This window comes from Salmo trutta, chromosome 4, assembly GCF_901001165.1.
Source record: "Salmo trutta chromosome 4, fSalTru1.1, whole genome shotgun sequence".
Taxonomy (NCBI): Eukaryota; Metazoa; Chordata; class Actinopteri; order Salmoniformes; family Salmonidae; genus Salmo; species Salmo trutta.
The window spans coordinates 33,801,733-33,916,759 of record NC_042960.1 but is presented as its reverse complement, the minus strand read 5'-3'; the positions used below and the strand labels follow the sequence as shown (position 1 = coordinate 33,916,759).

At 41.5% G+C, this 115,027-nt stretch overlaps 2 protein-coding genes and 1 long non-coding RNA gene across 5 annotated transcripts; 1 reads left to right on the top strand and 2 right to left on the bottom strand.

Annotated features, from left to right (window-relative positions):
• The first annotated feature begins 21,820 nt into the window (after positions 1-21,820).
• Positions 21,821-47,777, top strand: LOC115192271 (cytochrome P450 2J2). Its single transcript, XM_029750582.1, has 9 exons — positions 21,821-22,149; positions 22,325-22,517; positions 23,276-23,425; positions 39,124-39,284; positions 42,171-42,347; positions 42,800-42,941; positions 43,127-43,314; positions 43,640-43,781; positions 47,063-47,777. The coding sequence occupies exons 1-9, from the start codon at positions 21,949-21,951 to the stop codon at positions 47,236-47,238; spliced, it is 1,530 nt and encodes a 509-aa protein (XP_029606442.1). The 5' UTR covers positions 21,821-21,948; the 3' UTR covers positions 47,239-47,777.
• A 2,947-nt stretch (positions 47,778-50,724) lies between these two features.
• On the bottom strand, positions 50,725-52,145 carry LOC115192270 (uncharacterized). Its single transcript, XR_003877908.1, has 2 exons — positions 51,773-52,145; positions 50,725-51,706 (listed from the first exon to the last, which is right to left on the bottom strand). It is a non-coding gene; the product is annotated as an uncharacterized LOC115192270 (long non-coding RNA).
• Positions 52,146-60,404: 8,259 nt separating this feature from the next.
• Positions 60,405-82,887, bottom strand: LOC115192269 (terminal uridylyltransferase 4). Of its 3 annotated transcripts, none has more exons than XM_029750579.1 (29): positions 82,676-82,887; positions 80,959-81,533; positions 80,618-80,790; positions 79,595-79,711; positions 79,082-79,259; positions 76,727-76,815; positions 72,781-72,832; positions 72,350-72,419; positions 71,953-72,079; positions 71,529-71,648; positions 71,147-71,332; positions 70,616-70,790; positions 69,682-70,250; positions 69,245-69,395; positions 68,908-68,994; positions 66,907-67,010; positions 66,729-66,786; positions 66,488-66,591; positions 66,132-66,335; positions 64,503-64,580; positions 64,147-64,324; positions 64,012-64,059; positions 63,826-63,908; positions 63,433-63,569; positions 63,008-63,168; positions 62,593-62,690; positions 61,750-62,347; positions 61,244-61,420; positions 60,405-61,043 (listed from the first exon to the last, which is right to left on the bottom strand). In XM_029750579.1, exons 2-29 carry the CDS (start codon positions 81,443-81,445, stop codon positions 60,955-60,957), a joined length of 4,698 nt encoding a protein of 1,565 aa, XP_029606439.1. In that variant the 5' UTR covers positions 81,446-81,533; positions 82,676-82,887; the 3' UTR covers positions 60,405-60,954. The 3 variants fall into 3 exon arrangements, with proteins under 3 accessions (XP_029606439.1, XP_029606441.1, XP_029606440.1); XM_029750581.1 differs by having other exon boundaries at positions 63,454-63,569; XM_029750580.1 differs by having other exon boundaries at positions 82,681-82,887.
• Positions 82,888-115,027: the final 32,140 nt, after the last annotated feature.

Below are 115,027 nucleotides of genomic sequence, written 5' to 3'. Positions count from 1 at the left end.
GGATTGTATTGCAACATGTTGCACAGTGCACTAGCACATCTGGAGCACTACACTGTAAAATGATTTATTTAGACCCTCTTGTTTTTTGTGATTAATAATAGATGTGTAAATTGACATGAATGAATGAATTATATAGTCTAGAATGGTTGTGTTTTTGAAACTGTGCACTCCTGTTTTCTTCAATCTGTTTTCCAGATTTTATAAATACCAATTTCAACGTATTTATATAAAGTATAATATTTGAGCAATCTATTCAATACAGTGCCATGAAAAAGTATTTGCCCCCTTTCTAAATTTTTGCATATCTTTTACACTGAATATTATCAGATCTTCACCCAAAACCAAATATTAAATAAAGGGAACCTGAGTTTAAAAAATGGTATACTTATTATTATAATTTGTTTTACTTTTACCCCTTTTTCATTGTATTCAATTGGTAGTTACAGTCTTGTCTCATGGCTGCAACTCCTGTACGGAGTCGACATGAAAAAAAAAAAAAGCAACAGATTTGAAGTTTTGGAATGGCCTAGCCAAAATCCAGATCTAATCCCAATTGATGTTGTGGCAGGACTTGAAACGAGCAGTTCATGCTTGAAAACTCACAAATGTCGCTGAGTTACAGCAGTTCTGCATGGAACAGTGGGCCAAAATTCTTGTGTGCTCACGTCAACTTGAGAGACTGATCAACAACTACAGGAAGTGCAGCTAAAGGTGGCGCAAACAGCTATTGAATGTAAGGGGGCAATTACTTTTTGAGTGTTGTATAACTTTGTTTATGAAATAAATATGGAATTGTTGTGTTATCGTTCACTCAGGTTCCCTTTATCTAATATTAGGTTTGGTTGAAGTTCTGATAACATTCCGTATCAAAAATATGTAAAAGTAGAGAAAATTAGAAAGGGGCAAATACTTTTTTCATGGCACTGTATATACCTAGACAACACATCTTAATGATTTCATTATGATCAATCAAATATTTTTGCATCACATATGTAACTGTACTGTAGGTAATAGGTTTATATAATAAAATGAGTAGATTAATCAAATAAAATATTACATACTTGAAAAAGAAATATATACATTTTATATTTAAACAATTGCAAAGAAGATGTGTTGTTACATACTTTGTGTGCTATCATTACATTTTAGAGAATGGTTATTGTATTAAAACTGTACAGTATGCGTATGTTTTCAGATTGTGTAGTTGGGAAAAGATTGTATTGTGTAGTTGGGAAAATGTACAGTTCTTTGAATTAATGTGTCTGTTTATTTCTTGCTGTCAATAATTGCATTTCTCCACAAGGGAGCACTGTAGAGTCATATTTTAACCTCACGAATGCTCTTGTGGCTGAATGTCCCTGCAGCAATGTTCCAACATCTAGTGGAAAACCTTCCCAGAAGAGTGGAGGCTGTTATAGCAGCAAAGGGGGGACCAACTCCATATTAATGGCCATGATTTTGGAATGAGATGTTCGACGAACAGGTTTCCGCATACTTTTGGTAATGTAGTGTACATTTTCTGAACAGGAACAACGTCAGAAGTATTGGTACTGTAAAATGTGACAAGACAATAGAACTGATCTGATTGACTGAGAAATTGTTACCTCTTGAAAGGATCAATGGATATATCACTTGAACTTGAGCTCCTGTGTAAACAGCTTTTTTGTTATTTAGGAGTTTAAATCGTATAATATTTCTGAACCTTTCTGGTGAGATGCTGTTTCTTTGGGATGAGTAATAGAGGGCTAGCCTTGTGCCAGATCTGTTTGTGCTGTCTTACCAACTTCTATTGGCATGTTCATGTTAGGCGAGAGAGTGGCCATAAATTGGCAAGAAAGCACAAACATTTATGTCCAAAACATTTAACGCGACTTAAAGTCAATAATGCAATAATATTATACAACACCTCTTTAATATGTACATCAAAACAAGAAGACACGTAAACACTGCAGCAGTGAAAGCAGTGGCATGTATTTATGGATGTCAAGGGAAGCCAGGCTTCCCTTAAAAATGTGTTTCAGAATTTTCCTTCAATTCGCAATAGGCTGAATGTATCTCCAGAAGGAGAAAGCATCCGAGCGAGCAAAACAGCACCCCTCTATCTCTCTACGTGTTGGCCATCTATCTGATGCTGTCTGGTTCAAACGAGTATGCCATTTACAAGATATTGCAAAAGTAGCTTCATTCTGTGTCTTACACTGTTCACATCTCATGTATTGCCTGACTACAGTATTGTATCTTGATATGTTAATAAATGCATGCTGTGTTCATTTTGGCATGGTTACCTGCCTACAATACCCACTGTAGTGTGCGTAGGTCTCAATCCCATAGTAAGTCAATAGAGCTAACTGGCTAGCTACTACTGTTAGCTAGCCAGATAGCCACAAAGAATTGTTAGCATTTTTGCCTGTTATACTATCTGGTTAGCTACATTATTACGATCAGTGGCGACCCGTCATTCAGGGCAGAGCCCCACCTGTATTGAGCCCCACATTTTTAGCAAACATTTTTTAATAAAAATAAAACAGTTTTGCATGTTATTTTGGAATTAATACATGTCACATGAGTTTGCAAACAATGTAATTTAAAAAAAAAGAATAATCGTTGAGTTAATAAAGCCGCAGTTGCGCCATGATTAGCTCAGTGTTCTGTTACTCGTGGGAAGAGTACGTCACTGTCAAGTCTAACGGTAGACTTTGAAAATTCAAGCCCCTTGGGTGCTGCCATAGAGTTACATTAGAAGTGCCCATCCAAGAAGGCTCAAGGTCATTGGCCACAGATAAAATGATGTCAAATCACGTTATATCTATAGCTGTGATTGGACTGATCATGTCAACATCATACTTTCAAAATCTTAGCTAGCAGTCATCATCATGAATCAAGTCGACAATCTACTTTTTGGCAAATCCTTTTTAATCCTTGTCATATGAAGAGAAATTATAGATCAAATGTATCGGTGCTCATCTGCCATTGGACATAAACCTTACACAAGTTGTAAATCGCAAATTCAACAATGAGTGGTTTGGAAACAATCAGTGACAGTAGCTAACTGCAAGCATTGCAAAGCAATCACTAGCCTGCTATTCAGTGGAGTGGCTGTGTGGTCCCAAATCTGGGATTAAGAGTCTCTTTTCCAAGTTTAAAATGATAAACATTCAACGTTGGCCATGATGTCAATGAAGCATGATTTGTGCCATGCTCAAAACAACTGTTAACTCAGAACTGCGAAAACTTGACTTTAGTGAATTCTGGAAAAAAATAGCTTCAACTGGAAATACGTTTTGAACGGTCATCCAACTCTGAATTCTAAATCAGGAACTCAGGCCTCATCCTAGAGCTACAGTATGACCTGAAGATTAATGACGTCATCATGATTCGGCCTCATTTTTTTACGAGTTCCCAGTTGTCTTGAATGCACAGAGAATGCCAGACTTTGATGACAAAATTGGCCCACGAAGTTCCGCCGTGGCACCTTCCTGTTCAAGTGAGCACAGCAAGGTCAGTCCAAAAATGTCTTGTAGGCTGCTGCATAAGTTAACTGTAGAAAATATAACTTAAATACTGGTTTTACTCCTGTCACCGGTCTTCCTCAAAATAATGCTGCGTTCAAATCAACTGGGATCTCGGAACTTCTGACTTCAGTACGTTCAAGACAACTGGGAATTGAGGGAAAAAACGAGCTCCGACTGGGAAAAATCAATTTTAACGGTCATCCAATTCAGAATTCCATGTCGGGCATCTTTCTAGAGCTTCGACTTTCCGACCTGAAGTTCACTAACGTCATGATTCCATTTTTTTTTTTTAAATCCTTGCTTTCTTGAAACACCATGAAGTTTTCCTTCATCTTTAATAAGAGTGCTACACATAGCAAGGACGACGTGACATCATCCTCTTCCTGTCACTCCACCAATCACAGCTTACACAGGTAAAGATGGCCTGTGCCATCGGCTGACAATAAGCTGTTGACGTCATAGTACACTGATACAAAATACTGTGATCCTCTACTAATGGTCATGGTTGACTATTATTTTCATATTCCAAGAGTCATTGTTTCAACTATTGGTCTAGTAATTATTTATTTTGCATTGTTCTTGGCTTGAGTCTCCAGGCCTGAGTAGTGTCCCATGATGCAGTGCTTTAGCCTCCATTTTGTGTCCTTTCACTGTTCATTCTGTTATAGTGACCTCACATGATCATTCTCCCTGTACACACTGGCCAAACTAGGAAGTTACTAAGGCAGATGCTCACACCTGCAACCTGATTGGTCAGTTGATAAATATTTACATTAGGTCAGTCCGTCTTGATTGGCCGGTTGGTTGCTTCTACTGAACAGGACGTGTTACGACCCATGTTCCCCTGCTCAGACATTGCATGCATCAACCAATGGTTGAGTGACACATCATCGACTGTACCATATGGCACCAGATTGCTATAACATAATGATGTGGTTAACTGATATGTAAAATACCTATCCAGGCATTGTACAATCTGGCATGTGTCAGCAACGTCTGAGCAGAGGAACACAACCATGGTTTTGTTACTGCTCCATAAGTGAGTTGCCAAAACAACAACAGTACCTAGAACAACAATACAGTCTCAACTTGAGTATGCAACAAGCTGAAGGAAAAAGTTATTGTCCTTTCTTTGGACATGATGATTTGATTTCAATGACTGGTCGTATTAGATTGATGCTCCAGGAGCACTGAAGTGGTCCATCTCTTCTGCATGATGAACATGATGAACCTAGCGAGGGAGAAGGTTTTTGACGTAACACTACGATGATGTACAAAACATAAACCATGCTTTTCCTCAACATAGCCTTCTACCTTCCCTATAAATATCCTTGTCTGTTGGTTTCTGAATGGTGATTGACATTCACTGCTAGGCCACAGCCCTGCCGGTGGGTTGCTCCATCACGGAGACACTGTCATTTTAATAGTTTAAAGGTGGATTTACCTTCAACCGCAACGCAACCATGTTGAACAGATGCTGCTGGTGAGGTGTTGGGTTTTGTAGTTGTATGTCTGGTAGAGTTGGGTTTTAAGTTTGGGGTTCAGTCAGGGTGGGCTGGGTTAGTTTATATAGTTATTGGTTGGTTTGGAATGGAATATGATTCAGGTTAGTTTGGGTAAGGGAGATACTTCACAGGGTCATTATTAATGTACCTCGCTGGAGATACTCAGCATGAAACACTCTGCCTGCCTGTCTGTCTGCCTGGGTGCTTGCCTGCCTGTCTGTCTCTCACTCTTTTGCCATCTCTTGAATTTCTATACAAGCAAAAGAGGTTGGTTTAAAAGGGGGCGTATCTCTCCATTCAGAAAGCAGTAGAGAACAGCCACGACAAATCCTTACAAGGACACAAAGAGCATGAGCATAAGGAACTATACTCAGGTACAGAATGTATTAGGAATATTATATTGTCACATTAACAACGTTACACACCTGGAAGGAGCTGAGGCACTGCTCGAACACCAGTCTCTTCCTCTTGCTGACGTCCTCGGGTGAGAAGGAGAAAACAGTGTAGTGGATCCCAAACAGAGGGATCAGGAGCAGGATGGAGCGAGCCAGGTGTCTGTCAATCACACAACATAACACACATTACATTATACAAAATGGACCTATATACTCATGACATCATCAGCAGTGGACCAACATCATAGAATTAGAATACCAATCTCTATGATCAAAATACTCATGACACCATCAACAGTGGGTCAATAGATTCAGACATCCTCAAAAATGTACCAATATACTCACGGCATCATCAACAGAGGAACAAACATACAGAACCACCTGGCATACCATCATGTATAGAACAGCCCAAAACATATGACATGATGAACAATAGACAGACTCTACTGTAGTAGATACCATTTCACACACAAAAACACTTATTGTGACTTATAGGTAAATACTGGATTCGTTCTCACAGTTTAAACTGAGTGATTTGTATGCTAATTAGATTTCCACGGGGGCACAGAAATCGACACTAGTTTTCATTTTACATTTTAACTAGCAGTTCACTGAAATGATCTTTTCAAAGTGCAGTAATAATTGTACCTTATATTAAATATATTGTGTAGAAAAATGTACCATTATACTAGATTATTTGCACAACCAATACCATGTGAGTTTTTAAGTGTACATTTGACCTTTTCGTACCGCAGGGAACAACACTGTAGCCTAAACAGACCCTTTTTTTGAGAGCGATAAATGTTCTTGGTAGTAAGCATGTATCTGGTGGCACCGCAGATAGACAGATGCACTCCCCACCAAGAGGTTCCACGTTTAAATCCCCAGAGCGTTCATGCACACTTTACGTCAACTCCACGGTGTCCCCCTCCCAGAGTGCAAAGAACCTTAGACAACACCCTGTCGTTCCCTCCAAACATCGCTCCTGCAGGTTCATTTTCTACAACATCCGTAGAGTAAAACCCTACCTCACACAGGGAGCGGCGCAGGTCCTAATCCAGGCACTTGTTCTCTCCCGTCTGGACTACTGCAACTCTCTGTTGGCTGGGTTCCCCGATTGTGCCATAAAACCCCTGCAATTCATCCGGTATGCTGTAGTCCTCCTGGGGCTCAAACTTCCCAAGGTCTCTAATGTCATCTTGCTCCTCCACATAATCCACTGGCTTCCGGTCAAAGCTTGAATCCACAACAAGACCATGGTACATGCCTACCGAGCAGCAAGATTAACAGCTTCCTCCTGAAGCTAGGACAGCAGAGTTCCTTTCCATCTTTAGAAAACATCTGAAAACCAACCTCTTCAAAGAGTATTTGAATATTATTTTTATATTGGATTCTCACTGACCTGGTGACACAGCAGGAAATTCAAGTAGTTACTAACCAACAGGTTTTGTGTTCAAATCCCAATGAATTAGCATACAGCAAAAACACCTTAATTTAGCAGAAAAAACACAGTAACTTTTTGTATATTTACACTATTTTCACGGCAACCAGTAGCTGGTAGTGTACCATAAAATGATAGAACATTTTAACAGTGCAGTTACCCGAGGTTTGTGTCTCTTTGTTAACAACAACTGGTGCGCGATCTCTAATGTTAAGGATGTCTCGAGTTTTTGCTCACTTGAGTTAGAATACCTCATGATAAGCTGCAGACCATAATATACTGCTCAAAAAAATAAAGGGAACACTTAAACAACACAATGTAACTCCAAGTCAATCACACTTCTGTGAAATCAAGCTGTCCACTTAGGAAGCAACACTGATTGACAATAAATTTCACATGCTGTTGTGCAAATGGAATAGACAACAGGTGGAAATTATAGGCAACAAGCAAGACACCCCCAATAAAGGAGTGGTTCTGCAGGTAGTAACCACAGACCACTTCTCAGTTCCTATGCTTCCTGGCTGATGTTTTGGTCACTTTTGAATGCTGGCGGTGCTTTCACTCTAGTGGTAGCATGAGACGGAGTCTACAACCCACACAAGTGGCTCAGGTAGTGCAGCTCATCCAGGATGGCACATCAATGCGAGCTATGGCAAGAAGGTTTGCTGTGTCTGTCAGCGTAGTGTCCAGAGCATGGAGGCGCTACCAGGAGACTGGCCAGGACATCAGGAGACGTGGAGGAGGCCGTAGGAGGGCAACAACCCAGTAGCAGGACCGCTACCTCCGCCTTTGTGCAAGGAGGAGCAGGAGGAGCACTACCAGAGCCCTGCAAAATGACCTCCAGCAGGCCACAAATGTGCATGTGTCTGCTCAAACGGTCAGAAACAGACTCCAGGAGGGTGGTATGAGGGCCCAACGTCCACAGGTGGGGGTTGTGCTTACAGCCCAACACCGTGCAGGACGTTTGGCATTTGCCAGAGAACACCAAAATTGGCAAATTCGCCACTGGCGCCCTGTGCTCTTCACAGATGAAAGCAGGTTCACACTGAGCACATGTGACAGACGTGACAATCTGGAGACGCCGTGGAGAACGTTCTGCTGCCTGCAACATCCTCCAGCATGACCGGTTTGGCGGTCGGTCAGTCATGGTGTAGGGTGGCATTTCTTTGGGGGGCTGCACAGCCCTCCATGTGCTCGCCAGAGGTAGCCTGACTGCCATTAGGTACCGAGATGAGATCCTCAGACCCCTTGTGAGACCATATGCTGGTGCGGTTGGCCCTGGGTTCCTCCTAATGCAAGACAATGCTAGACCTCATGTGGCTGGAGTGTGTCAGCAGTTCCTGCAAGAGGAAGGCATTGATGCTATGGACTGGCCCGCCCGTTCCCCAGACCTGAATCCAATTGAGCACATCTGGGTCATCATGTCTCGCTCCATCCACCAACGCCACGTTGCACCACAGACTGTCCAGGAGTTGGTGGATGCTTTAGTCCAGGTCTGGGAGGAGATCCCTCAGGAGACCATTCGCCACCTCATCAGGAGCATGCCCAGGCGTTGTAGGGAGGTCATACAGGCACGTGGAGGCCACACACACTACTGAGCCTCATTTTAACTTATTTTAAGGACATTACATCAAAGTTGGATCAGCCTGTAGTGTGGTTTTCCACTTTAATTTTGAGTGTGACTCCAAATCCAGACCTCCATGGGTTGATAAATTGGATTTCCATTGATTATTTTTGTGTGATTTTGTTGTCAGCACATTCAACTATGTAAAGAAAAAAGTATTTAATAAGATTATTTCTTTCATTCAGATCTAGGATGTGTTGTTTAAGTGTTCCCTTTATTTTTTTGAGCAGTGTATTTACCAAGAGAGTTTTTATCTATGTTATTCGTAGCTGTCTATTTACCACAACAAACCAAAGCTGGCACTAAGACCACACTCAACGAGCTGTATACGGCCATAAGCAAACAATAACATTTTAATGCAGCATTACTGAAATCTGTTTTACCTCATTTTTACCAGCATGTCACCTTTGCAACTAGAGGTGAAAAAACTCATAGATCACCTTTACACCACACACAAAAATACATACGGTACAAGGCCCTACCTCGCCCTATCTTTGGAAAAACACACCATAACTCTATTCTCCTGCTTCCTGCTTACAAGCAAAAACTCAAACAGGAAGTACTTGTGACATGCTCATTATGGAAGTGGTCCGATGAAGCAGATGCTAAGCTACATGACTGTTTCGCTAGCACAGACTGGATTATATTCTCAGATTCATCCGATAATTAAAGCTAGGGGTCCTGCTAGCAGGACACCTGTCAACAACATCCGGTGAAACTGGAGGGCGCGCAATTCAAATAAATAATCGTAATATTAAACATTTATGAACATACAAGTATCTTATATCGTTTAAAAGCTTAAATTCATGTTAATCTAACTGCATTGTCCGATTTACAATAGGCTTTACAGCGAAAGCATACCATGCGATTGTTTGAGGACGGCACCCCACATCAACATATTTTTCAACCAGCACATGCTTCATAAAATCACAAATAGCTATTAAATAAATCACTTACTTTTGAAAATCTTCCTCTGTTTGCAATCCCAGGGGTCCCAGCTACAACATGAATGGTCGTTTTGTTAGATAAAATCCTTCTTTATATCCCAAAAAGTCAGTTTAGTTGGCGCCATCGATTTCAGTAATCCACTCATTCAACATGCAGACAAAGGAGTCCAAAAAGCTACCACTAATCTTATTTCAAACAAGTCAAACTACATTTCTATTTAATCCTCAGATATTATAAAAGGAAAATAAACTATAATATTTCATACGGAAAGAAGTATGTTCAATGGAAATGTAAAATTAGTAGGCACGCGTCCTCTTCGTCGCGCACCGACGGACTGATTTTCAACTGGGACTCTGTACAAAAACTCAAAATTCTTGCTAGTTTTTGAAGGAACAAGCCTGAAACAATGAACAAGACTGTTGACATCTAGTGGAAGCCATAGGAATTGCAATCTGGGAGCTGGAATTACATAGGACCCATAGCTTTCCATTATAAGAGCCTGGGACCTCAAAAACAAAAATCTGGTTGGTTTGTCTTTGTATTTTTGCCTGCCATATCAATTGTGTTATAGTCTCATACATTATTATTATTTCTACAAACTGTAAAGTGTTTTCTATCCAATGCTACCAATTATATGCATATCCTGGCTTCTGGGCCTGAGTAACAGGCAGTTTACTTTGGGCATGTCAGTCAGGCAGAAATTGAGAAAAATAGACCCTATCATAATATTTATTAAACATTGAGGAGTTTACCACATCAGTCAATGTTTTCATTAATAAGTGCATCGACGACATCGTCCCCCACAGTGACCGTAAATACATACCCCAACCAGAAGCCATGGATTACAGGCAACAGCCACACTGAGGTAAAGGCTGCTGCTTTCAAGGAGCGGATACACTAATCTGGATGCTTATAAAAAATCCCTCAAAGACCTCCGACAAGCCATCAAACAGGCAAAGTCTCAATACAGGACTAATATCGAATCTTACTACGCTGGCTCTGATGTTTGATGGATGTGGCAGGATTTGAAAACTATCACGGATTACAAAGGGAAACCCAGCCGTGAGCTGCCCAGTAATGCAAGCCTACCAGAGGAGCTAAATGCCATCAATGCAAGCAACACTGAATCATGCATGAGAGCACCAGCTGTTCCGGAATACTGTGTGATCTCGCTATCTGTAGCCGATGTGAGTAAGACCTTTAAACAGGTTAACATTCGCAAGGCCGCAGGGCCAGACGGAATGCCAGGACGCATACTCAGAGCAGCTGGCAAGTGTCTTCACTGACATTTTCAACCTACCCTGACCCGGTCTGTAGTACAAACTTGCTTCAAGCAGACCACCATAGTCCCCATGCCCAGGAACGCCAAGGGAACCTGCTTAAATGACTATCGCCCCATAGCACTCACATCTATAGCCATTAAATGCTTTGAAAGGCTGGTCAGGGCTCACATCAATGCCATCATTCCAGACACCCTGGACCCTGGACACCCTGGACCCACTGTTGGGGCATACCGCCCCAACAGATCCACAGATGATGCAATCTCTATTGCATTCCACACTGTCGTCACTCACATGAACAAAATAAATAACTATGTAAAGATACTGTTTATTGACTACAGCGTAGCATTCAACACCATAGTCCCCTCCAAGCTCATCACCAAGATCAGGACCCTTGCTAAAGTTGATCTCAACTGAACTTTAGCAAAACAAAGGACCTGATCATGGACTACAGGAAACGTAGGGGCAAGCACGCCCCTATCCACCTTGATGGTCCTGTAGAGGAGCAGGTCGAGAGCTTCAAGTTCCTTGGTGTCCACATCACTAAGGAGTAAACGTGGTCCACACACTCCCACTCAGTTGTGAGCTTACATGTCTTTTTGATGAGCACAGACCCCCTCACGCAATCAACTTCGTGGAGATACAGAGTTCCCCTGTAAGCCTATTTGACGGGAAACTGTGAAGACAGCTATATATCTTATGGCCTGTTTCTGTTAATGAGTCTTTTATTAAATAATGTGAAACAATGTTGTGTCTGTTTGCTGCTTTTCATTTAAATCATGCATAGTTGTTCGTTATATGGCCTAAAATGTATTTGTCCATATTGGCAGATAATTATATATAGCATACTGAATTTTGATCAGTTATGAAAATAAACATTTCATGTGGAAAATAAAATATCTTATAAAAGGCCGAAATTTGGACGTTTCAGTTAAAATAGACTATTTGTCACATGATTAAAGCAATGAAAACATTGTGATTTTAGAGACAAAAAGAAACAATAGCCTATCATTAAAGGTTTTAGGGCTCTCACCGTCATCATCATTATTATTATTATTCAAATAATTCAAATTCAATCAAAAGGAACACCTATGTGAGAAGGCTGTTCATTGACTACAGCTCAGCGTTCAACACCATAGTGCCCACGAAGCTCATCACTAAGCTAAGGACTCTGGGACTAAACACCTCCCTCTGCAACTGGATCCTGGACTTCCTGACGGGCCGCCCCCAGGTAGTAAGAGTAGGCAACAACACATCTGCCACGCTGATCCTTAACACTGGGGCCCCTCAAGGGTGTGTACTTAGTCCACTCCTGTATTCCCTGTTCACCCACAACTGTGTGGCCAAACACGACTCCAACACCATCATTAAGTTTGCTGACGACACAACAGTGGTAGGCCTGCTCACCAACAATGATGAGACGGCCTGTAGGGAGGAGATCAGAGAACTGGCAGGGTGGTGCCAGAACAACAACCTCTCCCTCAATGTGAGCAAGGCAAAAGAGCTGATCGTGGACTACAGGAAAAGGAGGGCCGAACAGGCCCCCATTAACATCAACAGGGCTGTAGTGGAGCAGGTCGAGAGTTTCAAGTTCCTTGGCGTCCACATCACCAACAAACTATCATGGTCCAAACATACCAAGACAGTTGTGAAGACGCCACGACAAAACCTTTTCCCCCTCAGGAGACTGAAAAGATTTGGCATGGGTCCCCAGATCATCAAAAGGTTCTACAGCTGCACCATCGAGAGCATCCTGACCGGTTGCATCACCGCCTGGTATGGCAACTGCTCAGCATCTGACCACAAGGCGCTACAGAGGGTAGTGTGAACGGCCCAGTACATCACATGGGTCCAAGTTTCCTGCCATCCAGGACCTATATAACAGGCAGTGTCAGAAAAAAGACCATACAATTGTCAGTGACTCCAGTCCCCCAAGTTATAGACTTGGGTCTATAACCGCCCTGTTAATCTTGCTGCTCCGTAGGTATGTACCATGGTCTTGTAGTGGATTCAAGCTTTGACTGGAAGCGTGGATTGTGCCCTTACCGCACGGCAAGCGGTACCGGAGCGTCAAGTCTAGGACCAAAAGTCTCCTCAACAGCTTTTACCCCCAAGCCATTAGACTGCTGAACAATTCATAAAAATTGCCACCGTACAATTTACATTGACCCACCCTCTTGTACACTGCTGCTACTCAATGTTTGTTTGTTATCTATGCATAGTCACGTTGCCCCCACCTACATGTACAGATGACCTCAACTAGCCTGTACCCCTGCACACTGACTCGGTACCGGTTCCCTCTGTATATAGCCTCGTTATTGTTATTCTTATTGTGTTACTTTTTATTTATTACTTTTTATTTTAGCCTACTTGATAAATATTTTCTTCTTCTTGAACTGCACTGTTGGTTAAGGGCTTGTAAGTAAGCATTTCACGGTAAAGTATACACTTTATATGCATATGGCAAATAAAGTTTGATTTGATTTGACATTGGTGAGCAGGATTTCAAAGTGAGGAGAGACACATGGGTAAGTCTACCAATGGAAAACATCTGAAAACAAAAATGATTATGAAATTTGGACCAAAGAAATCCAATGTTTACAGTTTATACAACGTCTGCCTTTTCCCTTACATTTTAACAGTCTAATAAGTAAATTTAATATAGGACAACATCACAAAATCCATTTGGCCTACGTCGTTTCATGTAGTCTCATCATGATATGGAAAATGCGGGCTATTTCAAAAGAACAGATTACCATATCTTGAGTTGACTGTATAGGCTATTATACAAAATATCTATGAGAGGTTCAACTTTAATGCAAGGACATCTTTTGAGTATGTTGTGCATTTTGTTTTGAAATCAGTATTTGTCCATCTCTCCCATTGTTCCCATTTTTAATAAAAAAATATGCATGAGAGATTCACAAGACTATAACATTGGAATGTTGTAAAGTGCTGCCCTACCTTGGCTGGCAAGGACACCGATGAAGCCATTGAATAAAATTAATTTCAAGAAAATAAAGCTTTTGAACCTGTTTGAAAAAAAATGATATAGGCCTTTTTCTGCCTGTATAGTTTGTGCTATCCTTTTCATAACATACGAGACATCAAAATATTATAGAAAAACCTTGCGTGCTATCACAACAGCTGTTCACTTTACTGTCATTCTGAAAATTATTTTCTGAATCAGCTGATGATTGTTGAAACAGGGTTCAAGTTCAATGTCTAATTTCCCAGATCAATTATTATTATTATATTGATAGGAAAACAACACTGCCATTAATACAATGAAAGAAAAGTGTTTTATGTCACCCGATTTTGCAGTCAAATTTTATTAGAATGTATTAAAATGTTACATTCCAATGACGCCCAAAATACTGTTCCAGTTTTAGGAGATCATACTTAAATGTAAAATACTAATAGGAACACAAACTAAAGTATGCTGCTAATGAACAAGAACTAGGCCCAATTGATTACCTTTGAAACTATCCTCTTTGAACTGTCGGATCTGAATAAATGGGTTGGATGGATGGCTTCGATAGTCCAGCAATCAAATTGCAAGTCGTTCATATGCTAATAATCCAAATATTCTGCTTAAAAAGATATTGCACTGCTACTCTCAGTATTCATTATTCTTAGGGGAGGTCAGAACAAGCAATGGAACCCGAATGTATCCTCTGTGCGTGGAAGAAACATCCTGGTTCATGAAGGCTACAACACCGAATACGATGCTTTCGAATGCCAAGGTCGCATAACCCTCACTGATGGGGTTATCTCCAATTTAAGTGGAGAACACAATCATATCCCAGACAATGCTCAGATATGGATCTGAAAGGTGATGAATGGCCTGAAGGAGAGAAGCCTGGAAACCCGGAAAGAAACTAAGCAAGTTGTGGACCGGGTACACATGACTTGCCTGCTCTGCACCAACAAAAGAACACCGCGGCACCCCCTCTTTGAACTCGTCATCCCTGACACCTACAAGGGCAACAACGGAGAGCTGTTCCTCCAGCATGACAGTGGATCCGGGCCAGACAGAATTGTGATCTTCACAACCACACGCAACTTGTAGTACCTGTGTGACTCAAAGGACTGGTTTGCAGATGGAACATTCATGACAACCCGTCCTTTGTACACCATACATGGGTTGCATGGTTCCAACGGTCTTCATGTTGCTGCAAAATAAGACTGAGGTATGTATCAACGGTTACTATTGACGTTGTTATACTGAAGTGTTCAAAATGTAGGCGTAAACATGCAGTCCAGCATGATATATTTTACATTTTTAGGGAACATAGGCTTGTGCGTAAATGCGACGCTGAAGAGCCTCAGGCCCAACCTGAAACCAGACTCAGTCATGACTGACTTCGAGCCGGCGGTTTTTAAAGTCTTCGCAAAGGTGTTTCCTGGGACCCACAATCGGGGTTGCTTCTTTCACATGAAACAGGCCATTTGGCAAAAAGTACAAATACTTCCCAATGTGAGACAAAAGTACCTCAACAACATTGACTACCCACAAAATATCAGGAAGCTCGGCACGCTCGCCATAATCCCACCGACTGACGCACCTCTTCCTCCCTCCACCCCCCTCTTCCCGCTTCCCTGCTTTCACTGACTTTGTCACACCAAGGTTCAGATGAGTGAGTTGGGTCTCCAGTACCTGGCGTGCTGTGGCTGCTCTGTGTCTGACTCTACATGTGGTGCAAAGGAAATCATCACTGAGAGGTAAGAGAGATCAGTACTGACTAGCTGCTAGAATAAACTGAGAATGGAGGGATGTGACATGTGCACTGTGTAGTACAGCACGATATTGTAGGCATAAGAAATGAAATGTTAACATCACTTCCTTGTATTGTGGTTGCAGCACACCGGCCCAACATCAACAAGACCCTTTATTTAACTAAGTAGGATGCTCTGTCCGTTTTTTTCTTTGTCTTAAGTGTAGTGCTGCTGAGCTGCTGAACTGTAACTGGGCTATGGGCCCATCCTCCTCATCTGGGCCATGGGCTCGGCTACACTGGCCTGGCTGGCCATGCACCACAGTGTTGTTAACCCTATCAGTCCCAAGACCCCAGAAAAAAATTGGCTTTTAATTTATCTGACATTCATTTATCTGCATGTTCAACCCTTATATTTAGCCTCACAATTGTTTTAACATTTATTTTCAGGACATCCAGGGCTACAAGTAGAACACAATTAATTTGACATAACAGTTGCATTCATGAGTTTTATTGACAAATGTCAATAAAATAAAAAGGTCTGCCAAAACAAAAACCTGATGAAATGAATTTATATGAACGCTGTTAAGTACAATAATGTTTGCTCAGTGGGAAATGAATAACCAGCTAGTCAGTGACAACTGTGTGGAGTTCATGACAGCAACAATGTGAACTTATTACAGTATTATAGACATTATGTCCTGGGATTTCCTATGATCTTCTAACGACTTCTGTGTAGCTTGTGAGCATCATAGAGCAAAACATGTTACACATGCGTGTTCGTGAGAGTCTCAGCTATTTTAAATAGTTTGTAGCTCAAACAATTCTGATGTTTTTGTAAAAAAGACTCTGCCAAAGGCCCCTTCGGGATCCGCCCTTGTCTCACAAACACTTCTCTAGCTCAGCCCCCGTCAATGACACAGACTATTTGTTGGTACAAAGAAATAAACAAATCCAATGATACAACCCATAATTCTGTAGCTCAAACATATAATGTTTAAAAGGGGTTAGAAGTCCTAAATCCCGCCACTCAATGGGTTAACTGCAATGACATACATACTCACGGGTGGCCAAAAATAACAAACTAAAAGTCAAGCCCTCAATAGGCCATGCCTCCAACTCTTCTGATAGGCTTCCGCAGCTATGTCACACCCACTGCTATGCAATGCAAATATGAATGAAGTGTTGAAAGCAATTTAGAAGCTTCATTCAATAAAATAAAAAAATCACATTGATCTGTCAAATTTGTTATTTGATTCCAGACAAATTTAACAGAATAGGTTGCACGAACCAAAGCATAATTTTTTATCATACCAATCAGAAAAAGCATTTCAGATGAACAACAGTGCCGTCCCACTTTTTATAGTGCTGTACTAACCGCAAAAGAGAAAAACATCAATTTGTAATAGACTATATGTAATATAACAATTTAGAGGAGAGTGAAAGCCAATTACATTTTTCATGCAGTATAGGCAGCCTAGTATTGTTTCAGAAGGAGTGGAAACTTGACAATAAATATTACCATCTCAGCGGTGATGTCCATAAAACAACAACACAATTTGAGCGATAACTCCTTCTTGGTTTTATGTGCTGGTGGCTTGGATAGGGACTGGAGGTCCACTCCGAAAGAGGAGGGGAGAGGAGGAGAACCGTACCACTGCACACACTTTCATGGTGCAAAGCAATTCCCTCAGGGCGCAGACAGACGGCCAGGGAACTTGTGAGTCTTAAACAGGTTCTCGTCACTCGACACCGTTCAAGAGGCTATTCACATTGCAAGAGAGATGGACAAAGTCAGAGAATTGAAGAGAAAGATAAATGAGTGTGTCTTAACACAGATCTGACTGGGTCCGTGATTCGAATCTCAGTTCCCAGGAATTATGACTGTTGATATTTCATCATTCCATTCCACTGCCCTGGGGTTAAATGTGTGTGGTCACTTCACTCGATTGTGAAGTGTGCGCTGCACATTTCAACAAGCCTGCCTCTTTCTCTCTATCGCTCTCTCTCTCTCACACACATACACATACACACACACAAACACTAAGACAATGTGCTGTGCATGCACTAACACACCCCCAGAACAGCTGTTTTGCGCTGTGATGGTAGTCAGTGAAACCTAACTAGCCACACACACACACAAGGGGTAACTATGATGTAGCTCTGTTATATGAGTGGTTCAACGTGTACTGTTTAAATCAGTCAAAAGACGGACAGCAGTCTAGACCCAGAACGTGGTCAATACCGCGAGTCAACAAAAGGTTTTAAGGAACAGTCAGGTGGCTGTTATGGGTGTAAGATGGCACAGTGATGCTATCTGTTGGTAAATGTTAATTACTGCAACTCCAGTGTTTTTACCGGTGTGCTTGAAATACCCGGATGTATTGCAATATACTGAAGAAGACTGGTTACTCGCATCAATGCCTCTGTCTCGTCATTTAACATTCAAACAGTGGCTAGGCAGAAAGTCGAGTCCTGGAGGTTTCGAATATGGAGGATGGGAGGTTGATAGGCGTCAAGTACAAACAGAAAGTTATCACTCCTTTCAAAGGAGCCCTGCTCCGGAGATGAAAGCAAGTCACAGTTTTTTCCCCAGTCGCGTGGTGTGGAGCGCACGCTCCCTCTGGATGGAAGAAATCTACACGATTCCACTTCCAGTCACTTTAACCGACCCAGCATTCCCAACCTCTTCTCCACTCAATCTGACAGTTCATATGGATCTGCCAGAAGGCAAGGATCCATTCTCTCCAAAAATCTCACTCCCACCGATCCAGAATCATCTTTGTCATCAACAGGACGAGGCTAAAACTCAGCAGTCTTCAACGCACCTGTCACTGCAGTTAATTCATCCTTACTCTCGTCACGTTCAATTTCCTTCTGTAGCTCTTCAAAAAATTCAGTGTGATCCACCACTCCATATTCACTCAAAACATGTTCCACTTTTCTCCTTTTTTCCTGTCGTCCATCTTCTTCATCAGATCTTCCAGAAGGCTTGTGCATTCCCCCATTCCATATTTACTTATAATATTGTAACGATCCTGCGGAAACAATATTATTCACAAACAAAGCATGCTCATGCGCGGAAATCGCTTGAGCATGCTTTTGCAGCACAGTCGATAGCGCGCCGGACTTCGGTCTTGAAGGTCGAGGGTTCGAAACCTGCTCCCTGCCGTTTCATTACAATATGTTCCACTTTTCTCATTTTTTTCCTATCCGCGTTTTAAATGTCAACATTAAATGGGGTGATGTCAGAGTTGGGACGTCCCAAGCATACTCATTCTCTGACACTAGCACCTCTATTTCAGTGTCTGAAAATATTTTTTTTCTTAGCCTTTTTTGGTTGTGACATTGTATTTCATGGTACTGTGTTGTATATTCCATATGAACTGCAAAGGGATTGTATTCATCAATGGTTAACTCCTACCGGTGTGCGAGAACCATTGTTATGGTTATGTTTGATAAATCACGCTTTTTCTGTGAGTACGAACATTGTAAATTCAGTTTGTAAGTAGTATTTTAAAATTGTATCCATGCAATATTGATAAATGAGGCCCCAGGTCAGGTGAACAGGAGCTCGCAATGTTTTCAACTTCGGTACCCCAGGAATTGTTTATTAGGAAACATACCCCACCACCCAGCTCTTACCAGAAGCCCCATTCGATTAATTCAGAATATGGAGAAGCTGTCTGGTTAAATAGCAGAAATGAGTGTATAGTCTGAAAGCCATGTCTCATTTGATAAAATCTGTTGTGTTATGTCATTACCTGTTAGAGTAAAGTATACAGTTGAAGTCAGAGTTTACATACACTTAGGTTGGAGTCATTAAAACTAGTTTTTCAACCACTCCACAAATTTCTTGTGAACAAATTATGGTTTTGGCAAGTCGGTTAGGACATCTACTTTGTGCATGACACAAGTAATCTTTCCAACAATTGTTTACAGACAGATTATTTCACTTATAATTCACTGTATCACAATTCCAGTGGGTCAGAAATTTACATACACTATGTTGACTATGCCTTTAAACAGCTTGGAAAATTCCAGAAAATTATGTAATGGCTTTAGAAGCTTCTGATAGGCTAATTGACACAATTTGAGTCAATTGGAGGTTTACCTGTGGATGTATTTCAAGGCCTACCTTCAAACTCAGTGCCTCTTTGCTTGACATCATGGGAAAATCAAACGAAATCATACCTCAGAAAAATATTGTAGACCTCAACAAGTCTGGTTCATCCTTGGGAGCAATTTCCAAACGCCTGAAGGTACCACGTTCATCTGTACAAACAATAGTACGCAAGTATAAACACCATGGGACCACGCAGCCGTCATACCGCTCAGGAAGGAGACACTTTCTGTCTCCTAGAGATGAATGTATTTTGGTGCGAAAAGTGCAAATCAATCCCAGACCAATAGCAAAGGACCTTGTGAAGATTCTGGAGAAAACAGGTACAAAAGTATCTATATTCACAGTAAAACGAGTCCTATATCGACATAACCTGAAAGTCCTCTCAGCAAGGAAGAAGCCACTGCTCCAAAACTGCCATAAAACCGCCAGACTACGGTTTGCAACTGCACATGGGGACAAAGATCATACTTTTTGGAGAAATGTCCTCTGGTCTGATGAAGCAAAAATAGAACTGTTTGACCATAATGACCATTGTTATGTTTGGAGGAAAAAGGGGGAGGCTTGCAAGCCGAAGAATACCATCCCAACCGAGAAGCACGGGGGTGGCAGCATCATGTTGTGGGGGTGCTTTGCTGCAGGAGGGACTGGTGCACTTCACAAAATAGATGGCATCATGAGATGGAAAATTATGTGGATATATTGAAGCAACATCTCAAGACATCAGTCAGGAAGTTAAAGCTTGGTCGCAAATGGGTCTGCCAAGCATACTTCCAAAGTTGTGGCAAAATGGCTTATGGACAACAAAGTCAAGGTATTGGAGTGGCCATCACAAAGCCCTAACCTCAATCCCATAGAAAATTTGTGGGCAGAACTGAAAAAGCAGTGGCAGGCCACGTGTAACACCTGCACAGGATCGGTACATCCGAACATCACATCTGCGGGACAGGTACAGGGTGGCAAGAACAACTGCCCGAGTTACCCCCGAATGCACAATCCCTCCATCAGTGCTCAGACTGTCCGCAATAGGCCGAGAGAGGCTGGACTGAGGGCTTTTAGGCATGTTGTAAGGCAGGTCCTCACCAGACATCACCGGCAACAACGTCGCCTATGGGCACAATCCCACCGCCGCTGGACCAGACAGGACTGGCAAAAAGTGCTCTTCACTGACGAGTCACCATGTGGTCTCACCAGGGGTGATGGTCGGATTCGCGTTAATCGTGAAAGGAATGAGCGTTACACCGAGGCCTGTACTCTGGAGCGGGATCGATTTGGAGGTGGAGAGTCCGTCATGGTCTGGGGCGGTGTGTCACAGCATCATCGGACTGAGCTTGTTGTCATTGCAGGCAATCTCAACCCTGTGCGTTACAGGGAAGAAATCCTCCTCCCTCATGTGGTACCCTTCCTGCAGGCTCATCCTGACATGACCCTCCAGCATGACATTGCCACCAGCCATACTCCGCATTCTGTTTGTGATTTCCTGCAAAACAGGATTGTCAGTGTTCTGCCATGGCCAGCGAAGAGTCCGGATCTCAATCCCATTGAGCACGTCTGGGACCTGTTGAATCCGAGGGTGAGGGCTAGAGCCATTCCCCCCAGAAATGTCCGGGAACTTGCAGGTGCCTTGGTGGATGAGTGGGGTAACATCTCACAGCAAGAACTGGCAAATCTGGTGCAGTCCATGAGGTGGAGATGCACTGCAGGACTTAATGCAGCAGGTGGCCACACCAAGTACTGACTATTACTTTTGATTTTGACCCCCCCATTGTTCAGGGACACATTATTCCATTTCTGTTAGTCACATGTCTGTGGAACTTGTTCAGTTTATGTCTCAGTTGTTTAATCTTGTTATGTTCATACAAATATTTACACATGTTAAGTTTGCTGAAAATAAACGCAGTTGAAAGTGAGAGGATGTTTATTTTTTTGCTGAGTTTATAACAGGGTTGATACTTTACCACCACTAGAGAGCAGTATGTTACTACAGTAATATTCTCTGTTGGAATAAAACTGATCAGGCTAGATTTCACAAACACACGCGCAAGAAAAATAAGTAATATAAAGGAAAAGTAATAATAATCTTACTCAAATAAGTTAAAGTAAAGGTAAAGTAATATTGCTAAGGACTTAGCAATAAAGCTGAAATTTACATCTATAGGAGAAATTCTGTGTAGTCATCGTGAGGAGAGAAAAAAAAACTCTGTACAAAGGGGAAATGCATGAACTCTGAGTTATGTTAGTAGCACACACCCAGTCCCAAGTATGAACACGCACAACAGTGGTTATTATGACATTACTTTGGAAGCAGAGAGATAGGGAGCAGGTTCCTGAGAAATCCCTGGCACTTCATTCCTATGTTTAGTTTCTGTGTGCTTTTTTGAGTCAGTTGCACTTGTAGTGAGATGAGCAAATTACCTTATTCTTTTGTTTTGGAATGGTTAGACATAAAGACTTTTTTGATTTTCCTCTGTGTTTTCTTGGTACTTGCCGACCTCCTGAAAAACAAAACTCCAAAGAATTTTCCTCCTGGACCTTGGTCATGGCCTTTCATTGGCAACATTTTTCAATTTGATCCTGCTAAGATACATCTTCAGTTTGAAGAGGTGGGTTTACTAAACGTATCATTCTGTTTGTGTTATCATACCAACTCCTTGTCAATCATTGTCATGCCAGAGAAATGTTTGGCTTGGCAAGAGCACAGTCAGATATGGCACCAGGCTAACTTAATGCTGCTTAGCACTCTTTTGATGACAAACTTTGTTGTTGTTCTTCTTGTAGTGTGAAAAAAAATATGGAAAGATTTTCAGCCTTCGAATTCCTTCGGCAAACCAAGGGCCAAAGTGGGTTATTCTGAGTGGATACAAGATGGTGAAAGAGGCCTTGGTCCACAATGGTGACAGTTTTGTAGATCGTCCCTCCATTCCCTTATTTGAAGATATATATATTGGAAGTCAAGCAATGGGAAGTAAAGGTAACAGTCACATACTTAATACTTGTCACGCCCTGATCTGTATCACCTGTCCTTGTGCTTGTCTCCACCCCCCTCCAGGTGTTGCCCATCTTCCCCACTTATCCCCTGGGTATTTATACATGTGTTTTCTGTCTGTCTGTGCCAGTTTGTCTTGTTTGTTCAAGTCAACTAGTGTTTTGTCTCAGGGCCTGCCTTTTCCCCCCCAGTCGCGCTTTTTCTTGTCCTCCTGGTTTTGACCCTTGCCTGTCCTGACTCTGAGCCTGCCTGCCGTCCTGTATCTTTGCCACTACTCTGGATTACCGACCTCTGCCTGACCTGACCCTGTGCCTGCAGGACATTGTCATCATCTTACAGTTATTAACTGATAATTGATTATGGATCATAATGATAAATTAATATTGTAGAAATATTACATTTGTACACTTTGACTGTACTAGTGTCAATCCTTAAAAATGGAAAGGTTGGGGGTTTGATCCCCGTTCAAGTCCTACCAAAGAGTCCAAAAAATGGGACCTCATGCCTCTTTGCTTGGCCATCAGTATTAAGGAGATGGATGGGGGGTAAGGCCCTGACAGGCTAGAATCCTGTCTAGGGTGTGTACTTTTACATCAAGCTGCCCCACGCTTGAGAAACAGGAGATGCTCCTGCCCTTATTGGCTGTTCTGACTCTGAAAAGGCTACTTTTCAAGGCTTACTTACATCTTTAAGTGTATGGTACATGTTAAGGCTTCTTCACTGAAAACTGTTCTTACACTTAGGTGTGGTTATGTCGAATGGGTATCCATGGAAGCAACAGAGGAGGTTTGCTCTCTCTACGCTGAGGAACTTTGGACTGGGCAAGAAGAGTCTGGAGCCATCCATCCAGATTGAAGCGCAGTGTTTGAATGAAGCCATTCAGAGTGAACAAGGTACAGTGGAAACTTGATATGGTTACAGTTCAATTCAAACTATTGTCCCTGCAAGGAAATTCATATACTTGTCATAACAGACTTGGGTAGACACTGCACTGGCATTGTTGTTAAGTTTACACATGAGTTGCCTCTGTTTTGGATGCAACAGACATATAGTGATAACGGTTTCGATTTCTGAAAACAGATTCAGTTCAGATCAGGAGTCCAAGCACCAAGCAAAAAAATACAACAAAGCTGTATATGAGCTGCGGTGCTTAGAGAAGTTTTGTAGACTGAACTTCAATGTAGAGAAATAAAACATTTTTAGATGCTCCTACCTGAGGTATAACAAAACACTGTTTATTCATATCTTTAAGGTCTCCCATATATGAAATGGAGGGTTCTGTAAAAATATTTTCCTGAAAAAGTGGTTACATATATAGATGTTGTGACACACACACCCTTAACCCCCTAAGGTCGATGTCAGCGCCCCGACAGAAATGTAATTATCATAATAAAAGAATACCCAGAAAAATCCATCAGTTTAACCCTTGGCCTAAAATTTCCGCACACCTGTTGTCACGCCCTGACCTTAGAGCCTTTTTATTCTCTATTTTGGTTAGGTCAGGGTGTGACTAGGGTGGGTACTCTAGTTTTTGTATTTCTATGTTGGCCGGGTATGGTTCCCAATCAGAGGCAGCTGTCTATCGCTGTCTCTCATTGGGGATCATATTTAGGCAGACTTTTCCCACCTGTTTGTGAGATCTTGATTTTTGTATTGTTGCTTTTTAGCCCTACAAGGCTGTACGTTTCGTTGGTTTTCTGTTTTGTTGCTGGTTCACCTTAATAAAAGATGATGAACCCAAATCACGCTGCGCCTTGGTCCGACCATTCTTTCAACAAAGTTCGTTACACCTGTGGAAATCAAATGAACATAATACTAAAAAATCCCCATCAAAATCCATTTGTTTAAGCTAGTTTTTTGTATGGGCTGCTTCTCAAATGCAGCTTCCGCCGATATCTGCCTTCCGCATCTGCAGTGAAAGGTTGCAGAGCCAGAGTGGTGTTTGTCAGACCATGAGATGTCCCGAAAATCGGTCTTCTCACAAAAACATCTCTAAGGAAATGTGAGACACTCATGAACAAGATGGTCTTACCGCACAAGGGTCTTGGGACTCGTCTGAAGTCGGTACAGCCGATCTGCCAACTTCTGTCTGTAGTGTCCGAGTAGTTTGGGCTATACACTAATATTATCTATTTTTTAAACATATTTTACCCCCTTTTTCTCCCCAATTTTGTGATATCCAATTGGTAGTTATGATCTTGTCTCAACGCTGCAACTCCCCAATGGACTCGAGAGGCGACGGTTGAGAGCCGTGCGTCCTCTGAAACATTACCTGCCAAGCTGCACTGCTTCTTGACACACTGCTCGCTTAACCCAGAATCAAATCAATTTATATAGCCCTCCTTACATCAGCTGATATATCAAAGTGCTGTACAGAAACCCAGCCTAAAACCACATACAGAAAGCAAAGCAGGTGTAGAAGCACGGTGGCTAGGAAAAACTCCCTCGAAAGGCCAAAACCTAGAGGAACCAGGCTATGAGGGGTGGCCAGTCCTATTCTGGCTGTGCCGGGTGGAGATTATAACAGAAGATGGCCAAGATGTTCAAATGTTCATAAATGACCAGCATGGTCAAATAATAGTAATCACAGTGAACAGGTCAGGGTTCCATAGCCGCAGGCAGAACAGTTGAAACTGGAGCAGCAGCACGGCCAGGTGGACTGGGGACAACAAGGAGTCATTATACCAGGTAGTACTGAGGCATGGTCCTAGGGCTCAGGTCCTCCGAGAGAGAATTAGAGAGAGCATACTTAAATTCACACAGGATACCAGATAAGACAGGAGAAATACTCCAGATATAACAGACTGACCCTAGCCCCCCGACACAAACTACTGCAGCATAAATACTGGAGGCTGAGACAGGTGGGGTCAGGAGACACTGTGGCCCCATCCGATGATACCCCCGGACAGGGCCAAGCAGGCAGGATATAACCCCACCCACTTTCCCAAAGCACAGCTCCCACACCACTAGAGGGTTATCTTCAACCACCAACTTACCATCCTGAGACAAGGCCGAGTATAGCCCACAAAGATCTACGGCACAACCCAAGGGGGGGCGCCAACCCAGACAGGAAGACCACGTCAGTGACTCAACCCACTCAAGTGACGCACCCCTCCTAGGGATGGCATGGAAGAGCACCAGAAAGCCAGTGACTCAGTTCCTGTAATGGGGTTAGAGGCAGAGAATCCCAGTGGAGAGAGGGGAACCGGCAAGGTATAGACAGCAAGGGCGGTTCGTTGCTCCAGTGCCTTTCCATTCATCTTCACACTCCTGGGCCAGACTACACTCAATCATAGGACCTACTGAAGAGATGAGTCTTCAATAAAGACTTAAAACCTGTTAGGGATAGGGGGCAGTATTTCTACGGCCGGATAAAAAATGTACCCGATTTAATCTGGTTACTACTCCTGCCCAGAAAGTAGAATATGCATATAATTAGTAGATTTGGATAGAAAACACTCTAAAGTTTCTAAAACTGTTTGAATGGTGTCTGTGAGTATAACAGAACTCATATGGCAGGCCAAAACCCGAGAAGATTCTACACAGGAAGTGCCCTGTCTGACAATTTGTTCTCCTACTAGGGCATCTCTATCAACAATACAGCATCTCTGCTGTAACGTGAAATTTTCTAAGGCTTCCATTGGCTCTAGGAAGGCGGCAGAAAGTGGAATGAGAGCTCTCCAGTCTCTGGGCGAAAAACAGCAGGGGTTTTTGTGAGTGGTCCTTCTGAGAACAATGACACTGGAGCGCGCGTGCAGGAGACGACTCAATGTTTTACTTTCAGTGTTTGAACGAATACAACGTCGCCCGGTTGGAATATTATCGCTATTTTACGAGAAAAATCGCATGAAAATGTATTTTAAACAGCGTTTGACATGCTTCGAAGTATGGTAATGGAATATTTAGATTTTTTGTGTCACGAAACGCGCCGGCGCGTCACCATTTGGATAGGTACCTGAACGCATGAACAAAACGGAGCTATTTCAATATAACTATGGATTATTTCTAACCAAAACAACATTTGTTGTTGAAGTAGAAGTCCTGGGAGTGCATTCTGACGAAGAACAGCAAAGGTAATCCAATTTTTCTTATAGTAAATCTGAGTTTGGTGAGGGCCAAACTTGGTGGGTGTCAAAATAGCTAGCCGTACTCAGAATATTGCAAAATGTGCTTTCACCGAAAAGCTATTTTAAAATCGGACACCGCGATTGCATAAAGGAGTTCTGTATCTATAATTCTTAAAATAATTGTTATGTATTTTGTGAACATTAATCGTGAGTAATTTAGTAAATTCACCGGAGTTTGCGGTGGGTATGCTACTTCTGAGCATCACATGCTAATGTAAAAAGCTGTTTTTTGATATAAATATGAACTTCATTGAACAAAACATGCATGTATTGTATAACATAATGTCCTAGGAGTGTCATCTGATGAAGATCATCAAAGGTTAGTGCTGCATTTAGCTGTGGTTTTGGTTTTTGTGACATATATGCTTGCATTGAAAATGGCTGTGTGATTTATTTTTTGGGAGGGTACTCTTCTGACATAATGTAATGTTTTGCTTTCGCTGTAAAGCCTTTTTGAAATCGGACAGTGTGGTTAGATTAACGAGAGTCTTATCTTTAAAATGGTGTAAAATAGTCATATGTTTGAGAAATTGAAGTTATAGCATTTTTGAGGAACGTCTGTCCCTAACAGGTTTTAAAGGTTGAGACTGAGTCTGCGTCTCTCACATGGGTAGGCAGACCATTCCATAAAAATGGAGCTCTATAGGAGAAAGCCCTGCCTCCAGCTGTTTGCTTAGAAATTCTAGGGACAATTAGGAGGCCTGCGTCTTGTGAGCGTGCGTGTAGGTATGTATGGCAGGACCAAATTGCAAAGATAGTTAGGAGCAAGCCCATGTAATGCTTTGTAGGTTAGCAGTAAAACCTTGAAATCAGCCCTTGCCTTAACAGGAAGCCAGTGAAGGGAGGCTAGCACTGAAGTAATATGATCAAATCTTTTTGTTCTAGTCAGGATTCTAGCAGCCGTATTTAGCACTAACTGAAGTTTATTTAGTGCTTTATCCGGGTAGCCGGAAAGTAGAGCATTGCAGTAGTCTAACCTAGAAGTAACAAAAGCATGGATGAATTTTTCTGCATAATTTTTGGATAGACAATTTCTGACTTTTGCAATGTTACGTAAATGGAAAAAAGCTGTCCTTGAAACAGTCTTGATGTGTTCATCAAAAGAGAGATCAGGGTCCAGAGTAACGCCGAGGTTCTTCACAGTTTTATTTGAGACAACTGTACAACCATCAAGATTAATTTTCAGATTCAACAGAAGATATCTTTGTTTCTTGGGACCTAGAACAAGCATCTCTGTTTTGTCCGAGATTAAAAGTAGAAAGTTTGCAGCCATCCACTTCCTTATGTCTGAAACACAGGCTTCCAGCGAGGGCAATGTTGGGGCTTCACCATGTTTCATTGAAATGTACAGCTGTGTGTCATTCGCATAGCAGTGAAATTTAACATTATGTTTTCGAATGACATCCCCAAGAGGTAAAAAATATAGAGTGAAAACAATAGTGGTCCTAAAACGGAACCTTGAGGAACACCGAAATTTACAGTTGATTTGTCAGAGGACAAACCATTCACAGAGACAAGCTGATATCTTTCTGGCAGATAAGATCTAAACAAGGCCAGAACTTGTCTGTGTAGACCAATTTGGGTTTCCAATCTCTCCAAAAGAATGTGGTGATTGATGGTATCAAAAACAGCACTAAGGTCTAGGGGCACGAGGATAGATGCAGAGCCTCGGTCTGATGCCATTAAAAGGTAATTTACCACCTTCACAAGTGCAGTCTCAGTGCTATGATGGGGTCTACAACCACACTGAAGCGTTTCGTATACATTGTTTGTCTTCAGGAAGGCAGTGAGCTTTTTCCAAATTTTTGGAGAAGAATGGGAGATTCGATATAGGCTGATAGTTTTTTATATTTTCTGGATGAAGGTTTAGCTTTTTCAAGAGAGGCTTTATTTCTGCCACTTTTAGTGAGTTTGGTACATATCCGGTGGATAGAGAGCTGTTTATTATGTTCAACATAGGAGGGCCAAGCACAGGAAGCAGCTCTTTCAGTAGTTTACTTGAAATAGGGTTAAGTATACAGCTTTAAGGTTTAGAGGCCATGATTATTTTCATCATTGTGTCAAGAGATATAGTACTAAAACACTTGAGTGTCTCCCTTGATCCTAGGTCCTGGCAGAGTTGTGCAAACTCAGGACAACTGAGCTTTGGAGGAATACGCAGATTTAAAGAGGAGTCCGTAATTAGCTTTCTAATGATCATGATCTTTTCCTCAAAGAAGTGAAAGCCGTCCTCTCTTAGGGAATGCTGCTTTTTAGTTAGCTTTGCGACAGTATCAAAAATCAATTTCGGATTGTTCTTATTTTCCTCAATTAAGTTGGAAAAATAGGATGATCGAGCAGCAGTGAGGGCTCTTCGATACTACACGGTACTGTCTTTCCAAGCTAGTCGGAAGACTTCCAGTTTGGTGTGGCACCATTTCCGTTCCAATTTTCTGGAAGCTTGCTTCAGAGCTAGGGTATTTTCTGTATACCAGGGAGCTAGTTTCTTATGACAAATGTTTTTAGGGGTGCAACTGCATCTAGGGTATTGCGCAAGGTTAAATTGAGTTCCTCAGTTAGGTGGTTAACTGATCTTTGTCCTCTGACGTCCTTGGGTGGGCAGAGGGAGTCTGGAAGGGCATCAAGGAATCTTTGGGTTATATGAGAATTTATAGCACGACTTTTGATGCTCCTTGGTTGGGGTCTGAGCAGATTATTTGTTGCGATTGCAAACCTAATAAAATGGTGGTCCGATAGTCCAGGATTATGAGGAAAAACATTAAGATCCACAACATTTATTCCATGGGACAAAACTAGGTCCAGAGTATGACTATGGCAGTGAGTAGGTCCAGAGACATGTTGGACAAAACCCACTGAGTCGATGTTGGCTCCGAAAGCCTTTTGGAGTGGGTCTGTGGACTTTTCCATGTGAATATTAAAGTCACAAAAAATGTGAATATTATCTGCGATGACTACAAGGTCGATAGGAATTCAGGGAACTCAGTGAGGAACGCTGTATATGGTCCAGGAGGCCTGTAAACAGTAGCTATAAAAAAGAGATTGAATAGGCTGCATAGATTTCATGACTAGAAGCTCAAAAGACGAAAACGTCAGGGTTTTTTTTGTAAATTGAAATTTGCTATAGTAAATGTTAGCAACACCTCCGCCTTTGCGGGATGTGTGGGGGATATGGTCACTAGTGTAACCAGGAGGTGAGGCCTCATTTAACACAGTAAATTCATCAGGCTTAAGCCATGTTTCAGTCAGGCCAATCACATCAAGATTATGATCAGTGATTAGTTCATTGACTATAACTGCCTTGGAAGTGAGGGATCTAACATTAAGTAGCCCTATTTTGAGATGTGAGGTATCACGATCTCTTTCAATAATGGCAGGAATGGAGGAGGTCTTTATTCTAGTGAGATTGCTAAGGCGAACACCGCCATGTTTAGTTTTGCCCAACCTAGGTCGAGGCACAGACACGGTCTCAATGGGGATGGGGATAGCTGAGCTGACTACACTGACTGTGCTCGTGGCAGACTCCATTAAGCTGGCAGGCTGGCTAACAGCCTGCTGCCTGGCCTGCACCCTATTTCATTGTGGAGCTAGGGGAGTTAGAGCCCTGTCTATGTTCGTAGATAAGATGAGAGCACCCCTCCAGCTAGGATGGAGTCCGTCACTCCTCAACAGGCCAGGCTTGGTCCTGTTTGTGGGTGAGTCCCAGAAAGAGGGCCAATTATCTACAAATTCTATCTTTTGGGAGGGGCATAACACAGTTTTCAACCAGCGATTGAGTTGTGAGACTGCTGTAGAGCTCATCACTCCCCCTAACTGGGAGGGGGCCAGAGGCAATTACTCGATGCCGACACATCTTTCTAGCTGATTTACATGCTGAAGCTATGTTGCGCTTGGTGTCCTCTGACTGTTTCATCTAAACATTGTTGGTGCCGACGTGGATAACAATATCCCTATACTCTCTACACTCGCCTGTTTTAGCTTTAGCCAGCACCATCTTCAGATTAGCCTTAACATCGGTAGCCCTGCTCCCTGGTAAACAGTGTATGATCGCTGGATGATTCGTTTTAAGTCTAATACTGCGGGTAATGGAGTTGCCAATGACTAGGGTTTTCAATTTATCAGAACTAATGGTGGGAGGCTTCGGCGTCTCAGACCCCGTAACTGGAGGAGTAGAGACCAGAGAAGGCTCGGCCTCTGACTCCGACTCGCTGCTTAATGGGGAGAACCGGTTGAAAGTTTCTGTTGGCTGAATGAGCGACACCGGTTGAGCATTCCTACAGCATTACCCTCCAGAAGCCATGGGAAAGTTGTCTGGCTGCGGGGACCGTGTGAGGGGATTTATACTACTATCTGTACTTACTGGTGGCACAGACGCTGTTTCATCCTTTCCTACACTGAAATTACCCTTGCCTAACGATTGCGTCTGAAGCTGGGCTTACAGCACAGCTATCCTCGCCGTAAGGCGATCATTCTCCTGTATATTGAGTACAGCGACTGCAATTAGAACGCATCATGTTAATGTTACTACTTAGCTTCGGCTGTTGGTGGTCCTGACGAACCATGTCCAGATAAAGCGTCCGGAGTGAAAAAGTTGAATGAAAAAAAAGTCGAGTGAGGGAAAAACAAAAAATATAAACGGTAATTAAAAAGTAAAAACCGTAAAGTTGTCAGGTAGCAAAGTAAGGTTAGCAACAAAACGCACAGCAGCACGTAAACAAGTCTGCAAGTTGTGACCGGAAATTATATTCTGAAGCCAGCTGCACCAATGTGTCAGAGGAAACACCGTCCAACTGACGACAGGAGTCAGCTTGCAGGTGCTCGGGTCCGCCACAAGGAGTCACTAGAGCACAATGAGCCAAGGAAACCCCCCCGCCAAATCCTCCCCTAACCCGGACAACGCTGGGCCAATTGTGCGCCACACAATGGGACTCCTGGTCACGGCCGGCTGTGACACAGCCTGGGATTGAACCCGGGGCTGTAGTGGCGCCTCAGCACTTCGATGCTTTGTCTTAGACCGCTGCGTCACTTGGGAGGCCAGGCTAAATAATAATATGACCCCTATGCGGAAAGGTGATACTCCCTCGAACAAGTACGTCGGTTGTTTTTCTCTAGGATGCTCACAAGCCTCACAAGACTCGTCTGAAGGTTCCCAGTACCAGTTTTAAAACATTTATGGAATTATGTATGAAGATAGTTTAGTGCCTAAAATAAGGGGATAAATACATATTTATGGTGATCTTTCTTATATCTCTCAGATAGTATGAAAATAAATCAAAAGGAAGTTTGTTCTGATGTGTCTGTCCTATCTGTTGTTCCATGTAGGAACCCTGTATAGACCACGAAAGCACTGCCCCGCTTTCTTTATTGATTTATCTGAACTATTGTCCTTGAGAACTATGATAAAAATTGAATTTATTAATCTTTTGAGCTCTATGGACTTTATCCAACATGTTACTGGGCCCACCCATTACCGGGACCATCCTCTGGACCTGGTTATTACCAAGGGCCTTCCATATATCCTCTACTGTTGATGTTGCTTTATCTGATCACCACCTTGTATTTTTTACTACCTTTTGCCCATAGCAGAGGGTAATCTTGAAAGCATTATTAAGAAACGCTATCTTACCTCTGAAGTTGCTACAGATTTTATTGAGTGTATGAGCAATGCTCCGTCACCTATTCTTCCTTCCTCTTGTCATGATTTACTTAACTTTAATACCAAATGAATAGCTCCAGTAAAGTTGATAAAGGCCAGATCCAAATTTACATTTACGTCATTTAGCAGACGCTCTTATCCAGAGCGACTTACAAATGGAGAGCCCCTTGGACTAGTGAGGAAATGTATGAATTAAAGAGATATTGCAGAAAGGCAGAGCAGAAGTTGCAGGTCCATTATGATATTCTAAGAGAGCAACTTGGCATATATAACAAGGCAATTAGAAATGCCAGAAGGGCTCATTTTTCTAACTTGATCACTAATAATCAGAATAATTCGAGAGTGCTCTTTTCGACCATTGATGGCCTGATAAATTCTACCCCCGCAAATGTATGTGAACTTTCCTCCACATATAAATGTGATGAGTTTACGCCGTATTTCAGAGAGAAGATACCCAGCCTAATGTTTGTTATCAGTAAAGCAAGACCTGATAAGAAGTTTGATATGTGCCCTAGCCTACCACGCAAATGCACTATGGATTTATTTTCCCTGGTTGACACAGACATGCTCAGGAAAGTGATATCACAATTTAAGCCTTCCACCTGCCTTCTCGATCCTATACCAACCACCTTCTTCAAAACAGTTTTTAATTGCATATCTGAAGAAGTGCAAGCTATTGTTAATCACTCCCTGTTCACAGGCAATTTCCCCAACTGCAATGGTGAAACCCCTTCTGAAGAAAAGTAATCTGGATTCTTCAGCTCTTAGAAATTTTCGGCCAATCGCCAACCTTCCATTCTTAAGCAAAATTCTGGAAAATGGTTTTCAAACCGCTAAATACTTTAAGTACCAAATGTATTTTTGAAAAATTCCAATCTGGTTTTCGGGCCTACCACAGCACAGAGACAGCCTTAGTTAAAGTGATAAATGATCTTAGAGCCAACACAGATGCCAAACGGCTCTCTTGGATTTAAGTGCTGCATTCAACTCTGTTGACCATGATGTCATTCTGGACAGACTGGAGAGGTGGGTTGGCCTCTCCGGTTCAGTTCTACATTAGTTTAGGACCTATTTAACCGGTTGATAGTTTTGTCATCCTTGGTGAACATAACTTAGACTAAGTACATATCACATGTGGGGTTCCACAAGGTTAGATTTTGGGTCCGGTACTGTTCCGTTTATGTATGTTGGCAGCTTGATCAGAAAGCACGGCATTGATTTAAGGTAGTTATTATTTACCGAGGTACTTATTGTTGGAACGAAGCACAGAGAGAGAATTTACTGTAATTATCTCCGGCCATTGGTCAATTGCAAAACAAACAGAATGCTGCAGCATAGGTACTGACCAAGACCAAAAGGAGAGCACACATTACACCGGTTTTAAGGTCTCTGCACTGACTACCTGTGAGGTTTAGAATTCATTTTAAGATTATTTTATTGGTTTTTAAATCAATCCATGATTGTGCACCCCAATACATGTCAGACAAGCTTTTAAGTTATGTACCCAGCAGGTCCCTCAGGTTTTCTAGCACTGGCCTTTTAACTATCCCAAAGCGTAGGACCAAGAGGCATGGAGAGGCAGCTTTAGTTACTATGCCCCCTGCCTCTGGAATAGCCTGCCAGAGAACCTGAGGGGGGCCGAAACTGTGGGCATATTTAAAAGAGATCTTAAAACAAACCTTTTTAGCTTTGCTTTTCCTTAGGGTGCTGCTTAGTTCTGTTTTTATTGCTATTTTGTTTTGCCTCTTATGTTTGTGTAGTAAATATTTCAGATTGTTTTTCATGTTTTTTTTCCTGTGAAGCAAATTGTCTTGCGTTTCATGTTTGAAATGTCCTGAATAAATAAAGCTTAATTTGATTAGAGGGTTAAGTTAGAGATATCTGTTTTTTTTGCATTGGATCCATCTAAATCCACCGCATCTGCTTATGTCGCACTTCCGTATCTGCAGTGAAAGTTGACAGAGCAAACAAGAGAAACAAACAACATTCTAATTATGATATCTTAAGGCATTTTGGAAATATAGACCTGTAAACACACCAATACAGTAGGCGGAAATATCAAACTATGACTAAACTTCACTTTTTGGTAGCTGTTCAATAGACAACTTTTAGTTTGCTCTCTCAAGTTGCTCTCGTTCAGTGATGTATGGTCCTGCCTCACAAAAATGCATACAGTTACAGATGTGTTGATGTTGTGGCTATTGTAATTGGCTCTAAGGAAAACATTTAAATTGCATTCCTGAAAGGATTTTGTGTCTTTAGCCCCTAGTCTTGCAATAAAGTCAAAGGGGCAAAGACAAATTATTATTATACACTGCTCAAAAAAATAAAGGGAACACTTAAACAACACAATGTAACTCCAAGTCAATCACACTTCTGTGAAATCAAACTGTCCAGTTAGGAAGCAACACTGATTGACAATAAATTTCACATGCTGTTGTGCAAATGGAATAGACAACAGGTGGAAATTATAGGCAATTAGCAAGACACCCCCAATAAAGGAGTGGTTCTGCAGGTGGGGACCACAGACTACTTCTCAGTTCCTATGCTTCCTGGCGGATGTTTTGGTCACTTTTGAATGCTGGCGGTGCTTTCACTCTAGTGGTAGCATGAGACAGAGTCTACAACCCACACAAGTGGCTCAGGTAGTGCAGCTCATCCAGGATGGCACATCAATGCGAGCTGTGGCAAGAAGGTTTGCTGTGTCTGTCAGAGTAGTGTCCAGAGCATGGAGGCGCACCCAGGAGACAGGCCAGTACATCAGGAGACGTGGAGGAGGCCGTAGGAGGGCAACAACCCAGCAGCAGGACCGCTACCTCCGCCTTTGTGCAAGGAGGAGCAGGAGAAGCACTGCCAAAGCCCTGCAAAATGACCTCCAGCAGGCCACAAATGTGCATGTGTCTGCTCAAACGGTCAGAAACAGACTCCATGAGGGTGGTATGAGGGCCCGACATCCACAGGAGGGGGTTGTGCTTACAGCCCAACACCGTGCAGGACGTTTGGCATTTGCCATAGAACACCAAGATTGGAAAATTCGCCACTGGCGCCCCGTGCTCTTCACCGATTGAAAGCAGTTTCACACTGAGCACGTGACAGACGTGACAGAGTCTGGAGACGCCGTGGAGAATGTTCTGCTGCCTGCAACATCCTCCAGCATGACTGGTTTGGCGGTGGGTCAGTCATGGTGTGGGGTGGCAGTTCTTTGAGGGGCCGCACAGCCCTCCATGTGCTCGCCAGAGGTAGCCTGACTGCCATTAGGTACCGAGATGAGATCCTCAGACCCCTTGTGAGACCATATGCTGGTGCGGTTGGCCCTGGGTTCCTCCTAATGCAAGACAATGCTAGACCTCATGTTGCTGGAGTGTGTCAGCAGTTCCTGCAAGAGGAAGGCATTGATGCTATGGACTGGCCCGCCCGTTCCCCAGACCTGAATCCAATTGAACACATCTGGGACATCATGTCTCGCTCCATCCACCAACGCGACGTTGCACCACAGACTGTCCAGGAGTTGGCGGATGCTTTAGTCCAGGTCTGGGAGGAGATCCCTCAGGAGACCATCCGTCACCTCATCAGAAGCATGCCCAGGCGTTGTAGGGAGGTCATACAGGCACGTGGAGGCCACACACACTACTGAGCCTCATTTTGACTTGTTTTAAGGACATTACATTAAAGTTGGATCAGCCTGTAGTGTGGTTTTCCACTTTAATTGAGTGTGACTCCAAATCCAGACCTCCATGGGTTGATAAATTGGATTTCCATTGATTATTTTTGTGTGATTTTGTTGTCAGCACATTCAACTATGTAAAGAAAAAAGTATTTAATAAGATTATTTCTTTCATTCAGATTGTTGTTTAAGTGTTCCCTTTATTTTTTTGAGCAGTATATTTTCCCTTAAAACCTCTCTAGGCTAGGTGGGACAGTAGCATCCCACCTGACCAACATCCAGTGAAAATGCAGGGCGCCAAATACAAACTACAGAATTGTAAATATTTAACATTCTTGAAAATACACATGCAATATGTCAAAATAAAGCTTAACTTCTTGTTAATCCAGCCGCGGTGTCAGATTTCAAAAAGGCTTTACGGTGAAAGCAGACCATGCAACTATCTGAGGACAGCACCCCACCATATAAATGCATAACAATCATTTTCAACCAGGCAGGTGGCGACACAAAAGTCAGAAATAACGATATAATTCATGCCTTACTTTTGAAGATCTTCTTCTGTTGGCACGCCAATATGTTCCAGAAACATCACAAATGGTCCTTTTGTTCGATAAACTTATTTTTTATATCCCCAAAATGTCCATTTATTTGGCGCGTTTGATTCAGAAAAACACCGGTTCCAACTCACCCAACATGACTACAAATTATCTAATAAGTTACCTGTAAACTTTGTCCAAACATTTCAAACAACTTTCCTAATCCATCCTTAGGTATCCTAAAATGTAAATAATCAATCAAATTTAAGACGAAGTATACTGTGTTCAATAGCGGATAAAATCAAAGTGGAGCGAGCTACAGGTCGTGCGCCCCAAACAAAAGAGTCCACTTGGCTTGACTCTCATTCTGAATAGCCGTACTTCTTCATTTCTCAAAGGAAAAACATCAACCAATTTCTAAAGACTGTTGACATCTAGTGGAAGCCATAGGAACTGCAACCAGGTGCTTCATAAATCTAGTTTACCATAGAAGCCCAATTGAAAACACAGTGAACTCAACAACCAAAAAATCCTGGATGGTTTGTCCTCTGGGTTTCGCCTGCCAAATAAGTTCTGTTATACCCACAGACATAATTATAACAGTTTTAGAAACTTTAGAGTGTTTTCTATACAAATCTACCAAATCTATCCAAATGATATGCATATCCTAGCTTCTGGGCCTGAGAAGCAGGCAGTTTACTTTGGCCACTTTACTTTGGGCACTTTACTTTGGGCATCCCAAAGAAATTAAATCCAATATGGTGTCCAAAATCAAATATGGCTGCCATAATAATATTTGAGAGGTTAAAACACCTGCAAATATGAATTTTGTGAGAGGCATTTTTTCAAACCTATAAAGACTTTTAATATGAATTAATTTAATTCTTAATCCAATATGGCCAACATGATTACTTTCAAATACCTTAGCCTGCATTTATGTAGCCCTTGCACATTTTGATTGTGTTATTCTGTCTTTAAAATGGTTTCATAAGGCTCTTGGTGTATATATAGGACTATGAGTGGCACTGCCATGCCTCTGTTGGATTTGAATATGCGAAGCCAACTAGTTTTTCAATGTGTGTTCATGTTTTAATTTCATTCACACACTTACATCATATCAACAAGGACATGAGTGTGTCCTTAAATGGTGAGGAGACAAAGTAGCCAATCGTTGTTGTAGTTCTGTGTCCAATTTTCGACCCTGCTAGAGCTGCCCCGGTCAACTGTGAGTGCTGTTATTGTGAAGTCAAAATATCTAGGAGCAACAACGGCTCAGCTGCGAAGTGGTAGGCTACACAAGCTCACAGAATGGGACCTTCGAGTGTCTTGAAGCGTGTAGCACTATACAGTTTGGTTTGAGGAGCAATAATGGTCTGGGACTGTTTTTCATGGTTACACTGAAGGGAAATCTTAACGCTACAGCATACAATGACATTCTAGATGATTCTGTGCTCCCAACTTTGTGGCAACAGTTTGGGGAAGGCTCTTTCCTGTCAGCTTGACAATGCTCTGTGCACAAAGTGAGGTCCATACAGAAATGGTTTGTTGAGATCGATGTGGAAGAACTTGACTGGCCTGCACAGAGCCCTGACCACAACCCCATCGAACACCCTTGGGCTGAATTGAGATGCCGACTGCAGGCCAGGACTAATCGCCCAACATCAGTCAGTGCCTGACCTCATTAATGCTCTTGTGGCTGAATGGAAGCAAGTTCCTGCAGCAATGTTCCAACAGCTAGTGGAAAGCCTTCCCAGAAGAGTGAAGGCAGTTAGAGCAGCAAAGGGGGGACCAGCTCCATACTAATGCCCATTATTTTGGAAGGAGATGTTTGAGCACATACTTTTGGTCATGTAATGTAGTTGAAGTTCAAAAAAATTGTCTTGAGTACAGGTCATAAGTACGGTACACAAATCTGAAAAATATCTCTCATTTAAAACATGTACAGAGGTAATTGAACCACTAGTTAATGGTGCTGTCGCAGCCATATTGGACACCATATTGGATTTGGAGGGGGGGGGGCAAACATAATGTATAACGTCCACACAGGAACCTTTGATTGAAATAAATGAGTGTTCAGTGTCTGGGCCCACTTGCCTTAGAGCTGATTGCAATAGCCACAACATCAAAAAAACGTGTAACTGTATGCATTTTTGTTGGGCAGGACCATACAGCACTGAATGAGAGCAAATTTGACCTGGAAGTTGTCTATTGAACAGCTATCAGAAAGTTACATATGTATTCATAGTTAATATTTCCTCCTATTGTATCTGTGTGTTTACAGGTCTATTTCCAAAATCCTTTAAGATATCCTAATGCTGTTTGTTTGTATATGTTTGGGCAGACAATTGACTACTTGTATTCAACATTTTCGCAATATCAGAGCTTGCAATATTGGGCCACATGAGCTTATGTATACAACCATCAATGTCATATATTGGAGACCTTAGAGGGGGGAAAAAACATGGTTATGCTTTGTTATACCTCTGGTAGGGGTATCTCAGAAACGAATGCCCTTTTTGAGGATTGGCCACTAGCCTATATGGTGACATTTTACTTTTGATGTAAGCCATATTGCTTTTGTGGGGAATAAGGTTGCTTTTGGTCCATGCAGGAAAACCCTTCAACCCCCAGATACTGATGAACAATGCTGTTTCCAATGTGATCTGCTGTCTTGTGTTTGGTGACCGCTTTGAATACAGCGATGACCAATTCCAAACCCTCCTGAAAACAATGAACGAGATTATTTACTTGGAAGGAGGCTTTTGGGCCGGGGTAAGTATCTCTCTCTCTCTTATTCTATTTGTAGACTGCTTCAACCTTATGTGGTTACTTACTTTGACTTGTTGACTACAATTGTCTACCCTAGAGTAGAAAATAATATTAAAGGCACTAATAGATTTTTTTTAATGTAAGTATTATGGCCATCCATCAATTCAAGAATGATCAAGGAAATCTGACTGGACTGAAGTTTTCCATTGAACCTAACTTTGTAAGAAACTGGCCATAGCTCTTTTTGCCCCAAAAACCCTATCTAAATCAGCCTAGAACCATGAAAAAAAATTACATTAACTCTTGGTCATGTAGTGCATGTAAAGGCCAATGGATAATAGTAAATCTGTAAGATCATATTGATCAAGAATATCCATAGCCCAACTCAACTTCAATCTAATGAAATGTTGTGTCGTTTTGTTAGATAAATCCTTCTTTATATCCCAAATAGTCAGTTTATTGGCGCCATCGATTTGATTAATCCACTCGTTCAACATGCAGAGAAAGGAATCTGAAAATCTACCCCTAAACTTTGTTTCAACAAGTCAAAATACGTTTCTTTACTCCTCAGATACCCTAAAATGTAATCAAGCTATAATATTTCTTACGGAAAGGAGTATGTTCAATAGGAAACCGATTTTAGCAGGTGCGTTCTGTCTTCATCGCGAGAGCATACACAAATTTCCAAGTCTGTCCCTGTACTAAAACGGATATTTCTTATTTGTTTTAGAAGTTACAAGCCTGAAACCTTGAACTTAGACTGCTGAAACCTTGTGGAAGCCATAAGAATTGCATCCTGGGTGCTAGAATTCAGTATGCCCCTATACATTCCATTGTAAGAGCATGGGCTCTCAAAAATTCCTGTTGGATTTTCTTTGGATTTTCTCCTACCATATCTATTGTGTTAAATTCTCTTACATTATTTAAACATTTCTACAAACTTCAGTGTTTTCTTTCCAATGGTACCAATTATATGCACATCCTGGCTTCAGGGCCTGAGCAACAGGCAGTTTACTTTGGGCACGTCATTCAGCGGAAATTGAGACTTGCCTAGTTAAATTAAGGTAAAACAGTTTTTTTTTAAATGACATGCTTCTGGTGCCAAATTAATCTGTAAAAGTACATCTTGGCGATTTCTGGTTGTGGTCTTGTGACTATTTTGAGAAATCATATGAAACTTCTATGAATCATACTAGACACCTTAATAATGCATGATATTTTATTTATTTGTTGATAAGTACAACTTTTTTAATGGTTGAGTGGCTACCTTTTGATCTATTTTGCCCTGTAGTTAATGTCATTTTAGAAGACTTTGTTAAGTGCAAGTGATATAAAACACCAAATATCAGTTGGTATGCTTTAATATACAATTACATATTCACTAATAGCAATTTCTGAATAGTTGTTCAATATAATTCAACAATAAAGTACTGTATTGCTGTTTTGCTGTATATTTAATGCAGCATTCTGTAAATGATGGTACATTGTGGAAAAATATTGTGGGAGGGGAAAGAATCGCTTGCTCATTAACATATTTTAAGGCTTAAGTGGCTACATTTGTAGCACCAGTTAGTGAGAGTCCTGTACAAATTTAAGTGTTATCTGGTAGTAGTTCCCTAACAATTGAATGTATGTAGGGAACAGACCAGAGTTAGTGATGGGCATTCTTAATCACTTCTTTGAGCCGGCTCATTGTAAAAGACGGCTCATTTGGTTCCCAATGTAAAGCCCAGAAGGTGAGCTACAATTATGTCAGATCGTGAAAAGCGAGTTCAAATACATTTTTACCTGCCCACATATTTTTATTTTTTACGCACTGAAAAATTCAGCGTGGACCAGATTGAGGCGCTCTCTCCACTATTTATTGTTTCAGCAGTGAGGAGTCACCCTATTTCTATAATTACTTTGTAACTTATCTGCAGAAAAACTTTGTTTTGAGTTCAAAAATTAGCAAGAGCTGTTCCTTTGCAAACAACCCATCAATAATCAGATTGGCAATGGGCCTTAAACCTTTAATGGTTGAAAATGTAACCATGTCCATTTGATTTGTTTTGCCCTGTCATCACGACCAGGTTGGAGGTTTTTATTTAGGCCTCTGATAGTGCAAGTAATATAAATCATCAAGTTTTCATTGAAATGCTTTAACATACAAATGCCTAGCAGCCAACCTGCTTTTTCCAACCCATTGTAATTACAGTAAAACAAGGTAAGATTTTTTACAGTTAACTAGTCACTTTAACAGTATTTTACTGTTTCATTGCTTGACATTACAGTAATGTACAGGAAGTTGGCATCAAGTTACCTTGAGTATCTCAGCAATGTATTGGCACTATCCAGAGATAGTGAGATATATATCATAAGATATCTTGTTGAAATTACAATTTTAAAGATCAGAGTATCCTTAAGTACAACATTTTCAGTAACAGTTACAGAAACTCTTTACTTGCTGTGACTGATATGTTTTTGTTATCAACCTTTGTTGAATGCACCAACTGTAAGATGTTAAGGATAAAAGCGCCCACTAACTTACCTAAATGAAAACGTGCAAAGAACACTGGGTAATATGTCACTGGGTAATTACACTAATATGCTGTAATTGTAATCAGTGCTGTAAATTAGATTACAGGTACATACTTGGTACTGTAATTTAGATTACAGTAAAAGTGTTGGTACCGTAAAATTGATTACAGTAGCTATACTGTAAAATAAATTACAGTAACTTACTGTGCATTTTACAGGAAATATTTTTTGCAGTGGGCTGGTCTAAATTATCGTATTTGCTTAGAATTATCATTATTTTACTAGAAATGGGGGCCTCGAGGGGCTGCTGTGTTTGAAATTCCCTGGCCGAATTCTGGTTTCAGTCCGTCCCTCCCCTACTGTCCTCAGATGTATAACATGATGCCGTGGGTCATGCGTCGGGTTCCTGGTCCTCACAGAAGGATCTTCACTGGCTGGGAGGAGGTCACCTCCTTCATCAACATCAGGATTCAGGAGCACATGAAGGACAACGACCCCTCGTCACCAAGAGACTTCATCGACTGCTTCCTCAACGAGATAGAAAAGGTGACGATGATAATGACAATGATTATCAGTGATGTAGTGGTAAAAAAAAGTAGTTGAGTAAAAACTGATTGCCATTCGCAGTGAATAAAGTAATGCTCCCTATAGTATTTTTCTGCAGTGGTGTTTACGTACAGTATATGTTTACCCTCCACTATACTGATGATGATGATGAAGTCGGACTGGAGAAAAGTTGCACTACAAAATAGTATTAGGGAGTGGTTCTACATAATCAAGTAGTTAAAAAAAAGTGGTGGGTGCAGGGCACACTTACCATCCAAATTAATGTGGATTCAGAGCTATTATTTGTATTGCAACACATGCACACATGTTTTTTATCACATTTTCTTGACACATTGGTAATTTAGCTACAGCATCGTCAACTCGTTAAATTGTCAAATATTTTTGGTATCTAGCCTATTGTTGAGGTTGTTTCGGTGTGTTTTGTTCCACAGTATGAAGACGACACAAGGGCTGGGTTTAACTTGGAGAACTTGTCCTTTTGCACTCTGGATCTATTTGTGGCTGGGACAGAGACCACCTCTACTACCCTCTATTGGGGCCTTCTCTTTATGATCAACTACCCGGAGATACAAGGTAAGTGCTCCCACTGCCATCACAATGACTAAGTTTCCACCCCTATAGCATTTAATCAGTTTGTCAAAGTGATTGATCTTGATTGATTAAGAAAAGTCTCTTACATGGAGGCACGCACACGCACACACAATTCATTTGCATGAAGACTTTGTGTTGTGTCTTTATATTTTGTATCCCTGTTGTAGCCAAGGTGCAGGCAGAGATCGACGCAGTTGTTAGGTCATCACGGCAGCCCTCCATGGAAGACAGGGACAGCATGCCCTACACAGACGCAGTCATTCATGAGACACAGAGGATGGGGAATATCATACCCCTCAACGTATCCCGCATGGCCACTAGAGACACTGAGGTTGGAGGATACACCATCCCTAAGGTCAGTCATCTCATCTCAAGCATAGAGATCATATACTTGTTCTACTTAATCATGGGATCTCACGGAGCATCTACTGTATGATTCAGCACTTTATAAAGATGTATTCCTTATAACTACATTAATGTGTAGTATGTTGTCACCATGTTGTGTTTTGTTTGTACATTCAGAAGAATAATTAAATGTGTTTGGTCAGTTACATATAGGGACATCCCTACACTTAAAAGTATAAGGTGTTTTCCTTATTATTTCAACTACACATAAAGCTTTGATGCCATAACATTGTGTACTTGTTGATGAGATAATGTCTGTTGTTTTTTCCCCTCAGAACACCATTGTGCTTGGCACCCTCCAGTCTATCCTGTTTGATGAGTCAGAGTGGGAGACCCCTCACACCTTCAACCCTGGACACTTCCTGGATCAGGAGGGCAAATTCAGGAAGAGAGATGCATTCCTTCCATTCTCTTTAGGTAATACTATACTACATTTCTTCCATATTAGTTGACCCCAAATTGGTGCCAAATAAAGCTGCCCTATAGGAAATAGTACATGAACAACTCATCTTCCATACATGGTAATATTTGACTCGGTTTAACTGATTGACTTGAAGTTGAATCATTGACTTGCCTATATAGTTAGAGTACACTGTTAGACATTTATTTTATTTTATCAGTTACTTACTGTATACATCAACGGTATTATACTGTATAGTTATGTTCTAATTTCTGGTACAATAATCCAGACGGACCCAGAGAAAAACTGAAATTAGATTTAATCACCACACTGGGCATTGCAGCTGCATCGCAAACCCATACAGGTCACACAAGCACTTATATTTATACCTTCCGACTAGGCCCTCCTATTTAAGTGATAATGCCGGAGAAGGCTGTGTTTGGAGGATATATTGGCACGGGTGTTAGGCCCGAGACAAAGTCGAGGGCCGGCAACCAGTGCCAATGTATCCTCTAAACACCGGGTTCGAGGGCATTATCACTTTTATACGGGTTACCAACATATTCAAATAATGATTTACATACACTACCGTTCAAAAGTTTGGGGTCACTTAGAAATGTCCTTGTTTTTGAAAGAAAAGCAAAAAAATGTACCATTCAAATAACATAAAATTGATCAGAAATAGTGTAAACATTGTGTAAACATTGTTAATGTTGTAAATGACTACCGTAGCTGGAACACCAGTCTCAACGTCAACAGTGAAGAGGTGACTCCGGGACGCTGGCCTTCTAGGCAGAGTTCCTCTGTCCAGTGTCTGAGTTCCATCTAACTCATAACACCATAATTACTACTGCTAGTCTAACAGTTATATACAGTTATAAACAGAATAAAATGGGCTCAAGTCAAATAGTCTCCAACAGTATAAAGTGAATACAGTAGATTACCGTAGAATGCACAGCAAAATACCATACATTTGTTTTACAGCACACTGTAAGACCTTTCTTTAATTTCAACAGTAAAACACTGTAGAATGCACAGTAAAATATAGAAAATGTGTTTTACAGTATTAATTCTAGTGAATTGTCCGAAAATGTTGTGGGTGGTGAAAATCTCTGGCTCATTAACATATTTTAAGGCGTGCCTTGTAAGACGCTATATTTGTTGCAACCATGAGTGCTGTACCCCCAAATATATTTTTTTAATTCTGCAAACCTCGTTCTTGAACTCTACAGTAGCTTACTAGTGAGTTATTGACAATAATGGAATACAGTACCAATCCTGCATTTTTGCAAAGCCAAAAGCCTTTTTAGAAAACTAGGGGGGTGTGCTATTGTTGTTTCCACTCAATAACATATTTTGAGGTGCGTGTTGTAATAGACGATATTTGTTGCACTCGTTAGTGAGAGTGCTGTACCAATTGAAGTGATATGTGGTGATGGTTCCCTAACAATTACATTTATATAGTGGTCAGATCAGTGGCAGCAAGTCTCAAACCTTTAACGGTTGAGTGGCTAGCCATGTCCTTTTGATCAGTTTTGCCCTGTCGTCACTGTCAGTTTAGAAGCCTTTGCTTAAAGTGCAAGTGATGCAAAACACCAAATATCAGTTGGTATGCTGTGATATACTGTATATTTAAATCTTCACTATTAGCAACTGCTGCTTTTTATTTTCAATACAATTCAATAATAGAGTACTGTGTTGCTGTTCTGCTATATATTTACTGTAGCATACTATAAATTACATTGCATTGTGGAGATATTGTGGGAGGGGACAGGCTCATAAATATGCAGTGCCTTCGGAAAGTATTCAGACCCCTTGACTTCTTCCGCATTTTGTTAGGTTACAACCTTATTCTAAAATTGATTAAATCGTTTTTTTCCTCATCAGTCTACACACAATACCCCATAATGACAAAACAAAAACTTTTTTATTTTTTTTATTTTTTTTTAAACAGATATCACATATACATAAGTATTCAGACCTTTAACTCAGTACTTTGTTGAAGCACCTTTGGCAGCAATTAGTCTCGAATCTTCTTGGGTATGATGCTACATGATGCTACATTTTCAAGTCTCTTTGCAAAGGGTCTGAATACTTATGTAAATAAGGTATTTCTGTGTTTTATTTTTAATACATTTTCAAAAATGTCAAAACTGTTTTTACTTTGTCATTATTGAGTATTGTATGTAGATTGGTAAGGATTTTTTATTTATTTAATCCATTGAAGAATAAGGCTGTAACATAACAGAATGTGCAAAAAGTCAAAGGCTCTGAATACTTTTCGAAGGCACTGTGTCTTAGTACCTTGTATGTGGTAGTAGTTCCCTAAAATGTATATAGGAAACGGATGGTAGCGGGTCTTAAACCTGTTAGTGGTTGAATATTTAACCATTTGGTCTGTTTTGCCCTGTAATCATGGCCAGTTTGGAGACCTTTGTTTAAGCCTCTAGAAGTGCAAGTGATATTAAATACCTAGTATTCATTAATATGCTGTAATGTGCAAACGCCTTCAGCCAATCTGATTGTGCTAATCCCTTGTAATTACAGTAAAATACTGTAGAAATAATTTTCTTACATTGATAATCACTTTTACTGTATTGTACGGTTTTTCATTGCTCTGGCATCAAGTTACCTTGAATATCTCAGTATTGAATTGGCACTATCCAGAGATAGTCAGATTCATTGTAGTAATTGTAATTACTACAATATATACTTAGCTACAATACAGCAACATTTTCAGTTAGGTTACACAAACCTTTTATTTGCTAGGACTGTGATATATATTTTTTATCAACCTTGAATGCACTGACTGTAAGTTGCGAAAGACAAGAGTCCCCGCTAAGTGACCAAAATTAAAAACTTGCTAAGAACACTGTGTAATATGTCACTGCATGGGTAATTGCATTTCAGTAACATTTTTGGTACCATAAAATGGATTACAGTAGCAATACTGCTAAATAAATTGCGGCCAGTAAGTTACTGTACATTTTACATGAAATGTTTTAAAGTGTACGTTAGTGTTAGTATCCCAATCCAAAGTAACTGTTCTGAACTTAATAACAGCACGTGTAAAATTCATTCCAACGGAGGGCCGAGTGTCTGCAGGTTTTTGCTTCTCCCTTGTACTTGATTGCTGAATTAAGGTCATAATTAATAAAGAACTCTCCTCACCTGGTTGTCTAGTTGAAAGGAAAAAAACAAAAACCTGCAGGCACTGGGCCCTCCATGGAATGAGTTTGACACCCCTGCTTTACGGTGTCGGTTAGAGAAGGTTTACTGTGATTGGTTCCCTCCCCAGGTAAGAGGGTGTGTCCTGGGGAGCAGCTGGCCAAGATGGAACTCTTCCTGTTCTTCACCTCCCTGCTGCAGAGGTTCACCTTCTTCTCTCCTCCAGGGGTGGAACCCAGCCTGGACTTTCAGATGGGGGTTACACACAGTCCCAAGCCTTACCAGCTGTGTGCAACACCTCGATGAGTCTCCCACAGCTGCCCCATTCATTATGTTGCTGGGGTTTAAAACGTAATTTTTGGAGGGCCAAGTTTCTGCAGGTTTTCACACCTCCCTTGTACTTGATTGATCAACCAAGGTAATTGATTTGAACGTCCTTTGCCTGGTTGCTTAGGTCATAAATTGACACAAATGAAAAGAAAATCAAGTCTTTCATAACACCAAACAACTGAAAAGGCTGCAGATGGAGAAAACACACTCACGTAATGACACTACACATACCACTAACACTTTATATATCAAGATCTCAAAACATATGTTGTAGTCCTAGATTAAACTTGAATAAGAAGAAAATATTTAATTGATAATGTAGGAGTGTTTTAGATTTTCAATGTAAATGTACATAATTTACTTAATTTACAATGTAAACATACTACATGTCTTTCATGTATATGACATATCTGAATGTATTTGACCCACGGTCTGGTGGATTGTGATTTCTTCTGTACCTTTTTATTTTCTTTCAAGGCAATATACACTACCGGTCAAAAGATTTAGAACATTTACTCATTCAAGTGTTTTTCTTTATTTTTACTATTTTCTACAATGTAGAATAATAGTGAAGACATCAAAACTATAAAATAACACATATGGAATCATGTATTAACCAAAAAAGTGTTAAACATATCAAAATATATTTTAGATTCTTCAAAGTAGCCACCGTTTGCATTGATGACAACTTTGCACACTCTTGGCATTCTCACAACCAGCTTCATGAGGTAGTCACCTGGAATGCATTTCAATTAACAGGTGTGCCTTAGGTTAATTTGTGGAATTTCTTTCCTTCTTAATGCGTTTGAGCCAATCAGTTGTGTTGTGACAAGGTAGGGGGTATACAGAAGATAGCCCTAAGACCAAGTCCATATTATGGCAAGAACAGCTTAAATAACCTTTCTTGGGAAGCGTCCCACCCACGGTTCACACTATTCAAAAGCCAGTGAAAAATCAGAGCGCCAAATTCAAAACCACAAAATGTCATAATTCAAAGTTCTCAAACATACAACTATTTTACACCATTTTAAAGATACACGTCTCCTTAATGTAACCACGTTGTCCGATTTCAAAAAGGCTTTACGGCGAAAGCATAAAGTTAGATTATGTTAGGACAGTTCCAACACAAGAAAAACAGCACAGCATGTTTCCTAGCAAGGACAGGCGTCACAAATACCAGAACTTCAGCTAAAATTATGCACTAACCTTTGACGATCTTCATCAGATGACACTCCTAGGACATCATGTTACACAATACATGCATTTTTTGTTCGATCAAATTGATATTTATATCCAAAAACAGCCTTTTACATTGGCGTGTGATGTTCAGAAAATATTTTGCCTCCAATACTGCCGGTGAATCAGCACAACAATTTACAAAAATACTCATCCTTAACGTTGATAAAATATTAAACTGTTACTCAAAGAATTATAGATGAACATCTCCTTTATGCAACCGCTGTGACAGATTTCAAAAAAGCTTCACGGGGAAAGCACACTTTGCAATAATCTGAGTACTGCGCTCAGAAAAATACACTAGGCAATACAGATACCCGCCATTTTGGAGTCATCTAAAATCATAAATAGCATTAGAAATATTCACTTACCTTTGATGATCTTCATCAGAAGGCACTTCCAGGAATCCCAGGTCCACAATAAATGTTGTTTTGTTCGATAAAGTCCATAATTTATGTCCAAATAACTCCTTGTTGTTTCCGCATTCAGTAAGCTACTCCAAGTGTAGGAAGCGCGCAGAAGATTTCACGACGAAAAGTCAGAAAAAGTTATATTTACGTTCGTTCAAACATGTCAAACGTTGTATAGCATCAATCTTTAGGGCCTTTTTAACTTAGAACTTCAATAATATTCCAACTGGACAATTCCAGTGTCTTGAAAAACGTTTTGGAACACAGCTAACTCTCACGTGAATGCGCGCCAATGAACTCATTTGCTTTCCTGAGTCAACAACTTCCAACTTCCTCTGTTCGCTCTCTGTTCATCATAGACGCCTCAAACAACTTTCTAAAGACTGTTGACATCTAGTGGAAGCCTTAGGAAGTGCAAAATGAAATGAACCCTAAGTCACTGTGTGTTCAATAGGCAATGACTTGAAAGGACTACAAGCACCAGACTTCCCACTTCCTGGTTAGATTTTTCTCAGGTTTTTGCCTGCCATATGAGTTCTGTTATACTCACAGACACCATTCAAACAGTTTTGGAAACTTCAGAGTGTTTTCTATCCAAATCTACTAATACTATGCATATTATAGTTCCTGGGCCCGAGTAGTAGCCCGTTTAATTTGGGTACGTATTTCATCCGGCCGTGAAAATACTGCCCCCTACCCTAGAGAAGATAAGCAAAGACAAATGACAGTCCATCATTACTTTAAGACATGAAGGTCAGTCAATACAGAAAATGTCAAGAACTTTGAAAGTTTCTTCAAGTGCAGTTGCAAAATCCTCCAAGCGCTATGATGTAACTGGCTCTCATGAGGACCGCCATAGGAATGGAAGACCCAGAATTACCTCTGCTACAGAGAATAAGTTCATTAGAGTTACCAGCCTCAATAATTGCATTACCTTCAGGCATTTGGAAATTGCTCCCAAGGATGAACCAGACTTGTGGAGGTCTACAATTTTTTTCTGAGGTCTTGGCTGATTTCTTTTTATTTTCCCATGATGTCAAGCAAAGAGGCACTAAGTTTGAAGGTAGCCCTTGAAATACATCCACAGGTACACCTCCAATTGACTCAAATTATGTCAATTAGCCTATCAGAAGCTTCTAAAGCCATGACATAATTTTCTGGAATTTTCCAAGCTGTTTAAAGGCACAGTCAACTTAGTGTATGTAAACTTCTGACCCACTGGAATTGTGATACAGTGAATTACAAGTGAAATAATCTGTCTGTAAACAATTGTTGGAAAATTACTTAGGTCATGCACAAAGTAGATGTCCTAACCAACTTGCCAAAACTATAGTTTGTTAACAGGAAATTTGTGGAGTGGTTGAAAAATGAGTTTCAATGATTCCAATCTCCCCACTATCTCTCCCCTTTTTTTGCTGAGATACATCCAGGAGTTTGACGTTTGTGTGGGTGACTTTGACAGAGATGGTGTTCTGATGAGGAAATGGTGTTCTGATGCCACTTCTGGGCAAGACGATTGGCCCAGTTTATCTCAAATTGTCATTCCAGTTATGATAGTCACAACAGAACCACAGTAATAATGAAGAAAACCCATCTGGAATGAGTTGATGCGTCTAAACATTTGACTGGTACTGTATGTAAATGTCATATTTCAGTTTTATTTTATAAATTAGCAAAAAAATCTAAAAACCTGTTTTTGCTCTGTCATTATGGGGTATTGTGTGTAGATTGGCATGGCATGAGAAAGTCTTAATAGAAACGTGGAGGCAATTATTTTAATTAAGACTTCCTCATGCCATTAACCAGCATTTCTCTCCTGTTCTATTGGTTTTCATATCAACTTTCGTTCGTTGTACAGAAGCCAAAAAGGCACAATCCTAGTCAGTCAACCCATCATAGTAGTTGCTATTATATTCCCCCATTGCTAAATTTCTAACGGGGATTGTTCTCTGTCACGTATGGAACTGCTTGCATTAGGTGCGTGCTTTAGAACTATGTTTTCCACAAATTGCATTTGGGCAAATGTTTGAAAATTACATTTTATTAGCTGCTTCATTACAGGAATTGCATGTTCAATAATAAACTATAGCCTTCTGACTGTAAGACGATAAGCTTGCCATTGTTGCATGTTTCCATTAAGCTCTTAATGAAAAATGTCCGGTCCTTGTATGTATGCATAGTATCAGAGAGGAAGAGGCGAAGGAAGAGGTTTCACTCGCCAAAATATGTCCAATATCAGTCCAATGCGTTTCTATGGGCTTATTTTTGGCATAAACTTATTGCCTGTCTTCCCACCTTGGGACGACTCCAATTGTTAGGGTGGAAACATTTGCATCTCGTCATTATATACAGGTCTCTGATAGTATATTCTGTTGGTCACATCAATTTACTTTTTAGAAAAAATGTAACTGTTTGTTGCCCAGTTTATTAGGGTCAGTTAGTCGGCAGCAAAATTGACCGAAATTTGCATCCCTCACTTCTACACAATCTAATATGACCCATGACCCTTCAAGCCAGCTCTATTTAGAACAAAAAGTAAGCAAAAATGCCCAGTCATCAAGCTAGGTAAGAGATCATTATTAAATATGTGAGAAGTCAGAACTAGATCAGTGATAATTCAATAATCAATATTGAGTTGCAACTTTAACCAATAGCCTAACAAATGAACAAATCTTACAAATAAAGTACAAATACTTTTGATTGTCTTTATTAAGACGTCCTCTATATTACATTTCAGCCAGACTGCCAAGCCAGCCCGAGCCGACTGCACGCCCGACCCCCACCATTTTAGTCAATACCTCAACTCTCTCCCCCACCATTTTAGTCAATACCTCAACTCTCTCCCCCACCATTTTAGTCAATACCTCAACTCTCTCCCCATCACAACTTCCTTTCCATCTTTTTTTATGTCTCAAGGGAAAGGTTTGGAAAACCAAAATTGAATAAAAACACATACACATGAACACACAGAAACAGTACACCCTCCATATACAGTGCATTCGGAAAGTATTCAGAACCTTTGACTTTTTCCAAATGTTGTTACATTACAGCCTTATTCTAAAATTGATTAAAATCATCAATCTACACATAATGACATAGCAAAAACATGTTTTTTTTTAAATGTAGCTAAATTAAAAATACGTATATTATATTTACATAACCTTTCCTCAGTACTTTGTTGAAGCACCTTTGGCAGCGATTACAGCCCTGAGTCTTCTTGGGTATGATGCTACAAGCTTGGCACACCTGTATTTGGGGAGTTTCTCCCATTCGTCTCTGAAGATCCTCTCAGGCTCTGTCAGGTTGGATGGGGAGCGTTGCTGCACAGCTATTTTCAGGTCTTTCCAAAGATGTTCAATCAGGTTCAAATCCAGCCTCTGGCTGGGCCACTCAAGGACATTCAGAGGCTTGTCCTGAAGCCAATCCTTTGTCGTCTTGGCTGTGTGCTTAGGGTCGTTGTCCTATTGGAAGGTGAACCTTTGCCCCAGTCTGATGTCCTGAGCGCTCTGGAACAATAGGTCTACACGATCTTCATAACGCATTTCCTATACAGATTTGTATTATTTTTTTGTATGGATGACAGTATTTGATTGGGGATTGGGGATACATTTTTATGATGGAAAATTATAATACACACACACAAACACTGTTTGTACTCATGATATAGTCAATTCTTTACTTGACTTGTATGTATTATTTGTAATAAAATATTTGTGTCTAGTTATAATGTATGCATTTTCTTTACCTGGTAAAAGGTTTGTAGTTTGCATGTTTCAGTAATTATTAACATGGTTAAATAGTCGTAAATCTCTTCGTGATTTAGCTTTTGGTATATTTGGCTTTTTTTTTTACATATTCTGTATTTCCACTGAAGAAAACAATAATTCATCAACACACTACTGTAAATAAATGGATGCTACCTGTTATAAAACAGAAATTGCTCTCCGTAAATAAATGGTGATAAATGTCATTCGGCTAGGGGTTTCACAGCCCTATAATAATGATACTGTCACACCTTAATCTTTTTCACGTGTCTTTGTGCTTGTCTCCACCCCCCTCCAGGTGTCACCCATCTTCCCCATTATCCCCAGTGTATTTATACCTGTGTTCTCTGTTTGTCTGTTGCCAGTTTGTTTTGTTTCGTCAAGCCTACCAGCATTTTTCCCGTGCTCCTGTCTTTCTCTAGTTCCTGTTTCTTAGTATTCCCGGTTTTGACCATTTTGCCTGCCCTGACCCTGCCTGCCGTTCTGTACCTTGTCACACCACCCTGGATTACTGACCTCTGCCTGCCCTGACCCTGCCTGCCATTCTGTACCTTTTGGACTCTGGACTACTGACCTCTGCCTGCCCTTGACCTGTCATTTGCCTGCCCCCCTGTTTTTGTAATAAACTTTTGTTACTTCGAAACTGTCTGCATCTGGGTCTTCTCCTGAGCCATGACAGATACAAGTTATATCAGCTTAAAAAGGGTTTACTTACACCCTATGAGTAGAATATGTTGGGAATAGTGGCATTGGAGAGTCTAACATTAATTAAATACCCTTAGCTATATTAAATGTCAGCAACAATTTCCAGTGAGAAATGCTCAGTTTGAAGATATTCGGCTATGGGTTTCACAACCCTATAATAATGATACAAGTTATATCACCTTAAAAAGGGTTTATTTACAACCTTTGGAGTATAACATGTTGGGCAAAGTGATATAGGAGAGTCTGACATATAACCCTTAAGTTGACTTCAGTCTTCGAACATGAGAACCAAGAGGGGCCTAGCTTCGTCCTTCATGAATGGGAAAGGCCTCGATTGTAGGCCGTAGAAAATCCGACATCCATCTTATTAGATCAGAACAGGATCGATCAACAGTGATTTATATTAATGGTTTGCATCCTAAAATAAGATAGTTGTGTTTTGCTGGATAACACACTTACATTATTTGTCTACCCATAGGATTTGGATCATTCAGGTTTTTAGATATATAAGCTTCAGTAACAAAATAAAACCATGGTTGTAATAACACTTTAAACAGGTAGCTTGTAAATGTGTGAAATGTGTTTGTTTTGGGTCCACACTGGTAAGTTAACTGAAGTAAATTAGACAGTCACATCTTCTGAAACACTGGTCAGGCAATAACACTTTCCATTCAGCTTCAGGCAACTTTGATGTAAGGCTTGATCACAGCTGTAGTGACTACTTCTATCCGTCACGCCCATTGTTGCTTATTGATTGTTCACTAGATATATCAACGTAATTACACCCAACACAATGTTGAAAAACAGAATGCTTCCCACTACTAGATCACATAACTAGACGTGAGCTGGACGTGATCCCAGCGCTGCCTCCAATGTAGCGGAAAAAGGTGAAAGCTGCAACAGGGACTAATCAGGGCTCATACGTGGGCTCTAATGGCCGTTGTCATGAAAGCCTAGTACGCCTCTGGGCAGAGACAGTAGGTCTACAATGCTGGCATATGTTACAATAGCCTAAGTATATAACATGATTGACCCGACCGTAATAATCATGAAACAGCCTTGTTAGTGCCATAAGTGCAAGCCAACATAATTCGTTATTTTACATTAACCTGTTTAACTGCATTGATATGGCTTAATTGATTATAGTACAGACTCGTTATAGTGGCAAATACCATGCAGTTGCAGTTTCAAATCCTTAAAATGTATCCCCATTCCCCAATCAAATACCTTCATCGATGCCACAAAAAAAAACAAATACAGCTTTTTACTCCAATCTGGCAACCCTCAAAATCCAACATAGCACCAGTATCCCAAAGTATTAAGCGAAAACAAGCATAGAAAACAGCATTGGCATTAATAGTCAAATAAAATAAAAACATAAGGCTACTATTATATTATAAGTATTTCGGTGACAACCTGGTTGATTAACAATATTGGGTTGTAAACATTTGTTTTTTGACATAAATGTGGGACACAAAAACCAAAAGCAGTGTAGAACACTATTGCCCAAAATGCATTGCTCCAATAACTTTCCTAAGATTGTTCTGAAGTTTGTCCCCCCGCCCCCAAAATGTATTTTTCTATGAATGAAGTCTCACAAAAAGTGTATTTTCCTACGAATTAAGTCACACAGAAATGTGCTTTCTGTCACACGAATTAAAGCCACAATCTGCTGAAATACGTTTTGTAAATATTTGCAGGAATTGAGTGTGAGATTGTGTTGTTTCTATGGATGGATTTTTACAAGGCTACTTTGAAGCAAGATAAGACATGCCTCATTATTTGAAGTAAAGTTGAGATTGAGTTGAGACTGAGAAATAACTCATTTTTAAATCATAGCCACAGAAGTTTTTAACACAGGATTGCATTTAGAATTATTATTTGTTGCACAATGACTGTGCTTTTACAAAAGCAGGTTTCACTCCAATAGCCCACAGGCTTTTTGAGGCGCTACTCTCGCAATGTCTGACAGGCGGTAGGCTATTCCGCTCATCAAACTAGGCTCTTTATGCTGTGCCTGTGTGATAAATAAAATGACAACAAACGAAAATACAAACATGCCAATTTAATTCCACACAATTATGAAAATTAACCTATAGACCAACAATGCAATAGAATGACTCACAAATAAACCCATAAAAAAAAGAAACATCCCTTTTCAGGACCCTGTCTTTCAAAGATAATTTGTAAAAATCCAAATAACTTCACAGATCTTCATTGTAAAGAGTTTAAACACTGTTGCCCATGCTTGTTCAATGAACCATAAACAATTCATGAACATGCACCTGTGGAACGGTCGTTAAGACATTAACAGCTTACAGATGGTAGGCAATTAAGGTCATTAATTAAGGTCTGAAAACTTAGGACACTAAAGAGGCCTTTCTACTGACTCTGAAAAACACCAAAAGAAAGATTCCCAGGGTCCCTTCTCATCTGCGTGAACGTGCCTTAGGCATGCTGCAAGGAGGCATGAGTACTGCAGATGTGGCCAGGGCAATAAATTGCAATGTCCGTACTGTGAGACGCCTAAGACAGCGCTACAGGGAGACAGGACGGACAGCTGATCATCCTCGCAGTGGAAGACCACGTGTAACAACACCTGCACAGGATCGTTACATCCGAACATCACACCTGTGGGACAGGTACAGGGTGGCAACAACAACTGCCCGAGTTACACCTAAAATGCACAATCTCTCCATCAGTGCTCAGACTGTCCGCAATAGGCTGAGAGAGGCTGGACTGGGGGCTTGTAGGCCTGTTGTAAGGCAGGTCCTCACCAGACATCACCGGCAACAACGTCACCTATGGGCACAAACCTACCGTCGCTGGACCAGACAGGACTGGCAAAAAGTGCTCTTCACTGACGAGTTGCGGTTTTGTCTCACCAGGGGTGATGGTCGGATTCACGTTTATCATCGAAGGAATGAGCGTTACACTGTACTCTGGAGCGGGATCAATTTGGAGGTGGAGGGTCTGTCATGGTCTGGGGCGGTGTGTCACAGCATCATCAGACTGAGCTTGTTGTCATTGCAGGCAATCTCAATGCTGTGCGTTACAGGGAAGACATCCTCCTCCCTCATGTGGTACCCTTCCTGCAGGCTCATCCTGACATGACCCTCCAGCATGACAATGCCACCAGCCATACTGCTTGTTCTATGCGTGATTTCCTGCAAAACAGGAATGTCATTGTTCTGCCATGGCCAGCGAAGAGCCCGGATCTCAATCCCATTGAGCACGTCTGGGACCTGTTGGATCGGAGGTGAGGACTAGGGCCATACCCCCCAGAAATGTCCGGGAACTTGCAGGTGCCTTCGTGGAAGAGTACGGTAATATCTCACAGCAAGAGCTGGCAAATCTGGTGCAGTCCATGGGGAGGAGATGCACTGCAATGATTTTTTTTTTTAACTTAATGCAGCTGGTGGCCACACCAGATACTGACTGTTACTTTTGATTTTGACACCCCTTTGTTCAGGGACACATTACTCCATTTCTGTTAGTCACATGTCTGTGGAACTTGTTCAGTTTGTGTCTCAGTTGTTGAATCTTATGTTCATACAAATATTTACACAATGCAAATTTGCTGAAAATAAACAGTTGACAGTGAGAGAACGTTTACTTTTTTGCTGAGTTTACAATACAAATACACAGTAATCAAAAATCTAAACAAGAAATCAAGAACTGACAGAACGAGTACAATTAACAATCCAGGGTTCGATATATTAGTGAGCCTGTGTCAGAATCCATAATACAAATACGTGGTGTATACAGACACGGCAATTTAATTCCACACAATTATGCAAATTAACCTATAGACCAATAAGCAAGACCGGTCAAATGTATTTTTGGCAGCTAACTGATTAAATGGTTTACCATTAACATTCCTAGTAGAAATGCAGGAAATTAGCTTTAGATGCCCCCCAAAAATGGGAGGATCCCCAGACCCCCTCCAAGTTGTCCTCCCCACTTCTAAAAACAAAGTTGCACCCCTGGGTACATGCAGTAATTAAATCAGAGCCAGACTAACCTCAGCACAGTGGTGGAAAAAGTAGTCCTATAGTCATACTTCATTTTTTTATTTATTAAAAAAGTCAAGCTACAGTAACTTAATAGAAAATGACCAGTAAAAGTGTCATCCAGTAAAATACTACTTGAGCAAAAGTATCTGGTTATAAATGTACTCGAGTACCGTTGTGGATAAATACTAAATTGACATACTAGAGTAAAAGTAAATGCTATACACCAAATTCCTTATATTAAGCAAACAAGACAGCACCATTTTTTAAAAATTGTATTTATTTACAGACAGCCAGGGCATACTCCATTACTCAGACATCATGTACAAACAGTATTTGTGTTTAGTGAGTCCATCAGATCAGAGACATGACAACTCATTATATTGACAGGGGTGTGAATTGGACAATATTGTTGTCCTTCCAAAGCATTAAAAATGTAGCTTTTGGGTGTCAGGGAAAATGGGGGTAAAAAGTATATTTTCTTTACAAATGTAGTGGAATAAAAGTTGTCAAAAATACAAATAGTAAAGTACATATACCCCAAAAAACTACTAAAGTAGTACTTCAAAGCATTTTTACATAGTTACTTTACACCACTGCCTCAGCGAAAGTTGGTGCAGGTTTGGTCAGTAGCTGGGGCATGTTCCCCACCAGAAGCCAGGGTGTAGGGACTGGCCAGTGGAGAAGTAGCCTACCTGTTCACCTCATAGAAGACCAGACCAAACAGCAAGGCTGGGCCCACACTCCAGCCTTACAACCTTCATGCCTTTGTGTAGTATAGTTGTGATATTGCAATAACTAGACTTTTAGTAGTTATCATGAGCATTTATTCAGTCCACCTATTCATAAGCGTACATTCTTACTTGCATCCTTCCTTTCCTATCTCTGTCCCCTACTGTTCTGGTTTACCTGAGACTAACAGGAAAAGTTATACCGGACTGTATACATTACTGCTACTGCCTTTCACATTGTCCGTCCAACACAAAGGCTATGGGCTAGGCAAAGGAGGGAGAGCCCAAACCCAATGCAAAGTGGACTGCTGTGACACCATTTCTAGGAAAATGTTCACCGGGGTGACAACCACTACCATTATGTAATAACTGAAATCCGTAACGTTTAGAATCAACAAAATGTATGAATCAATAACACTACAGTGACATTGTATGCAATACATGCCAATACCAGTGTCCTGCTGATTAAACCCATCTTCTAGTAGAGCAGCTGCAGTTATGTAAATCATTACCGAAGATGATCGTGAAAAATCATACTGTACTGCATTGTACGTAGAGCGACAACAATTTGCTGTCCCGATCGGCTATTTTTTTTTTAAATAACAAAAAAAATAAGGCAGAGGTTTCCAGGACAGATTAAGAATCTCTATTAAAAATGATTTTAGTCCAGGATTTAAAAAAAATATTTAACCTTTATTTAACTAGGCAAGTCAGTTAAGAACAAATTCTTATTTACAATGACGGCCTACACCGGCCAAACCCAGACGACGCTGGGCCAATTGTGCGCACAATCACGGCCGGTTGTGATACAGCCTGGATTAAGTTTAATCTGTCTGGGAAACTGGCCAAAATTGTCTGCAGTCAACAAATAGTCCCCAAAAACAAAGTGTTGTTTGTGTTTAAAGTATTTTGTTTTTTTTTGTTATTTATTTAAAATGTTTCCACTTACTATATGTATTTTTGGCACTACATACAGTGCCTACTTTTTCCACATTTTGGTGTTACAACCTACATTTAAAATTGCGATTTTCTTGTCACTGGCCTACACACACGCACACAAAATACCCCATAATGCCAAAGTGGAATTATGTTGGTAGAAATGTTTAATTAATAAAAAATGAAAAGCTGAAATATCTTGAGTCAATAAGTATTCAATCCATTATGTTATGGCAAGCCTAAATAAATTTAGGAGTACACATTTGCTTAATAATTCAAATAAGTTGCATGGAGTCACTCGGCGTGCAATAATAGTGTTTAACATGATTTTTGAATGACTACCTCATCTCTGTACCCCACACATACCTTTCAGATAATTGTCTCAGTCAAACAGTGAATTTCAAACAAAGACCAGGGAGGTTTACCAACGCCTCGCAAAGAAGGGCACCTATTGGTAGATGGGTAAAAGTTAAAAAAAAAAACAGACATTTACTATCCCTTTGAGCATGGCAAAGTCATTAATTACACTTTAGATGGTGTATTAATACACCCAGTCACTACAAAAATACAGGCACCTTTCCTAACTCCGGAGAGGAAGGAAACCGCTCAGGGATTTCAACATGAGGCCAATGGTGACTTTAAAACAGTTTCAGAATTTAATGGATGTGGTAGGAGAAAACTGAGGATAGATCCAACAACATTGTAGTTACTCCACAATACTAACCTAATTGACAGAGTGTAAAGAATGAAGCCTGTACAGAATTAAATTATTCCAAAACATGCATCCTGTTTGCAACAAGGCACTAAAGTAATACTGCTCCAAAAATGTGGCTAAGCAATTAAGTTTTGGTCCAGAAAACAAAATGCTATGTTTGGGGCAAATCCAATACATTACTGAGTAACACTCTCCAAATTTTCAAGCAAAGTGGTGGCAGCATCATGTTATGGGTATGCTTGTAATCATTAAGGACTGGGGAGTTTTTCGGCTAGTCATCAACACTAAGAAACAGAACGGAACTAAGCTAAGATGAATTAACCTTTCAGCAGGACAATAACCCAAAACACAAGGCCAAATCTACACTGGAGTTGCTTACCAAGACGACAGTGAATGTTCCTGAGTGGCCGAGTTAAAGTTTTGACATAAATCTACGGCAAGACCTGAAAACGGTTGTCTAGCAGTGATCAACAACCAATTTGACAGAGCTTGAGGATTTTTTTTAACAATAATGGGCAAATGTTACACAATCCAGGTGTGGAAAGCTCTTAGACTTACCCAGAAAGACTAAGCAGTAATCGCTGCCAAAGGTGCTTCTACAAAGTATTGAGTCAGGGGTCTGAATACTTATGTACATTCGATGCATGCATTTCATTTTCTATAAAATGTGCAAAATATTTCTACAAACATGTTTTCACCTTGTCATTATGGGGTATTGTGTGTAGATAACAATTGAATCCATTTTCAATTCAGGCTGTAACAACAAAATGTGGAATAAATCTGGGGGTATGAATACTTTCTAAAGGCACTGTAACTATCTGACAGGGGTGGACATGATATATATATATTTTTACAAATATCTATTCAAAGCTTTTATCCTTAAGCAAGCAAAGTATGAATACAGCAAAAAAAATACCCTACTTCCTTTACACAATAAAATAAATACTTTTTAGACCCCTTCAAAAATGGGGGTATTAAAATATTTGACATTTGTATCACAAATCAATGCAAGGAGACCAAAAAAAAAAGTAAAAACTGTACAAAAATTATAAAATTCTTTTAAAAAGTATTGTGACCAAATGATGCAAATTTAGATTATATCGTTTTTGTTTTGTCATGGTGAAGGACCATAAAACCTAATTGAATGAATATGCTATTGGAGCAGAGTTTAGAATTCAAAGTTCATTTCTTCTGTTGGATGTAATTGAGGTTGACATGTCGTCGTCCGTGGGGGAGGAGTGGGAAATGCTGACTGGGGTGCACCACAGAACCTGGGGCGGAGCCAAGACAAACAAGGAAGTAAAGTTAACTGCTGTAGGGGCATTTTTCTAAGAATGAAGGGGTAAATTATTTAGATTACATTTAGTAAAAAAAGTATACTAAATGAGAGGTGACATCCTAGCAGTACATCTCTTGACCCTGTGTCCGTCTCTCTCTCTCTCCCTCTCCTCTCGCTTTCTGAGCCTCTTACTTTGGGAAATGACGGTCTTGCCGGGTTGAGGGTAGCACCCATTGCCCTGCTGGATGAATTTCTGTGGCATGCGGTAGGGCCAGGACGGGGACTGGGAGTAGTGGGCTGCGTTGCTGTGCTCCCAATTCCTAGAGCCCTGCTGACTCACACCCCCCAACTGGGTCTGGTAGCCCGGATCTGCGGGGGGGGAAGGAACGGAGAGGTCTTCAAATTCGGTATCATTGGAATTTAAAACAAAAAGCTAAGCCAACTACAATAATTTGATAATATTCTTCGGTCCTAGCAACAGTTTTTTGTGAACAGTGAATTAAGTGTGTAGCCAAAACCACTGGTGTCTCTTACCTGACCACACAATCAGCACCGTTAACAGGGAAACAGACAGTTACTGCTAAAGACTCCCGGAACAAGGACAGAATCTGACCACAGTCAGACAAATAAACAAAGAAGTGGACAGACTGACAGACAGTCAGACCTAACACAAACAGACAGTGCCCCCCAGTGTGTACCTGACTTGCCCACAGTGCCATTAGCCACCAGTGCCCCTTGCTGTGCCAGGTGGTTGTGCCAGTGCCCGTCCAGTCCCAGCCCTCCTCCCAAGCCCATGGGCCTCCCCGCCGGCTGGGCGAAGATGATGCTGGGGTCATTGAGGTTCATGAGGCTGCCACCCACCGGAGACCCCCTTGGGCCTGTGTTCCCATTCCCTTGCCCGGGGGCCTGGCGCAAGGGGAATTTTAGGCCGGGCGGGGAGGGCCCTTCGGGGCCACTGGAGGTCTGGAGGACGGGGCCATGGATGGGCCAGGAGGTGGAGGGGTGGTGGGGTTGGTGATGGGCCTGGTGCCCCTGGGACAGGTGTGATTGGTGCTGGGACGGCAGTAGCCCCAGAGCAGTGAGAGCTCCAGGGTGGTGGTACTGGCTTGGGTGGGAGGGAGGGAAGCCAAAGAGAGAGAGGGGAACCTGGGGATGTTGGGGTTGCTTGTGGGGTCCCCCTCCAGCGGAGGTGGAGGTCTTGGAGGAGGAGGGCTGGGGGGAGCTGGAGGATTGGCTGGAACCCTGGGAGAACAGGGTGGGCTGAGGAGAATAGGGCGGAGTCTGGCGGGAATCAGACTGGACAGAGAGACCGAGAGAGCAGAGTTGGAGAGACAGCAAGGGAGCAGGAGGTAGTGGGAAAGACAGAAAAAAAAAATATATATATATATCAATAAAAATGTATCATACATACATACATACATACATACATACATACAAGTATTGATAGATAAAGAAGCTAGCTGCAACAGTACTCAATGCATTACATTTGAACATGGTTGGGGTGGCTAAGGGAGAGAGAGACAATTCCCTGTTGTACTCACACATTCGGAAGGTTGTCTGGTGCGTCCAGGGAGGTCCTGGGGAGGTTGGGGGATGGGGATGGACTGGGAGCTTACCATGGCTCGCACTATGTGGGAAACTGGAGGAAACAGAGAAGCCAACCACCACATACATCACTCTGTCCCACTGCTGCCCTGTGCTGGGCAGTACTAGTAATGACAAAATACAGGCCTTCAATCATGAATTAGTTACTGTATACATAGCTGGTAAATACTCTTGCTGTGATCCACTAGCTCAGATAATAAAAAAATAAAAAAACATTGTGGACCACTCAAATAAAGTTGAGCTTCTAAAAACAATCATAGTCAAACTTGGTATAGTATTTTCTTTGGTATCAGTTAATATACATTACATCTGTACACAAAGTACTGTAAATAAAATAACATTGAGGTGTACCTGGGCCCCCTGCGGCTTTCTGTCTAAGGTGGCGGTACTCTGGGCAGTCCCGCCGTACATGACCAATTTCACCACACTGGAAACAGCGACGCTCCCGTGGCTCATGGTCGTCTCCATCCTTGACATCATCCTCTTTTTCGTTCTCCTTCTTCTTCATCCCCCTTTTTGGACAAAAGACATAAACAAGCAGAGAAACGGAGGATTAGTTCAATCAAACATGGAGCCACCACCCAACATAGTATATATTATTTGAACCTGTGTCTGTTGCAATAGAACCAACAGACAAAAGTGCAAACCGGTGACACCTGGCACTGCAAGCAGGCTAAAGCAAATGCTCAAAGTATTGAAAATGTTTTAAATAGTATTTGAACCCAGGTCTGCGCGCACACACACACACACACACACACGTTCCAAAAAAAACTCACTGATGTTCTCTCCCTGTGTACCTGCGTCTTTTGGGGCAGTCCTTCATGTAATGGCCAATCTTGCCACAGATCCGACAGCACCTGTCGTTAGGTGCCAGCTCTCCGTCCGTGAGCACCTTGGAGTCAAAGAAGTAGTTCTGTACCACAGAAGAAAACATTGTTAGACATGAGAACAGATCTTCCTTAGACAAATGGAATCATTTGATATGTGTTCATAAATGCAACTCAGCGTCAGGGCAACAATGCCCATACTTATAACGTGTTTCAGAGTGCCGATCTTGGATCAGATCCCACTCTTGTTCATTATCATTTAAAAAGGCAAAAATGAACCTATACCAGCACTCATACTCTAACACTCTGTTAATACAGTCCTATATCTAATGTGTATCATACCGCCTCTATGCCAGGCTGGGGGTAGAAGGGAGTACCAAACAGCTTCCTGCCGTTGATAAATGCCTTCATGATGAAGTTAGTCACTGAGGAGAGAGGGGGTGTGTTAGGGACCATGATCACTGAAATACTAGAGACAACACAGAATTGGCCTCCTAAGGATTACTTTAGGAGACATAGTTCACTTACTTTTGCGAGAAACTCCAGCACCAAGATTGTGATTCAAGTCAAAGGGATCTAAGGAAAACAAAAAGTCAGTCATAGGTGATTAAATTGGTCCTTTCATCATCACAACCATGTGACTGAGAAGGATAGTTTCACTACCTTCGATGGCGATGCACTTGGAGGTCCACTGCTTCTCGAAGGTGGTGATTCGTTTCCTCTGGCGGATGCTGATGACGTGCTCCTTAAAGTCAAACTCCTCAGTGTAGAACCTGAGCAGGCCCAGCCACAGCTCCCCCACAGTCTCACGGTTCTGCGGAAGGTCTGGCAGACGCTGACGCTACGGGGGACGTCAACAGATAGTGAGCTTTATAATATTCAGAACTTTTAGAGAACGCTTTTGACTACAATGACTAGTAAAAAAAAAAAAAAAAAAGAAGCTTATTCAAAGTCATAATTTAGGAAAAGCAGGCATGTAGGATGTTACATTCAGTAGTGCTGATGACCAAACAACTCACCAGTTCCTCAATGTCATCAAAGAAGAAGGCATTCCAACCATCCACTATCCTCTGTGGTACAGAATGTCCATCAAAAACCTAAGGAAAAGATCAACATTGGGTTATTTTCCTTAAGTTGTTTTATAATTGCTTTTACAAAACATCTTTCAGCATGTTATGTTGGTGTGGGCTACGTCCATACAGACAAGCTATAACAGTATCCACTTTGGGGTTGTAAAAGTTGGGGCTAGGGGGCAGTATTTGCACGGCCGGATAAAAAACGTACCCGATTTAAACTGGTTACTACTCTTGCCCAGAAACGAGAATATGCATATAATTAGTAGATTTGGATAGAAAACCCTCTAAAGTTTCTAAAACTGTTTTGAACTCATATGGCAGGCCAAAACCTGAGAAGATTCCATACAGGAAGTGCCCTGTCTGACAATTTGTTGTCCTTCTGTTGCATCTCTATCAAAAATACAGCATCTGTGCTGTAACGTGACACTTTCTAAGGCTCCCATTGGCTCTCTAAAGCCGCCAGAAAGTGGAATGGGGTGTCTGCTGTCTCTGGGCAAAGAACAGCAGCAGAGTTTGTGAGTGGTCAGCCTGGGGACAGTGAGACTGAGAAGCGCGTTCACGAGAATCCTCCATTTTTCCTTTCAGCTTTTGAATGAATACAACGTTGCCCGGTCGGAATATTATCGCTATTTTACGAGAAAAATAGCATAAAAATAGATTTTAAACAGCGTTTGACATGCTTCTAAGTACGGTAATGGAATATTTTGAATTTTTTTGTCACGAAATGCGCTCGCGCGTTACCCTTCGGATAGTGACCTGAACGCACGAACAAAACAGAGCTATTTGAATACAACTATGGATTATTTGGAACCAAAACAACATTTGTTGTTGAAGTAGAAGTCCTGGGAGTGCATTCTGATGAAGAACAGCAAAGGTAATCCAATTTCTCTAATAGTAATTCTGAGTTTAGTGAGCCCCAAACTTGGTGGGTGTCAAAATAGCTAGCCGTGATGGCCGAGCTATGTACTCAGAATATTGCAAAATGTGCTTTCGCTGAAAAGCTATTTTAAAATCTGACACCGCGATTGCATAAAGGAGTTCTGTATCTAATTATTAAAATAATTGTTATGCATTTTGTGAACGTTTATCATGAGTAATTTAGTAAATTCACCGGAAGTTTTCGGTGGGTATGCTAGTTCTGAACATCACATGCTAATGTAAAAAGCTGGTTTTTGATATAAATATGAACTTGATTGAACAAAACATGCATGTATTGTATAACATAATGTCCTAGGAGTGTCATCTGATGAAGATCAAAGGTTAGTGCTGCATTTAGCTGTGGTTTTGGTGACATATATGCTTGCTTTGAAAATGGCTGTGTGATTATTTTTGGCAGGGTACTCTCCTGACATAATCTAATGTTTTGCTTTCGCTGTAAAGCCTTTTTGAAATCAGACAATGTGGTTAGATTAACGAGAGTTGTCTTTAAAATGGTGTAAAATAGTCATATGTTTGAGAAATTTAAGTTATAGCATTTGAGGTATTTGTATTTCGCGCCACGCGATTCCACTGGCTGTTGACTAGGGTGGGACGCTTGCCCATAGAAGTTAACAGAGGGTAAGTGAACAGTACCTCTTGGAGAACAGGGATGACGGGGGGCTGTCTCTGCTGCAGGAAGTAGAGCACCATGAGGATGTAGGCGTAGGATGACAGACTTCCTCTGGACGCGTCACCTATGTCACAGCGCTTCGCAAACACCTTCATGGTGTATCCCAGGAACTGCACGCGAGGGTCTAGGGCAGCGTAGGTCGCCAGCATTCTGGTGTTGTGTTGAGCCTGGAAGAGAGGACAGTTGCCAATGAATCCATGCAGATGCATGCATTTAATTGCTTAAGCTAGTAAGCAATTATGTAGATAATAGCAACTTAGCTTGAGTTACAAAAGGACCTGTTAGCCAGTGACTGACCCTTACCAGTCCGTTTACTCACCAGAGTGTTGTAGAGGCTTATGTCTGCCTCTAGTCCGCTCTGTCTGTGTTCAAACTTCACAATAGGCACTTTGGCTGTTGTGATAGGCAGGATGTTCCTCAGACCTGACATGGGAAAACACAGGTTAATCAATCCCCAAGTCACAAAATATGACTGTCTACTCTGTACTCATAGCAAGCAGTCAAACCTTGCATTCTGAAAGGAGTCAATGTAATGTGCTGTGGAAGAACTGGTCTCTTACCTGTGTGTTTCTTTAGCACCTTGGCTAGGCCTTCGATGATCTCTTTGCAGTTCAACTTCTGTTAGTAGAGGTAGACATATTTACATCTCAGAATGACTAGGGAGATGAGATCAGACAAAGAACTGAAGGCTTAGTTTAAAATGTCAAAATGGGTGATCGGTCCAGTGAGTCCATATACCTCTGCTGTATCATGACCCTCCAGGGTCATACAGATGTCCAGGTCGCTGTCGCGGAAACCAAAGCCGTTCTTGGAGGAGCCAAACAAACACAGCTGGGCATTGTCTGTAGAATGATATCATACAGTGAGGGAAAAAAGTATTTGATCCCCTGCTGATTTTGTACATTTGCCCACTGACAAAGAAATAATCAGTCTATAATTTTAATGGTAGGTTTATTTGAACAGTGAGAGACAGAATAACAACAAAAAATCCTGAAAAACGCATGTCAAACATGTTAGAAATTGATTTGCATTTTAATGAGGGAAATAAGTATTTGACCCCTCTGCAAAACATGACTTACTACTTGGTGGCAAAATCCTTGTTGGCAATCACAGAGGTCAGACGTTTCTTGTAGTTGGCCACCAGGTTTGCACACATCTCAGGAGAGATTTTGTCCCACTCCTCTTTGCAGATCTTCTCCAAGTCATTAAGGTTTCGAGGCTGACGTATGGCAACTCGAACCTTCAGCTCCCTCCACAGATTTTCTATGGGATTAAGGTCTGGAGACTGGCTAGTCCACTCCAGGACCTTAATGTGCTTCTTCTTGAGCCACTCCTTTGTTGCCTTGGCCGTGTGTTTTGGGTCATTGTCATGCTGTAATACCGATCCACGAACCATTTTCAATGCCCTGGCTGAGGGAAGGAGGTTCTCACCCAAGATTTGACGGTACATGGCCCCGTCCATCGTCCCTTTGATGCGGTGAAGTTGTCCTGTCCACTTAGCAGAAAAACACCCCCAAAGCATAATGTTTCCACCACAATGTTTGACGGTGGGGATGGTGTTCTTGGGGTCATAGGCAGCATTCCTCCTCCTCCAAACACGGCGAGTTGAGTTGATGCCAAAGAGCTCCATTTTGGTCTCATCTGACCACAACTCTTTCACCCAGTTGTCCTCAATCATTCAGACGTTAATTTGCAAACTTCAGACGGGCATGTATATGTGCTTTCTTGAGAAGGGGGACCTTGCGGGCACTGCAGGATTTCAGTCCTTCATGGCAATTGTTGTCTTGGTGACTATGGTCACCAGTACAAAAAAATAAATAAACAACAAAAAATAAATTTAAAAAATTTAAAAAAAATAACATTTAAAAAAATGCATGAAATGAAATGTATGCATTCACTACTTACTGTAAGTCGCTCTAGATAAGAGCGTCTGCTAAATGACTAAAATAATAAATAAAATAAATATGGTCCCAGCTGCCTTGAGATCATTGACAAGATCCTCCCGCGTAGTTCTGGGCTGATTCCTCACCGTTCTCATGATCATTGCAACTCCATGAGGTGAGATCTTGCATGGAGCCCCAGGCCGAGGGAGATTGACAGTTCTTTTGTGTTTCTTCCATTTGCGAATAATTGCACCAACTGTTGTCACCTTCTCACCAAGCTGCTTGGTGATGGTCTTGTAGCCCATTCCAGCCTTGTGTAGGTCTACAATCTTGTCCCTGACATCCTTGGAGAGCTCTTTGGTCTTGGCCATGGTGGAGAGTTTGGAATCTGATTGATTGATTGCTTCTGTGGACAGGTGTCTTTTATACAGGTAACAAACTGAGATTAGGAGCACTCCCTTTAAGAGAGTGTGCTCCTAATCTCAGCTCGTTACCTGTATAAAAGACACCTGGGAGCCAGAAATCTTTCTGAATGAGAGGGGGTCAAATACTTATTTCCCTCATTAAAATGCAAATCAATTCATAACATTTTTGACATGCGTTTTTCTGGATTTTTTTTGTTATTTTGTCTCTCACTGTTCAAATAAACCTACCATTAAAATTATAGACTGATCATTTCTTTGTCAGTGGGCAAACGTACAAAATCAGCAGGGGATCAAATACTTTTCCCCCCCTCACTGTAGATGTTTTATAATACCACACTGAAGTGGTAACGCTGTATAGGACATTCCGTATTCCTTCACACTACTGTTCTCAGCTGTTACATATGCAACTCAGTTATGTTATCTGTTCGTACCATTGTACTCCTTTTGTATGAACCTCTCCAGACTTCCCAGGATCTGCTCTCTCTTCTGCTGCTCTCCAGGGGAAGGGGACAGCTCATCTACAAACACAACAGACATTTAACAAAAAACAGGAAAATAAAAATGATATTTAGCGTGCTTGAGTATTCCTGTGTGTGTTATTTAAGTATATATACTGTTAACAGCGTATGGTTAAAGACACCTATCTTAGCTTCAAGACACCTGTCTTCGCTCCATAATATAGAAGATATGCTCAGACAAAATCTGGACAAAAATCACTCAAACAAACTCCTAAGACGGCAGAAGAATGTTGAACAGCGGATGACTTACGGTAGCAGAGTCTACAAAGGCCATCCAGGATGTCTCTGAAGCGGTCGGTCATGGGGGGCAGCGGTTTGAGCTCGATCTTCTTGAAGTCCTCAGGACACTCGTCCTTCAGATGGCCATCTCTCTTACATGTGCTGCACACGACTGTAGGAGGCTGCAGGGGGGAGAATCAAATAATAAACAGGATTGACCTGTTGGAAAGCAGAACCTGTGAACATCCAAATGATCAGAAACTCATTAAGATAATACCTGAAAACTATGGTAAAGACCTGCTTTTTAATAAACTTTAAGCCAAATCCATGAGTCAAACTACTACAATTATGGAGTTCTGGAACTTATATAAAGATGTACAAAATGTGCTGTCAAATCAGTTATAGAATTTACATTGTCCATTGGAAAACAAGTTTGATGAGTAAGGTATCACAGGGGTTGTGTGTTACCTTTCCGCCAGTGAAGATCATTCTGTCAAAGATATAGTGCAGGTCCTCTGGTGCAATATGTCCCTGCTTCTCCGACACATGGTTCTCCTCCTCTTCATCCCTATCCAGTAGGCCGTTATGGGTTGAGGCGGAGGAAGGCTCCAGAGTGGTGCCAGGCTCAGCTCCAGCCCCATCCGTTGAAGTGCCCCCACTAAGGACCAAGTCCATAAGCCCGCCATTCAATGCCCTCTCCTCCTCCTCCTGAGCCCGCTCAGCTCGTTCCCCTTCATCACTCTCACCATCCTCCTTCGGACCTGTCTCAGAGCTCTGACTTTTCCCTTCATTCCCATCGCTCTGTCCACCTCCACTCTTCTCAGACCCTTCTTCTCCACCCTTTCTTCCATCTTCCTCCTGTTTCATGCCCCCATGTTTGGTTGTATCCTTGCCTCTCTGGTGCTCCACGGTGTTTCGGTCCTTGCTCTGCGGGCAGGCAAAGTATTTGTAGGCGGTGCGGAAGCGCTCCTGGATGTACTCAAAGACCATCTGACTGTTGAGGCTGCGTGCGACGTTCCTCTTCAGGGCAAACGGATCTGAGAGAAGAGGAAATGGAGGATGACGACTTGAAAGGTGGTAGTGGTGTGTAGAAACTCAGAGAAATCTAAAAATAAGAGGTCCTTCTGACCTTTCCAACCCCAATTTTAACCTATTAATACCTGGTACTTCAGCAGGCTCATTGAGGGAGACAAATAGCAATGACAAAATAGGTAACAAAGGAGGGGAGCTCGTCACACATAAAAATGTACTGTGTAGAACAAATCTGATTGATCATTGTATTCTACATGACAGACATGTCAGCTCTATTCAGTACGTTTCTACCTGCAACTTTCTGAACGTTTCACCTCTCCGAATACACCCCCATTCAGCGGTCTCTCCCCTCCCCCTCTCTGTCACTTACCCTCGATGGCCAGCCTGCGTCGGGGCCAGTTCTTCATCTCTCGAGAGAGAAGTTCTTTAAGGCGGATGCTGATGATGTGTTCCTCCAGGGCGAACTCCAGCGTGTAGAACCTCAGCAGCTCCAGCCACAGCTGGCCCAGGGACACACCCTTACCCAGGTCCAGGGATAGACGCATCTGGGATGGACAGAGAGAGGGAAATACACTATGTCAGTGACATGGGCTTAGTTCAGGAAGCTCCATGAAAAACATTCTGATTCTTGAAAGCCATAGTAACGGTCACATTCTCTCCTCGTTCACTTCCCTTCATGGATTGTGTACTTGTAAAAGTTGTCATTAAGTGTTACCAATAGACTGGTGTCAGATTTCTCTCAGGCTAGCTCATGAAAAACAATCTAATAAATCCATAAAAGGGGGGAGTGAGCAAGTGTACACTTTTTGGGAAAAGTGGAGAAAATTAGAACTCGACCATAGTGTGCTGTTTGCAGAGCCCTGCTTTTGGGACTAAATCCCTCCCCTCCCGGACTACTCACCTTCCCCGCTACATGCCGGTTCTTCACCTCAGGTTTCTTTTGCTCAGGCTTGGCCTTCCGTCCTTCCCCCCTGCCTTCCCCCCGTCCCTCTGTACTGGGGGGTCTGTGCTCCCACCCCACAAATATATCCATCTCTATCCCCGTTAGATGGTACTCGTCCACATGCTTCACGTCAAAGCCTTCAATCTGAAACAGAACACAACATAGTTTAGCTATCAACAACAAAAAAAGCCAGCAACATGTTATGACTTGTCACTTGAAAGTAATTTATTACCTTCAAATGTGCCTGTCATAATAGTGACCAGTTCTATTAAAATGATCAAATGCATGACAAAGAGAACGTTGTCCACTCTAGTTATTATATTTCTGTGGTGTCACCTACCCAGTAGCCGAAGTAGACAGGGAGGATGGGCTCCCTGCGTTGTTGGAGGAAGAAGATGACCATGAGAGAGAAGGAGTAGGAGGGGATACCTCCTTCCGCCTGGCAGTCAATGTGGCACAACTAGAGGAACAGAAACAACCAAATATATAATTGTCTCTGGTCAGGGGCTGTTGGCGTCATCAAAACAACTAAAGCTACAGTATGCAAAGGTATGTCAAGCCATCATATCATTGACTCATTACAATGAAATCCACACACAAATACAGTAAACTTTAAGACCTGTTGGCATGAAGATGTTTAGGTTAAGTCAGCAAAGGCCTGAACATTGAAAAAGTGTAATTATCAAAAGCACTAGATAGATAGCATTTACATCATATGATGGCATACTATCCATAAAAGAGAATGTCCCCCAGGCCAGCCTTACCTTAGCCCAGAGGCGGAAGGCCAAGACCAGAGGCACCAGTCTGGGTTCGAGTCTAGCCAGGGCAGCCAGGTGGTTGGTAGTGAGGCAGGCTACGTCATTACCTGCACTCACCTTGCACAACAACCTACTGTGGAGATACAACACACTCATCAGGGTTGTATTCATTAGGCACCAAACGGAAGAAAACTGACTGAAACAGAGAGGGGCTACCTGAACTTGTCCAATACATTTTTTTAAACTCATTTTGGTTTTCTGTTGCAAAATATTTTGCCATAATGTGCCTAGGAATGAAAACCACCCAGCAACCAGTAACTCAGAGGATATTTCAAACAGTAGTAGCTTGTAAATAGATAAAAGTAGAGCCAATAGAAAGCAGTAGAGTTGACATTCCACTGACCTGTTGACCTCTCTGCAAAACACTACCGGAACTTTGGCGTGAAAGTCAGACTCCACCTCAGAATATTCAGCTGTAAAGAGAAAGGTGAACATTCTTTGACTGCTCCCAAACTCAAAGAGAACAACATTATCTCCTGGCTGGCTCCCCAATTGACATACTGTAACTTCTGAAAACGAGGGGTTGTATTAAAACTACCATTGCATTAGTTATCAGGTTTTCTACAAAATGTTCTCTTTTCATAACATTCTTCATTCAAAGAGGTTAATATGGACTCTCCAGTCTAACACAGAACTCAGAACAGCTCTACTCCCTGCGGGCTGGAACAAAGAGCTCACTGACAGTCTGGTGCCACAACACAATCCTCCTTATGCTGAATCTACAGTCGCTCTACACTGACAGTGTTTATTCATGCATGGCGGTTCAAAACTCACTGCTGTTCTTCAGGATTTCCAGTACTAGTATCAGCACATCTGGTTGGGTCATCTGGAGAGACAAAAACAGCATGACATTTGTTAGTCAGGGTCGGCATCAAAGTTGATCATATCAAATTCAATCAAATGTATTCATTAGGGGTGTCAATTTGGTGAACTCGGTTCGGTCCGCACTGTGAACCCGAATGAATACATAAAAAAATATATATAATAATATTATATATACATACACACAACATTTAAACACTAGACCTATAGGCTATGCCGACGCTACGTTGTACGCCACAAGTAAATCTGGGCTGGAATAAAACATTTCAGGCTATTCCCATTAAAACTAAAGCCTATGCACAAGTTGTAATCAAAATTCTGAGGTCGATAAACCAGGAGGATTCTACATCATGGTTTAAAATCTCCAGTTTGGGAACATATTGGCTTCCTAGTAGATTACAACGGCGATGGATAGAGAGAATATGCCGCCACTGCTCAACAAGAATAGCATAGGCAGCTGCCAACACCTTGAACATGTAGACACACTACGCTGACATCACCCCAGAATTCATACCACCGGAGCAACACGGAAACTGCATTCAAGCAGCCCTTCGCAGCCGATTCTGGCCGGGCCAAATAAATTACAAGAGTGATGTTTATAGTCACGGATGTGATCGTTCTCGGTGGTTAAGAACAGCCGTTTGGGCCCCTGGTGAAAGTGCTAAAGCCCTGTTATTAACTTCACCCTCTCGCACCCATTTTAGCAAACAGGTTAAGTACTCTATATACGCAAATTAAAGCAAAAGTTGTCAATGAATTAGGCAATAAACTCTGTGTTGCATTTACTACAAATGGATGGACCTCGATGGCTAAACAGAGCTACTTAACAGCTACAGCACATTACCCCCGGAGTGGGAACTGAGAAGTTCAGTGCATTCGGAAAGTATTCAGACCACTTGACTTTTTCCTCATTGTTACGTTACAGCCATATTCTAAAATGGATTAAATTGTTTTCTTCCTTCAATCAACACACAACACCCCATAAAGACAAAGTAAAAACAGGTTTTACACATTTTTGAAAATGTATTTAAAAATAAAACCTGAAATATTACCTTCATAAGTATTCAGACCCTTTACTCAGTACTTTGTTGAAGCACCTTTGGCAGCGATTACAGCCTATAGAGTATTTGGGGAGTTTCTCCCATTCTTCTCTGCAGATCCTTTCAAGCTGTCAGGTTGGATGGGGAGTGTCGCTGCACACGTCTCAAGAGATGTTCGATCGGGTTCAAGTACGGGCTCTGGCTGGACCACTCAAGGACATTCAGAGACTTATCCCGAAGCCACTACTGCGTTGTCTTGGCTGTGTGCTTAGGGTCGTCGCCTGTCTGAGGTCCTGAGCAGGTTTTCATCAAGGACCTCTGTACTTTGCTCCGTTCATTGTTCCCTCGATCCTGACTAGTCTCCCAGTCCATGCCACTGAAAAACATCCCCACAACATGATGTTGCCACCACCATGCTTCACCATAGGGATGGTGCCAGGTTTCCTCCAGACATGACACTTGGCATACAGGCCAAAGTTCAATCTTAGTTTGCAGACATCTTGTTTCTCATGGTCAGAGTCCTTTTGGTGCCTTTTGGCAAACTCCAAGCAGGCTATCATGTGCCTTTTACTGAGGAGTGGCTTCCGTCTGGCCACTCAACCATAAAAGGCCTGATTGGTGGAGTGCTGCAGAGATGGTTGTCCTTCTGGAAGGTTCTCCCATCTCCACAAAGGAACTCTGGAGCTTTCTCAGAGTGACCATCGGGTTCTTGGTCACCTCCCTGACCAAGACCCTTCAACCCGACTGCAACCTTGGTGGTTCCAAACTTCTTCCATTTAAGAATGATTGAGACCAATGTGTTCTTGGGGACCTTCAATGCTGCAGGCATTTTTTGGTACCCTTCCCCCAGACCTGTGCCTCGACACAATCCTGTCTCAGAGCTCTACGGACAATTCTTTTGACCTCATGGTTTGGTTTTTGCTCTGACATGCACTGTCAACTGTGGGACCTTATCTAGACAGGCGTGTGTCTTTCCAAATCATGGCCAATCAATTGAATTTACCACAGGTGGACTCCAATCAAGTTGTAGAAACGTCTCAAGAATGATCAATGGAAACAGGATGCACCTGAAGTCAATTTCAAGGCTCATAGCAAAGGGTCTGAATGCTTATGCAAATAAGGTATATATATTTTTTTTATACATTTGAAAGATTTCTAAAAACCAATTTTCGCTTTATCATTATGGGGTAGCGTGTGCAGATGGATAGAAAAACTGCTAAATGAATTTTATAATAAGGCTGTAATGTAAAAAATTGGGAAAAAGTAAATGGGTCTGAATACTTTCCGAATGCACTGTACATGCTACAGACATGGCCCCTTTATGAGAATCACTCAAGTGCGCATACTTTTCTCTTTTTAAGAAAACTTTATAGAATAGGCCTACACAATGTCTGAGCCATGATAACATTGATTTCACGCGCATATTTAACTTTATTTTACCGTAGATTCCGGACTATAAGCCGCAACTTTTTCCCCAGGCTTTGAACCTCGCGGCTTAAACAATGACGTGGCTAATATATGGATTTTTCCCGCTTTCAATTTTTTTTCTCTCCAAAAAAACACATTGTGACATGCTCAGTTTTTTGGCGGCATGAAGCTTTCATTAGACCAATGAAATTGCCGAATGGGTTAAGGTCAAACAGCTTTTTTGTTTACTGTTTAGATTAAATCGAGCGCTCTCAAACTTCCCATCATTCTGATTACGGTAGTCATTTTGTCACCCTCATCATGGCAAAGACACAGAGAAATGCATATGATGCAGCTTTCAAGTTGAAGGCGATTGATCTGGCTGTTGGAAAAGGAAATAGAGCTGCTGCACGGGAGCTTGGTCTTAATGAGTCGATGATAAGACGGAAACAGCAGTGTGAGGAATTGACTCAGTGCAAAAAGACAACTAAAGCTTACTGCTAATTTTTTATTTTTTGTTACAAGCCGTGTTTCATTAAAGCATATTTATTTTTGTTACAAGCCGTGTTTCGTTAAAGCCTATTTATTTTTGTTACAAGCCGTGTAAAGTTCATTTGTTTCAATGTACCGGTAGGCACCTGCGGCTTATAGACATGTGCAGCTTATTTATGTTCAAAATAATATACATATTTTTTAAATTCAGTGGATGCGGCTTATATTCAGGTGCGCTTAATTGTGGTAGTGTTGTTGTTAATGAGTAATCATGTTTTCATTTAAGAAACTACAAAGTGTTGGTCTTCTCGATTGTGCTTTCAGGCATTATGACTCATGATCATATATGGAATCAGGAATACCAACACTTTGTATTTTCTTAAATAAACAATCATTTACGACAGTAACTGTTAGCATTCATTTTCACACTGTACCAAACCCGAACCCCAAAACCGCAATATACGAAACTGTGGGTTTGTTGAACCATTACACCCCTAGCATTCATAAAGCCCTTTTAACATCAGCGGTCACAAAGTGCTTTTACAATGACTCCGGTCTAGACCCCAACGAGCAAGCAGAAGTGGAGGCACATCATATTCATTCCACTGTTAAATGTGTTTTGTTTTACAGAGTCCTGTTTAGAAGTCCTATTATTCACAGGTACTTGGATCCTCTTAACTAATAAGCATACCCAATCAGTTAAATCCTATCCAAGACAATCATGCTGAAGAGCAATCACTGATCATCTGATACAGACTGACATTGAGGTGATGATGTAAACCAAGGCTGTGTCCCAATAGTCTTGAATAGCCTCCTTCCTTTCTTTGCCTATATTGATTACCACTGATGTGACTTAACTCCAAAGATACATCTTTACACTAACAACAATTTGATGTGAACCCACTTTACATTTATATAACTTCCGTTAGTGGTTAGGTGAGAACACAACAAAGACTTACAGTGGAGGGGTAGGTGACGTCAATGTTAATGTCACTTGTCTTGAAGGCAAATCGGGTGAGACAGGAGCCGTAGAGCCGAAGGGAGCAAACTGGATAAGAGACAACACCAAAAGCCATACATTAAACAGCATTATACATGATTCAGATCATATAATCTCCCTACTAGTGTTGTCATGACCACATTTCACTCATCATACGATAGCAGGACAAGTATCACGATACCGTGTAGTATCGCGATACCACTAGGAAAAATGTCAGTGGCCTTAGCGTCCTGTTCACCAGACGCCCGTTCCCTTTTTCAAAATGTTTTGCGGATGTGCTACACAAAAACCAGTCACCGATATTCACACTTCTACTCAATACAACACATTGAATTGAACCTTACTGTTCAGTGTATAATATAATACTGCACAAAATAGCTAATTTGCTCATGTTTTCAAAAGGCCTACCTGTAATTTGCCAGGAGAAATGGGAGGAAGGAATATGAGTTAGGGCTGGGCAATATCAAATTCATTTGAAAGTATGTTTTTGCGATATTCCAAATGCCTGTAACGCAGAATCAAGTTATTTCTTCTTGTGAGCGTTTATGTCCGCTAGTTCTCATTTGGTATTTTTGGTCTCGTTTCTTTTGCTACTTCTGTGCTGTGCACCTTCCCATTTACACCAGAGATTTGTATATAATGACGAGATGCTCATGTCTCCACCCTAACAATGGGAGTAGTTGTCCCAAAGGCGGGAAGGCAGGCAAAAAGCTTAGGTTAAAAATAAGCGCATTTGGCTTATTTTGGACAGATTTTGGCGACAGTGAAACCTCTCGCGTCGCCTCTTTCTCCCAAGCCCCTCCCCAACCGCTCACAACATACAATTTTTTGACATCACTTCTTCCTCTCTGACAAACGGTTTTAACTCGCTATTTGCATTTGAGGTTTGGTCCAACAGAATCGGGCATATGGACACCAAAACCAATGGAGACATTATTTTACTGTAAGAGAAGTTAGCCTTTCTAACCATAACCTGTTTATGTTGACTCCTCGAATTTCGAGCACAACAGACACTACTAAAGTGGATGTACCAATGAACAATCATTCTGAAGAATTAATGCTCAGTTTGTCGCACGCGCATTACCGTATCGCTAGCAGCATTTTTGTCAAATAAAGATTGTTATACTAGCTGTTTAGGCTTATAAACTTGTGCAATAAGCATAAAACTATTTATATAAGGAATTGGAAACTCGTTCTCATTCTGAGAAATAAGGTAGCCAACTTGATTTCAACATCTGAACTAAGTGAAAAGACTAGCATGCTGTTCAAACAGTAGGAGACGGACAGTTGCGCTCATAACAACAACTGCTTTTCCTTTCAGAGCTTGCGACATTATACCTAGATCTAAGTTGACTAAACTTGAAATATAAATATTAGCTGGCTACTCACTAGCACCTGGGATTGTGCCTGAGACATTGTTTATGAGTCCGGTGTTCATTTTCTTTTATGCTTGTTACATTATTAGTGAATGTGCATTATGCATGGTTCTGGTTAAATGTGTAACAAAAAGGGCATTTTTATAGACAGATCTGAAAGCCAGATCAGTGATTATTGCAACAACAACAAAAAAAGCAGGTACAACTATTTTGATAAAATATTTAAATTATTAGTGGGTCTTATGGTTATGGAAGGCATATATTCGGCCTAGGTATAAATTCAGTGTTTTTGACCTTTAAATTGTACAGAAAAAGCTTAGAGAGACATTTTTTATTTTTATATATATCGTGAACAACCCATAACTTTGAAAAAAATAGATGAGTTTTAGGCCATATCGCCCAGCCCTAATATCAATGCATAATGATCTGCATGTCATTGTGGCAGTAGGGGGAAAACACTGCATGAAACCATCTTTACTTTTCAGTTAACCACACATGCAAAACAAAAACACACACACTCCCTCTCCCCCAAAAAAACACACATTGCTTGTTATCAAAACAATAACTAGCAGCCTGGGATTAGTTTAAAACAGCCGGACATGGTTTGTGAAATTATATCAAAATGACTAATCAGGGACTGGATCACCGCTTGACGTCACAGCTAAATTCTACATTAAAAACTGTTGGAGGAATATTTGAGCAGCAGAAATAGATGTGCAGGAAGAGCGGACGTAGAAGTAATGAAGGCTGGAAGGGGGGCTGCTGGCTGAGCACAGCTGCCACACGTGACATGCGCGTGAAAGTGAAGTGGACATTATTGGACTCGCACATTCAAGGGAAAGACTAGCTGCTGTTGCACAGCTTTCACCCATTTAGACTTTGTAGATCAGAGGCCTAGATGACAGGGAGGAGACAAAAGGATAGGAAGAGTTGGTTACCTGAGAGGTGCTGCTGGATGATCGCCTCCATCCTGTCAACCACTTCCTGTCGCACCAGGAAGTCCTGGTCTGAGATGCCGTGTTGGTTGGCCACCCGGAGGACGGCTGCGTTAACGGCGCCGAGCTGGGCTGGGAAGGGGGCAGGCAGCGCCCGCAGCTCGTTCTCCTCCTGCTTATCCTAAAACAGTTACAGCACAGGGGAGAGGGACAAAGGCTGGGTGAATCCAAATCTCTAATGGCCCTGTCTAATTGACTAGGGAGAATGCTGACAGCATTTGGAGTTTGGGGCGGATTCAAAATGGCCGACGTAGGCTTAGGAAGCAGCAACAGGAAAAATAAACAGATACACACATCAATAAGCTCCACCTCAATTAAACATTTCCACTTCTAAAATATCATAAAAATGGAAATAACAGCCTAGGTTTCCCTTTTAAGTTACAATACACATCAGTTATCATTGGAGAACATGATAATTATGACAAATTAAATAAAGTTGCTAACTTTTTCTCTCACCATGATGTTCTTCTTGTGTCTTTTCTCCTTGATGTGTTTGTGTGCCCCCAGTATGTTCTCAATGTGTACAGAACACAGCTTGCATAGATACTGGAAGTTAGGGTATTCAGGAGACTGCTGTAGAGGCAGAGAGAGAGAAGTGAAACCAATCACGTGAAACTGATATGATAGTGCCCCACCCCTCTGCCCCGTAGACATGGAAATCTCAACTACGCGCCTTGAGCTGTTGACTATTAGCATTGATACAGTTTTACCTGGTGATAATTCTAATTAACCAATTACAAGTTGGTAAGACTTTAACATTAAATGCACTATGCATTGTGGTTTGAATACTGCAACACGGAATAAAACAATGAATAGAAATCCCATGATGGTAGTGACTGCCCATTACTGCTTATCCCTTAGCCATAATTTATTCTGATTACTTTAATAAAAAAAAGTCACAATTTGATTAGTTCTTCAAAGTAAATAAGGCCAACTTTTATGACTGCTGAACAGGCTACCAACTATATCAAATCACTTAGATCATGCATTTTCAGGTACACCTCGCAAAGCAACTGCTTTCTATCCCTCTCACGTGTTCTTTTCTCTCTGTGTGTCAACTAGGTCTCCGTGTCTGTTCCACATAGACAAGTAAGCAGGCGTGCAATGGATTATGCTCATTGTAGTTAATTACCCCATTTTCTCTGCTAAACTACATAAAATATTGGCCTGTTGGAAACTACAACTACCTACCACATTGCACAGTTCGGCTTAATCTGATTTATCTCAACAGAAGCTAGCTCACAGGAAAAAAACCAAAAGAAATGGAATTCAAATAATTGAACCGATTTTGGTCAATTAGTTGTTTAAAAAATGTGTTAGTTGTTTAATCGCTCAGCACTATCAGACCGACATCTAACTTGAGATTGAAGTTGCCTTAAATGTGCAATTGTGTACATAAATTCCAGTAACTGATACAGACAATACATACAGACAACAGTTGACTGATACAAACTGAGGTAACTTATTTTCTCGCCTCACCTTGACCAGTCTGTGTATATAGTCTCTGTAGAGGCGCTCCTCAGCCTGTCTGAGACCCAGCTTCTGCTCAGAGGTCATGCTTTTACCCTGACCCCGCTCGTTGACCCCTGACCCCACCACAGTGACCTCCAATGCAGGCTGCCCCGTGCCCACCACAGCACCAGCCTTCTCACCTGCAAACACAGACAGGCAGAATATGAAACAGCTGTAGGAAACAAATATTTTGACCAAGAAGAGTTTCCATGGCAAAACAACAACAAAAGGTCTCTAACAGAGACATAATATAGCAGCTAATGGCTCAAACATTAACCTATAGTTATGTAAAGTATAGAATAGCTCACCCGGTGACTTCTCCTTCAATGGACTTGTCTTGGTCTGTAAAGTAATGCCTTCTTCAGATGAAGTGGCCACCATACCTGTGGCTCCTGTGTCTCTGTCTACACCTACACCAGCCGGGCTGCGTCCTGTAACCAACGAGGGCCTAGCATCACCCCTCTGCTGCTGCTGGCCTTCAAGTCTCACCTTCCCCCTCTCCCCAGAGCTGGTCCTCCCAGTTAGCCTACGAGGCTTCCCTCTCCCTGGGTCCTGAGGGCTGGCAGTGGAGGCTCTGCCTGTACCTGTCCCACAGTTACTGCCTTGGTCCTTATGGTCTTCCCTGGCTGTGGTGATGTTCTCCTTGCTCCGACAGGCAGTGGCAGGCTTGGGACACTCTCTCTGGGCTGGAGCCTCTTTCAGGGGCCTGGAGCTGGCAGAGGATGAAGCTTTGGCTCCCTTGGCCTCGTTGCGAGAGTGCTTGACTGATTTTAATGGGCTTTTTGATTCCTCCATGCCTCGATCCTGTCCTCTCCCACTCTCTAGCTGCTACTCTGTATTGAGGGTGATCAGGGTCTAGTGAGGCAGCTAGTACAATGAAAACCTAGAGAGATGAAATGCATTCATTGTTGGCATTACCTACATTTACCTTAGAAGAGCAATAGCCTAAACTATTATTGTATACTAAATAATAATACTATCAAATCATATATTGAAGTAATTAGGTATTGGTAAGAGGAACTGAGAAAGCAAAACTTTTGCTGCAATGAAGTCCCAAAGGCCTGATTAAATAAGAGTGCATCTAAGCTAGGAAAATATATGGTTAGTTGGACCAGTTCAGAAAAAGGTAATAATAATATCACTAGCTATGTTTATTGCAAAGACACATTATTACAATATAACAAAGGGCGTAGTTAGTTGGTTACTAACTGCTTTTAGCAACGTGGTGCATTTACATTCACTAGCATTGCTCCCAATAGTACTGGGTTGCACAAAAAGCCAGAAGTTAAGAAAATATCTAGTTAAAGGAACGTATTATTAAACAGTTTCCAAAACGTGGGTCTGTTGTAGACCCACTTCGTCTATACTTACCTCATATCAAAATAAAAGTCCTGCACTATTACATGGACGAAAAAGGAATAACTTGTGGGGGACTTTTATATTGACATGAGGTAAACAGAGAGGAAGTGGGTCTACAATAGTCCCACGTTTGGAAAGTCTGTTTAATAATACATCCCTTTAACTATATATTTGGTTTCAAATTCAAAGTTGTCATAATGTCCAACCAGCACGGTAAGTTGAAATTTGATTTTATTTAACTTCTGGCTTCCCGCGGACAGTTTTCTGTGCAACCCAATACAATTCGGAGCAACGCTAGTGTATCTAAATACACCCCTAGCAGAACAAAACCATGGCTGAAGCACTTGTGTTTATTAAGAAACGAAACCAACCCACATCGCGAAAGGGCCTTCTCGCGCAGCAAACTTAAATGTATTAAAAACAGCTCGAGACAAATACGTATCGTGCAGCTCGTGCACGGACTTCCTAGCTAGCTAGCAAATGTTTTTGCCAACGACAGCTACATAAATCAAAGTAGCTAATAAATAGCTGGCTAGCTAGTTTGCAAACTAGACATATCTCCGCTAGAGGCTTAGCGTTTCTATTGACAATTGTTTTACTAGCTAGGTACTCTATAAAACTGATGCACGACAAAATCGTCAAACGTCTACAAATAATATCCAATACCTTACTGTAATATGCAGGGTTTAGCTCAAAATGCACCTAGACCGTCTTTATCTTTCTGTTCAGTATTTTGTTTTTGTCATCCACGGCCCCGATCAACACAGCAACCATAGACGCCATGTTAATCCCGCCACACTTCGTCTTCTTCCATGAGGTTTAACGGCGGTTGTCATCCAATAAATGTTGCATTACCGCCACCTACTAGACTGGAGTATAACTCCCTTATTCTTTGCTTAAAAAACAATACCCTACTATCTAACACTCCACTCACATTTTTTTTAAAAATAAACACCACCCTACTCCACTATCTAAATCTATTTAGGCCTATTTCAGGCCAACAACCTGAAAGGATGGGACACCACCTCTTAACTTCTTAACCGTGTAACTCTTCTGAGGTCAAGTCTCGCATACCCAAATACCTCTCTGCAGCTGCCACCACAACCTCAATTTCTCTGCCAAGTACGTTCCATCCCTGCAGTACAGTTGATAACCATCGCTATAAATGCTAAACATTCAATCTTACTGAAACATACAGTACCAGTCAAACATTTGGACACACCTACTCATTCAAGGGATTTTCTTTATTTTTACTATGTTCTACATTGTAGAATAATAGTGAAGACATCAGAACAATGAAATAACAAAAATGGAATCATGTAGTAACCAAAAAAGTGTTAAACAAATCAGAATATTTTTGATATTTTGTGTTCTTCAAAGTAGACACCCTTTGCCTTGATGACAGCTTTGCACGCTCTTGGCATTCTCTCAACCAGCTTCACAAGGAATGCTTTTCCAACAGTCTTGAAGGAGTTCCCACATATGCTGAGCACTATTTTGCTGCTTTTCCTTCACTCTGCAGTCCAACTCATCCCAAACCATCTCAATTGGGTTGAGGTTGGGTGATTGTGGAGGCCAGGTCATCTGATGCAGCCCTCCATCACTCTCGTTGTTGGTCAAATAGCCCTTACACAGCCTGGAGGTGTTTTGGTTCATTGTCCTGTTGAAAAACAAATGATAGTTCCACTAAGCGCAAACCAGATGGGATGGCATATCACTGCAGAATGCTGTGGTAGCCATGCTGGTTAACCCTTTCATGCGTGAGTTCCAAATATCTCTAACGGTCAACCCAGCGTCAGTTTTTTTTATGCACGTGATGTTAGAACGTTCTTTCCATTCCAGAATGTGATTGTTACTTAACAGTACATTTAATCCGCGCTGCCCTCAAACCAAAGCACGCTGACTGTTTTTATTTATAGTATTTTATTTATAGTCTTTTATTTATACGTTTTTTTATTTTCTAATAACAGTTTGAATTGAGGTGTGTTCCGCCTCATTCATTCACATAAAAGTAGTCATTTTTACTTTTGCGGACCAATACATTTTTTAGACATTTCTGACCTGGACAAAATTCCCCAAAACACTTCTCAATTGTTTGTGCAATTCAAGTCTGCAGACATTTGCTCATCTGCCGTTCTGCATACACGTGTCCATATTTTACGTCTGTTGCCTGCATCGCAATCAAAGTTATTTTCGTTACCAATAATAACTTTGGAAATGTGTGCGTTTCTATCAAAGTAAGTGCCTTATTACGTTATAATAGTTTCTGTATGTTGTGTTATGTCGTTTCTACTGTAGCATAATGTTTTGTGTATATTCCTTATAACCGCGGACACGCGATGTAACGTTACTCATTTCATAACATTTATGGTTATACTCAATGCTTAGGTAGCTACAGTACATTCTTCTATTAGCTCTGTAAAACAATGCTAAATGTGTCAGAAGTATTGGCATGTTGTATTTTGAAGCTACCCTGGAAAAATTGAAAAATATCTTATACCACTTGGTCGTTTTCTGAGTGCATTCCACAAAGCTGTTTATAATGTCAGCCTTATCCACTGCCCCCATTTTGAGGTTATAGTCAAGCACGCAGTCCGGTTTGATGTTTCTCTGTCTGGTTTGTTTCTCTCTCCCGTCAGGTGGTCCACCTTCCCTGTGGCTGACATGGTTGCTGTATGGACAGTGGAGAGGACATGGACGTCTCGTTTGTCATGGCACTTTACTGCCAGCTGTTAACATGTCTTATTTTGTATAACGGGTCATTTAGGATGGCAGTAGCGTTGTTGATGAAATGCAGTCATAGCAGCAGAACTAGAAAGCAGTCTTGGGAAAAGAGGGTGGCAAAGAAGGGAGTTGCAAACATAGGATCTGTGCTCTAGTATTCTCTTAGGGAGTTCTTCTTTACTATCCCCATGAGAAGGACTGTCACCAGGAATGTATACATTTCACTAATTGTGGTTGTCCCCCCCACTCCTGGCTCTCTCTTCTCCTATAGCTCCAAGGCATAGCGATTGGTCTCTACTATGTCTCCCACCAACTCCTCTGTCAGAAACAACTTGAAGCACTCTGCCTCAGATGGAAATGGCAAGGGGCGTTGCACTCCAGACTGGGACTCATCAACACAAACAGCAGGGCCAGGAGGGGTGAAATGGCTGGCAGCCTTCCAGCTACCACAGAACTCCTGTACTTCATCCACTATCGCTTCAGGGACCACTGAAGAACGATCACACCCTGTGTGATGGTACGTGTGAATGGGTTAAGTGTGCCTTGAATTCTAAATATAAATCACAGGCAGTGTCACCAGCAAAGCACCATCACACCTCCTCCTCCATGCTTCACGGTGGGAACGACACATGCAGAGATCATCCGTTCACCTACTCTGCGACTCACAAAGAGACAGCGGTTGGAACCAAAAATCTCTAATTTGGACTCATCAGACCAAAGGATAGATTTCCACCGGTCTAATGTCCATTGCTTGTGTTTCCTCGACATAACCTGAAAGACTGCTCAACAAGGAAGAAGCCACTGCTCCAAAACCGCCTTAAAAAAGCCAGAATACAGTTTGCAACTGCACATGGGGACAAAGATCGTACTTTTTGGAGAAATGCCCTCTGGTCTGATGAAACAAAAATAGAACTGTTTGCCCATAAGGGAGTGAAATCAACACATAAAACCAGACACTTCATCATTGCAAGCCCTTCATTCTTGTCACATCCTGACCAGTAAAAGGTGGAAGATGAGCACTCTACACGCTGCGCCTTGGTCTGTCCCTTTCGACGCTTGTGACAATTCTGGGTTATCATCAACAGTGGCAATGTATTCGGCAAGATCAGTCATATTAGAAGAGTGGTCTAGGACAAAAGTTGGCAATGATTGCAAAACTATACTTCCACTACACTTCCCGAGTTACGCTTACATATAGCTAATAGCTAATTAGCACAGGTGGTCGCCTCTTGTCTTCCTCTTTTTTTCTGTAAAGAACATGCTGTAACATGGAGATATGGCTGTGCGGGAACATTTTATCGTGTGTAAAAATGTAACCTTTTGTTTTTTGAAAGTTATTTCTCGCTGATATGAAAGATTAGGTCCTTATGCTTCCAAAACCGTACCACAAGCGATGCATGTTAATGTTCAGACTGAGCGTTGGAGATCTTAACAAACCCCCCCCCCCCCCCCCCCCCCCCCCCCCCCCCCCCCCCCCCCCCCCCCCCCCCCATACAGACTGCCTTGAATTGAATTACAATCCCGACGCTGTGTTGTAACGTTTAGGAACGTCAATAATCATTGATTGAGATACGGCTTTCGAAACATGTGGCCCTTATCTTTCATCAGCAACAAAAAATACTTCAAATAAAAAAGATACACTTACTGTAGCAGTTTTGCCTCCATCCGACAATGATTGCACAAGTGTCCCCTTGACCTGCCAAAAGATAGTCAAGAGCCTCTGTTTTGCAGAGCCAATTTACGCAATTATTATATGCATATTGACTTGCACAGGGAAAAGAGAGAACACGTGTTATAAGTTTCATACCAACCTTGCTAAGAATGAAATTTGGGCAAGGCTAGCCTAAACTACAATGTAGTGGCTCTCCTCACAATGTAGGGGCATAGCTCTGTCTCTAGAAGCTTCGCCTTTCCAAATCATAATTATAACTATTGATAAATCATCCAACCCGAATTTAGAATGACAGTCATTAGTGCTTCATGTTGGTTCTGTCACTTTAATTTAAGACCCTCAACTTAGCACACACCGATACTGGCAGAATGTACATTTACATACAGAATATGAATCTTATATTTCTAGTTTTAACTATTCTCTTGTAGTAATGACAGATTTGTATCTCAATACATTCTTAGTCTAAATTATTATCAATTTCGCAGTGTGCAGACCTCCACAATCAACCTGATACCCCAAATAAACAAATTTGGATAAGCCTAAATCAATTACGGGCATGGTTGACACCCCCCCCCCCCCCCCCCCCCCCCCCCCCCTTCTTCAGATAGTGTTTCAGTTCATTTTTTTAATGGCACATGTTCAAAGTGGATGGCCCTTGATAATGTCACTGTCCTTTACAGTCCATTATGTCTTGTCCATTTTCCAACCAGTACACCAGCAGCATGAGAGATGTTTTGGACAGGATCTCTCTCCATGCTCACCTCACATGGAGGGATTTCACACTCCTGAGAGAAAAGGCAGTTGATAGCTTCGACTGGATGCTGTGTACAGGTTGCTGGCTCGGACTCAGGTCTCACGGTAGAAGTGGTGAAGGATCATCCTGAACGCAATTTTCACCATTATTTCAGCCGGTTAGAGGGGGTGAGGTTCACACTGTTCTCGGCCTAATTATCTTCCATGCATCTAGATACCATCTGTGGTCACCTTCGCCATAACCACGAGAGAGGACAGACCAGAACAACAGTTTAGTTTAGGACATTTCTGATTCAGAAAATCCAGACAAATTATTTACTGTATAACAAAATTATTACTACTACCTGATTCTTAATATAGATTTCAAATGTCAAAAAGAATAACAGTTGAAACCATAATTATTTTCAAAATTGGCTTATGCTCCCCTATCATCTTGGCGATCTCACTGCAGAGTTACAGGTCAAGGAGTTAGAGGTCAAATCCTTAGGGAGAAATCCTGACCATCCGGCAGACCCAATCTGGTGAGATTTGTTATTGAAGCAAGACAAAAACAAAGAAAAGAAAACAATGACAGCAATACACGTATCACTTGATGTGGGGAAGAATTCTATACAGTTGGAGTAACTGTCAACCATTACCAACATATATTTTTTTCCTTTTACAGGCAGGCATGTGAAGAAAATCTATTTGCATATTTACCAAAGGGAATTTGCATGTTTACCAAAAAGCCCCAGGGGATTGGTAATTCCCCATTTGGACACATGACTCACATTGTGATTCATGCATCCAAAAAAACAACACTGCCTGTTAAATCAAATATAAGCAAATTAGAATTACAACTCTTGATGAATCCATAAGGAAATAATTGCATCCCATAAGGTAATGGTAAAATAGACTAGAGACAGGTGTCCCTCATTCAGGGGCAGCGCTCTGTCTCTCTATGTCCCTCTCGTTCGGCGAATCACACATTGGACTAATGATAAATTATAAACTTTTAATTATTAGTGTTTACATAGCCCATTTAAATCTCACCCAATGTCTCTAGTCTTAATCTGAGGGTGATCAGGCCTCACCAGAAAGTCAGAACAGAGGTCAGTCAGCCCCATTAAGTGAGTGTTACGAACCCCTTTTGCCCTGCAGTCTAGGAGGGATGGAAACGAGACCCGTAACATATCTCATGCAAACACTGAAAAGGAACAGTGAGAACAAGAAAAAACAGACAACCTAAACCTACCGTCAAACACTTTAGGTTTATTTTTCAAACACACGGTAATGGGGGGGCTGAGCTGGACCCAAGGAAAGAACAAATAAATATAGTTTTTTAAATCCTAAGCTAGTCTTGCCTGCTTCAAGAACAGCTAGCTAACTAACCAATAAAATACAGTGGGTGGTCCACCCAGTTCTAATTAGGGTACTTAGACAAAGTTTTCCTATGGGTAATGTATGCCCAAGGGCGACTTGGTATCCCCTTTTCCCATCAACAAACAAACAGCCATACACCACAGAAATACATACTCACATGATAACGGACAATGTGAGATGTAGGCGCAAAAACAAAAGAGAGATAGCTCCAGAGACAACTGATTGGGTCATTCACCATGGTGAACACCTCACCACGGTTGGAAGGTGCTGTTATCGCCTGTTCACCTGTGTCTGATTCTAACACCCCATAAGATTGTTTATCTGCTTCTAGGTTGTTCCATTTGCATTGGATAACCGTCTGTTCCAAAATTACGCCGCCAGTATTGTTTTGCTCACTCATATTGGTCAATTTTATCAACGCGTTTCACTTCAATTAAAGTTTTGTTAGCATATTGCTCAGTTAACATCTGTCTTAGAGTCGCATTATCCCAGCACAGAATTTTATCAGGTATGTGAAGCTTTCTCCCAAAGAGAATCTGTGTGTTTCTATCTTTAACTTGATACACTTTATCGGCATTTGGGAAACAAACATTATTTTACGATACTCAACCCTGAGCTACTCTCAGAAAGCTAAACTGAGACATGTCTAGGGCGAGTTTCCTGCTCCCCTCCCTCCCTGTTTTGGCGCAGGCATGAGGGACTGTCGTATGATTCTTCAGACTTGAAGTGCCGTTCTGCCCTCTCCCTTCCTGCAACAGAATTACTCTGCCCGGGGCACAACCCCACCCACAGAGTACTGGTTATCTCCCGGGACAACCCTCAGAACATGCCCATGGTGATAAACCCTTTGATTCGTACGAACACACAGGTGTAATCATTCTACAGTGGTCCCTGCAGCATACTCTCAAACTGGTGTGATTAGAACACTTCATTAGAAGGTGTAGTTATGACTGATGCAACAGTAAGTGTTTTAGCTGGCCATACTGTTTTTTCACAGAAACACTTTGCACAAACACAGTCTTTACAACGTTATGTCCTCAATGTGAACAGTATATTTTTGGATGCAAGATGAGTTGGGTTTGTTTGCAGTATGCATGTTGAAGGCGAAGGGGGTGTGTCATCTATCATCATTCACTTCCTATCATTAATTTACGGAGGTCTACAAGAAAGATGAGGGAAACATCCCTTCACCTCATTTTGCTATAACAACTGACAGACGTTCAGGTGACACCCAGAATACATTGATTGATGTCAACAAACATGGTTCCACACAGCCAGCAAATAGCTTAACATTAGCTCATCATAATCAGTACAACCTTCAAAAAAGTATTTTACACACATCATGTGCCCATTAGAATCTTTGCAAAAATTGGAATGCAGGATTTGTCACCAGTACTTGAAAACATGTGGTTAAAACAGTAAATAAAGAAATTATTACCACACAAACCATTTTCTGATAGAGATTTATTGAAACAATTGGCATGTGTCGGTGTTATGATACTGATGATTTTTCACCACCGTTGTGGCTAGATGGAGTAGCTAGGCCTACAACAGCTCTCCCCAATGGTCGCGTCAGGGAACACAGTTGTTGACAACTGTAGCATTGTAGGTAAGCCTAACCTTTTTCCTTACCTTAACCTCATTATCTTAACCTCCTATGTTAATTCACCTAACCTGCTGCGTTAGTTCTCCTAACCTGCCATGTTAATTATCCTAAAATGTTATGTGAACAAATCATCTGTGGAGACAAATCATCAGTATCACCACACCGGCAGCCAATCATGTCACCCCTGACACTCACTTGGAGCCATTAATTGTTGTTGTTTATGTATGTAGTTAGTGGGCTCAGCTGTAGCTTTAGCAATGTCTTTCAAAAGGAGACAACTCACAAATGCAAAAATTCAGGAACTCTGAGAATGACAGTGAGGAATCAGATTCTGACAGTGACAGTGATGAGCTTCCCCCCAACCTTGTGGCCATTGAGAACCCTGAATCTGAGGACCCCTTTCCCACCGACGAAGTCCCAGGTCCCTCTGAAGATGCTGGTGGTGATGTAGGCAGACCTATAGTAGGTCTGCGGTAGCTGGAAGGCCTCACCCCTCCTGGCTCTGCTGTTCGCTTTGATGAGTCTCAGTCTGGAGTCCAAAACCCCTTTTTTTTGTAATTGAACATACACTTTGCATATAAATCAAATACAGTCCCATTATGCAATTTTATTGGCAATATTTTACCCACCTCCCCACTCCTTCATCCTCCCTACTCCCTCTCCAAACATTATATTTCTAGCATACAAAAGCTGTCCTCAATCTTCAGCACAGAATATGTCCAGTTCCAGTTATGATGTTGGCAACTTATGTTCAATACTGTGTGTGTGTGTGGTTTCTGAAAGTACAGAATAAAGAGGAATTATTAGTAATTAGAATACAACATTAGGATATAGCAATAAAACCATATTACAAGTAACATAATAACTGAAGAGCTCCACAAGGGCTCCACAAGAGGGCAGGGCAGAGCTATACAGGCCAAATGCAGGCCAATGCAATGGTCATGATAAGGCCAGGGCAGCTTCCGGATACAACACAAGCTTATACTTCTTTGACGCCATTAGTGTTAGCATTGTTTTACAGAACTAATAGATGAATGCAACTGCATTATCAAAATTGAATATAACACCATAAAGTTTATGAAATCAGTACCTTGCTTGTCCACGGTTACAAAGGAATATACACAGAATACATTATGCTCCATACAAAAATACAGTGTGCTACAGTAGAAATGACATAACATGATATACAGAAACTGTATTATGATAAGGTAATAAGGTACTTACTTTGATATGAATACACACAGTAATTATTACTAAGGAAAACAACAATGAATGCAATGTGGGCACCAGCTGGAAAATGCACCAGGGGGAAAGAGTTCGGGCAGGTTCTGTTCTGACTGGAGATGCACAAATGTCTGCATATTTGACCTGAGGAAACACTGGTGGAGTACTTGGGCCATTGGGCTCTCATCGAAGAGACAAGTTTGTCCGGCTCATCTAGCTAATCCTTGTCTTACATTAGCATCACAGGTGGTTGCTGGCACCTTAATTGGGGAGGACGGGCTGGTGGTAATGGCTAGAGCGGAATTAGCGGAATGGTATCAAATACATAAAACACATGGTTTCCATTCCATGCACTGTCCCATCCATTATTATGAGCTGTCATCCCCTCAGCAGCCTCCACTGATTAGCATAGCATGCATCAAATCTAAGTTGTCCGCTATAGTGAAATGGGCTACTTCTATGTGAATTAATGAGGATGCGGAACACACCTAATTTCAAACTGTAAAATGGACCAGTTGAAACATAGCCTATGGACAATTAGCAGGCAGCGTGCCTTGGTTTGAGGGCAGCAAGGGTTAACTGTCTTGTTGCTTAGCAATCACATTTTGGAACAGTGAGCGAATTCGGACATTACGCACATAACAAAACTCACTCTGGGGGACTGTTAGAGATATTTTGGAACTCATGTATGATCTGCTTTGCCCCTGTGATATTAACTGCACTTCTCACCCAGTTCACCCTCTCACCTGTCCACTCTCCTATTCATGGTACTGGCATTGAAATGCGGTCATTATCATTGTTCCCATAAATCACTACTGCTAGTGCAAGGAATACGGTTATCAGTACACAGATGGATGCTGTTATGACACTTTTCTTAACATAACTCCTACTCTCAAGTCTCCTTTTCTCCAGCTCTTCTGCTAGTAGTGCCTCCTCCAGCTTACCCCTTAGTCAGCCGGATCTCATTTCACATGAGAAATATGGACCCACCGAGGAGAGGTTGTAGTTTTCACTGCTGTAGGCGTGGTGAGTAGTACTGTGTGGGGCCCGGACCAGCGTTGTCCGAACACCGGCTTGGTGGACCTTGATGTACACTCAGTCCCCCAGACTCAGGCTGTGCTGAGTCCGTTCCTGGGGTCCGTTCCTCGTGTGTTAATTTTACCTGTGAATACACTGCAAGGCATGGGTCATTTTCTGACAGTATGACCACATTGATTCACCCACTGTGGAATTACCTCCCTTAGGAGAGTCTGAAAACCAGTCCACAATTACCTGTGAGTGTGTCTTACCCCTACTTTGAGGAAGTGGCCATATAAAGTCCATCTGCAATGATGTAAAGGATCCGTCTGGTGGTGGTAGCTGTTTGGTGGGAGTTTGCTGAGAATCCCAGCTTTAGTATTTACACGATTTACATGCAGTTTGGTCGCATCTTCTGTTTTAGATTGTGGCTCCACTTTAGCCGCCTCATCTGCTCGGAAATTCCCTACTGCTATCTTATCAGTACGACTGGTGTGAGCTTCACATTTTACCACAGCTAGTCTACTGGGTAATAGACACACTTCTAGAAATGCCTCTACTTCGTGTCCAGATTTAATTGGTGTTCCTGTCGCAGTTAGCGTGCCCCTTTGTGACCACAGAGTCCCAAAACCATGAACCACTCCTAACGAATAGAGAGAGTCTCTGTATATTGTAGCATCCTCCCCTGCTGGCAAACGACAGCACAACTCCACTGGGCTGAAATTGATGCGGCAATGGGCCAGCTTTAAATGCTTCCACATCATCACACACAGCATATCCAATCACTCGGTTTCCTCCTGTCGTCATGTGACTAGAGCCGTCTGTGTTTAATAGCCTACTTTACCCGATTCTAGTTCTATTTCCTACAGATCGGGGTGAGGCTTTGGAGTGATTTAGTCTGGATCACACTCATGAGCTTCTCCCTCATTGGGCAAGGGCAATAATGACACAGGATTCAGAGCACCAACTTTATGGAATTGCAGAATTTCACGAACTGATCTCCCAAGGCAACAGCCTCAGGAAGCATTTCAAAGGGAGAGATAGGGACACCCCATCCTCTCCTGGTAGAGAATATACACATTTTGTTAGTTTTTACTATGCTAAATGTTAATCAGTCCTAAAAATTCTAAATCTTTATATCTTACTTCCCATTTATTTTCCCATTTCCTTTCTTTCTCACTTTCGTTGTTACTTTCACTAGTCTACATATCTGTTTCCCTCAACTCCGACTCATCCACTCTTCCCAACAAGAAAGCCCTCTCAATCACCATCACCCAGTACATTTCTCTTCCCTCTACAATCTCTACTATACTCTACCTCTCTTACCCTCTAACAATACTTTACCAGGGGAGCAAAAAGGTTTTAACTACAGACAAAACCACACATGATAACTTCTGTTAACAGGGAAGCCACTCCCCCCCTTTACTTTCTCCTTATTGGAAGGTATCGTTTGTATTTGAATCTACCCTAAAGTTTTTACTGTATATATACTGCTCAAAAAAATAAAAGGGAACACTAAAATAACACATCCTAGATCTGAATGAATGAAATAATCTTATTAAATACTTTTTTCTTTACATAGTTGAATGTGCTGACAACAAAATCACACAAAAATAATCAATGGAAATCCAATTTCTCAACCCATGGAGGTCTGGATTTGGAGTTCACCTATTTCAGAATAAGACGGAATAAAGTGTCTCAATAAAGTGTCTCAAGAAATGTAAAAACGCCAGGGTTTTATCTGAGCGTACGTGGAGTGTTTGGTCATCCCAGAGAATGAATAGTATTGATGTGGGCTATAGGTGTTATCCTAACTGAATGTTTGTTAGTAATAAATGGGAATCCACTGTGATACACCACATTCTCACTAGAAATAAGGGGCTGTTACAATGAGTTGGTTCTTGTATAAGTATACTCCTTTCCAGTAATATCAGGATATCCACCGCCACAGAGTCCCCAGCCCCCGGCTTAATCGGATACTGCCGTGCCGGTGGAATTCCCTCCATCACAATAGGTTTACACCCTTTGATAAGACCGCAATCTAAAGGCGTCTTTTGCCCACAGTTCACAAAGATTATCCAAACCTAAAATCGGTTCTACCCCAGCTACCATAAAGAATTATCCCGCTATTGTTATTGGACCTATTGTCAATGGCATGGGTAGTAGTTGCATAGCTTTAGATTCCACCCCAGTTACTCCTAGTTTTTATTAGTCACGTCTTACTGGAGTCGTTTAGTTGACCTTGCAGGTCTTTAGTTTTGGTTTTATCGGTTTTACCTTTCCATTGATAGAACACTGACATTAAAACGCTTGTGCCAACTCACAGTTATCATCTTAGATAATCAGTATGGAATTTTCCATCAGCAGGGAAGTGCTAACCAATTTTATCAAATTTGCTAAACATTTTCCCATACTCAAGCCGAATTGTTAGATTGCTTGTGGGCCACTTTCAGTGTATCCATGGCTCTGTTTTTGTCACGTCCTGACCAGAATAAGGGTTATTTGTTATTGTAGTTTGGTCAGGACGTGGCAGAGGGTATTTGTTTTATGTGGTTTGGGGTGGTGTTTTCGTAGAAGGGTATTTGATTTATGTATTCCGGGGTTTTTGGGCACTGTTCCTTGTTTATGTATTTCTATGTTTAGTCTAGTTGGTTGTATTTCTATGTTTAGGTTAATGGGGGGTTGGACTCTCAATTGGAGGCAGGTGCTTTCTTGTTGCCTCTGATTGAGAGTCCTATATATAGGTATGTGTTTGGTTTAGTGTTTGTGGGAGATTGTTTCTTGTTTTGCGTGGGTGAGCATGACAAGACTGTTTTGTTGATTGTTCGTTCTTCATTTTGTTATTTTGATGTTTTCTTGGTTTAAAATAAAATACAAGATGAGCATCCACATTCCTGCTGCGTTTTGGTCCTCCATTCCCGACAATAACCATGACAGTACGTACTAGTATACAGATGTGCCAACTTCTCCAATACCACACTGACAATACAGACAGTTAAACAGACATGTCAAAGGGACGGCCACTCCCCTCAACCCTCCTAGGGGACTTCAACTCCTAGTCCTAGGGGATGGTTAAACCCTCCTAGGCATGCAGTGCCCACAGTCCCTACAGTATCTAACCTATATGGGGGATAAACCTTCCTAAGCATGCTGTGCCCACATTGCCTAGTCTAACCTATATGGGGGCTAAACATTCCTAAGCACGCCGTGTCCGCAGTACCCAGTCTAACCTATATGGGGCCAAAACCCTCCTAAGCATGCTGTGTCCGCAGTGCCCAGTCTTACCTATGTGGGGGATAAACCCACCTAAGCACGCCATGCCCACAGTGCCTAGTCTAACCTATATGGTGGTTAAACCTTCCTAGGGGACTCCAAAACCCTAGGTCTACGACCGGTCGTATACACAGTGGGCCTACTGAATAACTTCAGGCTTTCTAGGTCTGTTTTCTATACATTTTATATTCAGCCTATGTCCCTCGTCTCCCCAAGATGTCAGAAGGAGTGGTAACGGGTTTAGGAACCTTGCCTATCTTGTTTTGTGCCGGCTCCTGTTCCACTGAATCGGAATCGTTAGTTTGACTGTAGATCGTGGTGAATCCTGCCAACAACGCCAAATGTTAGGTTCTAATTTCTAGGATGAGCAATCAGTCTCTGTTGCTGGGCAGGAACTGAGTCTGTTCCTCATGTTGGTGTCATCATGTCCCAGCTTGACTCAGGAACCTTTGTACTCCTCCATACCTTTCACAGATCTTCTTATCAGGTGAGGCCTTGAGTTATGGGGAGTACACATTCCTATAGTCTACTGCTGTCCACTAGATAATTGCACTTCTCATACACAAAGAGCTTAAACCTAACACTACTTTAAAGCCTTAATAATATATAAAAACAGTATATTCATATTAGGAGTATATAATGATATAACACAGTAAAGATATAAGACAGTGTTATAGAACAGTAATTACAATGTATCGGCTCTAACTCCAGACACATGGCTCCTATTCAACCCTTGCTGAATCATTCATTTAATCAAATGTATTTATAAAGCCCTTCTTACATCAGCTGAAGTCACAAAGTGCTGTACAGAAACCCAGCCTAAAACCCCAAACAGTAAGCAATGCAGGTGTAGAAGTGGCTAGGAAAAACTCCCATAGAAAGGCCAGAACCTAGGAAGAAACCTAGAGAGGAACCAGGCTATGAGGGGTGGCCAGTCCTCTTCTGGCTGTGCCGGGTGGCGATTATAACAGAACATGGCCAAGATGTTCAAATGTTCATAGATGACAACAGTATGTTCTTAGAACATACTGTTGCAACAAAGTGTAGGAGCAATAGACGTGGTTCTGAGGAAACATTTTATTCAAAACACCCATAACAACAAGCAGGGAATATTTCTACAATGTTCTCATGAAGTTATAGTGTGACATTATGACATGATTGTTCTAATAACATTCCCTGAACATACTTCAGCAATATTCAGCTAAGGTTGATGGAGATATTGCTATTAAAACCTATAACAAACAAGAAACAAGAAACATTACTGCAAGACTCTTGTAAAGTTATTCTGTAAGGTTATGACGATCCAGAATTGCTCTGAAAACATACTTGGAAGAATTTATGAAAATTTTGCTGCAATGTTCTGCTAATATTGATGAGTAATGTAACATTATTATATGAAGTTGCCAAACTTTTAAACAAATGGCATTTCAATCTTCTTTCATCATTAGATTTTATTAGGGTATTGTCCAAACATAGCTAAACATTTTCTAATCAAGTAGATTTGAACCTGCGATTTGCCATCTTCAAGCCCTGTAGGCTACTTAGTTTGCTGTGCCACCAGGATCCTAATGTTTTCGTGGATTTCCCTTTGTACTGAAATCCTTAAATTAGGATCCAAACTATGGCTATATGCACATCTATGTACATCTCACCGTCCTCTACCAGGCAATACTTGTACATCATTTCAGAAGTCAAGTTTGTAGGGAAAATATAAGTCAAAAACAAATAATAGAGTATATTTTTCTAGATATAGCTAACCTCTCTTTTGTAAGGACAAAGACCACAACCTGGAAGTCAGAGTAAAGATGTTAAACAGATTTATATTTGTGTTAGTCCGATCCCGGGGGTGCAGTGGATTCATTCTAGAGATAACACTCCAAAGCACCGTGATATGATCCTCGCTTGCGACTATCAACAAAATACAGTGAAACTATGTTTGTACAATAAATGTCTAATCATTTGTCATATGATTCCAAATAATTGCCATATGTGTTTCTACATGGAGTGTTGTATAACTAACTTCCTCAAGAGGAAGAGAACACTAACAAGTGAAAGCAACCTCCATGGACTGTTCAAAATGGAATTTTATCATTCTGGGAACATATAGTATGAATAACATTCTAAGAACATTGAGGGAATGTTTTGTGCACTCTGATACAAACATTGTAAGTATATCATCGCAACTGAACAGATTTTGTGTTTTGGGAACTTTTCATGTCCCCACAATGTTATCACAACCTAAAGAAATGTGTTCGAAACTATTAAAGAACATTAAAAAATGTATTCTGGGAACATTCTTGTAACATCAGGTGAATGTTTTTTGCACCCTATAAGAAACATTGTATAATCATCCACACAACTGGATAGTTTTTGTGTTTTGGGCACATCTTTTGTATGATGTCCCCACAATGTTCCCACCAGACTGTTCCCACAACCTGTTTACCACATAAAGAACATTGATTGTAGGAAGCAATCAGATAGACAGCATTTCATAAACTTCACTGTGGAAAAGGTGATATGTTGATATGCTTCAGTTTGCTGCAATATGACTGGTTTCACATTTGTCTCCAGCAATCATGAGGTAAAATAGATATAAAACAATTGTTGTTTATATTTACAATCCCCTTTACTCCTTTACCTAGCTCTTATCAATAGCTCTTTTCAATTTGTAAATTACAGTGCATGGTGTTATTTCTATCGGGAAAAGTAGATGTTGTTCCACTTGGAACCGTCAGGTTGCTCAACCTTATTCATTGTTTCATTGCGTGTAAATGTGGTGCAATTATGAGAGAATTAAGTAAGGTCAGAATAATGTGTATCTGTAGACATACCTCCATCCCAAACAAATAGCGGGTGAATAGCATGCATGCTATTCTTGAGCCTAAATTCAAGGTCAGAATACGCGTAGAGAGAAAAGTGCATAAAAAGGGAATTACGTTCCATATACGCATGCTTAACTCGGGTCGGAAATTCCCCCCTAAGACAATACAATATATATTTCGTAAGCCCTAGTTTTACCCTAATACAGTTGCCTGAAACTAATAGTTTACAGGCCACAGCAGGCCTGCATGTCACATTATGGTGGCTTGCAAAGTGATGTGTAATGCCTATTGGAACCAGCTAGGGTGGGGATTTCCAACATTTGGAATTTGTATTCACCCGCAACCAGCAACATGAATGACTGCCAGGGTTGGGAAGACAATGATATGAGATGAACTTAAACATCTAAACTGGAACAACCATTTCAGTAACGTGTGCAAGAAGTCAAAGTAACAGATTAGAATAGTTTAGAAAAATGAATGTTACTTATATTTGAGTAGCATAAGATGAATTAATCAATCAATGTAAATGCAAAAACATACATATTGAAGAAAACAATTCAAAAAATCTACCTACAATAGAGCATGCTGGAAAATATGATGATTGGCTTGGTTTTGGTTCAACTCTGGTTATTAACACCAGCATTGATGTTATTTTACACCACTGAGTGTTAATTGAAATCTTTACCATGTTCATTTTAACACATGCTAGTTAACACTGGCCTATTTTGTTGTGTGCTGTGAACGGGACACATCTGCAGGCTTCAATACATTTCAAGAACCTTTCAGAATTCTGAAGAAGGTCAAATAACACGTCAAGAACCCCACACTTAACTCAAGGTTTCTTAATCTGGCAAGAGTTCTCCAAGGAATCTTAAGAGCTGAGGAAGAACCATTTAGAACCTTTTTCAGTGTACAGCAAGATGTATTACAGAATGAAAGACTGTACATGCACATTATTTCTGTCACAGGGGTAACTGGCTGGAAATCAATCAACCCCATCTTTATTTGTAAAAACTACTGCATGCACACACACACACACACACACACACACACACACACACACACACACACACACACACACACACACACACACACATCTTACTCTGAAAACCTGTCTCCTGCTCCTCTCCTGCTTCCAGAGACAGATTCCTGACCATGGTGAATGTGACGGGGGATGCGTTGGCCACAGGTATCATGGCCCACATCTGTAGAAAATATTTAATAAAAGAAGGAGGTGGAGTGAGTATCTGCCTCTATAATACCCTTATCACACTATGGTGCCTCTATTATACCCCTTTCACATTATTGTACATGCTGCCATCATCAAACCTAGCTAGTTCCCCACAGAGTACAACTCCTGTTGATACTCAGCTCAGGTCACAGACATGCTGGCGCACAGAGGGCACAGACCTGCTGATAAACCTGGCTACTAGTCTATCTGTCCTGCTCTGCCATATGCGGTGGGGTTATTTATGACATACATTATTTTTCTAATGAATAAGCTAGAGACTATGTTTTGTATGAGGTATGTCTGGAAAAGTTTGACTGATAATGTCTATCTGTCTCTGTGTCATCTCCCTTCCTCTACATTTCAGCCCAATTTGTCTCCAACTTCCTGTCTATATGTTTCCTTTTCCCCACCTGTTCCTTTATCCATCTTCCTCTCACCCATTTTCTCTCTCCCTATATATCTCGATTACCCCCCTCTCTCTCTCCCTATATCGCCATCGCCACTCCCCCTCTGACCTAATTGCCTCTGATCTGTGAGACCAAGCCCATGATAAACATCCAGCAGCTGATGAACTGTCAGAACAACAACAGTAGCTTCCAGCCGCCTCCCCCGGACACAGGGGTCAAACCGGAAGCCATCCCCCCCGACATGGCCTGTCTCATGCGGCTGGAGGAAAGAAAAAAGCACCCCGTGCCGCACAGGCAGCTGAAGAAGGACAGGGACCACTGTGCCATTGATTTGAATGGCCTTGAGACCAATGTATAACCCCCATTCCTCACCTCCTATCACCACCACTCATGGCAGCGGGACTGATGTGCAAAGCTCCATAGTTCATCACCAGGTTTCAACTGAGTCTCACCGTTCAGTACATCAGAATGAAAGGCCAACGCCACTGGAATGTAGGCGGATATGGATGAACAGAGGGAGCATGGATTGATCCCATCTTGTTTGCTATTGTTGAGTGATTGAGTGATTCGTTTTTATTTAGTGTTTTGTTTGTGAGAAACATGAGGTTTGTGACACAAGACTTTGTCCTGTGCTTTCATGTATGGTGGATATAGGGCGGGAGCACAGTGAATGGGGAAGGATAGACTTCTCTGAAACCTGAGAGTGATGTACAGGGAAATAATTATTTTCCAGGAGTCCTTCACTGAAGCAGACACATCACTAGCTGGGATAAGTGACAACAAGCACGGTGACTGGATTTTTTTGTGGCCTAACAGAGGACAAAATGTATTTGCTGTTCACTTTCCAGACCACCTGTACCTGTACATGCCATAGCTGCATAACAGGAGATGCTCAGTTTGTGTACACTTACTGTATGTGTGCCTTTGGGGGAAAAAATGATCACTTAATTTGACCAGTTAAGTTGAATCAGAACACATTCTCATTTACAGCAGTGACCCGGGGAAAAGTTACAGCAGAGAGGAGGGGGGATGAATGAGCCAATTGGAAGCTGGGGATGATTAGGTGGCTATAATGGTAGGAGGGCCAGACTAGAAATGTAGCATAAACACTGGGGTTAACATCCCTACTTATGATAAGTGCCGTGCCATGGTATCTTCAGTGACGACATAGAGTCAGGACACCCATTTAACATCCAATCTGAAAGACAGCACCCTACACAGGGCAATGCCCCCAATCACTGTACTGGGGTATTGGGATCTTTTGGGGGGTACAGGAGAAAATAGTGCCTCCTACTGGCACTCCAAGACCCCTTCCAGCAGCATCTGGTCTCCCATTTAGGGACCAACCCTGCTTAGCTTTAAAGACAAGCCAGCAGTGGGATGCATGGCGGTATGCTGCTGGCTAAAACAAGCATTCTGCAAGGTGGAATACTCTTACAAATGTATACAGTTGAAATCATAAGTTTAAATACACTTAGGTTAGAGTCATTAAAACTTGTTTTTCAACCACTCCACAAATGTCTTGTTAACAAACTACAGTTTTGGTTAGGACATCTATTTTGTGCATGACACAAGTCGTTTTTTCCAACAATTGTTTACAAACAGATTATTTCACTTATAATTCACTGTATCACAATTCCAGTCGGTCAGAAGTTTACAAACACTAAGTTGACTGTGCCTTTAAACAGCTTGGAAAATTCCTGAAAATTATGTCATGGCTTTAGAAGCTTCTGATAGGCTAATTGACATCATTTGAGTCAATTGGAGGTGTACCTGTGGATGCATTTCAAGGTCTACCTTCAAATCAGCGCCTCTTTGCTTGACATCATGGGAAAATCAAAAGAAATCAGCCAAGACCTCAGAAGAAAATTGTAGACCTCCACAAGTCTGGTTCATCCTTAGGAGCAATTTCCAAACACCTGAAGGTACCATGTTCATCAGTACAAACAATAGTACGCAAGTATAAACACCATGGGACCACGCAGCCATCATACCGCTCAGGAAGGAGACGCGTTCTGTCTCCTAGAGATGAATGAGCTTTAGTGAGAAAAGTGCAAATCAATCCCAGAACAGCAAAGGACCTTGTGAAGATGCTGGAGGAAACTGGTACAAAAGTATCTATATCCACAGTGAAACGAGTCCTATATCGACATAACCTGAAAGGCCGCTCAGCAAGGAAGAAGCCGCTGCTCCAAAACCACCATAAAAAAGCCAGACTACGGTTTGCAGCTGCACATGGGGACAAAGATCGTACTTTTTGGAGAAATGTCCTCTGGTCTGATGAAACAAAAATAGAACTGTTTGGAAATAATGACCATCGTTATGCTTGGAGGAAAAAGGGGGAGGCTTGCAAGCCGAAGTACACCATCCCAACTGTGAAGCCCGGGGGTGGCAGCATCATGTTGTGGGGGTGCTTCGCTGCAGGAGGGACTGGTGCACTTCACAAAATAGATTGCATCATGAGGATGGAAAATTATGTGGATATATTGAAGCAACATCTCAAGACATCAGTCAGGAAGTTAAAGCTTGGTCGCAAATGGGTCTTCCAAATGGACAATGACCCCAAGCATACTTCCAAAATTGTGGCAAAATGGCTTAAGGACAACAAAGTCAAGGTATTGGAGTGGTCATCACAAAGCCCTGACCTGAATCCTATAGAAAATTAGTGGACAGAACTGAAAAAGCGTGTGCAAGCAAGGAGGCCTACAAACCTGACACAGTTACCCCAGCTCTGTCAGGAGGAATGGGCCAAAATTCACCAAACATATTGTGGGAAGCTTGTAGAAGGCTACCCAAAACGTTTGACCCAAGTTAAACAATTTAAAGGCAATGCTACCAAATACTAATTGTGTATGTAAACTTCTGACCCACTGGGAACGTGATGAAAGAAATTAAATTCTCTCTACTATTATTCTGACATTTCACATTTCTTCAAATAAAATGGTGATCCTAACTGCCCTAAAACAGGGATCTTTTACAAGGATTAAATGTCAGGAATTGTGAAAAACTGAGTTTAAATGTATTTGGTTAAGGTGTATGTAAACTTCCGATGTCAACTGTACATACTAGTAATACTTGTTCATATTTGCATTGTTTGAGGTACCTAGATATTGTCTTTGATGTTTCAATTTTATATCTATTTCTTAATCATTCTGTTGTCGTCCTGAGCAACATTTCTGTTAAAGAGTGCTAACGGGCCATATGATTACGGCTTGAGGTTCTCGCTACTGTCACTGTCTGAAATATTTTTTAAAAAGCTAATCAAATTGCTCCCTTTCTCATTAAACCGAGCAGAAAAGATAGAGGAAGATAAGACATGAAAAGTCTAACTCTTAGAAGCGTTTACGGTTCAGAGAACTGAACTCTCTCTTTTATTATACATTTTTTTTGCCTTAACAAAGCCGGTGTTGCTGGGCTGATTCCATGAAAGGGGACCTTTCAAGGTCTAAACACTTAGCTACTGGATCATGACATACCATGGATGTTACTTTCTATCTATAGATGAACGCTTCTCAATCTCTGTGTGTACTAATATACGGTGGCATGGAAAAAGTATTTGCCCCCTTTATAATTTTCTCTACTTTTGCATATTTTTGATACTGTATGTTTTCAGATCTTCAGCCAAAAACCTAATATTAGATAAAGGGAACCTGAGTGAACAAATAACACAACAATTCACACAATGCCCATTGTGTGAAAAAGTAATTGCCCCATTACACTCAATAACTGGTTCTGCTACGTTTAGCTGCAATGACTCCAACTAAACTCTTCCTGTAGTTGTTGAACAGCCTCTCAAAGCAAATCAAATCAAATGTTATTTGTCACGTGAAATGCTTACTTACAAGCCCTTAACCAACATGCAGTTTTAAGAAAAATAAGTGTTAAGAAAGTATTTACTAAAATGAACTGAAGTAAAAAAAAAAGCATTTAATCTAAATTTAAAAAATAAGAAAATAGATAAATAACAAATAATTAAAGAGCAACAATAAAATAACAGTAACGAGGCTATATACAGGGGGTACCGGTACAAGAGTCAATGTGCAGGGGAACAGGTTAGTCGAGGTAGTTTAGGTAATATGTATATGTAGGTAAAGTGACAATGCATAGATAATAAACAGAGAGTAACAGCAGCGTAAAAAAGGGAGGAGGGGGGGGGTTATGCAGCTCTAAACTTTAGCTCAGTGCGGATGTTGCCTCGAATCCATGGCTTCTGGTTTGGGTATGTACGTACTGTCAGTGTGGGGACAACGTCATTGATGCACTTATTGATGAAGGCAGTGACTGATGTTGTGTACTCCTCATTGCCATTGGAAGAATTCCAGAACATATTCCAGTCTGTGCTAGCAAAACAGTCCTGCAGCTTAGCATCTGCGTCATCTGACCTCTTCCATATTGAGCGAGTCACTGGTACTTCCTGCTTTAGTTTTTGTTTGTTAGCAGGAATCAGGTAGGATAGAGTTATGGTCAGATTTGCAAAATGGAGGGCGAGGGTGAGCTTTGTACGTGTCTCTGTGTGTGGAGTAAAAGTGGTCTAGAGTTGTTTTTCCTCTGCTTGCACATGTAACATGTTGGTAGAAATGAGGTAAAACGGATATAAGTTTCCCTGCATTGAAGTCCTGGACACTAGGAGCTCCGCCTCTGGATGAGCATTTTCTTGTTTACTTATGGCATTATACAGCTCGTTGAGTGCGGTCTTAGTGCCAGCATCGGTTAGTAGTGGTAAATAGACAGTTACAAAAAATATAGATGAAAACTCTCTTGGTAATTAGTGTGGTCTACAGCTTGTCATGAGATACTCTTCCTCAGGTGAGCAAAGGCTCTAGACTTCCTTAAATAAAATGTTGTGCACCAGCTGACAAATTGACACAGACCTCCACCCCTTGTCTTATCAGAGGAAATTGTTCTATCTTGCCGATGCACGGAGAACCCAGCCAGCTGTATGTTATCCATGTTGTTGTTCAGCCACGACTCGGTGAAACGTAAGATATTACCGATTTCAAAGTCCCGTTGGTAGGATATTCTTGATCGGGGCTCATCCAGTTTGTTATCAAATGATTGCACATTGGCTAATAGGACTGATGGTGGAGGTGTATTACCCACTCGCCGTCAGATCCTTACAAGGCACCCCGACCTACGTCCCTATATCACCATCTCTTCTTTATGTGAATCATGGGGATTTGGGCCTTGTCCGGTGTCTGAAGTAAATCCTTTGCGTACGACTCGTTAAAGAAAGAATCTTCGTCCAGTACGAGGTGAGTAATTGCTGTCCTAATATCCAGATGCCCTTTTCGGTCATAAGAGATGGTGGCAGAAACAGTATGTACAAAATAAGTTACAAATAACGCCAGGAAACACATGCAATAGCACAATTGGTTAGGAGCCCGTAAAATGGCAGCCATCTCTTCCGGCGCCATTGTAATCGTCTCTGTGGAGGAATTTTGGCCTACTCTTCAATGCAGAAGTGCTTTAACTCAGCGACAGTTGTGGGGTTTTAAGCATGAACTGCTCCTTTCAAGTCCTGCCACAACATCTCAATTGGGATTAGGTCTGGACTTACACTAGAACATTCCATAACTTAAAATGTGTTGCTTTTTAGCCATTGTCATGTAGACTTGATTGTGTGTTTTGGATCATTGTCTTGCTGCATGACCCAGCTGTGCATCAGGTTCAGCTCACAGATGGATGGCCTGACATTCTCCGATAGAATTCTCTGATACAGAGCAGAATTCAAGGTTCCTTCTATTAAGGCACGTCGTCCAGGTCCTGAGGCAGCAAAGCATCCCTAAACCATTACACGACCACCACCATGTTTGTCCATTGGTAAAAGGTTCTTACTGTGGAATGCAGTGTTTTGTTTTTGCCAGAAATAATGGGACACATGTCACCCAAAAAGTTATACTTTTGACTAATCTTTTAATAGAAATTCTTCCAAGAGTGCTTCCAGGTGCTTTTTGGCAAGCTTATGTCTGGCAAAAACTAAACACCCATAGTAGAGATGTAATAAGGGATTTCAGTCGGGGTCTCGACTTACTATTGACAGTAATAATAGACAAGGTGCGATTTCGAATATTTGGTAGTGCATCAGCACTTTTTCTCTTGTTACAGTGAGGGAAGAAAGTATTTGATCCCCTGCTGATTTTGTACGTTTGCCCACTGACAAAGAAATGATCAGTCTATAATTTTAATGGTAGGTTTATTTGAACAGTGAGAGACAGAATAACAACAAAAAATCCTGAAAAACGCATGTCAAAAATGTTATAAATTGATTTGCATTTTAATGAGGGAAATAAGTATTTGACCCCATCTCAATCAGAAAGATTTCTGGCTCACAGGTGTCTTTTATACAGGTAATGAGCTGAGATTAGGAGCACACTCTTAAAGGGAGTGCTCCTAATCTCAGTTTGTTACCTGTATAAAAGACACCTGTCCACAGAAGCAATCAATCAATCAGATTCCAAACTCTCCACCATGGCCAAGACCAAAGAGCTCTCCAAGGATGTCAGGGACAAGATTGTAGACCTACACAAGGCTGGAATGGGTTACAAGACCATCGCCAAGCAGCTTGGTGAGAAGGTGACAACAGTTGGTGCAATTATTCGCAAATGGAAGAAACACAAAAGAACTGTCAATATACCTCGGCCTGGGGCTCCATGCAAGATCTCACCTCGTGGAGTTGCAATGATCATGAGAACGGTGAGGAATCAGCCCAGAACTACACGGGAGGATCTTGTCAATGATCTCAAGACAGCTGGGACCATAGTCAACAAGAAAACAATTGGTAACACACTACGCCGTGAAGGACTGAAATCCTGCAGCGCCCGCAAGGTCCCCCTGCTCAAGACAGCACATATACATGCCCGTCGGAAGTTTGCCAATGAACATCTGAATGATTCAGAGGACAACTGGGTGAAAGTGTTGTGGTCAGATGAGACCAAAATGGAGCTCTTTGGTATCAACTCAACTCGCCGTGTTTGGAGGAGGAGGAATGCTGCATGTGACCCCAAGAACACCATCCCCACCGTCAAACATGGAGGTGGAAACATTATGCTTTGGGGGTGTTTTTCTGCTAAGGGGAGAGGACAACTTCACCGCATCAAAGGGACGATGGACGGGGCCATGTACCATCAAATCTTGGGTGAGAACCTCCTTCCCTCAGCCAGGGCATTGAAAATGGGTCGCGGATGTGTATTCCAGCATGACAATGACCCAAAACCACGGCCAAAGCAATGAAGGAGTGGCTCAAGAAGAAGCACATTAAGGTCCTGGAGTGGCCTAGCCAGTCTCCAGACCTTATTCCCATAGCAAATCTGTGGAGGGAGCTGAAGGTTCGAGTTGCCAAACATCAGCCTTGAAACCTTAATGACTTGGAGAAGATCTGCAAAGAGGAGTGGGACAAAATCCCTCCTGAGATGTGTGCAAACCTGGTTGCCAACTACAAGAAACGTCTGACCTCTGTGATTGCCAACAAGGGTTTTGCCACCAAGTACTAAGTCATGTTTTGCAGAGGGGTCAAATACTTATTTCCCTCATTAAAATGCAAATCAATTTATAACATTTTTGACATGCGTTTTTCAGGATTTTTTGTTGTTATTCTGTCTCTCACTGTTCAAATAAACCTACCATTAAAATTATAGACTGATCATTTCTTTGTCAGTGGGCAAACGTACAAAATCAGCAGGGGATCAAATACTTTTTTCCCTCACTGTATGTCAGTCACTGAAAGTCACTCAATTAGCTTACAATTTTTAGATTAGTAGTTCGTCTAGCCAGCTATCTAAACTTGTAGTAATCATGGCCCGAATACTGACTGGGCACACAGGGCAAGTGCCCAGGGGCACTGACCTCGAGGAGGCCTCCATTGATTTTATTAGTCATTCTCAATCAGATATCATATTTATGACATAAGTCATTACACCCCATGGTAAATTGGGTAGAATAGTAGAAAACTTCCTTTAAAACTGCAACATTTTCTCTACGCCCCATGGCAAAATGTGCAGAATTCAGGGCCGCCAGTTTGTTGACTCGTGCACAATTTTTCTGTCCCTCACATCAGACTGTTGCTGCAGGCTCTTTGTGTGTCTTGACCAATCAGATTAATGGAAATCGCAGGTTGGGCGGGCCGGACGCAATGCACAAAGCTCAAGGCAATACTTTGGAAAGTATTCAGACCCCTTACCTTTTTCCATATTTTGTTACTTTACAGCCTTATTCTAAAATGGATTAAATACATTTGTTTCCTCATCAATCTACACACAATACCCCATAATGACAAAGAAAAAACAGGTTTGATACATTTTGCAGATTTATTAAAAATAAAAACAGAAATACCTTATTTACATAAGTACTCGAACCCTATGCTATCTACAACTTGACTGGAGTCCACCTGTGGTAAATTTAATTGATTGGACATGATTTGGAAAGGCACACTATATATATCTATATATCTATATAAAGCCCCACAGTTGACAGTGCATGTCAGAGCAAAAATCAAACCATGAGGTCGAAGGAATTGTCCGTTGAGCTCCGAGACAGGATTGTGTCGAGGCGCAGATCTGGGGAAGGGTACAAAAAAATTCTGCAGCATTGAAGGTCCCCAAGAACACAGTGGCCTCCATCATTCTTAAATGGAAGAAGTTTGGAACCACCAAGACTCTTCCTAGAGCTGGCCGCCACTCTGACAGAGCTCCAGAGTTCCTCTGTGGAGATGGAAGAAAATTCCAGAAGGACAATCATCTCTGCAGCACTCTACCAATCAGGCCTTTATGGTAGAGTGGCCAGATGGAAGCCACTCCTCAGTAAAAGGCAGAGATCGCTTGGAGTTTGCCAAAAGGCACCTAAAGGACTCTCAGACCATGAGAAACAAGATTCTCTGGTCTGATGAAACCAAGATTGAACTCTTTGGCCTGAATGCCAAGCGTCACGTCTGGAGGAAACCTGGCACCATCCCTACGGTGAAGCATGGTGGTGGCAACATCATGCTGTGGGGATGTTTTTCAGCACCAGGGACTGGGAGACTAGTCAGGATCGAGGGAATGATGAACGAAGCAAAGTACAGAGAGATCCTTGATGAAAACCTGCTCCAGAGTGCTCAGACTGGGGCAAAGGTTCACCTTCCAACAGGACAACGACCATAAGCACACAGCCAAGACAACGCAGGAGTGGCTTCGGGACAAGTCTCTGAATGTTTTTGAGTGGCCCAGCCAGAGCCCGTACTTGAACCCGATCGAACATCTCCGGAGAGACCTAAAATAGCTGTGCAGCGACACTCCCCATCCAACCTGACAGAGCTTGAGAGGATCTGGAGAGAAGAATGGGAGAAACTCCCGGAATACAGGTGTGTCAAGCTTGTAGAGTCATATCCAAGACGACTGTAGGCTGGAATCGCTGCCAAAGGTGCTTCAACAAAATACTGAGTAAAGGGTCTGAATAATTATGTAGATGTGATATTACAGTTTTTTATTTGTTTTTGCTTTGTCATTATGGGGTATTGTGTGTAGATTGATGAGGGGGGAAAACAATGTAATCAATTTTAGAATAAGGCTGTAACGTAACAAAATGTGGAAAAGGTAAAGGGGTCTGAATACTTTCTGAATGCACTGTAAGTATTTTAGATAAGTATTCAACCCCCTGAGTCAATACATGTTAGAATCACCTTTGGCAGAGATTACAGCTGTGAGTCTTTCTGGGTAAGTCTCCAAGAGCTTTGCACAGCTGGATTGTACAATATTTGCACATTATCCTTTTAAATATTCTTCAAGCTCTATCAAGTTGGTTGATGTTCATTGCTAGACAGACATTTACAAGTCTTGCCGTAGATTTTCAAGACGATTTAAGTCAAAACTGTAACTAGGCCACTCAGGAACATTTAATGTCAACTTGGTAAGCGACTGCAGTGTATATATTGTCCTAGTGAAAGGTGCATTTGTCTCCCAGTGTCTGTTGATTTCACCTGTGCTTAGCGCTATTCTGTTTCTTTTTATGCTAAAAATCTCCCTAGTCCTTGCCGATGACAAGCATATCCATAACATAATTCAGCCACCACCATGCTTAAAAATATGAAGAGTGGTACTCAGTGATGTGTTGGATTTGCCCCAAACATATAACTTTTTATTAAGTACATGAAGTTAATTTCTTTGCCACATCTTTTGCAGTCTTACATAAGTGCCTTATTGCAAACAGAATGCATGTTTTGGAATATTTTTGTAACTGTATTAAAGTCACCACTGGCCTCATGCTGAAATTCCTGAGCGGTTTCCTTCCTCTCTGGCAACTAAGTTAAGAAAGACGCCTATGTCTTTGTAGTGACCGGGTGTATTGATACAGCATCCAAAGTGTAATTAATAACTAACTGGTCTTTGTAGTTGAATCTGTGTTTGAAATTCACTGCTCGACTGAGGGACCTTACAGATAATTGTATGTGTTGGGTACAGAAATGAGGCAACCAGTGAAATTCATATTAAACAGTATTATTTGTCCACCTGGACAAAAGAAACACCTATGTGAGAATGCTGTTCATTGACTACAGCTCAACATTCAACACCACAGTGCCCACAAAGCTCATCACTAAGCTAAGGACCCTGGGACTAAACACCTCCCTATGCAACTGGATCCTGGACATTTACATTTACATTTACGTCATTTAGCAGACGCTCATCCTGACGGGCCGCCCCCAGGTGGTAAGGGTAGGTAACAACACATCTGCCACGCAGATCCTCAACACTGGGGCCCCTTGGGGGTGTGTACTTTTTCCCCTCCTGTACTCCCTGTTTACCCACAACTGCATGGCCAAGCACGACTCCAACACCATCATTAAGTTTGCTGACGACACAACAGTGGTAGGCCTGATCACCGACAATTATTTGAGAACAAGTTCTCATTTACAACTGCGACCTGGCCAAAATAAAGCAAAGCAGTGCGACACAAACACAGAGTTGTGCAACACAACACAGAGTTACACATGGAATAAACAAACATGCAGTCAATAATACAATAGAAAAGGTCTATATACAGTGTGTGCAAATGAGGTAGGAAAGGGAGGTAAGGCAATAAATAGGCCATAGTGGCGAAATAATTACAATATAGCAATTAAACACTGGAGTGATAGACGTGCAGAAGATGAGTGTGCAAGTAGAGATATTGGGGTGCAAAGGAGCAAAATAAATAAAATAAATAACAGTATGGGGATAAGGTAGTTGGATGGGCTATTTACAGATGGGCTATGTACAGGTGCAGTGATCTGTGAGCTGCTCTGACAGCTGGTGCTTAAAGCTAGGGAGGGAGATATGAGTCTCCAGCTTCAGTGATTTTTGCAGCTCGTTCCAGTCATTGGCAGCAGAGAACTGGAAGGAAAGGCGGCCAAAGGAGGAATTGGCTTTGGGGGTGACCAGTGAGATATACCTGCTGGAGCGCGTGCTACGGGTGGGTGCTGCTATGGTGACCAGTGAGCTGAGATAAGGCGGGGCTTTACCTAGCTAAGACTTATAGATGACCTGGAGCTAGTGGGTTTGGCGACGAGCATGAAGCGAGGGCCAGCCAACGAGAGCATACAGGTCGCAGTGGTGGGTAGTATATGGGGCTTTGGTGACAAAACGGATGGCAATGTGATAGACTGCATCCAATTTGCTGAGTAGAGTGTTGGAGGCTATTTTGTAAATGACATCGCTGAAGTCGAGGATCGGTAGGATGGTCAGTTTTACGAGGGTATATTTGGCAGCATGAGTGAAGGATGCTTTGTTGCGAAATAGGAAGCCGATTCTAGATTAAATTTTGGATTGGAGATGCTTAAAACTTCTTATGGATACGTGGGACGGTAGAATCCCACCTGGCCAACATCCGGTGAAATGGCAGAGCGCCAAATTCAAATTAAATTACTATAAATATTAAACTTTCATGAAATCACAAGTGCAATACATCAAAATAAAGCTTAACTTGTTGTTAATCCAGCCAAGGTGTCAGATTTCAAAAAGGCTTTACGGCGAAATCAAACCATGCAATTATCTGAGGACAGCGTACAGCACACAAATGCATAACAAATAATTTTCAACCAGGGAGTTGCGACACAAAAGTCAGAAATAGCGATATAATATATGCCTTACCTTTGAAGATCTTCTTCTGTTGGCACTCCAAAAGGTCCCAGTTACATTACAAATGTTCATTTTGTTCGATAAATTCCTTCTTTATATCCATAAAAACTCAATTTAGCTGGCGCGCTTCAGTCAATAATCCACTCGGTTTCCCTCCTTCAAAATGCATACAAAATGAATCCCAAAAGTTTCCAATAAACTTATCCAAACAAATCAATCAACGTTTATAATCAATCCTTAGGTACCCTAATACGCAAATAAACAATCAAATTTAAGACAGAGAATCGTTATTGTCTTTACCGGAGATAAACAAAAAGAACGCGCTCTCTCGGCCATACGCTTGGAAACACTACAGCCAAAATGGGAGCCACTTAGAAACACTACAACTTCTCCCTCATTTTTCCAAAAATCAGCCTGAAACTCTTTCTAAAGACTGTTGACATCTAGTGGAAGCCCTAGGAACTGCAATCGGGGACGATTTCGCCCTATTATAAAAGTGCCAGGCATTGAAATCAGTGTTATGCTGAAATATTTTAATTTTTTTATGGTTTGTCCTCGGGGTTTCACCTGCCATTTCGGTTCTGTTATACTCACAGACATTATTTTAGAGTGTTTTCTATCCAAATCTACCAATTATATGCATATCCTAGCTTCTGGGCCTGAGTAGCAGGCAGTTTACTTTGGGCACGCTTTTCATCCGGATGTCGAAATACCGCCCCCTATCCCAAAGATGTTAATGTGAGTCTGGAAGGAGAGTTTACAGTCCAACCAGACACCTAGGTATTTGTAGTTGTCCACATATTCTAAGTCAGAACCGTCCAGAGTAGTGATGCTGGACGGGCGGGCAGGTGTGGGCAGCGATTGGTTGAAGAGCATGCATTTAGTTTTACTTGCATTTGAGAGCAGTTGGAGGCCACGGAAGGAGAGTTGTATGGCATTGAAGCTCGTCTGGAGGTTAGATAACACAGTGTCCAAAGAGGGGCCAGAGGTATACAAAATGGTGTCGTCTGCGTAGAGGTGGATCAGAGAATCACCAGCAGCAAGAGCGACATCATTTATGTATACAGAGAAAAGAGTCGGCCCGAGAATTTAACCCTGTGGCACCCCCATAGAGACTGCCAGAGGTCCGGACAACAGGCCCTCCGATTTGACACACTGAACTCTGTCTGAGAAGTAGTTGGTGAACCAGGCGAGGCAGTCATTTGAGAAACCAAGGCTATTAAGTCTGCCGATGAGAATGTGGTGATTGACAGAGTCGAAAGCCTTGGCCAGGTCGATGAATACAGCTGCACAGTATTGTCTCTTATCGATGGCGGTTATGATATCGTTTAGGACCTTGAGTGTGGTTGAGGTGCACCCATGACCAGCTCGGAAACCAGATTGCATAGCGGAGAAGGTACGGTGGGATTCGAAATGGTCGGTGATCTGTTTGTTAACTTGGCTTTCGAAGACTTTAGAAAGGATAGATATAGGTCTGTAACAGTTTGGGTCTAGAGTGTCTCCCCCTTTGAAGAGGGGGATGACCGCGGCAGCTTTCCAATCTTTGGGGATCTCAGACGATACGAAAGAGAGGTTGAACAATTTAGTAATAGGGGTTGCAACAATTTTGGTGGATAATTTTAGAAAGAGAGGGTCCAGATTGTCTAGCCCGGCTGATTTGTAGGGGTCCAGATTTTGCAGCTCTTTCAGAACATCAGCTGGGTGAAAGAGAAATGGGGGAGGCTTGGGCAAGTTGCTGTGGGGGTTGCAGGGCTGTTGACCGGGGTAGGGGTAGCCAGGTGGAAAGCAAGGCCAGCCGTAGAAAAATGATGAGGCAGCCTATAGGGAGGAGGTCAGAGACCTGGCAGTGTGGTGTCAGCAAAACAACCTCTCACTCAACGTCAACAAAACAAAGGAGATGATTGTGGAGAGGGTGGTGCGGTCTGCACAATGCATCATCAGGGGCAAAATACCTGCCCTCCAGGACACCTACAGCACCCGATGTCACAGGAAGGCCAAAAAGATCATCAAGGACAACAACCACCCGAGCCACTGCCTGTTCACCCCGCTACCATCCAGAAGACAAGGTCAGTACAGGTGCATCAAAGCTGGGACTGAAAGACTTAAAAACACCTTCTTTCTCAAGGCCATGAGACTGTTAAACATCCATCACTAACACAGAAAGGCTGCTGCCTACATACAGACTTCAAATCATTGGCCACCCTAACAAATGGATCACTAGTCACTATTAATGCCACTTTAATAATGATGTTTACACATCTTGCACTACTCATCCCAGATGTATATACTGTATTTTATACCATCTATTGCATCTCGTCTATGCCGGTCGGTCATGGCCCATCCATTATTTATATGTACATATTGTTATTCCATCTCTTTACTTAGATTTGTGTGTATTAGGTAGTTGTTGTGGAACTGTTAGATTACTTGTTATATATTGCTGCACTGTCGGAACTAGAAGCACAAGCATTTCGCTACACTCGCAATAACATCTGCTAACCATGTGTATGTGACCAATAAACATTTATTTGATTTGATATAGCTTTGTTATTGTTATTTTATTGTGTTTTTTTTTTTTACTTGAGTTCATTTAGCAAATATTTTCTTAACTCTATTTCTTGAACTGCATTGTTGGTTAAGGGCTTGTAAGTAAGCATTTCACGATAAGGTCCATACCTGTTGTATTCAACGTATGTGACAAATACACTTTGATTTGAGTGGGTCCATGCAACTTACTTGACTTGTTAAGCGCATTCTTACTCTTCAACTTATTTAGGCTTGCCATAACAAAGGGGTTGAATACTTATACTAATTTCAGCCTTTTATTTATTATTAATTTGTAAA

Bases quoted from the DNA above. Each gene is read 5' to 3' on its own strand.
- LOC115192269 (XM_029750579.1), bottom strand. From the start codon at position 81,445: ATGGAGGAATCAAAAAGCCCATTAAAATCAGTCAAGCACTCTCGCAAC. The intron at 66,336-66,487 runs GTGAGTAAACGG...CCTCTCTTCCAG, and splicing joins TAAGCCTCTACAACACTCTG to GCTCAACACAACACCAGAAT. The intron at 63,570-63,825 runs GTATGATACACA...TCTGTGGTACAG, and splicing joins CCCAGCCTGGCATAGAGGCG to AACTACTTCTTTGACTCCAA.
- LOC115192271 (XM_029750582.1), top strand. From the start codon at position 21,949: ATGAGCAAATTACCTTATTCTTTTGTTTTGGAATGGTTAGACATAAAG. The intron at 22,150-22,324 runs GTGGGTTTACTA...TTCTTCTTGTAG, and splicing joins TACATCTTCAGTTTGAAGAG to TGTGAAAAAAAATATGGAAA. The intron at 43,315-43,639 runs GTCAGTCATCTC...TTTTCCCCTCAG, and splicing joins GAGGATACACCATCCCTAAG to AACACCATTGTGCTTGGCAC.